The following is a 108962-nucleotide window of genomic DNA, read 5'->3' on the forward strand; positions in this document are numbered from 1 at the left end:
CTAAGTGTCCATCGGCAGATGAATGGATCAAGATGTGGCACATCTTGTTACAATGGAATATTACTCAGCCATAAAAAGAAACGAAATTGAGTTATTTGTAGTGATGTGGATGGACCTAGAATTTGTTATACAGAGTGAAGTAAGTCAGAAAGAGAAAAACAAATACCGTACGCTAACACATTTATATGGAATCTAGAAAAAAAGGTCATGAAGAATCTAGGGGAAGGATGGAAATAAAGACACAAACCTACTAGAGAATGGACTTGAGGACATGGGGAGGGGGAAGGTTAAGCTGAGACAAAGTGAGAGAGTGGCATGGACATAGATACACTACCATATGTAAAACCGATAGCTAGTGGGACGCAGCCGCATAGCACAGGGAGTTCAGCTGGGTGCTTTGCGACCACCTAGAGGGGTGGGATGGTGGGGCAAGGGAGATGCAAGAGGGAAGAGATATGGGGATATATTTATATGCATAGCTGATTCACTTTGTTATAAGGCAGAAACTAACACACCCTTGTAAAGCAATTATACTCCAATATAGATGGAAAAAAACACCCCAAGAAACAAAGGTTTGGCCCGTGACTGTCTTCTGGGAGATAACCTCTAAGCCCTTGGAATTTCCCTATAAGCCTGATAATAATGGCTTTGTTTACCTGGGGCCTTGGAGTATGCTAGGAAGCTTATGCTAACAATGTGATTTATGATGGGGTCTTTGGGCCACTTGGTATCAATATCATCTCTGGAGGGGCTGAGGACTGAGTACCTAAGGTCAGTCACTTGGTGCTCCATGCTATGTGACTGACCCCCAATAAACACCTTGGATACCAAGGCTTAGGTAAGCTTCCTGGGCTTCATGCATATTGTCACACATCATTGCTGGGGTAATTAAACGATATCCATAGCCTCCACTCAGAGAAGACAACTGGAAACTTGTTGCATGGTCTCTCCTGGACTCTGCCCTATGTGCCCTTTAACTTTTCTGATTTCAATCTGCATCCTTTCACTGTAATAAACCATACCATGAGTTTAACAGCTTTTCCTTTTCTTAATTAAAATGTTTATTAAATTATTTTTTATTAATTATTGCTCCAGCTTTATTGAGGTATAATCAATAAAAACTGAAAAAATTTATGGTGTTCAGTTGATGTTTTGATATTCATATAGACTATGAAATAGTCACTCCAACCAAGCTATTAACATATCTATCACTTCACAGTTGCCATTTTCTTTCGTTTTTCTTTTTGTAATGAGAACACTTAGGATCAACCCTCTTAGCAAATTTCAAGAACACAATACAGTACTGATAATGACAGTCACACTGCTGTACATTAGGTCTTCAGAACTTATTTTGCATAACTGAAATTATATACTCATTGACAAACATCTCCCATTTCTCTCTTCCTCAAACCCCTGGAAACCACCATTCTACTCCACTGCTTCTAGGAGTTTGGCTATTTTAGATTCCACATGTAAGTGACATCATGCAATACTTGTCTTTCTGTATTTGGCTTATTTCATTTAGCATAATGTCCTCCAGGCTCATCCATGTTGTCACAAATGGCCATATTTACATCGTTTAAAATGATGAATTATATAATATTGCAATATACATATATATATATATCACATTTTCTTTAAACAATCATCTGAAGATAAATATTTATGTTGTTTCCATATCTTGCCAACTGTGAATAATGCTGCAATAAACATGGGAGTGCAGATATCTCTTTGAGATTCTGATTTTATTTCTTCTGGATATATACCCAGAAGTGGGATCGCTGGATCATACGGTAATTTTGTTTTTTTACATTTGGGGAGAAGCTCTATACTGTTTTCCACATTGTCTGTACCAATTTACATTCCCACCAGCAGTGTACACATGTTCACTTTTATCAAAATTCTTGCAACACTTGTTATTTTTTGTCTTTTTTATAACAGCCATTCTAACAGATTTGAGGTGGTATCTCACTGTGGTTTTGATTTGCATTTCCTTGATGATTAGTGAAGTTGAGCATCTTTTCATATACCTGTTGGTCATTTGCACGTCTTCTTTTGAGAAATGTCTATTTAGGTCTTTTGCCCATGTGGTTTTTTTGGGGGGTTTTTTTGGGTTTTTTTGCGGTACGCGGGCCTCTCACTGTTGTGGCCTCTCCCTTTGCGGAGCACAGGTTCCGGACGCGCAGGCTCAGTGGCCATGGCTCACGGACCCAGCCACTCCGCGGGACGTGGGATCTTCCCGGACCTGGGCACGAACCCGTGTCCCCTGCATCGGCAGGTGGACTCTCAACCACTGTGCCACCAGGGAAGCCCTTGCCCATGTTTTAATCAGGCTATTTATTTATCTATTTGCTATTAAGTTGCATGAGTTCCATATATATTTTAGATATTAACCCCTTATTGGATATATAATTTGAAAATATTTTCTCCCATTCAGTAGGTTGCTTTTTCATTTTGTTGATTATTTCCTTTGCTGTACAAAAGCTTTATATGCAATCTCACTTGTCTAATTTTGCTTTGTAGCCTGTGCTTTTGGTGTCATATCAAAAAAATATTTGTCCAGTCAGATTTTTTCCCTGTTTTCCTTCAGTAGTTTTAGAGTTTCAGGTCTTATGTTTGAGAATTTCATCCACTTTGAGTGATGTATGGTGTAAGACAAGGGTCCAAGTTCATGGACTGCATATGGATATCCAATTTTCCAAATACCATAACACACGTATCCTTCAGTGAGTGCCATTATTTTCCTAGAGCCTAGGATGTTGAATTAAATTATGTGGAATCCCAGGTCTTTGACATTGATAGTGCAGAATTAATTAGAAGGTAAGAATAAGGGTCTATTTAATTCCTATGGTATAACTATCAACACAATGCAATAAATAATTCATCTCCTAAAATTTACTTTTATGACTCTGCAAATCAAGGGACCAGACCTCACAGTGCCATCATCAAACATTACTTCCAGTGTTACATTTCTGGCAATGCATTTTAATTGGGATTTTCACAAACTGGTATGTATTTAGAATATAATCAAGAAAGATGACAAGTTCATTTTGGCATTTCAAACAAATGGAATTAGACATGTTTGTACAGATATAGAAGGCAGAACCAGAATCAAAGTATGGATGAAATAGTTTTTGGCTTAATAAAAAGGACATAATTCCAAAATATGATAGCTATCCATAAATGGATTGGGCCTATTTAACATATCCTCTTTTCTGGCTATATTTAAGAATAGGATAGGGGACAACTGGTCTGAGGTATCGTTGGGGGAATTTCCTACTCACAATTCAAGGCTGGTGGCTTCTAAAATCCTGTCAGTTTCCCAGTGCTGACTAAAAAGCCTTCAGTCAAGGATAAGTAGCAGTAAAGTCCCTGATAGAAGGGGCAGTCTAGGTAGATGACCTGAGCTCAATACAAGAATTTCTATGTTCTTTCAGGAAAAACTGATTTTGGACATCAATATGCTTTGGGAAGCAATGTCTGATCAGTGAGTGTAAATGAAGCTATAACTCAGTACACCAAGTGCTATGGACTCAAGCCCTGGAAGGGACCTAAGCCAATGGATACACAATAGCAAATCAAACAAAAATCTTTAGGATTGTACAAGACCCATTTAAAACAACAACAATAATACAAGATGCAAATCAATAGTGAAATGACTGGACTTACTCCATTCTTCAGTTAAGTCCACCTGGGTCTCTTTAATAAGGAGGAAGACATAAGTTCTTCAGAGTTTCAGTGTTTGTCTTCTTTCAAATAGGCATCGAATTCTCAAACACCTAATAAAAAATATTCTGACTATATTTGTTCCCCAAATTCGTGGAGCAGGTCCTATCTATCACATTAACTCTTTAACTAGCCAAGCCACTTTACTTTTGGAGCTTAGGTTGGCATCTGCAAAGTAGGAATATCTCACAAGGTCCTTTCCAGCCAGTAATCATAACATTTATAGAGCCACAATTAGTGTTAGCTGATTTCTGTACATCAGCACTTTACCCAAACATGATCTGAGACTTTGAGTAATCAGTTCATAAACACCATGTTGGTACCATCAAGTAGCTCTGGATTGGAACAGGAATCTGTATGTTTCCTAAGACTGTCCTTCCCATGAATCCCACAGCCCAGGTAAGCTCTCTGTCAGCTTCTTTATAGACTTTGAAGAGGAACAGAATATCGTAGTTATAGCATACGGCACTTCCCCGGTTCGGGATTCCAGATCCCGGGGCTCTGTATCCGTGTCTGAACGTGCCCATCCATATACTTGTTGGCGGCACCAAACCAAGACCAGAAGTGCAGTCACTAACAAAACCCCCTGCACCTGACACCCTCAGCTCGCCAGGTCCGGTTCTGTCTCAGGAAAAAGAAACTACTCTTGGGGGCCTTGGGAGATGACGCATTTCCGGCGTGCTGCGGAGTCCTGACGCCAAGGAGGCCCGGAAACGTGGAGGCGGGGCCTGAGGTGGGCGGGCGCTGCTGAGGCTTTGGGCGCAGGCGACGAACTTGTGGCGGGAGCTGAGATCCGGGGCGGGGCTTCCTGCCCCTCGCCGGCTTGGGGGGAAGCGGAGCGGGGCTACCTCGGCCGCTGGAGACGCTGTTGGCAGCTCTCTGAGTTGAGTTCTGTTCGTGGCTGTGGCTTGTGCCCGCTTTTAGCTGCTCTTCTCGCCTCGTTTCTCTTGCTGCTCCGGCCTCGGCAGCGCTCACAGCCCTCGGAGTCGCCACTGGCGCCGCCGCCTGAACCGCAGGCCGCTTTGGGCCGCGGAGCCCATGAGAGCGCGGGCCCCGCCGCCGCATTTGCGGCGTAGCTGTAGTCCCGGAACACCCCTAGCCGGCGCGGGCATGGCAGCGGCATGAACGCGGAATCTCCACTGGAGAGGGAGGAGAAGGCGGCGTCGGAGCCCGAGGCGGGAGCCATGGTGGAGAAGCGCGCGAGCGCGCGGGCCGCGAGTGGCAGCTCGGTGAGCGCGGGCTCGGATTTCGGACGCTTTACTCAGCCCGAAGCCCCAAGCCAGGGGAGGTTGGGCGGCGTCGCGGCCGGAGTCCGGGGACGCCTGATGCGGGGCTGGGGCCTGGGTCGCCTGGGGATGAGGATATACTGATCCTCCGCGTCGGCTCGAGGGGCTCTGGCTGTCGGAAAGCCTGTCCTTTTCCGTGTCAGCCAGCCGAATTCATCACTGCTAGGCTTTCCTAGCACTGCTCATCGCTAGACAAAAATGTAGGCGACTTGGTTATTGATTCAAAAGACACCCGACGTGGGACCGTGAATATAAGTAATTTGGTTCTTTCAGAGTTCTCCATACACGTGACAGTGGATACTATTTTCATGGTGCACTTTCTGGCTTGAGCCTACTTAGAAGATGTATGGAGAACCTTTAGAACCGGCATTGGGCCCTGGACCGGGAAGCTGGCGGTGGAGGCTGGGCAGCGCCTTCCTGTTCCTTCATGGTTCTCTAGGCGGTCGCAGAAGCGGTTGGTGAGCAGGATTTCAGAGGAAGCTGCCTATCCCAGGGCCCAACTGAGGAGCGTATTCAGGCTAATCTCTTTTAACAGTTTCACATGAGATTCAGATGGCTTCCGAAGCACTGGTTTAATTGGCCTGGATTCAGCAGAACAGGCTGTCAGTGGCGCTTAAGTGTCTGACGTTGGAACTCTAAGCATAGAGTGTCATTTCTCAAAGATATATTTTTTTCTATTTAGGACAGGAAATATAGAAACAGTACAATGAATAGAAACTAATGCCAAGGAGACTTTTCCCAAAGAAAATAGAAATTTTAGGGAAATTAAATTATATGCAGTCGGCTTCAGATTTAATTTGCTTTTAAAGAATGCTAAATGATGTTGAAGGCCCCTTCCTGCCCAACTGTCTTCTTATTTTTGAGAAAAAAAATTAGGAGTTCTTCACTTCGAAGATAAGATTTCTGGAAAGTGGGAAAGTGTTTTTGGTAGGAGGAGGGAAATTCTATAGAATTGGTTTTTCTCGTTTTGTTTTTGATTACATAAAATGTAGACTTATCTTCCTGCCGACTAAGGGAAATGAAACTGCCAGCTCCTCCTCCTGTCTTTGAATTGATAGACCATAATTACCAGTGGCCAAGCTAGTAACCTGAGAGGTAGACTCCATCCTTTCCCATCCCTTCATCCAATAAGTTAGTAAGTCTAGCTAAGTTTACCAGGTAAAGATTTTAGGTTTTTTATCCTTTCTGCATTCCTGTGGTTCAGTTCCTTAGCATTTTTGACCTAGATTTTGACTATCTCTTGAGACCCTTGCTTACTTCATCATGCTGCTCTCCATAGTATTGATTAGTGTAATCTAACGTGTAAATATGATCATTACTGCTGTCCTTAAATATTTTCATTGGCTCTCTTTGGCTTATAGGATAAAAAAAATAACCTGGCAGGTTGAAGCATTAAAGCATAGTGATTAGGTGAGCATGCTTGGAATCCCAGTTCCCACTTTTTATTACCTGTATAACTTTGGGCAAGTTATATAACCTCTCCACATTAATGATAGTGTTTACCTCAGAGAATTGTGAGGGTTACTACAACCTGGCACCTGGTAAGTCCTCAATAAATATTAGCTTTTATTGTTATTATTTCTCAATATTTTAAGCATGAATGATTGGTCAGAATGTATGGTGATCCTTGTCTGATAAAAAGCATTCATTTCTCTCCCATTTACTAATCTATAGAGGAACTAGACCCCAACCTAAAAGTTAAAGTTGCTGATTTTATATGCTTAGAACAGGAGTTTTTGAGGAATGTGTACTCAAAGAAACTGAGACAGTTTATTCCCTGATTGCTTTCCCTGTGAGTTGATGCTAATTTAGGCACAAACAGATTCCTGTCTAGTCTTTCCTTACCTCTTAGGGTGTGTCTAGTCAGTATTGATAAATTGCAGTGAATTCTGACAGTGAGTTTTGGTGCTTGCTCTACTTAGATGACTATAGCATGGGTAGGTAGCAGGGTTCAGCCACTGGTGCTTTTTGTAATGTGTGTTGCCTGGGAAAGCAGTGAATGTCTTTAATCATATATGTTCGTGTCATATGCCAGTACCCCCAAATTATACATCTTTCCTGTTTGCAGTTTCTTTCTAGTATTGCTTCCAGGTGCTACATTCTTTGGCCTCCAAGACTTGACTTCATTTTAATGTGTTGGAATTTCCTTATAGCTTGATTCTAGTGTATTCATGGTTTCAGTTTCGATGCCAGAAGCACAAGCAAGACTGCCCACATACAGGAAATCAGCTGAAACTTTTCTACCTTGTTTGGCAAAGAGATGTATTGACCTGAATAATAGAAGGGAATCACATATTTATTCTAAGAGACGATTGCAATCTAGAAAAGGGAGTTTTGTATAGTAAATAAGTTCTTGTTTTATTGTCCTTTCTTTGCCCTATCCCTTCCTAATTGTGCGTGTACATACACCTTGAAATGTTGTGTCAGAATTATTTGCATTATCATTGAATGCATATCCTTTTGGAATCATTTACCTTTGAGCATCTGAAGAGAATTAAGGATTTTCTGCAAAGAAAACACAACTGAGTTTAGCGTACTGTGTATTTCAGAATGTTCATTGACTCCAAAAAGCCAGTACTTAGATACCAGTTAAGATCTCTGATGTAGGGCCTCTCAGGATCAATGCCATTCTGGTGACATTTGATGTGTTTTTAGTTGATTTTCCTCAGACCGTTTCAGAGGGGCTCCTGTAAAGACTAATTTTGATTTATAAGGACAAGAATATTATATACTTTATAGGCAAAATGGAAATAGTACTCAAGGGCAGTTTGTTACCCCCAAAAAAAGGCTAAAATGACTAGATATGTTTTGTTTGTAAAGAGGTGAAAGAGGGGACTTCCCTGGCGGTCCAGTGGTTAAGACTCCACGCTTCCACTGCAGCAGGGCACGGGTTCCATCCCTGGTCAGGGAACTAAGATCCCACATCCCATGGGTGGCACGGCCAAAAAAAAAAAAAAAGTGAGAGCGGACCTAGGGACATTTTAGGGGAATTTTTTTTTTAATTAGCTTTCAGTTCTTAACACTGTTAGGAATCAGTATGATCATTTTAGTAATAAAATAGTACTGGGACATTAGCACAACCAAACTCTGTTAAGTAAATTATAGCAGATAAAAGAAATGAAAAGCATTTGTGAGCGGTTGATCTATCGCAATTCATAAAAGTAAATGCATTGTGCTTTCATAGCAGAAACATTTATATTTCATATTAAGAATTATGCAGATCTCTAGTCAACTTTCAAGCCTTTATCAGAACACAGACGTTGTTGCTGCTGTTATGTTGTTCTTAGGCCTAGTATAGGCAGGATTTTGTAAAACTTGCTTCTTAGGATATCTGAGCATCCTTTCCCACTGGTTTTCTTACTAGATTAAGTCTTTGAAGACAGGAACTACAGCTGTGTATATTTTAATCTAAAATAGTCCTTTAATCTAAAATAGTCTAAAATGAATGTGTGTTAGAGAAGTAAATTAGTCTAGTTTAAACCAGTAATTATGCTTATCAATGAAATTAGCTTGTTGCTTTTATATAAGTTTTGGTTGGACTTATAAAACAGATTGGAGAGTCTGTTTTATTCTCTGAAGAGTTTGTGTAAGATGGTAATACAGTTGTAGAACTTTGTGGTTCTTCAGTTTTTTTGGCTAATGTAGTTCTAGAACAATGTAGATTTTCCGTTTGATTTTCTGTTTCTTTCTGTCAATTTTAGTAAGTTGTATTTTCCTAGGAATTTGTCCACTTCATCTAAAATTTCAAATTAATTGGCATAAAGTTGTTCCTAACAGCCTCTTAGGCTCTTTTTAATTACTGTAGGATCTTTAGTCTATATTTTTTTTATTGCTGACATTGGTAATTTTTACCTTATCTTTAAAAAATATTCTTTAGGGTCTTCTGGATAAATATTCACGAATTTTTCAAGTGGCATTAATTTCATGTCTTATTTCTGTATTATATGAACTATATCCAGGAAAATGTTCAGTAGTAATTGTAAAAGTGCACAGCCTTCTCTGCATACCAGGAATATATACTTTTTCCACTGTCAAGGATGATGTTAGCTATACAGGTGAGATAAACATGCTTTATTACACTATGGAAGCGTCTTTTTATTCCTCATTCTCCTTCTTGCTGGTGTTTTCTCTCTCCTTTCCCCCTTCTTTCTCTTTCCTTCCTTCCCTCTCTCCCTCCTTCTAGTGTAGTGTCTCATAGAACCTTCACAAGTGGTTTATGAAATCTGAGATGTGCCTTGGGGAAAGAGGTTGTGGCGTAGCAAGGGCATTGTTATATGAAAATTGGAAGAGAAATTTGTCCTTAGTATCTGTAATCAATTATAAAAAATAAGAGTTTTTAACCCTGCAAAAAACATCATATTTGTGAAGTTTGGTCAATTTCCTATCTAGATGCCTGACTTTTTTATATGTAGCTTTGTATTTGCTTGTCTTTTAAAAACAGCTTTATTGAAATGTAATTATAAAAACTATATATGTTTACAGTGTACAGATTTGTGTTTTGACACTTGTGAAATCGTTACTGCAATCAACATAGTGAACATATCCATCACCCCTAAAAGTTTCCTTGTGCCCATTTGTACATCCTCTATCCACCTCCACCTTCCCAGGCAAGCATTTATCTACTTTCTGTTACTATATATTAGTTTTAATTATTTTAAGTTTTATATAAATGGGCTCATACAGAATATATTCTTTTTGGTCTGGCTTTTTTCAACTCAGATAAATTATTTTGAGATTTATTCATGTTGTTGTATAAATCAGTAGTGCATTCCTTTTTGTTGCTGAGTAGTGTTCAGTTGTATGGATGTATCAGTTTGTTTATCCATTCATCCCTTGGTGAACATTTGGTTTATCACCAGTCTTTGGCGGTTACAAATAAAGCGGCGATGAGCATTCATGAACCAGTCTTTGTATGGAGTATACTTTATTTTCTTTTAAGTAAATAAGTGGAATGGCTGGATCATATGGTAGGTGTATTGTTTAACTTTTTAAGAAACTGCCCAGCTGTTTTGAAAATTTTTAAATTTTAATTTTGCATTGGCACTAGCACTATGAGAGTTCATCTACATCCTCATCAACACTTGGTCAGTCAATTTTAGCCCTACCTACTAGAAGTAGGTCTGTAGTGGTATCTTACCATGCTTTTATTTTGCATCTCCCTATGGCTAATTATGTTCAACATCTTTCCGTAAACTTACTTGCCATTTGTATATCCTCTTGGTGAAGTGTCTGTTCACATCTTTTGCCTATTTATTTGTTGTTGTTGGGTCGTTTATTATCTTATAATTGAGTTTTAAGAGTTCTTTATATATTGGGGTTGTAAGTCCTTTATCAGATATATGTTTGCAAATATTTTCTTCTCAGCAGAAGTTTTAATGAAATTTAATTTTATCAATATGCTCTTTAGGGATTGTGTTTTTGGTTTCATATCCAAGAAATCCTAACTCAGTATCACAATAATTTCCTTTTATATTTTTAGAATGTTTTTAAATTTTACAATTAGGTTTATGACCCATTTTGAATTAATTTTTTATATGGTGTACAGTATTAGTGGCAGTTCTTTTTTTTGCATGTGGTAACGTGAATTGTTGCCTCTTCTGTTGAAAAGACTTATTCACTGAATTGCCTTTGCACCTTTGTCAAAATTCAGTTATCCATGTATGTGTCAGTCTATTCTGGATTCTTTATTTTGTTTCATTGATCTGTTTGTTTATCTTTACATCAGTACCATTCAATCGCTATTACTGGAGATTCATAGTAAGATTTGGAACGAATAGAGTTTGTCCTACAACCTTGTTCTTCTCTTTTAAAACTGTTTTGGCTATTCTGGGTCCTTTGCATTTTAGAATTATAGAATCAGCTTGTCAATTTCTACAAAAAAGCCTGCTGATATTTTCATTGGGCTTTTGTTGATCCAGAAGATCAGTTTAGGAAGAATTGAAAACAGTATAGTCTTCTGATCCATAAATGAGGTATTTCTCCATTTATTTTAGATCTTTAATTTCTTTCAACTGTGCTTTATACGTTTCAACAGGTCTTTTGTGTCATTTGTCACATTTTCCCTATATCACATGTTTTAGGTGCTATTGAACATGTAAATGTAATATAAATGTAAATTATTAAGAAATTTTAAATTCACAACTGTTTGTTGCCAATATATAGAAATACAGTTGATTTAAGAAAAAATTTTAATTGTGATATAATATACAAAATTGTAACAAAGTTTACAATTTAATTATTTTTATGTGTATAGTTCAGTAGTGTTAAGTATATTCACATTGTTGTGCAACCAATCTCCAGAACTTTTTCATCTTCTAAAACTGAAACTCTATATCCATTAAAGAGCAACTTCCCATTTACTCCAGCTCCTGGTAACCACCATTCTGCCTTCAGTTTCTGAGTATTGACTACTCTAGATACCTCATATAAGTGGAGTCATATACATAATTTGTCATTTTCTGACTGGCTTATTTCACTTAGAATAATGTCCTCAAGACATGTTGTCTTCAAGATTGTTGAAGGCATGTATGGCATGTGTCAGGATTTCCATTTTTTAAAAAAAATAAATTATTTATTTATTTATTTTTGGCTGCGTCGGGTCCTTGTTGCTCCGTGCTTTTGGCTGAGTTGGGTCCTCATTTCTGCTCAAGGGCTTTCTTTAGTTGAGGCAAGTGGGGGCTACTCTTCTTTGCGGCGCATGGCTTCTCATTACTGTGACTTCTCTTGTTGCAGAGCACGGGCTCTAGGCACGCGGTATTCAGTAGTTGTGGCACACAAGCTCTAGAGTGCGGACTCAGTAGTTGTGGTGCATGGGCTTAGTTGCTCCGCGGCATATGGGATCTTCTTGGACCAGGGCTCGAACCCATGTCCCCTGTGTTGGCAGGTGGATTCTTAACCACTGTGCCACCAGGGAAGGCCTTTCCTTCCTTTAAGGCTGAATAATATTCCATTTTCTGTATGTGCCACATTTTCTCTATTTATCTTTTGATGAGCACTTAGGTTGTTTCTATCTTTTGGCTATTGTGAATAATGCCACTGAACATGAATGTACAAATATTGGGTTGACCAAATTGTTAACATATTATGGAAAAACCCGAACAAACTTTTTTGCCAACCCAATATTTCTTTGAGATCCAACTTTCAGTTCTTTTGCATATCTACCCAGAAGTGGAATTGCTAGATCATTGGATAATTCTGTTTTTATTTATTTATTTTTTTTTGGCAGTACGCGGGCGTCTCACTGTTGTGGCCTCTCCCGTTGTGGAGCACAGGCTCCGGACGCACAGGCTCAGCGGCCATGGCTCACGGGCCCAGCCGCTCCGCAGCATGCGGGATCCTCCCGAGCTGGGGCATGAACCCGTGTCCCCTGCATCGGCAGGCGGACTCTCAACCACTGCACCACCAGGGAAGCCCTATTTTTAATTTTTTAAGGAACCATTATACTGTTTCCCATAGTGGCTGCACCATTTTACATTCCCACCAACAGTGCACAAGGGTTCTAGTTTCTCAGGTGGAGAAACTCCTCATCAACACTTGTCATTTTCTTTCTTTCTTTTTTTTTACAATACAGAATACAGTTAACTTTTATTTTTTTAATAAATTTATTTATTTATTTTTTACTGCATTGGGTCTTCGTTGCTGCACATGGGCCTCCTCCACTTGTGGTGAGCGGGGGCTACTCTTCATTGCAGTGTGTGGGCCTCTCACTGCGGTGGCCTCTCCTGTTGCGGAGCACGGGCTCTAGGCACGTGGGCTTCAGTAGTTGTGGTGCATGGGCTTAGTTGCTCCACGGCATGTGGGATCTTCCTGGACCAGAGCTCGAACCCGTGTCCCCTGCATTGGCAGGAGAATTCTTAACCACTGTGCCACCAGGGAAGCCCAACACTTGTCATTTTCTGTTTTGTTTTTGTTGTGGATAGTAGCCATCCTGATGTGTATGAAGTGATATCTCATTTTGATTTTGCATTTTCCTAATGATTAGCATGTTGAACATCTTCTCATATGCTTGTTTGGCCATTTGTATATTTTCATTAGATTTTGAATTGGATTATTTGGATTAACTCCTTATCAGATACATGTTTTGCAGATATTTTCTCCATAGGTTGCCTTTTCACTCTGTTGATTCTGTCCGTTGATGCACAAGTTTTAAATTTTTATAAAGTCCAGTTTATCTATTTTTACTTTTGTTGCCTTTGTGTTTTGGTGTCATTGCCAAGAAATCATTGTCAAATCTAATGTTGTGAAGCTTTTCCCCTATGTTGTCATCTAAGAGTTTTAGAGTTTTAGGTCTTATGTTTAGGTCTATTTTTTTCCCCGCTAATCCCAAACTCCTAATTTATCCCTCCCCATAGGTCTTTGGTTTATTTTAAAAGTTTGTAATTTTGTTGAAGCTCGATATATGTTGTTTCTTTTGTTGCTTGTCATTTTGGAGTCATGTCTAAGAATCCATTACTAAATCTAAGATTTATCTCTGTGTTTTCTTCTAGGAGTTTTATGGCTTTTAGCTTAGTTCATTCATCTGTTTTGAGTTAATTTTTGTGTGTGGTGTGAGGTAGGGTTCCACCTTCATTCTTTATATGTGGAAATTGAGTTGTCTTAGCATCATTTGTTGGAGAGACTGTTGTTTGCTCATTGATTGAATGGGTTTGGCACTGTTGGCAAAAATCAGTTGGACATAGATATATGGATTTCTTTGTGGGCTTTCAGTTTTATTCAGTTGGTATATATGATAGACTCTCTCTTGCTTCTATGTCGACAAGTCACTGGTGTTTACTGTGTACTGTGATCCTTGAGTTGGGGGTTATGTGGGGGACAAAGGGAGTAGCTTTCAACCTTATCTTTTTGCAGTTGGCAGCAGATGACCTGATTGACAAAAGCCAGATGTCCTAGTTCATCTGGACTTTTCAGGTCATGTTGAGAAAGCAGGTGAAGGGGTTGGTGAAGATTGTCCTTTGCCTAGATACACACTATCCAGGCCAGACTTCTTAGTGTGGGTAAGGGATAGGTGGGTAAGTAAAGGTCTGTGCTTTACTTTGCCTGAGACTCCTATTACCACTTAACTCAGGTTGCTGCAGTCCAGGCTACCTACCATATGTATGTGCTGATTCTATTTGTGGAGAAATTCGGGCTCTCTAAGAAAGGCATTGTAAGTAATACAAGTGGTTAGTAGCACATACTCTGGAGGTATGTGACTCCCTGGATGTAATACCAGCTTTGCCACTTACTAATCACTTGAATCAGGCAAGTACTTAAGCTCTGTGCATCTGAGTTTTGTCATCTATAAAGTGGGGATAATAATAGTTCCTGTGTCAAAAGATTGTAGTGAGGATAAAATGATAGTAATGTGCTTTGATCAGGGCTTGGCATGGTGTCTATTGCTGCTGCTGTAAAAGGATAATTTTTGCCTGTGTGTATCTCAGAATCCTTTGTAATAGACTGTCCCTCACCTGTGTCCTTGTCCTTCAGAGTGTTTATTTCCATATTAAATTTTACATTTCATGAAGTGGGAGCCGGGATAGTTTCTTCTATTGCTGCCATGGTTCCCAGCATCTAGCTGACATATGGTAGAGCTCAACAAATATGTGTTGAATGAATTGATCCCTTGGAGTTTAATTTTTTTTTTTTTTTTTGGGCTGCGCCACATAGCTTGCGGGATCCTAATTCCCAGACCAGGGATTGAACCCGGGCCACAGCAGTGAAAGCGCCAAGTCCTAACCACAGGACCACCAGGGAACGCCCTGGAGTTGAGTATTTTTATTGTTAAAGAATGTTGATAGAAATAGGAATATTTACAAAGACAGTTCTTGGGATCTTAGTTTGCTTTAAGTTGGTTGGTAGTTGATAAATTAAGTTTGAAAACTTGAGTGAGGGAAAAGCAGTTCTTTTACAAATATTTAATGAATGCTTGGTCTGTCCTACATGATAGCCATGTCATTTATTCAGCTATTTAATGTGAGACTGACAAATTTTTTTTTTTTTTGCGGTACGCGGGCCTCTCACTGTTGTGGCCTCTCCCGTGTGGAGCACAGGCTCCAGACGCGCAGGCTTAGCGGCCATGGCTCACGGGTCCAGCCGCTCCGCGGTATGTGGGATCCTCCCGGACCGGAGCACGAACCTGTGTCCCCTGCATCGGCAGGTGAACTCTCAACCACTGCGCCACCAGGAAAGCCCGAGACTGACAATTTTTTTTAAAGTTTTGCAAAAAAGTCATTTCATCTGGAGAAATAAGCAGTAAAATTGTTTTTCTGACTTGCATTCCAGTATTATTAGGTAGGAGGAAGAAAAGCAAAGCCTTTAGGTATAGTCATTTATTTGCTTTTTAAAACCATTTGTGTTCTCCTCGTGTTTATATTTAAAAGCTTTCTAGTAAAAAATTTATTTTTGATGGAGCATTTTACTAACCAGGTATATATGATATAAGCAGAAAGTACCATAAGTATGAATTATTAAAATATTGAGGGCTAATAGTGAAACATACTTTTCCTACATGTCTTTTATAGTAAAGCAGAGATGACTGACTGAATCTTGTGGCAGTACTTTCCAACTATGGAGTACCAATTTTCAATTAGAATGTATTTTAAAATAATTTTTTTTCTGTCCAGAAGTATGATGGAGCCAACAGTTTACATAGTTATAGACTTGGTTCCTTAAAATATCAAACTCAAATATTTCATTTTAACGTTGTGCATGACATAATAATGTATTTGATAAAGAGATTTATTATTGTACATAAGAAATCCAGGAATAGTGTGCTGTGCTTAGCAGTTTAATATCACCAAGGACCTGGTGGGCTCATTACATTCATAAGCTTCACTCTTCTCAATATGTTGGCTTTTGGTCTTTAGGATTGATCCCTTGTGGTCTCTTAAGTTCAAGTGCATTTTAACAACCCTGCATTTTTAGTCCTGCCACCCCACATTTACTGTTTTTGACATTCTATTTTACATCTTTTTGTTTTGCGTATCCCTTAACTGCTTATTGCAGATATAGATGATTTTGCTACTTCTTTCTTTACACTTTCCCTACTAGCTTTATACATGGCTGATTTATTACCTTTACTGTATATTTGCCTTTACCAATGAGATTTTTCCTTTTATAATTTTCATGTTTCTAGTTGTGGCCCTTTTCTTTTTTTTTCCTCTTAGAAAAGTTCCTTTTAACATTTCTTGTAAAGTTGGTTTGATGGTGCCGAACTCTTAGCTTGCTTGTCTGTGAAACTTTTGATCTCTCCATCAAATCTGAATGAAATTCTTTGTTGTAGGTTTTCCCCTTTCATCACTTTAAATATCATGTCCCTTCCTTCTGGTCTGCTGAGTTTATGCTGAAAAGTCAGCTGATATTCATGGGAATTCCCTTGAATGTAACTTGTTGCTTTTATTCTCTCTTTATCTTTTATTTTTGCCATTTTAATTACTGTTTATCTTGGTGTGGTTCTCTTTGGGTTGATCCTGTTTGGGATGTCTGTGATTCCTGGACCTGGAGGTCTGTGTTTCCTTTCCCCAGTTAAGGAAATTTTCAGCTATTATGTCTTAAAATATGTTTTCTCTCTCTTCTCCTTCTGGGACCCCTATAATGCAAATGTAGTATGCTTGATGTTGTTCTAAAGGTCTCTTAGGCTGTCCTCCTTTCTTTCTTTTCCTTTTGTCTGTTCTGCTACAGTGATTTCTACTCTGTCTTCCAGCTTGCTGATCCATTCCCTTGTATCATTCAGTTTGTTGTTGATTCCTTCTAGTGTATTTTTCATTTCACTTATTTTATTCTTTGTCTCTGTTTGGTTCTTCTTTATATTTGCTTGTTATATGTATTATATATGCACAAAAGTTTAACTCTTTGTTAAACACGAGTTTTTAACTGTAATAGAGTCCAACATAACTTTTTCTTGCATGGATGGTGACAATAGTGTTGTGTATACAAACTCATCATGAAACTAAGGGACCTAATTTTGGGGTCTGTGATCTGTTTTGAGTTGCTTGTTTTTTAGTGTAGCAATATATACATAACATAAAATTTATCATCTTAGACATTTTTAAGTTCATAGTTCAGTGGCATTTAAGTATATTAAAGTTGTTGTGCAACCATTACCATTGTCCATCTCCAGAACTTATTCATTATCCCAAACTGAATTCGGTACCCATTAAACTATAACTCCCCAATTCCCTCTCCTCCCAGCCCCTGGCAACCACCATCTACAATCTATCTCTATGAGTCTGACTACTCTAGGTACCTCGTATAAATTGAATTATACAGCAACTGTCCTTTTATGACTGGCTTATTTCACTTAGCATATTGTCTTCAAGGTTTATCCGTGTTGTAACATGTCAGAATGTCCTGTCTTTTGTACTGCTGAAAACTATTCCCTTGCATGCATATACCATATTTTGTTCATACATTCTCCACCAATGGACACTTGGGTGGCTTCTACCTTTTGGCTGTTGTGAATAATGCTGCTGTGAACGTGGGTGTAGATACCTCTTGGAGACCCTGCATTCAATTCTTTTGGGTATATACCCAAAAGCAGAATTGCTGGACCTCTAGGTAATTCTATTTTTAATTTTTTTTTAGGAACCCCATACTGTTTTTCACAGTGGTTGTAGCATATTACATTCCCATTAACGGTGCACCAGGGTTCCAGTTTCTCTAAATCTTTGTTAACACTTGTTTTTCTGATTTTAATTTTGTTTTTAGTCACGGCCATCCTAATGAGCACAGGTAATATCTCATTTTGCTTTTGATTTTCATTCCCCTAATGCTTAGTGATGTTCAGTGTCTTTTCATGTATTTATTTGTTCTTTGCCCAATTTTTTTTTTGTCCTTGAGTTGTAGGACTTTTAAAAAATATACTCTGTATGTTAATTTCTTATCAGATATGTGATTTGCAAATGTTTTCTTCTATGCGTTGTCTTTTTACTCTGTTGGTAATGTCCTTTAATGCACAAAAGCTTTCTATTTTGATCAAGTCCAATTTATCTATTTTTTTATTTTGTTGCTTTTTCTTTTGGTGTTATATCCAAGAAATCGTTGCCAAGTCCAGTGTCATGAAGCTTTTCCCCTATGTTGTCATCTAAGAGTTTTATAGTTTTAGCTCTTATGTTCAGGGCTTTAATCCATTCTGAGTTAATTTTTTGTGCATGATGTAAGGTAGAAAAGGTCTACATGTGAATATCCAACTTCCCCAGCACGTTTGTTGAAGAGACTGTCCTTTCTTCATTAAATGGCCTTAGCACCCTTGTTGCAAATGATTTGACCATTATGCAAGTGTTCATTTCTGGATTCTATTATACTCCTTAGGTCTATATGTCTGTCTTTATGCCAGTACCACACTGTTTTGATTAGCTTTGTACTATGTTTTGAAATCAGGAAGTGTGAGAACTACAGTTTTGTTCTTCTTTTTCAAGATTGTTTTGGCTATTCAGGATTCCTTGAGATTCCATGTAAGATCATGATATCCTCAAACAAATAATTTTACTTCTTCCTTTCCAGTTTGGATGTCTTTTATTTCTTTTTTTCCCTAATTAGTCTGGCTAGAACTTCCACTACTGTGTTGAATAGAAACTGAAAGCGGGCATCTTTTTCTTCTTCCTGGTCTTAGAGGAAAAGTTTTTTCAGCCATTGACTATTTTGACATTAGGTGTGGATTTTTCATATGTGGCCTTTATATTGAGATAAGATAATTTCCTTCAATGCTAGTTTTTTGGAACTTTTTTTTTATCATAAAAGGGTGTTAATTTTCTCAAATGCTTTTTCTGCATCAGTTGAGATGGAGCATGTGGGTTTTTATCCCCCTTCATTTTAATGTGGTGTATTCCATTGGTTGATTTTTATATGTGAACTATTCTTAACATTCCATGAATAAATCTCACTTGGTCATGGTGTATAACCCTTTTCATATACTGCTGCATTTGGTTTGCTGGCGTATTGTTAAGAACTGTTGCATCAACAGCATAAGGAAAATTAGTCTCTAGTTGTCTTTTCTGGTAGGGTCTTTGTCTGGCTTTATACAGGTAATGCTGTTTTCATAGAGAATGTTGATAAAATGTGGTCAGTTGTGAGAAGAGTTTGAGAGGGATTGGTGTTCTTTAAATGTTTGCTTTAAAGTGAAGCCATCAGGTTCAGGACTTTTCTTTGTCAGGAGGTTTTTGATCACTGATTCAATCTCTTTATTAGTTCTGGGTCTGTTCATATGTTCTGCTTCTTTATGATTCAGCCTTAGTAGATTTCTAGGAATTTGTCTCTTTCATCCAGTTAATCCAACTTATTGGCTTACACATGTCCAAGTACTGCCTTATAACCTTTCTTTCATTTCTGATTTTAGCAATTTAAGTCTTCCTCTAGTTTTTTTTGGTTTTCCAAAGATTTGTCAATTTTTTCATATTTTCATAAATATCAACTTCATTTTGTTGATTTTCTGTGTTGCTTTTCTGTATTGCATTTATTTCTGCTTTAATCTACTGTTTCCTTTTTCTTGCTTTGTGTTTAGTTTTCTCTTTTCTAGTTTCTTACAGGGAAAAGTTAGATTGTTGATGTCAGATCTTCTGTAATAATCAGGCATTTACAGCTGTAAGTTTCTCTCTAAGCACTGCTTTAGCTGCATTTAACAAGCTTTGATATGCTGTGTTTTCCTTTTCCTTCATCTGAAAGTTTTGTAACTTTCTGTGTGATTTCTTTTTTGACACATGGCTATTTAGGAGTATGTTGAATAATGTTCATATTTATGAATTTTCCAAATTTTCTTATGTTACTGATTCCTAGCTGCATTGTGTTCAAGAACATAGTGTGATTTTTAATTCTTTTTTCTTTTTTTTTTTTGCGGTACGCGGGCCTCTCACTGTTGTGGCCTCTTCCATTGCGGAACACAGGCCCCGGACGAGCAGGCTCAGTGGCCATGGCTCACGGGCCCAGCCACTCCGCGGCCTGTGGGATCTTCCTGGACCAGGGCACGAGCCTGTGTCCCCTGCATCGGCAGGCGGACTCTCAACCACTGTGCCACCAGGGAAGCCCCACCTCATTGTGGTTTTGATTTGCATTTCTCTAATGATTAATGATGTTGAGCATCCGTTCATGTGTTTGTTGGCAATCTGTATATCTTTGAAGAAATGTCTGTTTAGGTGTTCTGCCCATTTTTGGATTGCGTTGTTTGTTTTTTAGATATTGAGCTGCATGAACTGCTTGTACATTTTGGAGATTAATCCTTTGTCAGTTGCTTCATTTGCAAATATTTTCTCCCATTCTGAGGGTTGTCTTTTCATCTTGTTTATGGTTTCCTTTGCTGTGCAAAGGCTTTTAAGTTTTCTTAGGTCCCACTTATTTATTTTTGTTTTTATTTCCATTACTCTAGGAGGTGGAAGGATCAAAAAGGATCTTGCTGTGATTTATGTCATAGAGTGTTCTGCCTATGTTTTCCTCTAAGAGTTTTATAGCATCTGGCCTTATATTTAGGTCTTTGATCCGTTTTGAGTTTATTTTTGTGTATGGTGTTAGGAAGTGTTCAAATTGCATTCTTTTCCATGTAGTTGTCCAGTTTTCCCAGCACGATTTATTGAAGAGACTGTCTTTTCTCCATCGCATATTCTTGCCTACTTTGTCAAAGCTAAGGTGACCATGGGTTTATCTCTGGGCATTCTATCCTGTTCCATTGATCTATATTTCTCTGTACCAGTACCATACTGTCTTGATTACTGTAGTTCTGTAGCATAACTTGAAGTCAGGGAGGCTGATTCCTCCAGCTCTGTTTTTCTTAAGATTACATTAGCTCTTTGGGGTCTTTTCTGTTTCCATACAAATTGTGAAATTTTTTGTTCTAGTTCTGTGAAAAATGCCATTTTTAGTTTGATAGGGATTGCATTGAATCTGTAGTTTGCTTTGGGTAGTATAGTCATTTTCACAGTGTTGATTCTTCCGATTTAAAAACATGGTGTATCTCTCCATCTGTTTGTATCATCTTTAATTTCTTTCATCAGTGTCTTATAGTTCTCTGCATACAGGTCTTTTGTCTGCTTAGGTAGGTTTATTCCTAGGTATTTTATTCTTTTTGTTGCAGTGGTAATGGGAGTGTTTCCTTAATTTCTCTTTCAGATTTTTCGTCGTTAGTGTATAGGAATGCAAGAGATTTCTGTGCATTAATATTGTATTTTGCTACTCTACCAAATTCACTGATTAGCTCTAGTAGTTTTCTTGTAGCATCTTTAGGATTCTCTATGTATAGTGTCATGTCATCTGTAACAGTGACAGTTTTACTTCTTCTTTTCCAATTTGGATTCTTTTTATTTCTTTTTCTTCTCTGATTGCTGTGGCTAAAACTTCCAAAACAATGTTGAATAATAGTGGTGAGACTGGGCAACCTTGTCTTGTTCCTGATCTTAGAGGAAATGGTTTCAGTTTTTCACCATGGAGAATGATGTTGGCTCTGGGTTTGTCATATATGGCCTTTATTATGTTGAGGTAGGTTCCCTCTGTGCCTACTTTCTGGAGGGTTTTTATCATAAATAGGTATTGAATTTTGTCAAAAGCTTTTTCTGAATCTATTGAGATGATCATATGGTTTTTCTCTTTGAATTTGTTAATATGGTTTATTACATTGAATGATTTGTGTATATTGAAGAATCCTTGCATTCCTGGGATAAAACTCGCTTGATCATGGTGTATGATCCTTTTAATGTGCTGCTGGATTCTGTTTGCTAGTATTTTGTTGAGGATTTTTGCATCTGTGTTCATCAGTGATATTGGCCTGTAGTTTTCTTTCTTTGTGACATCTTTGTCTGGTTTTGGTATCAGGGTGATGGTGGCCTTGTAGAATAAGTTTGGGAGTGCTTCTCCCTCTGCAGTATTTTGGAAGAGTTTGAGAGGGTTTGGTGTTAGCTTTTCTCTAAATGTTTAATAGAATTTGCCTGTGAAGCCATCTGATCCTGGGCTTTTGTTTGTTGGAAGATTTTTAATCAGTTTCAATTTCAGTGCTTGTTCTGTTTATACTTTCTATTTCTTCCTGGTTCTGTCTTGGAAGGTTGTGCTTTTCTAAGAAGTTGTCGATTTTTGTCCATTTTATTGGCATATAATTGCTTGTAGTAATCTCTCATGATCCTTTGTATTTCTACAGTGTCAGTTGTTACTTCTCCTTTTCATTTCTAATTCTGTTGATTTGAGTCTTCTCCCTGCTTTTCTTGATGAGTCTGGCTAATGGTTTAACAATTTTGCATATCTTCTCAAAGAACCAGCTTTTAGTTTTATTGATCTTTGGTATCCTTTCCTTCATTTCTGATCTGATATTTATGATTTCTTTCCTTCTGCTAAATTTGAGTTTTGTTTGTTCTTCTTTCTCAAATTGCTTTAGGTGTAAGGTCAGGTTGTTTATTTGAGATTTTTCTTGTTTCTTGAGGTAGGCTTGTATAGCTATCAACTTCTCTCTTAGAACTGCTTTTGCTGCATCCCATAGGTTTTGGGTCATCGTGTTTTCATTGTCATTTGTTTCTAGGTATCTTTTGATTTCTTCTTTGATTTTTTTCGGTGATCTCTTGGTTACTTAGTACGAATTGTTTAGCCCCCATGTGTTTGTATTTTTTACAATTTTTTTCCTGTAATTGGTATCTAGTCTCATAGTTTTCTAGTCGGAAAATATACTTGATACGATTTCAATTTTCTTAAGTTTACCAAGGCTTGATTTGTGACCCAAGATATGATCTATTCTGGAGAATGTTCCATGAGCACTTGAGAAGAAAGTGTATTTTGTTGTTTTTGGATGGAATATCCCATAAATATCAATTAAGTTCATCTTGTATAATGTGTCATTTAAAGTCTGTGTTCCCTTTTTTATTTTGTTTTGGATGATCTGTCCATTGGTGAAAGTGGGGTGTTAAAGTACCCTACTATTATTGTGTTGCTGTCAATTTCCCCTTTAATGGCTGTTAGCATTTGACTTATGTATTGTGGTGCTCCTATGTTGGGTGCATAAATATTTACAATCGTTATATCTCCCTATTGGATTGACCCCTTGATTATCATGTAGTGCCCTTTTCTGTCTCTTGAAATAATCTTTATTTTAAAGTCTATTTTGTCTGATATGAGAATTGCTACTCCAGCTTTCTTTGATTTCCATTTGCATGGAATATCTTTTTCCATCCCCTCACTTTTAGTCTTTATGTGTCCCTAGGTCTGAAGTGGATCTCTTGTAGACAGCATATGTACAGGTCTTGTTTTTGTATCCATTCTGCTAGTCTGTGTCTTTTGGTTGGAGCATTTAATCCATTTACTTCTAAGGTAATTATCGATATGTGTGTTCCTATTACCATTTTCTTAATTGTTTTGGGTTTGTTTTTGTAGTTCTTTTCCTTTGTGTTTCCTGCCTAGAGAAGTTCCTTTAACATTTGTTGTAAAGCTGGTTTGGTGGTGCTGAATTCTTTTAGCTTTTGCTTGTCTGTAAAAGTTTTAATTTCTCTGTAGAATCTGAATGAGACCCTTGCTGGGTACAGTAATCTTGGTTGTAGGGTTTTCCCTTTCATCACTTTAAATATGTCCTGCCACTCCCTCTGGCTTGCAGAGTTCCTGCTGAAAGATCACCTGTTAACCTTATGGAGATTCCCTTGTATGTAGTTTTTTGCTTTTCCCTTGCTGCTTTTAATATTTTCTCTTTGTACTTAATTTTTTTTTTTTTTTGCGGGCCTCTCACTGTTGTGGCCTCTCCCATTGCGGAGCACAGGCTCCGGATGCACAGGCTCAGCGGCCATGGCTCACGGGCCCAGCCACTCCACGGCATGTGGGATATTCCCAGACTGGGGCACGAACACGTGTCCCCTGCATCGGCAGGCGGACTCTCAACCACTGCACCACCTGGGAAGCCCCTGGATCATCTTTACTGTCATTACTCTGAATTCTTATTCAGGTAGACTGCCTATTTTCTCTTCATTTGTTTGGTCTGGTGGCTTTTTTACCTTGCTTCTTCACCTGCTGCATACTTCTCTGTCTTCTCATTTTGTTTAACTTACTGTGTTTGGGGTTGGGGTCTCCTTTTTGCAGGCTGCAGGTTCATAGTTACCGCTGTTTTTTGTGTCTGCCCCCAGTGGGTGAGTTTGGTTCCGTGGCTTGTGTAGGCTTCCTGGTGGAGGGAACTGGTACCTGTGTTCTGGTGGGTGGGACTGGATATTGTCTTTCTGGTGGGCAGGGCTGTGTCTGGTGGTCTGTTTTGGGGTGTCTGTGAACTTCTTACAATTTTAGGCAGCCTCTCTGCTTATGGGTGGGGTTGTGTTCCTGTCTTGCTAGTTGTTTGGCATGGGGCATCAAGAACTGGGGCTTGCTGTCCATTGGGTGGAGCTGGGTCTTAGTATTGAGACAGAGGTCTCTAGGTGAGCTCTCACCAACTGACATTACGTGAGGCCAGGAGGTCGCTGGTGGTCCAATGTCCTGGTCTTGACCTGCCACCTTGGAGGCTCAGGCCTGACACGTGGCCGGAGCACCAGGACCTCTCAACCACACTGTACTCTTGTTTCCAACACACCCTGCAGGCAGAGATCCAGGAGACTGAATGATGTGGTAGGAATTCTCACTTTCTTCTGGCTTCTGTCCGGTGTCCCAGCATCTCTTACTGCAACAGCTTTGGGGCAAGTAGTATCCAGCCACTAAAGTTGCATCCCATTCTCATCCCAGCTGTTTGGTAGGAAGAAATTGCCCTGTACCCTTCTAGGTTATTCTGGCTGGTCAAAATGGCTGAAACTCTCACCTTAAATACCATCTTCTACTAAAGATAAAAGAGGGTGTATCTTTTATTTTTAAAGGGTATGGGTGCTAGTGGATGAGAGAGAATGATTTAATGTTGCACAATATAAATATCTTTGATATTGATTGTAAACAGGTCCTATAAATGAATATGAAAGATTATACTCTTTATGAAAAAAAGTGTGCAAAGAATGAACAGACAATTCATAGAAAAATAAATATAAATTTCTAATAATCATAGGAAAGAAGCTCAACTTCACTTGTAATCAGAGAAATGCAAAATAAAATGATAATCATTTTAAAAATCTAACAAATTTTAAAATTATTTGTAGTCTTAGAATATGGGGAAACAGGTATTTTCAAACACTGTTAATGAGACCGGTTCTTTTTAAAATTTTTGGTAACTTTTAAAAAGTTTTTTTGTTTTTTATTTATATTCAGTTATGAATACACTCATATATTCATCCCCCTACTCCACCAGTTGAAACACAGTCTTATTTCATCTGCATTTTGTGTAAACTGGTCCTTAAGTATCAGCTGAGTTGAATCCAAGCTTTTGTTTGTTTTATTTTATTTTGGCAAGAATAAGTTATAAGTGGTGTTATTTCTTGTTGTAGCACATGATGCAAGAAATAATCTTTGACTCTCTTAGTGATGTTATGAATGATCAGGTTTCAGGTGTTAGTCTGATTATTCCTTCATGAAGTACCTTGTTCACTTTTACCTAATGACTTTCACGGCCATTAATAGTTATTGCCTAGATTTACTATTTAAGTGAGCTTATTACAAAGTGTGAGGATTATATGTTAATCATTCCTTCTTCATTCATTATTGAAATTCTTAAAACGGAGAACTTTAGCTAATCAGTATTGGGTTACCCTGAGATATGGAAAAGCAGAATAAATGCTTCTCTCTTTCTCTCTCTTTTTTTTTTACTCCACATTTACCAATTTTCAGAATAATGGCTTAGTTTTCTAGCATCCACCAAAGATTGATGGACTTACAAATTTGAATATATATATGTTTCAATCTGTGGCAGACATTACTCTTTTTACTCAGTCTTTGCCCAGTGCCGTTTCCTTCAGGTTGGCTCCTGAATCCTTTTGATATGACTGTAGTCTGTGATAGCATCTTTGCTTTTGGAAAGATATGTTCCAGGATCATGTACATATTTTGCCCCAAACCTGGAATCAGCTCATTGTCTAAAAAGTTCAATTTTCTTTTAGTGGGAAATGATATTTCAAGACCACAGTCTGGGCTCTAGGAGATGTTCGCTTCTGTTGGGTTTGCTCATTTTTTTCTAGGTCTTTTCAGTGAATAGAATTAGGAAATCGTAACTATTTTCCTTTAAGGTAATGTGTATCATAATCTATACTGATATTTTTAAACCAGATTTAGGATGTCAAGTATTTACTTCTTTGATTTTATATTTGTATCTTTTTCTCTTACAAAGAAAATCTTGGTTCCTAGAGACAATAGCATAGTACCTTATTTACTCTGTTCTACTAGTTACATTTGAAAGTTTCAGGAAATAAAAACAATGTTATTAGTACCAACATGATTACTTTAAAACAGTTCAAGATTTTTTTGACCCTTAGAATGTAGCCTCTAAGGATGTGCGTTCAAATTCTGTGTTTTAAAGCAACTAAACAACATCTTGATACACAGGTTGATTTATTTCATTTGGATTTAATTTTGTTTTAGAATTAGGTAACACATTTACATGGTTCCAAAGTCAAATATATAAAACAAGGTATGAAATCTTGCTACCATCTCTGTGGCCTCCATTTCTCTCCCTCCTTCCTTCTGTATGTAACTGCTTTTCTTTGGTTGCTTATTTTTCTTTCCACCTGTGTTTTGTTTTTTAATATAAGCAAATATATGTGTGTGCATAGGTATTCATATTATTTGATCATCTCTTAGATTAAAAAGTACTGTACATTGCACAGTATTGTGTGCCTTGCTTTTTTTTTACTTAACAACATATTCTGATCATTGCTCCAAAGCAATATGTAGACATCTCCTTTTATTACTGTATAATACTCCAGTGTGTGGATTTACTATAGTCTACTCTGTCAGTACTTTACTGAATGAACCGAGTCCCTTGTGAAGGCAGAAGCACTATCAGAGTGTTCCCAAAGCCTTGTGTGTATGACACCTCATATTTTGGCCGTTTTGTCTTTGGGACAAATCCCTAAAGTGGGATTGTTTCTTTGGAGGATAAATATGTAAGTAATTTTGCTAGATGTTGCCACATTGTACCATTTTTCATCCCATTAGCAGTGTAAGAGAATATTGTGAAACTTTGGAAGTTTTGCTATTCTGATAGTGAGAAATTATCTGAGTAAACCTCAATTTTGCATTTTTCTTATTATGAATGAAGTTGTTGAAGTGCTATTTGATATCTTATTCTATGAACTGTTTGTGCTTACCTTTCGCCCATCTTACTATTGCGTTGTTAGTCTTTTTCTTCTTGATTTTTTAGAAGAATTTTATATGTTAGAGATATTAGTTGATTAGCTGATGTAAGTTGAAGTGTATTTTTTTTTACCCACAGTTTGTACAGCTTTTTGATTATAATTGGTTCTTATTATAATTTAAAGTGTGTATATAACCTTTGGCGCAATTCTACTTCCAGGAATTTATCCTAGAATGCTGTACACTTGTATATATGAAAGGATATTAATTGTCCCAACAATTCCATTCCTTGGTTATAGCCAAGGGAATTGGAAATCTATGTTTCTACAAAAACTTGTACATCAGTGTTTATAGCAGCACTATTCATAATAGCCAAAGGTAGAAAAAACTCAAGTGTCAATTAAACTGATGAATGAATACACAAAATGCAGTATATCTATACAATGGAATATTGTTTGGCCATAGAACTGAAAAATGAACATGGATGAACTTTGAAAATATTGTGCCGAATGGAAGCAGCAAGACACAATAAGCCACACGTTTTATGATTACGTTTGTGAATTCTATTTATATATGATTCTAGAATAGGCAAATCCACAGAGACAGAAGGTAGATTAGCAGTTACCAGGGGATGGGGTGAGGAGAAAATGGGGAGTGAGTGCTAATGGATATGAGATTTCTTTTTAGGTGATGGTTTTAGAACTTTGTGAATATATGAAAAACCATTGAATTGTATATTTGAAAATGGTGAATTTCATGGGATATGAATTATATCCCAATAAAAAAATTTTAATGAGTATCTCCAACCTAATCATGAGAGAACATTAGACATATTCAAACTGAAGGGCATTCTACAAAATAACTGGTGAAGTATATACCAGAACTCCTCAAAAGTGTCAAGATCATGAAAAATAAAAAATAAAAATCTTAGGAATCATCTCAGATTGGAAAAGCTTAAGGAAACATGAGACCTAAATGCAGTGTGAAATCCTGGATTAGGTCCTAAACTAGGAAAAAGAAAAAATTAGTGGGGAAAATAGTGAATTCAAATAAGATTTGTAGATTAGCTAAAGTAGTGTAGTAATGTTAGTTTCCAGGTTTGAATAATTGTACCATAGTTATTTAAGATGTTAACATTTGGGGAAGCTGGTAAGGGGTATACAAGGACTCTACTGGTTTTACAGCTTTCTATAAGTTTAAAATTATCTCAGAAAGTTTTAAAATGAAAATTATTAATTGCAACAACATTGAAAAAGTGGAAACTCCATTGATAACGATCAATATGGAATGGTTAAAATAATGCTATATTCATACAGTGGAATACCATGTAGCTATTTGTATACAGTGACATGGAAAGATATAGAATAAGGTAAAAAAAAAAAAGGTAATATGTATATTCTGTTACCATTTATATAAAAGGATGTTTTTACCTGTGAATGTACATTCATAAAAATATGACAGATTTCTAGCATTGTGATTGCCTATGGAGAGTAGAACATGTATATTCCCTTACTTTAAGGTTTTATGACTTTCATTTGTTCATGTAACAGTTGTAATATTTTTAAGTGTATATATTCCATAAAAAGGAATGCAGAAAGATAATAAACTCATTAGTCTCTACTGTTATATAAAACATTAGGTGGAAGAGAAGTGCTAAGTCCAAGTATGTAGTTCCCTTAATACTGCCTTTCATGTATTTGATATTTTGGTTCTTTGTATTAAAGCTCATCAGCTAACTTTTAGGAGTATATGTGCAGTGATTCATTGGTTTGTTGCTGTGTCCTACTTTGAATGAAATCCATGGAGTACTTGTTTTGCACCATGTCTTGTTTTGATGACTAGTTACAAGCTTCTATACTATAGCCAGAGTGATGTTAAACCCCTTGTCATGTCTCCTTAGGAGAGAATCACAGTAGGCTTAAGAGAGCTGAGACTAGGGGCTTCCCTGGTGGCGCAGTGGTTGAGAGTCCACCTGCCGATGCAGGGGACACGGGTTCGTGCCCTGGTCTGGGAAGATCCCACATGCCGCGGAGCGGCTGGGCCCGTGAGCCATGGCCACTGAGCCTGCGCGTCCAGCGCCTGTGCTCCGCAACGGGAGAGGCCACAACAGTGAGAGGCCCGCGTACACACACACACACACACACACACACACACACACACACACACAAGAGAGCTGAGACTAGAAGTTGTTTTCCTTCTTAAGCAATACAATGTTAATTCCTCATATTAAAAAAATAAAATCAGTGCTTACTGTTTCCTATGACGGGTAGTATACAGTCTTTTAAACAGAATGCTATGGACAATGCCTTTTATTTACCTATAAGCTAACTTTCAATATGCTAGGAAAATCATCACTGAGTTAAAAACTTCCTGCATTTAGCACCCTGGAGTACCCTACATGTGAGAGGAAGCTCAAAGACAAGTCTAGACCTACAACTGCTCTTGGCTTTTTCTATTTGAAGTTTATGTTTGAAAGAAATAGGTCTTAATCCATATGGATGCCTCATCATTAATCACACAGGCTTCCTTTCCTTCTATTGAAGAATGCCCTTTTGGGGTCCCTTACATGATTTCGAATATTCCACATGCTTATATATGTAAATGTATGTATATATACATTTTTCTTTAATTGTGGTAAAATACACATAATATAAAAATGGATAAAATGGTAAATTTTAAGTGTACAGTTCAGTAGTGTTAACTATATTTGCATTGTTAATCGACAGAACATTTTCATCTTGCAAACCAAACTTATACCCATTAAACAACAATTTCCTCTTTCCTCCTACCGTGGCCTGTGGCTTTGGCATCCATCATTCTACCTTTTGTTTTTGTTTTTTTAAAAAAAATTATTTATTTTTTGGCTGCGTTGGGTCTTCACTGCTGCACACGGGCTTTCTCTAGTTGCAGCAAGCAGGGGCTACTCTTTGTTGCAGTGAGCGGGCTTCATTGCGGTGGCTTCACTTATTGCGGAGCACGGGCTCTAGGCACGTGGGCTTCAGTAGTGGTGGCTCACGGGCTTAGTTGCTCCGCAGCATGTGGGATCTTCCTGGACAAGGGCTTGAACCCGTGTCCCCTGCATTGACAGGTGGTTTCTTAACCACTGCGCCACCAGGGAAGTCTCATACCTTTTGTTTCTATGTGTTCTTCTACTTTAGTTACCACATATTAGTGGAATCAAAAAGTATTTGTTTTTTTTTGTGACTGGTTTATTTCACTTAGCATAGTGTCCTCAAGGTTCATTCATGTTGTAACATGTTTCACATGCTTATATTTTAAGTCATTTGTCACCCACGTTCCCCTGCTTCCGAACACCACTGATACTGTGAAGTGTTGTGTTTTTTTTTGTAGTCTAGCGTTCAAAAAATGATTTCTCAGACATTTGTGTTTGCTCTTTCTAATCACAAATGTCTATAACATATAGTGACTACACAATCTACTCTTTTAAATAAAATAGTAAAAAATGATGTTTGTGATGAAGGGTAATCTCACACATTTTTCATTGAGTTATGTTTGGACTAAGGATGATATTGGAGAGTTACAAAAGAGACTCAAAAATAATCTTAAGAGTTTAAAATTAATCATGAGGGCAACGGGGTGGGGAGTTGTATCAGTTACTATTTGCTACATAAGAAACTACCCCAAAATTTAGTGGCTTAAAACAAATATTCTTTGGGTTAGCAGTTTGGGCTAGGCTCAGTGTGGGGTTCTTCACTGGATTTTTTTGGAGTTACTCATACTTCTTTAGTCATCTGCAGGCTTGATTGGAGTTGGATGATCTCAACTGGCCTTGCCCCTGTATCAGGCAGTTGGCAATGGCTATTCACTGGTTGGTCTGGAGGGCCTCATATGCTCTCATTCTCCTATGCCTAGATGGTATTTCTTCATGTGGTCTAGAAGGCCTCTGGAGGCCTATGTCAGAAGTCCGTGTTGTTACTTTACCTATCTGTTGGTTAGATCAAGTTATTAAACCACCCCAGATCTAGGGAAGTGGAGAAATAGACTGTACCTTTTGATGGAAATGACAGCACAGTCATGTTGTAGAAAGGTTTTGTGTACAGGAATGGGAGGAACCTATAGCTCATTTTTTGCAGTCTTCTACAGGAGTAATAGAATAAGATTTGTATTTTAGAATGATCACTCTGAGTGTAGTGTCAAGAAAGATTTGGAGGGGGCAGTGAAGAGGAGTCAAGGCAGGATCATCTGTGGGAGAGATGGTAATGTGAGTGTGTAAAAACATCATCACACACTCTTCATCCTCTGCTTCTAAACATCTCAAGATGTTCCATACTGATTTATAAAGAGGCAAAATGGAGAGGGGAGACATTGAACTGATCCAGAGAGGCTGCACTAGATAATGTTCAACAAGAAATAATCAGTTAAGCTTTGATAAATACTTTCTAATTAGCTCATAATTTAAAGGAGAAGCCTGTGTCACTTTTTTCATTAGCATACTAGCCACCAAGAGCTTAGGAAGAATTGGAAGGAAAGCAGATTTATTTTTGTCACCATTTCATATCCAGTTGCCCACACAAAGTTCCCACCATACCAGGGCCCGGCTGTCATGCCACATTGGTATTTGCTAGGGATGAATGATAATTCAATTAAAGTAGTTTATGTAGAGGTGAAAGAAAGTGTTTGCATTTTAGAAGAGGTGTTTGTTAATTTAAACAATTTCTCACTGACAGATGTAAGCTTTTAATGTTTGAACAAAAGGTGGGTTGTCTATTTTTTGCAAGGTGTTAAAAATAGCATAATTATATAATGATATGTGCACACAGACAAAAGTGTGTACCTGTTTTTATATTTAATCAGCATTGCAGCCACATGGATCTCTTTTCCAGTGGTCTCCATAAATAGAGCTTGCCTGGGAAAGAAGCACTAAATCACAGAAATTGCAAATGAGAAATAGGGTGGCCCGCCTATGCTTTCTACTGTGGGTGGTTTTCAGAGGGTTTTTTTGTTTTGTTTTGTTTTTAATTCTTGTGTGCATGATGCTTGATAAACAAAATGATGTAAAAGGAATAGTTAGGCTATTTGTTGACATATTCACTCGCAGTTTGAGAGTAGTTTCTTTGCAGTGTGGGGTGGGTAACTATCAGAATTTCCACCCAAATAATTTGGAAATTATTAGTAAATGCATATAACCCATTTACTTTTTTAAAAGTTATTTTTGCCACCACTTCTGCTTTTGTTTTCATGCTGTGGATTTTAAAACAGATTACAGATATCTTCTTATTTCAAAATTTAATACATTAGCATGTGGCTCTAAGGTGTGAGGATATTTTAAAAAATCTTACTTCAGTACCATTATTACAATGAGTATAAGTCTTGAGTATCATTTAATATTCCATTTTCAAATTTCCATGACTGTGTTGATGAAAAATTAATCAGTCGATCTAAGAAAGAAATGGAAAATTTTGAGCCAAATTTGAGGATTATAACTGGGAAGAGCATCTCAGAAAACTCTGAGAACTGTTTGGCCCATCAGAAGTCAAGACACAGTTATATTAAGCTTTTATGAGACAGAGCGTTGTCCATCAAATGACATATTATTGACAGTTCACACAATCCAGATCTGAGTGCCATGTGACACCTTATCAAGAAAAGAATGTTATCTTTAAGGAGTTGACTTAGGAGAATGTTGTTCTTCATGGTTGAGGGGAAATTTCTGCTGATGGGGAAGGTTTGGTTGATGCATAATGCAGATACACAATCCACAGTGGGGAGAGAGGGGGTGCCAAATGGCAGAGAAAATTTTTTATGTTTAAATTTTTCTTGTCTTGGCATAAAATACGAATTTTATTTCACAGTTGACTCAGTTTTTTTCCAGTTAGTTTGAGTCAAAACCCAAAGTGCACATATTGCTTTTGGTTAATATTTCTTAAATTTGTTTTAATCTATATACTGATTTAGTATATGGTTCCTCCCCCCCACCCCATACTGTTTCTTTGAGGAATATGGGTCATTTTTTTCTACATTCTGGGGTTTGCTGTTTAAAAGACCAGAGAAAAGACATCAGTCTCAGAAGAGCTCCTTCTTCTATATCATGTGTATTTTGTCGAGTGCTTGTTATATAGAGAGAAGAGCTATTTGGGATACATCTCTGAACAAAACAGACAAAAAATCCTTTTCCTTCATGGCATTTACATTCCCATTCCAGGGGAGGTAGACAATAAACAGAATGAAGTTTGTTAGACATCTTCTAGAAAACAATAGAGCATAACAAGGGAATAGGGACGTGTAGGACCAGTTGGATGTGTTAGATGTGTGGCCAAGTGCAGTAGGAGCTAGGGAGGGTGGAGCAGAGGAGTAACATCTGATTTACATTTAAATGGTTGCTCTGGCTGCCCTGCAGAGGGTGAAGGAGCTAGGATGGAAAGCTACTCTGTTATTGGCACAATTACAATGGCAGAGTTTCTGACTCCAGGGGCTGGAACAACTGATGCAGAAGGTCTCCTCACAGGCAGAGGCTGATGAGTTGCTACCATTTCCATTCACTATTCTATTGATAAAGAACTGATGAAACTGAAACCTCACAGCTCAGATGGGATTTGAACCCACAGGCTGGGATTCGAACCCAGACTTGAACCCACTGTCTTTTAATTGAGGTCACACACCTGGTCTCAGGATTTAATGATGCTCAGGTTCTTTATGTCTTGTCACAGAAAGAATTCAGTGAGAGACAAAGTGATAGGTAAGTAGATTTATTTAGAGAGAGAACACATTCCATAGACAATGCAGTTGTCTTGGAAAGTCAGAGCGGCCTAGGGAGAAACACTGCACAGACAGAGTGTGGGCCATCTAAGAAGGCAAGAGGCCCTGAAATATGGGGTGGCTAGTTGTTAAGGGCTGGGTAATTTCATAGGCTAACGAGTGGGAGGATTATTCCAACTATTTCGGGAAAGTGATGGGGATTTCCAGGAATTGGGCCACGACCCACTTTTTGGCCTTTTGTGATTGGCCTCGGAACTGTCATGGTGCCTGTGGGTATGTCATTTAGCATGCTCATGTATTACAATGAGTGTATACTGAGATTCAAGGTCTAGTGGAAGTCGAATCTACCACCATCTTGGACCTAGTTGGTTCTAACTAGTTTATGCTGTATCCAAGGCTATGTCATTCTTTTAAAGGTTGTGCTCTACCCCCTTCCCTCCTTGTTTCAAAACATGGTTTGAAGGCTGGGTTATATTAAAGATCTTTTTTTTAGTTGTTTGATGCTTAATTGCTTCTTTTTCTTTTAAATTTTGTAAAATGCTTTCTGTTTTTCAAATGTCTTATTTAGTGACATTTAAAACTACTTATTATTAGACATTGCAAAAATCTAGAAATTTACAAGTTTGGATTTTTAATAACAATTGTTCTTGGCCCGTTTTGAAAATTTTCAAAACTACAAAAATTAAAAGAATAGTAAAATGAATAGTCATTCCCTTCATCTAAATTCAACAATTTAACAAAATTAAATTTTGTGACATTTGCTTTAGAAAGTATATATGTTCCTTTTTTTTTTTTTTTTTGCCAAATCATTTGACAACAAGTTGCAGTAACATTAAGGCTGTTGCAGGAAAGATAGCAGGAGTGAGAGGATGGTCACCTCCTATCTCAGGCGAGTCCCTGGGACAGCCACCAAGTGTGGGTTCTTGGCTTTGCACAGGAAAGAATTCAAGAGCAAGCCATAGTAAAGTGAAAGAAAGTTTATTCAGGTAGAAACACACTCCATATACAGAGTGTGGACCATCTCAGAAGGTGAGAGAGGCACCAGGGTACGGGGTTGTCAGTTTTTATAGGGGTAGGTAATTTCATAGCCTAATGAGTGGGAGGAGTATTCCAGCTATTTTGGGGAAGGGATGGGGATTTCCAGGAATTGGGCCATTTCCCACTTGTTGACCTTTTATGGTCAGCCTTGGAACTGTTATGGCACCTGTGGGTGTGTCATTTAGTGTGCTGATGTGTTACAGTGAGCATATACTGAGGCTCAAGGTCTAGTGGAAGTCGACTTGTGCGCCATCTTGAACCTAGTTGGTTCTAACCAGTTTATCGTGTCCTCAGGCCATGTCATTCTTTTAAAGGTTGTGCCCTGCCCCCTTCCTGTCTCAATGCCAAATGATTATCTAATATATAGTACATATTGAAATTTTTTCCTCTTGTCTCCTTTTTATCCAGGATCCAGTTCAGTATCCCCCATTTGTTTTCTATGACTCTTGTTTCCTTTAATTTGTACAAGTCTCCTACCTTTACTTTGGTCTTTTATGACATTGACTTTTGTGTGTGTGTGTGTGGTACGTGGGCCTCTCACTGTTGTGGCCTCTCGCGTTGCGGAGCACAGGCTCCGGACGCGCAGGCTCAGTGGCCATGGCTCACGGGTCCAGCCACTCCGCGGCATGTGGGATCTTCCCGGACCAGGGCACGAACCCATGTCCCCTCCATCGGCAGGCGGACTCTCAACCACTGCGCCACCAGGGAAGCCCCGACATTGACATTTTTAAGGAGACCAGGCCAGTTGTCTTGTAGAATGTCTCACAATCTGAATTTGATCATTTCCTCATGATTAGATTCTAATTAAACCATGCAGATGTGCTTTTACCTTTTGAAGTCTTAAAAATATAAGCTTAGGAATAATGGGGATTTTGCAAAGTCTTTTGTAAGTATCACTTCCAGTTATTACAAAATGCTAGTACAGCACTTGATTTTGTAAAAACCATTGGCACAGAGTCAAAGAACATTAAATTGAGTGGACTTTTAGGTTTTTATCTCCAGAAGTCATAAACTGCAGAAAACTAGCAGAATAGGCACAGTTTTTCAAACAAAACAGAAACAGAAAGCTGGATTTTGACACCTTGAGGTATCAAAGTGTGTTTTCAGATTTGACCTAGTCCTTATTGTTCTTCCCCACCTCCTATAATTTTACGTCATCTGTGCTGCCCCTGAAGCTTTTGAGCATATCCCCTGCCTACCACTCTTGTGTAGCAAGGGAAACTTCAGGCTTAGGCCAAATTGCTAAGGAACACATAATTAATGTGTTTAGACAGAATATTCAGGTCCTGGAACTCCAGTCTCTTGAAGAAGCAGTTGATTTCCTACCAAAGTTCCAGTGATTTGCATTGATGGGACAAGTAGAAAGTCTCATCAATGGCACCTTCCATGATTAGGGAAGATGAAGAAATCAGAGATACCACAGAATTAAGTTTTATCTTAAATAATATAGGTAGGTCCTAAGTTTATTTTATACAGTTTGTGTGTGTGTGTGTGTGTGTATGTTAGATACCATTTTAGGATAATGAGTTTCTTATAGCTGTTTACTATTTTTCATAATAATTTCCTTCCTTTTTTAGCTACAAGGCTTTGGCCGACCAAGTGTACACCATGCTGCTCTTGTCATCTTCCTTGAATTCTTTGCATGGGGCCTATTGACAACTCCAATGTTAACTGTAAGTATTGCTGAACTAGGTCCTTGTTTATGAGAGCAGAGACATTGTTAAGCATATGTCCCCAGAGCTATATGTCTAGGTATGTATTTGAGAGTAGCTCTTGACAATAATTTAAGACTGTTTACCATTGGGTTGTTTCCACTGTGTAGACTGTGAACCACCTGCAACTAAATACCTGCTTATTAAATATTCCTGGGTAGCAGGGCCACTCCCAGAATCTCGGGAGTGCTGTGAATGAACTACAGTCTGTATATCTAGGAAAATCTTTAAGAAGTCTTTAAGAAATTATTGCAAAGCTTTGTTGAAGTTTGTAACTTCCTTTGTATGGGTGTAATGACCTTTGACTTAAGAACATAGTAACAGGAGATTAGTAAGTACCGTTTAACAATGACAGTGATGAATGTAAGAATGCCCCGATTTCCGTTTTTGATAGCTGACCTACAGCCATTTCTTTGTAGAAGCCATTGAATTTCTTAGTAAGAACTTGGATGTTTGATATATAGTGTGGTTAGAGGGAAGGGAGATGCTGAAGAAAAGATTGGGGTGCAGATTTTAGGTGCCTAGTAACTACTTAACACTTAGTTTTAGTAAAGGTATTTTTTAATTGGCCTTACAGTTCAGTTGACTTAAATTGTTTTTTAAAAATCGTTGGTTAGGGCTTCCCTGGTGGCACTGTGGTTGAGAGTCCGCTTGCCGATGCAGGGGACACGGGTTCGTGCCCCGGTCCGGGAAGATCCCACATGCCGCGGAGCGGCTGGGCCCGTGAGTCGTGGCCGCTGAGCCTGCGCGTCCGGAGCCTGTGCTCCGCAACGGGAGAGGCCACAACAGTGAGGGGCCTGCGTACTGCAAAAAAAAAAAAAAAAAAATCTTTGGTTAACCCTTCCCAATCACCAGCCTTACCAGAGAATCCCTTTGGGTTCAGATAAACTTTGTTCCCAAGTTAGGTTTAGAAAATAGAGAACTTTAGAGGATGACTATTAGCCTTACATATGACTTTGCTATACCCTTTTTAAAGTTTTTAATTCTTTTGGCACAGTTAAAATTACATTTTGGATGGAACAGGTTAAAAAACTGCCTGTGTTTTTATCCTCTATTTTATTCTTTTTCATTGCATTTCCTTTTTCTTCATAATGCTTTACTGCAGGAGGTAACTGGTTATTAGTTAATGGGGGATAAGTGGTCTCCATTTTAAGTTTCACGAAATCCTGCGTGCTGTGTGAATCACAGTCTCTAGTGCCTAGGGCTGCCTGGAACACAGTTGATGCTCAACGTGTATTTTCTTTGAACAAATGTATGTGTTGTGGGCACACACATAATGTGTTGTCAAGTTATTGCTTCTCCAAGACATATTTTTAGTGTAAATATAGACACACCATGCTGCTCATTTTAATAAACTGTTATAATAATTTTTTTTTCCCCCCGGTACGCGGGCCTCTCACTGTTGTGGCCTCTCCCATTGCGGAGCACAGGCTCCGGACGCGTAGGCTCAGCGGCCACGGCTCACGGGCCCAGCCGCTCCGCAGCATGTGGGATCTTCCCAGACCAGGGCACGAACCCGTGTCCCCTGCATCGGCAGGCGGACTCTCAACCACTGCGCCACCAGGGAAGCCCATATAAAAATAATTTTTCATTAATTTTTAATTTTTGGCCCTAGTTCTCTGAATTTTTCCCCACAGTTTCTTTAGCTTACAAAGTTAAGCGTTTCAAACTAGTATTTTTCTGATGCAACCCGTTGCCTATAATTGCTAAATGTAGAAGTAATTCTGTAATCATTCTTCATTTGGTAAGAATTCAAATTGAAATGAAGAATGTTGTAGTGTTTTTGATACCATGTGAGAAATTCTAAAACCTCCTTCCAGATGGTTAAAATTCTTGGGCCTTTTTGACCCTAGACCAGATTATCAGATCCCTTTTAAATTTAATTAATAAGTTAATGGACTAATTAATGTACCTTCTTCCTTCTTACTGCCCAAAGCAGATAATTTTCTTAGGGTTACTGTGTCCCTGTTAGACCCTGCAGTGCAGTCTTAGAAACCAGCTTAAGTGCTGCTTTACTGCCTCTTTGCAGTTTCTGAGCAATTTTGCTTCTTGCAAAGATTTGGTTAAAAAGAACATTTATGTGAGGAATACAGAGTTACTAGCGTCACTCTACAGTGTCATAGAAGAAGTGTTGTTGAGTTAATAGATGTGCTTATTCTCTTTCTCTAAGCTCTTGGTGTTGCTAAATTAAGCTAAATGTCCTTTACTTTCCTATCTCCCCCAGATTTTACACCACAGTTTAACTCTCTTTCTTTTTTGACATGGGGGGACTGGTTCACTCCTCCTTTTGAAAAGAAAGATCTCTTTTTTTCCCCCCTTGCTGTAGCTAGTGGGCAGCACTCTGTCCTGTTTCCAAAGCAAGAAAATACAGTCTTGAGATGAGGATTTGGAAATATAAAACAGTACATACATATTCATATATTGTCCAATCTGACTATCTCTGCATCCTAGCATTCATTAGGACCCTCTGTTTGAAGTAGTGTAGAACAATTTCTTCTTCTTAGTCATTTTCTCTGAGATTTGTTGCCTGTCTCATGTGGCCATGTCATAGATTACAACTTTAGTTTGCTAATTAAGCACCATCAGAAAGGTCTCCACCCCTAATACACTGAAGCAAAACCACAAAGTTGGCCTTACACAGTGACCTTAACCTTCTAGTAGTACTATTAGTTCTTCGTACATAAAAATGACCTTTCTCTTGTCTTACATCCCTGCCTGACATTCTACCCTCTACTCAAAATGTGCATCCTTTTAGAGGGCCTGATCTCATTTTAATATAAATAAAGTAATCTGATTAAATTTATTTAAAAGTCTTTAGGTATATTTAAATAGAACACTTATTTCAATAAAGATATACTTAATATTCTTGTGAGTGAAGAATTTTAGTTTTGCAATTTGCAGATTTTCTTTTATAAGCTCACCTTCCTGGAATCCTGATAGAGATTCAAGGACTCAATATTCCTTACTATACCATCTTCTGTCTGTATGGTGATCTAATAATCCAAAGAATTCTCTTTAAACACTTCCCTGCTGCATTCAGTTTTCCTATCCCTTCTTACTTACTCTCAAAATATGTTTTCATTTAACAAACATATATTCTATCTCATCAGCCCCTTATTTGCTCCACAGTCCAGCGCTTCTGCTTCCTTTGCTTTAATCAGTGTTTCCTCTTGGGAGTTGAGGTGGATGGAATGGATAGAGCTGTTTGTCAGGCATTTTGGGCATAATACACAGGCACTTTGAGGCATGATTTGCTCTGCACATGAAAAGGAAGTTCTAACTATAGTCACATGGACACTGTTTGCTTTCTGGATTCATAAGATTTTCCAGGCTCATTTTTATGGTTTTGACAGGTTCCTAATAGTGTTTTGACCAAAGTACCCAGAACCTACCCTCTTGTGTGTCATATAATTATTAAAATAAGTAGCATTCACTAAAGGTATCCATAATATATGATGACAGTGTGTTAAATCTTTGCCTTCTTTTGCCAAGCTGACCGTTATGATATCATGAGTATTAATTAGACACAGTGACCTTTGTTTGGCATTTATTTCTGACCTATTTTTGTGTGTTGTATGTTGTAATCTGTAGCATGCTTTTATATCTATAAACTTGTGAATGCTTAAAAAAAACAATGCTGATTTCCAACTTACCTAATTAATACAGTTATAAGAAGAGTTGACATGGAAATACAAGGAAACTGTTGGTGGGTCTCTTCGGCTTAAAATTTGGTATATAAAATATTTAGTGTGCATTCTGTTTTTTTCATAGATTTTTCAGCATTTTAATATGTCATTATATTGTCTGGCATCCATTGTATCTGACAGAAAGTCAGCTGTTAATAAGTATTATTGTTCTCTTGATGTCAGGGGGTCTGCAAACTATGGCCCACAGGCCTAATCTGGCCTACTGCGTGTTTTTATGTGGTCTGTATACTAAGAATGTTTTTTACATTTTTAAAAGGTTGGAAAATATCAAAAGAAGGTATTTGGTGACACATGAAAATTATATGAAATTCAAATGTAAAATTCTGTTGGACCATGACAATGCCCATTGAATGTGACAGCTTTTGTTCTACAATGGCAGAGTTGAGTAGTTGCACCACAGACAACCTTACCTGAAATATTTACTATGTACTGTATGTTCCTTTATGGAATAAGTCTGTCAGTCCCTGATGTAAACGGTAATTCATTCCCTTTTTCTTGCCGCTTTAGAGATTTTCTCTTTGTCTTTCAACAGTTTGACTATGCTATAATGTGTCTAGGTGTGGATCTTTCTGTGTTACATTTTTTTTGGCCATGCCCTGCAGTTTGTGGGATCTTAGTTCCCTGACCAGGGATTGAACTTGCCCCCTCGGCAATGAATGCTGAGTCCTAACCACTGGACTGCTAGGGAATTCCCTTTTTGTGTTACTTTTACTTGGGGTTTGTTTGGCTTCCGGGGTCTGTAGATTAACATTTTTAATCAAATTTGGGAAGTTTTTGGCCATTATATTTTTTAATATTTTTGCTCCCCTTTCTCTCCTTCTCTTTTGGGACTCTCATTATACTTCATAATGTTTCACAGGTCTTGGAAGCAAAGTTCATCTTTTTTTTTCCCTCAAAAATTACTGTCAGACTTTTGACTTTTGATATTACAGGAGGTCAACAAATTCTGTCCTAATAAAGCTGGACAAAACAGTCAAAAACAACCATTTCAGTGCTCTGGGATTCAAAGGCACACAACAAACTGAGAAGCATTTATTTATTAAGCTACTGAACTTCAGGCAAGAATAGTGAGTTTGCAGTTCTGAGCTATATCCTTTTGCTATAATTATAACTGTGAGTATAACAGTTTCTGAGTCCTGTGAATCCTTTTAGCAAATCTCTGAAATCCGTTCTATCGTTGATGGACATTTGGGTTTACTGTGTTTGCCTATTACAAATACTGCTTTTGTGATATTTCTTGTATATGTCTTATCAGTTAAGGTGTAAACATTTTTTCTTGTTTCTTGTAATACATACTTAGGAGAAAAATCGGAGGGTTTTGTTCAATTTAGGTATATACTGCCAAAAGTTTTCCAGAGTGGTTGAATCAATTTACCCTCCAACAAGCCAGGCTCTACATCTTCACTCACAGTTGGTATTTCATTTTAGTCATTCTGATGGGTACAGTGTGGCCTTAATTTGCATCTTCCTAATGATCAATGAAGTTAACCCCCTTTATGTATATTTATTTGCCATGTGAATATCTGATCATATTTCTTTTCCCTCCTTGTATTGCCTTTTCACTCTCTTAATAATGTCTTTTTATGAACAGTAGTTCATAATCTTTACATAGTTCAGTTAACTGATGTTTTTCTTATGTTTGGTTGCTTTCTTAAAATCTTGCTAAAGAAACTTTCTTCTTCCCCAGAGCTTTATTGGTTTATTTTACACACACAGATCTACCATACATCTAGAAAAAAATCACTGTATTTTATAGTGGTCAAGATTCATTTTGGTTCATATATAGTTGAACCAGCATCATTTATTTAAAAAATCTTTCTTTCCCCACTGTATGTGTCAACTTTGTCATAAAGCAGGCAGCCATATTCATGTGGATTTGTTTCTAGGTTTTGTATTCTATTTGTGTATGTATCCTGTGTCGATACTATGCTGTGTTGATTTCCATAGCAATATCTTGATATCTTATATAACTTTCATAACTTGGTTCTTCTTTCTCAAGATTGCCTTGGCTATTGTAGGTCTTTTCTATATCCATATACATTTTGTAGTCAGCTCTTCAATATTCACAAAATATCTTGCTGGGAATTTTGATTGTGATTGCATTACTACAGATTAATTGAGGGAGAACTGACATCTTTACACTATTGAGTCTTCTAATCTACATGGTATATTCTCCTTTTATCCAGTCTTTAAAACTTTCTCTAAATAATGTTTTACATTTCTCAGTGCATGAATTTTTCACAAGATTTATTCCTAGGTATTTGGGTTTTGATGCTATAGTAAATAATGTAGTTTTAAAGGTTAATTTTCTAATTGTTGATGGTACATAAAACAATTTGTTTTTGTGTCCTGACCTTGTGTTTAGTAATTTTTCTAGATTCACTTATTAATCCTTATAGTTTATCTGTAGGTTTTATACACATTCATATCTTTTGTAAATAATGACAGTTTTTAACTCATTCCAATCCTTTTTATTTTTATTTCTTTTTCTTTCTTTGTTGTATTGATTATGACATCCAGTGTAAGGTTGAATAGAAGCAGTCATAGCGGGTGTCCTTATCTCATAAATGATTTGATATTCTAAAATTCACCACTAAGTATGATGTTTGCTGTAGATTGTTTTTATAGACACTCGTTATCAGAGAAAGGAAGTTCCCTTCTGTTTCTGTTTTGCTTATTGTTATAATGAATGGGTGTTAACTTTTATCAGATGAAGTTTCTGCATATAACCAGACAATTAGATTTTCCCCTTTATTCTGGTAATGTGGTCAGTTATATTGATTTTTGAATATTAAGCCACCCTTGTATTCTTGTAGTAAATTCCACTCAGTTATGAGAAATATATAATTTTAAAAACCATCACTGGATATGATTTACTAGTATTTTGTTCGTGTCTTTGTAATTATGGGCACAATAGAGATTGGAGTGTAATTTTCTTTTCTTGTAATGTCCTCATCATGTTTTAGTATTAAGGTTTTGTTGGCCTTATAAAAATTAATTTGGAAAGGGTCTCCTCATTCTCTGGGAAAGTTTGAGTGAGATTGCTGATATTTCTTCTTTAAATGTTTGGAAGAATTTGGTGAGACTGAAGTTTTTTGTTCTTTTGTTTATTTTAGCAAAGATTTTTAATAACATTTCATTTTTTTAATGAGATGTGACTATTCAGATTATGTATATTTTCTAGTGTCTGTTTTGGTAAGTTCTGTTTTTCAAAGAATTTTTTCACTAAACGTATAAGAGTCTAGTTTATTAGCAAAAAGTTCATAATATCTTCTTTCCTTTTTTTTTTTTTTTTTTTTTTTTTTGCGGTACGCGGGCTTCTCACCGTTGTGGCCTCTCCCGTTGCGGAGCACAGGCTTCAGACGCTCAGGCTCAGCGGTCATGGCTCATGGACCCAGCCACTCCGTGGCATGTGGGATCTTCCCAGACCAGGGCACGAACCCGTGTCCCCTGCATCGGCAGGTGGACTCAACCACTGCGTCACCAGGGAAGCCCCTACTTTTTTTTAAAATTGAGGTCTAATTGATGTATAACATTAGTTTCAGGTTTACAACATAATGATTTGATGTTTGTATATATTGCAGAATGATCACCACAGTAAATCTAGTCAACTTCCATCACCATACATAGTTATAAATTTTGTGTGTGATGAGAACTTAATTTTAAGATATACCTGCTTAGCACTTTTCAAATATGCAATACAGTATTGTTAACTAAAATCAGCATGCTGTACACTACATCTCTATGACTTATTTGTTTAGGGTTTTTTTTGTCTTTTTTATTATTAATTTTTATCCGAGTATAGTTGATTTACAATGTTGCATTAGTTTCTGCTGCACAGCAAAGTGAATCAGCTCAATGTATACATATATCCCTTCTTTTTTGGATTTCCTTCCCATTTAGGTCACCACAGAGCACAGAGTAGAGTTCCCTGTGCTATACAGTAGGTTCTCACTAGTTATCCATTTTATACATAGTAGTGTATATATGTCAATCCCAAGCTCCCAGTTCATCCCCCTCCCCCCTTGGTATCCATACATTTGTTCTCTACATCTGTTTCTGCTTTTCAATTAGGTCCATCTGTGCCATTTATCTAGATTCCACATATAAGCAATATCATACGATATTTGTCTTTCTCTTTCCGACTTACTTTACTCTGTATGACGGTCTCTAGGTCCATGACTTATGTGTTTTATAATTGGAAGTTTGTACCTTTTGACCCCCTTCATTAATTTGCCTACTCCCTGCCCCCTTGCCTCTGGCAGCCACAAATCTATGAGCTTGGTTTTTTGCTTTTGTTTTTTTAGATTCTACATATAGGTGAAATTATACAGTATTTGTCTTTCTCTGTCTGACTTATTTCACTTAGCATAATGCCCTCAAGTTCCTTCCATGTTGTCACCAAGATTCCATTCTTTTTTTTTTTTTTTTTTTGGCGGTACGCGGGCCTCTCACTGTTGTGGCCTCTCCCGTTGCGGAGCATAGGCTCCAGACGCGCAGGCTCAGCGGCCATGGCTCACGGGCCTAGCCGCTCCGCGGCATGTGGGATCTTCCTGGACTGGGGCACGAACCCGTGTCCCCTGCATCAGCAGGCAGACTCTCAACCACTGCGCCACCAGGGAAGCCCTCCATTCTTTTTTTATAGCCGACTAATTAATGTTCATATATATGTGTGTATATATACACACATACATACACAGCACATCTTCTTCATCCATTGATGACCATTTCAGTTGCTTCCATATCTTGCCTACTGTAAATAATGACGTGATGAACACAGAGGTGCATAAATCTTTTCAAATTAGTGTTTTTGTTTTCTTCAGCTAAATACCCAGAAGTGGAACTCCTGGATCATATGGTAGCCCAATTTTTTGAGGAACCTCCATACTGTCCTCCAGTAGTTGCTGCACCAATTTACATTCTCACCAACAGTGCACAAGGGTTCCCCTTTTCCCACATCCTCGCCAGCACTTGTTATTTCTTGTCTTTTTGATAATAGCCATTCTAACAGGTGTTAGATGATATATCTCATTGTGGTTTTGATTTGCATTTCCCTGGTGATTAGTGATATTAAGCATCTTTCATGTACCTGTTGGCCATCAGTATGTCTTCTTTGGAAAAATGTCTGTTCAGATCTTCTGCCCATTTTTTAGTCACACTGTTTTTTGCTATTGAGTTGTATGAGTTATTTATATATTTTGGATATTAACCTATTATAGGTACATGATTTGCACATATTTTCTCCTAGTTAGTAGGTTGCCTTTTCATTTTGTTGATGGTTTCCTTTGCTGTACGTAATCTTCATTCTTGTTATTAGTAATTTGTGTTTTTTCCCTTGGTTAATCTTATTGATAGTTTATCACTTTTACTAAGCTTTCAAAGAAGTTATTTTTGGCTTTGTTGATTTCCATTATTGAATGTTTGGATTTTATTTCATCGATTTCTCTTTTTTATTTTATTTATTTATTTATTTATTTTGGCAGTACACAGGCCTCTCACTGTTGTGGCCTCTCCCGTTGCGGAGCACAGGCGCTGGACGCGCAGGCTCAGCAGCCATGGCTTACGGGCCCAGCCGCTCCACGGCATGTGGGATCTTCCTGGACCGGGGCACGAACCCATGTCCCCTGCATCGGCAGGTGGACTCTCAACCACTGCGCCACCAGGGAAGCCCCTGATTTCTCTTTTTTAAAACATTACCTCATTTCCTTATTTCTTTGGGTTGGATTTGCTGTTCTTTTCCTAGCTTCTTCATAAAGAAGCTTAGAACATTGATTTCAGCCCTTTTTTGGTTTTCAGTTACATGTATTTAAAACTAAATTCCTTTCAAGCATTAATATTGATATACATATAACTCATGAGGTTTAATTTATTATATCTTTATTATCATTTTGTTCATTCTTTTTTCTAATATTTCTTATAACTTCTTTGAATCACGGATTATTGGAAGTGTATTTTCTAATTTCTAAACATTTGGGATTTTTCTAGCTTGCGTTATTAGAGAACATATTGTGATGAATTGTTTCGGTTCTTTGAAATTTGTTGAAGTTTGCTTTATATTCTAGTATATGGTTAATTCTGATAAATGTTCCATGTGATCTAAAGAGAGCAAGTATTTTGTGGTTGGAATAGTGTTTTAAGTGTTAACTATTTTGAGTTAATTATGTTTGATGCCTTTTATATAATCACTGAAGTTTTCGTCTACCTGTTCTGCCATATGTTGAGAGAGATGTGTTTCTCTTCTACCTCCATTATTGTTGTGCAGCTAAATTATATATTTTTTAAACAATATAATACATTGTTATATTTTATACAGTCAGTATTCAGTTAGATTTACCCTATTATATTTCCATTCTGGTGCTCTTCTTCCTCTTTCTATATTATCTTCTAATCAATTCTTGAAGACTTTCCTTACTTGTTTTGCTTTGTTTGGTGCTGGTCCTTGTGTAACACATTGTTTTTAATGCATGTGGCATCCTCTTGAAACTTTTGGAGGACACTTATACTTATTTTAAAGCTTTCTTCTGTTTCCTACCATGATTTGGTTATTTGGCAGTGAGGTAGATTATCTTTTCCTTTCTATGTTCTTTTTTGTGCCTTCCAGTGTTTTTTTCAACTTCTTTTGTTGAATTTTATACATATTTATATTTACAGATGAGGGGGTAGGTCAGGGATTGTGAAAACAAATGTCTTCTGGGGCTATGCAAGTGTAGTAAACGTGAGAAGTGGGGGTAAGAATGGGTTGGTGTTATCGGTGGAATACATGCTCTTTCTACTGCAGCAGCCACTATCTACTTAGCCAGTCGATGACATGGCAGTTCAGGCCCCATGTTTTGAAATCTTCTGACTTCCTATGAAATACTAGAAAACCATATGGAGTTTGGTGAAATATCCTGAAATCTACACATGACAGCCAGCTCACTTTGGAAAATATGAGTCAGAAAGCATATCATTTTACCAATTTGCCACCCATGTTCTAGACACCTCAGGTAGCTTATAGAGTGTCATTCTCCAGCCCAGGTGGAAATCCCTGTTCTGTAGTACCGAATACAAGCACTGCTTGTAGGAGTTCTGGAAGTCTGGGTGCTCTGGGATTTCCTCTGTAGTGCTGAAGTAGTTTCTCAAGTGATTGTAAGGTTTTGTGGCACTCTTGGCAGCCATAAGTGACCTGGGAAACTAAGTTTTGAATCCCACCCCCATTCAGTTCTGCACGTATCCCACTTACAAGCCCCACTTCAGAGAACTATGCTTGTGATTGTTATCTTGGGGACAAATATAGAGGTCAGCAGCTTTGAGAGCAAGATAGCAGGGGCTTATTTTGTAACCTTTTAATGACCTATTCAGTTATGGATGTTCTTCCTCCTCCTCCAGTTCTGTTTTTTTGTTTTTTCCTTGGATTCTGAAAAATTTACTTCAAAGATCTTTTTCACCTTAACATGTGACTATTTTCTTCAACTCGTTTAGGGTTCATTTTCAGCGTTTTCCTATCTGCTCTGTATCATCCAGAAGTGTTTCACTGTTCTTCCAAGTAAATAGTGAATGCTATAAATTGATTTCATATTTTTTCTGTCATATCAGTGATACTTTAGGTAGAAGTGGAGAAGAACAGCTGTATATGTGTGTATGTTTGAATGTAATATATATACACACACAGATATTTATTAGCTTCATTGTACTGGAAGTCAATTCAGTTCTCTGAAGTTTCTAAATTTCTTTTTTAAGTGATAAGCAAATGCCATTGTATTTTATGTTTACTGTATTCCTTCTCAAGAAAAAAGATAATATCTTTCTTGAAGTTTTTAGTATAGAAAGATATTTAAAATGAAAGCTTTGATCTTATCTGAGATATTTAATATACTTTTTATGATTAGGTTTACTTTATTATGGTAACAGTTATTGTCTTTTGTAGTAAAATTATATACTTTATTTTAATTTTTTTGAATTTATCATAAGTTTGGAACGTTGCTGTTTTCAGCTGCTTTATTTTGTGAAGGTTTAGTCCTTAGCTTTGTAAAAAAAAATTTATTGACTTGTTTTGTTTTACGTACTTGTTTAATAAAACTTTACTATTTCTTTTTTTTTAAATAGGAAAAAGTAGGAAAGTTTTAAAAAGCACAGATTGAAAATTTTTAGAGGAACTTCCTGCATCATGGCTCTATTACCCAGAAACAGTCTCTCGTACTGCCAGAAATTCCATTAGATCTTTATTTTAATGTGCAGTTCAGTAAATCCAAGTTCTGTCATTCATACATGGATATGGTTTTGCCAAATTAAAGAGGTTATCTCTTATTCCTAGATTGCATCACCTGCATAAGTGAATGCATGTTTGGGTCATGTTGAGTGTAGAATTGTTTTAGGGGAGGTCAGAGGTCTGGAGGGTGAGGACGAAGCAGGGGGCAGCAGAGGAGAAGAAGCATTGCTGCCCCTTTGACAGAATGAAGACAGCTCTGAAGTTATTGGTGTAGTGTTCACCAGCACTACCCCAACCCTATTGTTTCCCACTGGCAAAAACTGTGAAGAAATCCATGGGCAAAGGGGAGTTAGAAAAATATCTGTAAGCTCTCAGCCTTGGTCTGACAGAGTATAATAGGGAAAAAGTGGGGCTAAGACAATGGATAAATAACTGGCACACCCAGGATCAGAGAAACTTTATTTAAAATATACTGACTCTGGTGTTTTGCTATTGTACCATATTTCGGTGGTGCATATGACAAATTATTAAACAGTTCTAATATTGATTTGTATTCCTTTTTCTTTAAAGAAAATTTCTGTATCTCTGTATCCTGTGAAATTTGTTATTTAAGGAAGATTTTTCTGAAAACTTTGATGATTTTCTGCTTGAGATATTTGGTGTCCTTCATTTACTTTTCTGTTTTTTCAGTACAGGAAGTAGAGTTCAAATGCCACTAGCTTAGATGACACATTTTTTCTAAACCTTAAAAATTATGTGTTAGGAGATAGATTGGAAGTAATTTTTCTATGGATACATTTTAATTTCATTTTTTGAAGAACCTGTGGAGATAAACTGTCTAAAGTTAGAATACAGTTGCTCTATCCTGCCCCCCTTTTTTATAATTCATAGGACTTCAGGTGCATAGAATTAGATTAATCATAACTCTTTTTTCATGATACATAGATTTCATTGTTTCACTCATGGAATGAAACATTCATTCCCCCTTATTTTATGTTTTATCCTTCTTTGTTTTTAAAATTTATTTCTATAACATATTTTTTAAGGATGTTTGGAACACCTGTGAACCCATGCTTAACCCAACAACAATTTATTTCTATCTGTGTCCTCTTTGCCTACTCTTTCCCTGTCTCCCCCACAAAGACAACCACAGTTCTGAATTTATTTATTTATCATTTACTTGATTATTTTCTAGTTCTAGCTCACATTATTATATGTATACACACACAAAGATATATCTATGTTATTTAATTCTGATTATTTTTGAACTTCTAAAAAAGAGTATATAACATGTATAATGTTCTGTTGTCTTCTGGGGCTTCAAGCTTTTTTTTCTATTATGTACTTTTAACACAAGTTATTTTTCTGTTCTCCTGGTAGTGAACATTTGTTTCCAGTTGTTCCATTGTCTATACAGTGCTGCTATAAACATTCTTGTACATGTCCTGGCGTTCACATGCTTGATTTTCTTTGGTGGTTAAACACTGCTGGATCATAGGTATTCAAAAGTTCAGTTTAACCAGATTTTGCTAAATTGTTTTGCAAAGTGATTATACTAATTTAGATTTCTACCAGCAATGTATAAGAGATCCTGTGGTTCCAAATGCTGTGGTTCAGTTTCTGTCTAAAATTTGGTTTTAGAGTGGTATACTTTTTGCCTTTTAACTGGTGTATTAAGTCTACGTGAATTCAGTTACCTCATTATTTTGTTCTGTGTACCACAGTTCTCAGTTGTCATTTTATTCCTTTTTGCCTTCTTTTGCATTGAATAGTTAGGCTAATTTTTCTCCTATTATATTAGAAGTATTCTACTCTATTCCTGTCATTTTTGGTTACCATGGCATTACATGCAAACTTATCAAAGTCTAATAATATCTTTACTCTCATCTAGGATAATATTAGCATAAATGAGGTAAATGAATTTAACGCTTTATAGTCATTTACCTCATTTATGCTAATATTATTAAGTATTTTAATTCTGTATAATTGAAAATAAAACCTATAAGACCCATTATTTTGGTTTTGTAGCATCCCTGTTCATTTATATTTACCATTTTCTTTGCTCTTTATTCTGTTTTGCATCTTGAACCTTAATTACATCTGGATTATTTTCCTTCTCCTGGAAGTATATTTTTTATATTTTATTAATTGGGGTCTATAAGTTAGTAAACTCATTACTGTAAGTTAGTAACCTAGTTTTTGCTAGGTCAAAAATGTTATATTTGCCTTTGTCCTCAAAGGACATTTTAACTGGGTATAGAATTTTAGATTGGCATTTGTTTTGCTTTTCTCATTATATTGATGATAGAATAGCATGCTCCTTGTCTGGGTTCAGTTGTTACAATTATGAAACAGTCTAACTGTTGTTCTTTTGAAAGCAATCTGTATTTCTCTGGCTGTTTATAGGTATTTTTCTTTGGTTCTCTATAATTTTAATTGTGAATGTGGATTTCTTTTTATACTGCTTAAAAGTTGTTAGGCTGCTTTAATCTCTGCATTGATGTCTGTCATTGGTTCTAGTACATTCTCAGCCATTGGCTCCTGAAATATTGTCTCTGCCTCATTCTCATTACTGGACAAGTTTAATTGTCAGACTTTCTTACTGGACCCTCTGTGTTTCTTACTTTTTCTCTTATATTCTGTCTTTTTGTCTCTCTATGCTGCATTCTGGATGACTTCTTTTGACCAACTTTTCAGTTCAGTTATTCTCTTTAAGCTGTGTCTAATCTTGTTAAACATATCCATTGAGTTTCTAATTTAAAGTTAATGCATTTTTTCTCTTCTAGGATTTCTTTTTGTTCTTTTAATCTGCTACAAAGTTTCAAGTTCGTTTTATATATCTTGCAACAAAGTAATAAACATGCTAATTTTAAAGTCTGTTGAGTAATCCCAAAATGTGAGGTCTTTGAGAGTCTGTTTCTGTTTTGTAGTTTTGTTTGCTTGTTGCTGTTCATGATGTCTTATTTACTTTTGTATCTGATTACCTTTGATTATGTGCTTGTCATTATATTTGAAAAATACACATATGGTTGATTTGAAGCCGAGGTGATGACCTTTTCAGAAATGATTTTAGATATTTTTCTTCCTAGACATCTGGAGGTGCTACCAGTCTAGATCACTGTAATCCAAATTTAAAGGTTTGAGGTTTCCTGGACTTCGTAGGTGACATGAAGCTGGGCTGCAGGTTCATACCTGAGTTTGTATAGCTGCTTGTAGTACATACTTAAAATTGTAGGTGGTTGAGGGGGTAGCCAATTTAACAGTTTATTTTTGCTACAAATACTTTTGTAGCAAAAGCAGCTGAATGTTGGGCATAACCTTTTTAGGTTACTGCTTTATTTAGATTTCTGCCTCACTATCTTGTTACCTTTTCATAAGTCATTGTTACCTAAATTTTTTTCATTCCAGGGTTTATTTTGTTTACCTAGTCTGCCATTAACAGAGGCAGAAATCATTTCCTTTAATTTGCTTTTGAATTTTTCTTGATGTTTGTTTGCTTTTTGTAGGTTCTGCATGAAACATTTCCTCAACACACATTCCTCATGAATGGTCTCATTCAAGGTGTAAAGGTAAGAACAATTTCTGTGTGGTTCACAGTGAATCAAAGCCAAGAACCCTTAGTAGTTTAACTCTGGAAGTTTAAACGGAACATAGGGAAATGGTTACCATTAGTAAATTCTATAAATCAAAATTTTAGCTGGATTATCAAAGTCAAAATAAAATATAACCCAAATCCATAAGACACTGGTAAGAACAGTACTTTATTTTTATTAGCATGTACAGAGCAGTATATGAAGGGTATAATTATGTGAACTTTTTTGTTTGTTTGTTTGTTTTTGTTTTTGTTTTTGCGGTACGCGGGCCTCTCACTGCTGTGGCCTCTCCCGTTGTGGAGCACAGGCTCCGGACGCGCAGGCTCAGCAGCCATGGCTCACGGGCCCAGCTGCTCCATGGCATGTGGGATCTTCCCGGACCGGGGCACGAACCCGTGTCCCCTGCATCAGCAGGCGGACTCTCAACCACTGCGCCATCAGGGAAGCCCTATGTGAACTTTTAATTGCTGTATCAACAGAATAAAATGGGCAAGTATTAATATCTTCTTTTGAGATAGACTTTGAGATTGAAGAAGAGGAGCAATCAGGATTTAGTTGTATATATAGTCTTTCGGCAAGGCTGGTGTTCTAGCCATAACTTTCTGAGCTCTCAACTACTTGACTTAATTAGGCTTAATTCATTGTTTAAATTTAATGTGATATTTGTCAGAAAAGCTTATAAATAAGGGTTAAAATATGATGTTATGTTCCGGTCGCAATTTGTAGTAAAGTATATGGGTATAGCATGTAATTTGTCCTTTTCAACTTAAATAGTATCAACCTACTTAATTTTACTTTGTGCTGAACAGCACACTTAAAATTATACCCTAGTAATTTGCTGAATTCATAGCTTTGAGCAGCATTAATTGTCATTAATACTATTTATTCTCTGCCTATTTTCAAAAAGCATTTTGAGAATGCTTACAATAATCACATAAGTAAACCAGGGCAATTTAAACAAAGTAAAACAAGAACTTTTTAATACTCATTGAGCGGAGGAATATTATCAAGAATCTGATGTGTGTTCATTTAAGCACCAGTTTGTGAGCAGTTTTTAACTACATGATAAAAAGAAAAACTAAATAAATGAGAGAGGGCATTGATTAAAAATACAACATAAGCTTATCCTTACAGTAGATTCTTGTGGAAGTTACCATGAATCTTTTTCTTTTGTCTTGTGAAGCTAATAAAATGTGTTTTAGTCTGGTTCTGCTAAATAAAACCAGTTAGGTCTGCACCCTAAAGTCAAGTGGCATGCTTATTACACTTTCACTTAGAGACATCCACAATATTATTCTAAAAAACCATAGAACAAAAAGTATTTGATTCAAGGGTGTGGACAAGAATTTATTTAACCTTCAATGACTATTGAACTTCAATTTATTGAACTTAAGTAAGGAGTTATATACTTTAATAATTGGCTATTGTTTCTGGGGTGGGGATATAATAAGAGAACCCAACAGCAAAGCACAGCTCTATTAAGATATCCTAATATGGATATGCGCACAGTGGCATGAATATGGCTTTGGATTGCTTTAACATTAAATCTCTGTCTACATCTTATTAACTGTTACCTTAGTCATATAATTTAATCTCCCCTTCATTATGAAGTAATGAGAAAAACAAAAAAAACCTCTAGTAGGGTGATTATGAGGATTAAATGAGCTAGTAGATGTAAAGCTATTAGCATAGTACATTCATTCATGTGCTAAATACTCAGTAAATTTTGCAAAGAAGAGTACATAAAAAGCAAAAACTATTAGAAGGAAATCTTGGTGACCATTTTTCTTACGAGTTTGGGGAAAGATTTTCTTTTTTTAGAAAAAGAATTCATAAAGGAAAAAATTGAGTCATTTACATCAATATTTTAACTTTAGTAAGTCAAAGCCACCATCATCAAACTGAAAATACAAATGACAAAATGTTATTGGTAATAGAAGGAGGAATACATAAAAGCACTCACAAAGTAAAACCGTAGGAAAATGACTGATGTCCCAGAAGGGCAAAGAAGGGTGTAACTTGGCAGTTTACAAAAGATGTCAGTGTGAAAATAAGTTTATCACTAATAAGCAGTAAGTCCCAAATTAAATGAGATAATATTTTTACATACTGGAAGAAATTTTAAACTGATAAGAACTACTTCAGTTTGTGGTAAATTGGGTCCCCGTGCACTGTTGATGACAGGATAAATATAGCTCTTCTGTAAGGCAGTATTTTAAGAGTTAAAAATATTCACATATTTTAACAAAGTAATTCCATTTCTAGAAAGTTGTTCTTATCAAATAGAGTTATTCAGAGGTTCGGGTAAAGGGCTATTTGTAATAGTAAACATAGAAACTTTTTAAATGCCTTAAAATTAAAAGAATAAATATGTTGTGGGGGCTTCCCTGGTGGTGCAGTGGTTGAGAGTCCGCCTGCCGATGCAGGGGACACGGGTTTGTGCCCCAGTCCGGGAAGATCCCACATGCCGCAGAGCGGCTGGGCCCATGATCCATGGCTGCTGAGCCTGCGCGTCCGGAGCCTGTGCTCCGCAATGGGAGAGGCCACAACAGTGAGAGGCCCACGTACCGCAAAAACAAAAACAAAAAAAAAGTTGTGGTATAGCCATATAATGTAATACAGGCATATAAAGAACATGTTTTTGAAGAACACCATGTAATGTGTGAAACAAAAAGGATATACAACTATACAGTATGGTTTCAAGTGTGTTTTGACCAAAATAAATGTAAATAAGCAGGGGGAAAAAATGATTTCAAACCTGAAATTTGAAAGTATGTGGATTTATGGATGATTTTTAATTTTCTTCTTTATGTATTTTGTTTATCTTTGTAGATTTTCTACAGTTAACTTTTACTTTTTAAGTTTACTGTCATAATGCATGGAAGAGAAGGTTTAGATTTGGGGTGAGCATCAATTAAGGATGCAAGAGTAACCAGTTCTGTTTTGTGAATTCTCCAGTTTTAGTTTTGGAGTTGTTTGTTTGTTTTTGTTTTTGGTTATTGCAGCAGCTTTATTGAGATATAATTCACCTATCATGCAAGTCACTCACTTAAAATGTACATTCAGTGGTTTTTTAATATATTCACAAAGTTGTGCAGCCATCAGCACACAATTTTAGAACATTTTCATTGCCCCTGAAAGAAATCCTGTACTGATTAGTAGTCATTTCTCATTTCCCCCTAACCTCTTCAGTGTTAAGCAAGCACAAATCTACCTTCTGTCTCTATAGATTTGTCTCTTCTGAACATTTCATGTAAATAGAGTCATACAGTATGTTCTTTTGTGACTGGCTTCCCTCACTTATAATGTTTTCAAGGTTCACCTGTGTTGTAGCACATAGTAGTACTTCATTCTTTTTATGGCCAAATAATATTTTACTGTATGGATATACCACAGTTTATCCATTTATCAGTTGATAGACATTTGGGGTTGTTTCTAGTTTTTTGTTTGTTTTTGCGGTATGCGGGCCTCTCACTGCTGTGGCCTCTCCCGTTGCGGAGCACAGGCTCCGGACGCGCAGGCTCAGCGGCCATGGCTTACGGGCCCAGCCACTCCGTGGCATGTGGGATCTTCCCAGACCGGGGCACGAACCTGTGTCCCCTGCATCGGCAGGCGGACTCTCAACCACTGCGCCACCAGGGAAGTCCTGTTTCTAGTTTTTGATTATTGTGACTAATGCTGCTGTGAACATTTGTGTACAGGTTTTCATGTGGACATATGTTTTCACTTCATCCTAGGTACATGCTTAGGAGTAGAAATGCTGGGTTATATGGTAACTTGAGTTTTTTTTAAATTATGTTTTTAAATTAACTTCTTTCTTAACCCTGTTTCTGGCAAGTAATATATGTTCCTCATCTCCTAGACTTCTGACAGATGGGTGGCTGAAGCCATGGACAACAATTTCTTTTATCTCTACACTTACTCCCTTGGTGGTATCGTCAGACTTACTCACTTTCAACTCTCAAATAAATATCTTCCTCGACCTTGGGCCAGAACTTCAGACTTGTCTATCCAGTTGCCTAATTGACATCTCTATTTCCTTGCCTAATAAGTATCTCAAAGTTAACAGCTCCAAAACTAAGATCCTGGTCTTCCCCTCCAGCCTGACCAACCCACAAGTCTTCCTCATATCAGTTACTGGTCATGCCATTCTTGCTCACGCCAAAATTCCTGGAATCAGTCTTCTTTCTCTTCCATATCCCAAACCCAATCCATCAGCAAGTTCTGTGATTCTACCTTCAAAATAGAACTATAATCAAAACAGTACCTGGTCTCCTTTCAGTAGAGATCATGATAAAATATAAGCCAGTTTGTGGCACTCTTCTTAATCAACCCCACCCACAGCCTGTTTTCTCCTTTGGTGTCATCCCTGTTCTTTCCTCCACTTCCTGCTGACCTTGCGCAGCCACAGCTTCCTCAGCCAGTGCTTGCCTGAGGGCTTTGCAGGTACTGTTTTTTCTGCTTGCTTTTCCCAGATTTTGGCAGGCTTCACTCCTTAACCCCTCAGCTCTTCACCCAGATGTCATTTTTCAGTGAAGCCTTCAATGACTACCATCTTGAATAATGTGTCCAGTTCTCATCACTCCCAATCCCCCTTCTTTGCTTTTTCTTCAAAGCATTATCTTACCTCTGACATGCTGTATATTTTGCTTTATCTTATCTTGTTATTATGTGTTCTCATCACCCCTCCTCTTTTAGACTGGAAGTTTCTTAAAGACATGAATTTTTGTCCACTTTGCTCATTGCTGTCCCCAGCACCTAGAACAGTTCTTGGCACATGGTAGGCACTAAGTAAATACTGTTGAAATAACATTTCTTTCCAGTCTTTTTCTATGCATTTTTATATAGTCAAGATCCAGCTTACTCAGAGACTTTAACTGTGTATCTTTTTTTTCTTGTATCAGCGGTAACTAATTATATCATAGTAATTTCCCCATAACATTAAAACTACATAAAATACAGGCAGCCCCCTCTTGCATGTTCCAATATGCACAAATTTCAGTTACCACAGTTCGGTTATATAACATGAGTCTCCCAATTCAGCACGATGCAGAATTCCGTTACCTGGTGTATTAACTGAGAAGCTGCATGAAATACAAACTGCTGCTAACTCCTCAGTCCACAAAACACTACATAAATAACAGATGCACATCATAACCAGTCACGCATTTCAAAGTGTTGGTGACCAGTCACTGTGCATCTTAGTTCATGCACGTACAGCAAAACATGCCATTGTGTTGCCTCCTTGATCCAGTGAGAAACCCACATGACAGTTTACAAAAATGGATCATTGAAAGAAGGAATTGGCCAACAAGGATGAGAATGCAATAAAGAAATAAATAATGATAATGCTGGAAGTGGGATTCATATAGAACCTCAGAGGAATTATAGAAGAACCAGCTGGTTGGAGAGACTCTAGATGTGTAGCCAAAGGAACTTAGTGAAGATAAATTTATCAGCATAAATGAGGAAAATGGTTGTGATGAAAAGGATAAAGATGTCCCAGAGGAAGTGATGCCAGCAAAAAGCTTGGACTTATATACACTACCAAACGTAAAATAGCTAGCTAGTGGGAAGCAGCCACATAGCACAGGGAGATCAGCTTGGTGATTTGTGACCACCTGGAGGGGTGGGATAGGGAGGGTGGGAGGGAGGGAGACGCGGGAGGGAAGAGATATGGGGCCATATGTATATGTATAACTGATTCACTTTGTTATAAAGCAGAAGCTAACACACTGTTGTAAAGCAATTATACTCCAATAAAGATGTTTAAAAAAATAAAAGAGCTCTCAGAGATGATATTGCATGACACTGAAAGCACAAAGGATAAATGTTGGAAGCTGATCCAAACTTAAAAAGGCGTGTGACAGTTTTCCAAAGCAAAGAAGATACTGTGCATCATACATTATATGCCTTACAAAGAAGACAAGCACTGTTCAAATGACTCTTGATAAGTTTTTTACAAAGAAATAAAACACTTTAATTCTTTAAATTACAGTGTACTAAATACATACTATTGATAGTTTTACTATTTTTTTCATTTCACTAAATATGTATAACTGATAGTAAAAGTTTTCAGTGTTCTGACAAAAATTTCTAAATGTCGTAGAATAAATCAGTTTTTCCCATTGATTAAAATCACTTTACATGGTTTCAGCTTGCACATTTTTTTTCAGTCCTGTACTACCATGCAAAGCAAAAACTGCCTGTATTTGAAGTGGTTATACGTATACTATTCTATTGTATGAATATGCTATAATTTATCCATTTCCTTGTATAAGTGGTTTCTAATTTCAAACTACTGAAGATAATTCTGTAACAAATTATTTTTTATTTTTATTTTTTTGCGGTATGCGGGCCTCTCACTGTTGTAGCCTCTCCCGTTGTGGAGCACAGGCTCTGGACACGCAGACTCTGCGGCCATGGCTCACGGGCCCAGCTGCTCCGCGGCATGTGGGATCTTCCCGGACCGGGGCACGAACCCGTGTCCCCTGCATCGGCAGGCGGACTCTCAACCACTGCGCCACCAGGGAAGCCCCTGTAACAAATTTTTTTAAATAAATCTTTACATTTTTTATTGTTTCCCAAAAAATTAGAGTTGTAAAGGTATAACTAGTGAGTAGAAAAGTTTGGGCATTTTAAAAGATCTTGAATATACAGTACCACATTATCTCCTAGAGCAGTTGTGCCATTTCACACGTCCATCAACAGTGTGTGTATCTGTTTCACCATGCTCTAATACAAGTATTACTTTTCAGATCTTCACTAATCTGATAAGCTTGAAAATGATGTCTCAATGTAATTTTATTTCTTTAATTTCAAGTGAGGTTGGGTATTTTTACATTATTTGCTGGCTACTTTTATGAAGTGCCTTCAAGTTCTTTGTTTATTGTTTATTTTTCTAATGAGGATTGTTCAGTTCTTTATTTTTAAATGATGTACTTCATTTTATGATAATCCCCTCATTTTAATGATTATTAGTTTAAGTACCTGTTCATCTTAACAATTATAAAGGGAAAAACTCACACTTGATCCCTCTTCTCAGATTTTGAAAGTCCTATTCTCCAAACATTTTTCAATAGTTTTTATTTTTATGGAATTGAAACATATGGTAGACATTGTTATGTGACTAGCAATAAGAAGTTTTGTTAGCGTTCTCCAGAGAAATAAGACCAATAGAATATATATAAAGAGGGTTATTTTAAGGAATTGGCTCACATGATTGTGAGGCTGGCAAGTCTGATATATGTACGGCAGGTTGGCAGGCTGGAAACTCAAGCAGGAGTTAATGCTACAGTCCTGAGGCAGAATTCTTTCTTCTACTGGAAACCTCAGATTTTGCTCTTAAGCCCTTCAGCTGATTAAACAAGACTTTCATATTATTGAGGGTAATACCCTTTACTTTAAAGCCAACTGACTGTAGATGTTAGACCACATCTACAAAATACTGTCACAGCAACACCCACACTAGTATTTGATTAAATAACTCGGTACTATAGCCTAGCCAAACTGACACATAAAATTAACCACTAAAGTATTATAGTTTTGGCTACACTTCATTGGAAGTATAACCAGACTGAGATGCTGTGGTTTGACTTAGTAGATGAAGTCTAGGTATTACTGCTGGTTAACATGAGCAGATAGAGTGACTGTAATCATTTTTTCATGAAGACCAGCTGGTCTGATTGCCCAATGTCTACCTTGAAACTTCTTGAAGCTTCCTTCTTTAGCATGTTTTATATTTAATACAAAACTAGATATCTTCATCAGTGTCCCAAACTAAAACTAAGTGGGCCAGATGCCCAGGGTTGATTTACACCTGGATCAATTGATATGAAGAAGATGCCTCTGTAGCATGCAGCTTTAATCTTGTCTAGCTTTGACTTCACAGCAAGGGGTGGGAAAGGCAAAAAAGTAGAAGACCCAGCAGTCCATCCCAGGGCTTGGCCACAGAAGTTCACATGCATTGCTTCTTAGTCTAGACTTGATGGTCAAGTCTGATCAAGGAGATGGCCATGTAGATCTACCAGGACATTCATCCGGGGACATTTAATATGTCAAGAGTTTCTCTAATCCTGGGAATTGCTGCTGAGCTGTCTCATCCTGCTATTTAATGAATTAAATTATGAAGCAGCGCATAGCATAAGCACACAGAGAAACTGTTGGCTGATGTTTCTAAGAATTAAAAATAAAAAACAAGATACCTTTAAAGTCCTCTTATAGCTACTCTTTAGGATTACTAAGTACCGAAGTGCTTTGCACACACACAGTAATTCTTGCTTTCTTAATTTGGACAGGAACTTGTCCTTTTAATATCCTTTTAATTATCTGTAAATAAAATTGTTAAAACAACCTACTTGAGAGAGATGACTTCATAAATTTTAAATAGTTTTTTATAACAAGCTGCTAATTTATCCATTTATTAAAACATGTTTAAGAGAATTTACAAGTAGATAAGTCTAGTACTTTATATGCTTCAGGATAGAGCCACTAAAATGTCAGTAAAAAAAAAAAGTGTAATAATTGGTTTGAATTATGGACTTATGGGTTAGTCTCAGGTCCTAGAGCCACCTCACACCTGAGCTGAATCCCTCTTCTACTGCTTATGAGCCGTGAGCCTTAGGCTACTTACCCTAATAGTACCCATCTCAGAAGGTAAGACATTTGTGTGAAAGGCATAGAACAGTTTGGCATATAGGAATGCTAGCTGTTATTCTTTCTTGTAATCAATTTGAAGTAATGGCCCTACTACTTCTAAGATTAAGGGAAAGCCTGTGACAGTCTGTTTCTTTATATTTTAATTAAATTTAATTGCACTTTCATATGCTTTTCTTTCTGCTTTCAGTGGATCTTCCCTACATCCATCCCCTTTTCTCCCCTTATCAAAAGAAAACACTCCAGCCCTCTTGCCCATATTGTTCTTTCCTTAAAGTCTCAGGATTACCAGCTGTTCTTAGACCTTCATGCTTCACAAATTCCCTTTCCCGGACTTCAGTTGAACTAAAGTCATTTTGTGGATCATATTTCTCATTTGCCCTGTTAAACTGATTGTTATGCACCCTGGGAAGGGAAGCTGTGTACTGTACAGGGTCTTACTGGGTCCTAGGTCTGAAAGGTGACCCCTGTTTTAGTACAGTTATTTTATGTGAAAGGATTTGCATTTGTCAGTTATGTAAATAAAAACCACAATTCCATTAGTGTGAAATTTTCTCTTTGATGTCCTTTTAAGAAGTGAAAGAAATAAAAGTCATTATTAGTAAAATACTGCATGAAAAATCAAAGTGAATGAATATAATTTTGGGGTAAACTATGTCTATATGTTGCAGGTTCCTTGCGGCTTATAAAGGATACTTATAAAAGGATACTTGTTATAAGATGCGAACTTTTTCATGGAAAAATGAAAATTTTCAGAAATAGTTAAATAACTGTAATTTATTCTTCATTGGTGGTACCATTGCCCCCTCAAACTCAGTTGTAAAGTTAATTAAAATATTTGAAGGAAAAAAAATTTTAGTTTTAAAACTTGTTAAGGGTTTTGACCTAATTATTTTAGTCAAATGTTTGCCAACTGCATATGTTAAGGAAAACTTACGCTTAAAACTTTTATGATGGCTATATAAAGTATAAAATTCATGTGCTTTTGCTTCAGATGAGTTGTATTTGCTATTCTTTGTATGCTCTAAAAAGTTTATTGGATAATTGTATTTAATTGAACAATAAGCTTTAATTGCTGTTTTGTCAAATTAGAGCCTGTAAGGCCATGTCAGAATTACTGGCCAATTAATTATGCCACCTTAAAAACCTGTTGGACTGGGAAGCTAATTTACAAAAGTAACTGTTGGTTAATTTTGCCATCCACACCTAGGCTCCTACACACCATGTTTTATCCAGTATTCGTTGGGCCATGATAGCATGGCTTAGTACATTCAGTCCTCATTTTTCCCGGATTTCATATTTGCAGATCTGCCTACTCGCTAAATTTATTTGTAACCCCCAAATCAATACGGTGCTTCCATGTTCATTTATGTATGGCATAAGGAGGGAATTTGAGTTGCCCAACTGCGAGTTTCCAGCTGAGGTTGAACAAGGGGACATTCTCTCTTCTTGTTTCAGGTCTCATACTATAAACATGTTCTTTTTGCAGTCCATGTAATGCCATATATTTTGCATTTTTGTTCCTTTTGTTGACAATTTCTCTGTTTAAAATGGCCCCAAGTGTAGTGCCAAAGTGTTGTCAAGTATTTCTAAATGCAAGAGGACCTTGATGTACCTTATGGAGAAAATACTGTGTTAGATAAGCCTCATTCAGACATGAGTCATAGGGCTGTCAGCTGAAACTTCATTGTTAATAAATCAACAATATACATATTAAATAAGGCATCTTTAAACAGAAACACACATTAATCAATGTTATGTATTGATCAGTTAATGAAACTATGTGACCAGAGGCTTGCAAGAACCCAACCTTGTGTTTCCTCTATCAACAATGGTTCCATGTTCTCTAATTCTGTGAATAATGAGAATCAACTGTATTTGTGTTAAAGGCTAGGGCCTTGATGTCAGTCTCGTTTTAATTTTTAAACATTTTGTTCTCATTTGCAAATTATGCTCTGCATCTTTAGGACTGATGAAGTACTTGCCTAATCAAGGTACAGATATCCTTCTTAATCTACTGTTGTAATAATGTGGTCTGATAGGATCTAGGGCTAGATTGGGTAGTGAAGAAATAACTCTGGGACAGAAAAAAGTCTTTGATTTTTAAGAAATACAAGTTTTCCAAAGAGGCAAGTATTTATTAGATTGAATTTTAGCATCTTAATAAAAATGTAGGTTCTCCCAGAGGGTATTTTCAACATCTGTTGTCACTGAGAATTTTATTTAAATAATAATTATTTAATGAATAGATTAAATTACAACTTAAATCCAGAATCTAGATAGCAGTATCTTTTATCTGTAAAAACTACATTATTTTAAATAAAACTTCAGTGCTTGGCCTTCTCATATCCTTTGTTTTAATGGCATGCATTCTATAGCTTAAAGCATTGTATGAAATCTAAAATCAGAACTGTCCAAAAAGTTTTCCAGGGTTCTTTGTGTTTAGAGTTTTTATTACTGTTTTTGTGGTGGTTGTTACTTCAACTGCCTTGTCCTCTTAAATTTCTTTACGTATTTTTCTTGACCAGTTCTATACTGAACTGGTATTTGATATGCCAAGAACTCAGGCATTTGATATTTTTAAATTTTATTTATTTATTTATTTATTTATTTATTTATTTATGGCTGTGTTAGGTCTTCGTTTCTGTGCGAGGGCTTTCTCTAGTTGCGGCAAATGGGAGCCACTCTTCATCGCAGTGCACGGGCCTCTGACTCTCGTGGCCTCTCTTGTTGCGGAACGCAGGCTCCAGACGCGCAGGCTCAGTAATTTTGGCTCACGGGCCTAGTTGCTCCGCGGCATGTGGGATCTTCCCAGACCAGGGCTCGAACCCGTGTCCCCTGCATTGGCAGGCAGATTCTCAACCACTGCGCCACCAGGGAAGCCCTGATATTTTTAGAGAATTTTAAAGCAACGTAAAAGATTTTCGTTTCTAAAATTTATGAAACTGATAGTTGCAAGTCGTGAATTTAAGCCCTGCTTCTGCAGTCGTTTAGCTCTTAGTTAAAAAGGAGATCATTTAACTGTCTTGATGCAAGAACAGACCAAATGCCCTGGAAATCCACTGTGGCTTATAAATTACAAGGTTTGATGCCTGGGTAGGGTTAATATTTTATTTCAGAGGAGCCAAAATGCTTTTCTCCTCAACTTGCCTGCCCTCCATTGAGTCTTCTCTCACCTCCCCTTACATCAGTTTACTGGTGACTGATAAGGGATTAGAATCCTATTCTTCTTCTCAGCCATGTGACCTTGGAAACTACTGTGAGTTGATTTGCTCTTAAAAGTTCTATTCAGTTTACCAAACCTCTTTGAAAGCCCTTATTACCAGACCCTGTGATAGGCATCAAGGGTACAGAGAAGGAAAGAAACCATTCCTCTGACCTTAATCTCAATTTCTAATCCAATAGAGAAGATAGACAAATAACAAGTAATTGTAATAGAGTGTTACAGTTATAATAGAAGCAATATGTACCAGGTTGGGGGGGAGGGTTGTTTGTTTTGCACCCCTCAAAAGCCAGTGTGATTAATTCTGTTTGAGTAGCTAAGAAAATAGAGGAAGAGGTGCTTCTTGCTCGGAGTTGAGAAGAATGACTAGTAGTTTACCAGGTCCAAGTGTGGGAAGCATACAGGCACAACAAGGGCCTTTGCAATGCCTTTTGGCACAAAGGAACACAATATTGTATATGTTCAGAAAACTAAGAAGTATTGTATATAGACAAAACATAGAGGATGTGTGTTAGGTGATAGATGTTGGAGTGTTCTACCTGTATGCTATGCTGAGGAATTTTTTTAATGTATTATGAAATTCAAATACACAAAAGGAGAGAATAATGTAATAAACGCCCATGTACTTATCACCTAGTTTCTATTTGTAGTATTTAAAAGCAAAGTTCAGACACTCATTATTTCACCTATTAAATACCTGCTAAAGAATTTCAACTCTGCACAGTGGAGAGTTTTAAACAAAGGATCAAAGAACGGAAGTCTGCAGCTCATCAAGGTTCTCTTGGGGGTATGTGGAGGACAGATTGGAGGGAACTAGGACCAGGGGCGGGAAGCAGTTAGAAAGCAGTTTTATTTAAATCCAGGCAAGAAATGCTGAACAGTGTCACACAGCAGGGGATGGATAAAGAGAAATCATTACAAGAGAATGGTCTGAAAAATCGCCTTGGGGAGTGGAGGGATGATGGGAAAGCTTTGGACAGCTTCTTAGCAAAGATGGGAAGTGTGGGTGTTTGGTCAGGTTTATAGGGAACAGTGTGCATGTTAAATGTCGAAATAGGGAAGTCCATTTGGCTGTAGGCACAGAGCTCAGAAGAGATATTGCAAAGCTGTTCATAATGTAGGTGGTGGTGGCCATGTGTGCAGGCAGAGCATGTAAAGGGAGGATGATAGCACCAACAGGGTCTGAGAGGCAAGCCTGTGGCCACCTCAAAGGGCCCTGATTTCAAAAAGGAAATAGATACGGAAGTGGCCAGCCAGCAGAGTGACTGGCAAATTGTGAGGAAGTGGTAAATGTGAGTTTCTTCCTTTGCTTATGTGTGGTGTTCTTGCTTCCCCTTAGCCTCAACTCTTTTTTCAAATCTTATGCAACTTGCATTATCTCTGTCCTAAGTTCACCAGGCAAATGGAACTTTAAATTTGATGCCAAGAAAATTTGCTTTTCTTATGGACATTTAGTATATGCATACTTATCCTGCTATCCCTATTAGTTTATCCCTTTGAGAGCAGAAGGTGTGTATTCGAGTGTCTTCACTTCGGTTAATTCAGAGCTTTGCACGTGATAGATATGGTATACATATTTATTAAAATGAATTAAGTGTCTGGCTTCTTTCCATACACTTGGTGTGTGTTCACGTTATGGGCCAACTGTGGGTGTATATATTTTACATCACCTCTCTTTTCCAGTTTCTCCCAGAAAACGAGCTCTTATCCCTTTCTTCCCTCTCAAACAGCACGCTTAAAAATTTTGTTAGTTTTTTTTTTTTAATGACAGGTTATATTTAATGTTTCAAATTACTCTGTTTTGGAGCCACTGAAATGAATTGGAGCATTTAGAAATACATTTAGAAAATAAGAATTACAAGTAGTTGGGGGATCACATTATAAATCTGACCTTTGCTTCTGCTTTCTTCTCCAGGGCCTGCTCTCTTTTCTGAGCGCCCCACTTATAGGTGCGCTGTCTGATGTGTGGGGAAGGAAGCCCTTTCTCCTCGGCACCGTCTTCTTCACCTGCTTCCCAATTCCACTGATGAGGATTAGTCCATGGTGAGTGGCTAGGTCCTCCATCATGACTGTCTGTTTTGGGTCACATGTGGACAGTACACCTGCAGTGTGCTTTTTAACCTTTGCAAAACAGTTGTACCTGTGTTTTCATTTGAACTCTTCGGTAATACTGAAAGCTAGTAGGCAGTTGCCATCATGCCCACCTAAGTTCTTCACTTAGGTGAAGAAATAGAAAGAAAAGATGTCTCTAAGGGCAGCTATTGTTGCCATGAGGTAAGTTACAAGATTGGGTCCTGGGAGGGGGCAGACAATCCCTGTACTCACTCAATTGTGGCTCATTTGACTTTGAAAATGTGTTGTTTTTGTCAGCTCATTGCTCTAGGGCACTGACATGAACATAGTTTATATCAAAAGGCAGGAGTCACTTTTGTGTGTACTGTATTAAGACCAATAACCTATTCTAAATCATAATGTGAATTTTAATTTGATCTCATTTTTTCATGATAAATAAGGAGAGAATAGTTAGCATGTAACCAAGGCTATTTAGTTAATAAAAATGGGTTGGAATTTGCACCTGAGCAGTAACTTAGTTTTTCTGGAGTACAGAGGATGGTATTTTGGCCAAAATTCCTGTTGCTGAGATGCTATTCCTATGTGAAGAACATACTTTAGAATGGAGGGTTTTTGTGTTTCAGTTTTTTGGGGTTTTTTTTAAAATTCAATTAATAGTTTCGGAGGGGGGTGCTCATGTGAAAATACTCTCATTTGATAGAAATTTTAGGTCAACATTTGCCATGTTCCAAATGTGTTGGCTATCTATAATGAATCATTTTATTTCCTACCAGATAAATTTTTATAAAATACTTTTTGGTATTGAGTCTTTCTGTCCAAGAACAAGTCATGCTTTTCTGATGAATTAGGGTTTTTTTTTAATGTCCTCTCAATACCTTAAAATTATTTTCTTCAGATCTTTAAATGATTTTACCTCTTCTCTTCCAGTTTTTGTTGTTGTTTTTTTGTTTGTTTTTTTTTTTTGCGGTATGCGGGCCTCTCACTGCTTTGGCCCCTCCCACCGTAGAGCACAGGCCCTGGACGCGCAGCCCCAGCGGGCACAGCTCATGGGCCCAGCTGCTCCACAGCATGTGGGATCCTCCCGGACCGGGGCACGAACCCGTGTCCCCTGCATCGGCAGGCAGACTCTCAACCACTGCGCCACCAGGGAAGCCCTCTTCCAGTTTTCATGCTGCTGCTTCTACTTGTGTAGACTAATGAATAATGTTAAATAAAAGTAATGATTATGGACCTATCTAGGACCTATCTACCTCATATATATGAAGGAAATATAATGTTTCATCATTGAGTATTAAAATGCCTTTTGGGTTTAAAAATACTTGTTCCTATTTTATTTAGAGATTTTCTTTTTTAAAATCAAGGTTGAATGTCAAATTTTATTTGATGCCTTTTGCATCAGTTGAGATCATTTGAATTTTCTTCTTAGATCTACCAGCATGATGAAGCATATTAATAGATTTCTAATATTGAAACATCCTTACCTCCTAGGATTAAACCCTACTTTTCTGTGAGATTCTGTTTGCTAATATTTTAACTAGATTTTTTAAGCATCTATGCATATGATAGAAATTTTTTGTCTTAATTACATTAATTTTTAAAATGCTTCCTGCTTTTGTGTATATGTATTATTCTTAGCTAAAGCTAGGAACTTTAGAAAGTTTTAATTTCTGTTCTGGCTACCTTTAAAAGTATAACTTTACTGCATACCCTTACTCTTTCATTTTTTTAAACTGCATTTACTGAAACCCCTTGAACAATGACAAAATTAGTATGTTTCTCCTTCCTCTCCATCTTGATTATAATTTTATTAGTTGTCCTCTATATCTTTAAATATACATGTATTTTTTAAATTTATTTGTTGGTTTATAGTCTTTACATGGTATCTTTGGCTTTGGTTATAAAAGTGTGTATACACTACCTCTCTCATGGGTGTTTAAAATAATCTTTTTATAGGTGGTATTTTGCAATGATTTCCATGTCTGGAGTCTTCTCAGTCACGTTCTCTGTGATATTTGCCTATGTAGCTGATGTTACTCAGGAGCATGAGCGAAGTACTGCTTATGGATGGGTAAGATAATAGATTGTTTTTTAATCAGAGAAATAATGAACATTCTACTAAAAATGCACTGGAAAGTGAGATTTTATTAAAATAGTGTTAAATATTGACTTATGTAAAAGAAAATCCAAAGCAATTGAAATGAAAAAGGAGACTTATGAGAAGTTAAAAATAGCAAGATAGAAATTGCTAGTAATTTATTTTCTGGTTTTAGTGTTGTAAGATTGGCAGGATGTGTTGAGTTGTCAGTTGCAAAGTTTTTCTAAAGTTGGTTTGATTTGTTTCTTGTTAGCTAATCTCTTGAGGAAACATAACAGTAAACAAGTGCTACGATCATAGGTCTCTGTGTACCTAATAAGAATTGGAGAGGTGATAAAACCTCAGCCATGTTAATCCATTGTTACTGTATTGCTAGTTGTGTGACTCGGGCACTTATTTGGGACATGGTACTACAGAAAAAGGACTACATTCATTCAGCAAATAATTGCTGAGTGTAAAACAAAAGTTATAGGAGAACTTTTTTGGGTAATTGACAATCATTTCTAATTTTCTTAGGCAAGGTAATGGCACTGTGGTTACATAGGGGAAGAAAGACCTGTAGAAGATGGCAGGCTGAAGCCATTTAGGTCAGAGTGTCACAACTCTGAAAATTACTTAAGTGGTTCAAGGGGAGAAGATGACAGGCGAGCATTTGTGGGTATGTGTTCAGTGTGTGAACCTCTTGGGGTAATTGGGTGTGGACAGGAAAAATTTTCCCTTCTTCCCTTTTAGGTTCTTTGGCCAGCATAATAATTAAATTGACGTAAGACAGATTAACAGGAGAAAAACAAATTTAATTTCATTTGTATGGGAGTCCCACAAAGATGTGAGATACTCAAGGAAAGTCAGGCAATTGAGGCTTATATACCATCCTGAGCTAAGGAGAAAGAGGGTAGGGGTCTGGGGCTTCAAAGGGAAGGAAGACAATTCACAGGAAGATGAGAGCAAATATCTGGTAAACAAATGTTTGCCATTCCATGCAGATAAGTCTGATATAAAAAGTTATCTTTACTATTTGCTCTCTTCCTGGCATAGGCCTCCTGTCTAAATTCTTTTAGGCTGTTAAGGGAAAGGTAAAAAGCTTTTCCTGAGTCTCCTGGGTCTTAATTGCCTTCAGCTAAAAACAATCTACATGCCAAAGTGGCACATTTTGGGGTGGCTTATTCTGCTCCCCTTCAGTGTGCAGTGTGCACTTCTCTCCACTTTCCTGTGTTTGAAATGTTTATAGTAAGAAGATGGAAGAAGAAAGATGATCTGGCTGGGTTGTTGAATGTTTGGAGGGGGATTGAATGCCAGAAACTCAGGTTACTTCTCTCCTGAGTCTTACTTTTTCTTTTAAATCCCACTTCCTAGAAGACAGTAAGTAGTCATTCAGTGTTGACTGAATGAATAATTGTATGGATCAATGATGGACATATAAGTCAGTCACTGCTGTTCCACAGAACACAACAGCAATTTTTACTTTGTTGACTTTAGACATCAGTAGTTTAAAAACTTCTCCTTCGACCCCACTTACCCTGTAGCTATTACTTGCTCTCTCCTTTCCTTCTTCCCTCCTTCCCTGAACGTTTCTCATGTCATGTCCTAAAACAGGGGCATCTCCAGAGTGCTGCGGAGGAGGATAGAGGGAGAAGCAGATAGGAAGGCTTCAAAGAAGGCAGGGTGTTCAAGGTGGGCTCTCAGGGTCGGTCAGCAGATTTGAGGGGTGCCAGAAACCTCATTTATCACACTTGTGCAGCTTTTCTCAACATCACAGAAAACACTCATTTCCCTCCAATTTTGTTCGATTTTTGTTCCTTGCTTCCACCAGAAAAACCCCTCATGAAGCTGTTGTGCTAAGCAGTCGTACTTAGGAAAGATTTCAGAGAGAGAGAGAGTTCTGGAACCAAAGTGATCATGACTTAGTTCCCCTGTCTCCAGCTCAGTTCTTCATCTGTAAAATGGCAATTATAATAATGGCTGTTAGTAGGTATGTTGAGAGAAGTTAGTGAGAGGAGCGCCCTACTGAAGTGTGCCCTCAGCCAGCATGTAAGGCTTCCTGGACTTGGTCACAGGACCCAGGATTTGGCCAGTGGCTAACCTTTACATTTACCTCTACATGTCAGATGTTGAGATGACAAACCTGAAAAAAGTAAAAGAAAAAAAGCTTGCAGGCTACCTTACAGATATAGGAGGATTTATTGCCAGTTAATTATAGGATTGTCAATCGAGTCTAGCTGAAATTCTAAGAAGCATTTTGAGATCTGTTAAAGAATATATATGTATATCTTCCTTACTGAAACTCCTCCAGTAAACAAAGAAAAGTGGTAATTTCTTTCAATGGCTGCAATAATGAATTTAAGTTAATGCTCATTGAGAGACTGTTGTGGTGAAGTCATCCTTTAGATTTATTCACTCGTGTCGTATTGAGTGTTAAAGAGGGATTTTAGATAAATACACAAACTAAGCAAGTAGGCTGCTTTAAGTTTTAAGAAAGATGCAACATTTTACATAGAATTTCATGGGGCCATAGATTCTCAGAAACTCATTCAACAAATATTTATTGAGCAATGTAACTAATCAAATAAAACAATTAGGAAACCACTGCTGCTCCCTGTCCCCTTCTGATATTTGAAATTTGGTGACTAACCTTTTTATTTTCATTTCCATATTCCACATGATTAAATTGGCTCTCAGAGTATTCATTATTAAATATTTTAATAACAGATTTTTTCCCACTAAATTCCTATTGTTTCTCACTATTACTACATGTATATAATAATTATGTTTTACTTTTTGCATACTTGAAGAAATTAAACTGATCTTTAAGTGTTATACCTGCTTCAGTGGACCGCTAAGGGAATGGAGGGAGGAAGATTAGGGTATTATAGGTGGGCATTAGTAGACAGAGAGATGGGAGGAGGAAATCCTGAGCACTGTAGGACCTAAACAAATTGGGCTGTGTTAGGAGGAGGGGATAGGCCTGCCCCTCTGTGTCTGAGAGAATTTGCCTTGCGGTACCATCTAAGTCAAGTTATGAAGCTTTCAAGTCTTCAGATACATAGACTTGTAAATAATAATGCTCATGTCTTTTTCGTGGTTTGCAAGACTTAAAGATTCTCATTAAGATTTCTGCCTTTGGTAATTTCTCCATGGCAGTGTACAAATGTTTGAATTATGGAAATACCAGAAAATGGAGCACTTCTCCCTTAGAGCAGTGTTGCAGGATACATCACATGGATGGGAAAGATGAATTTAAAAGTTTACCGTGGTTTGGAGTGCATCATTTATTGATAATGAGCATTAATCTCATAATCAATCATTATTTATCCCTCTTGTTTATATCTGAAGTAGTTACTGTATCCCCTTCAAATTTGTGGGGGAGCTTAGTAAAGAAGGCAGTCATTTTCTATTCAAAACTGATGTATCGTGTATTCTTATATATTAAATTATTGTTATATAGATAATAATTTAATTCCATTGTTCTTTTTTTTTTGCGGTATGTGGGCCTCTCACTGTTGTGGTCTCTCCCGTTGCGGAGCACAGGCTCCGGACGCGCAGGCTTAATGGCCATGGCTCATGGGCCCAGCCGCTCCGCGGCATGTGGGATCCTCCCGGACCGGGGCACGAACCCGTGTCCCCTGCATCGGCAGGTGGACTCTCAACCACTGCACCACAAGGGAAGCCCAATTCCATTGTTCTTAATGACCAAATCTTGAGTTATTGAACAGTCTTTATCTTAGAAAATGTCCAATTGGCTAGAATAGAATTATGATAGTAGAATTAGAAATGTCTTTGACAAATAACGAAATAAATGATTGAGTGTTTTCTTCTGTATACTCCATGATCTTTAGATTCTTTACACTTGGAATGCTGTGGAATTATAGAAGCAGTTTTAGCTGAAATTTAGGTCTAAGTCTGTGCATTTTAGTGAGAAAGATTAATTTGAGAAATTGGAAAATGGCTTCCAGTTCTTGCTCATGTATGTGAACTTAAGACATATATTGTTTCTTTATTTGTACATTGAGTTGTAGAATATCTTCTCAATTTACATACAGTAATTTGATAAGGATTAAGTAGTGGAAAACTGTTATGAATAAATGAATGAATGACCCATTTTGTGCAGGTATGATGTTGTTAGTATTAGCACCTGAGGACCCTGCAGCAGTGCTTCCGTAGCACGTGAGGATGCTGCAGGAGTGCTCCCATAGCTGTTTGCATGTCATTGCAATTTATAATATAAAGTTACATGATTGCCTTGATCTTCTTAAATAAAATGAAAAACCCTGAAGGGCAGGAGCTCTGTCTTCTTATTTATCTGGCACATAGTAGATGCTCAATAAATATTGAACCAGGGAATTCCTGTTCCCCAAATTAGAATTCTCTATACTCCCGTTTTTTCTCCAGAAATTTTTTTACTTTTGGCTTTTATAATATTTTTAGTATAATACTAATTTCCAATACGTTGTATTATCACATTCAGTTGGGGGGTGATGGATGAAGAAAAAATGTTATTGGCTACCCAGGAGTCATAATTTCAATCATAGATAATGATTTCTGTAGTTTCTGTTAAAATCCATTAGAAGTTTAAATAACCAACTTATTATAAATGTGCTTTTGACACTCAGTCTGGTTATAATTTGGAGACTGCCCATTTAAGCTTCTGAACATTCAGATTACATTTCAGAATAAAGGGAGCTTTCTACGTGCTTGTAGGAAAGCAGTGTGAAGAAGCTTCACATGGATTCAAGTTGCAAGGGTGATCAGTTGAGTCAGTGGTCTCTGGTATTAGGTGGAGGTTGGGGATGACAGCATGACAAAAGTCCCTAGCCTGGGGATTTCTCCATTTAAAAAGCTTTGACATCTCCCTCAACAAATCTTTTCGGATTTTTTGTTGTTGTTATAGCTTTTTCTAAGATTACCAGAGATTTTTCCCCCTCTCAGTGCTAATGAAATGGTGAAACAGTACATGTTTTTGGAAGATGAAATCAAGCCTAGTCTCTGAGTAATTTGTAGATTTTATCATCAACCCTGCAGAAATTTTTTTCATACCTTTCTCTCTACATCCCCATTCCCCAAATAAAGAAGATTAAAACATGTATATTTTATTTATGGGGAAGGTTTTACAATTTTTATTTCTAACAAATCATTATTTTGTATTCTTGTAGCTTTCTAGAATAACTCCAATTAGTTAATAGCTTATGAACAAGTCCTTAAAACAAAATTACTTTCATTCTTTTTCATTCTTAAAAGTTGTGTGCAGCACAATCCTTTTGTCTTTTTAAAGCCAGGGATGGATGACTTTAGGTATGTACCTGTGGGAACCTGGATGAGAACAGGAATATAGCTGTGCACCTGCAGCAGATGGGACCCTGGGTGAGAGTGTGCTTTTTCCATAGGTCTCAGCCACATTTGCAGCCAGTCTGGTCAGCAGCCCAGCCATTGGAGCATACCTGTCCGCCAGTTATGGAGACAGCCTTGTTGTGCTGGTGGCCACAGTGGTGGCTCTTCTGGACATCTGCTTCATCTTATTGGCTGTTCCAGAATCTTTGCCAGAGAAAATGAGACCTCTTTCCTGGGGAGCTCAGATTTCTTGGAAACAAGCAGACCCTTTTGCGGTAAATAAAAACATGAAAACATTTACTTTCCTAAATATCTTTCTAAGCCATGCAAATAAAAGAACATTCCTGCAGCCTCAAGCATCCTAGCAGTTGTTGATCTATTTTTTTTTTTCCAGTAAAAATAGAAAAAATGTATTTGCAAGTAAGGGAATGAGGTAGACTGTATACCAAGGAATATATAGAATTGCTACTTCTTAAGTCAAACGTGGTTATCCTGTGGGAAGAGACAAGAAATGTCCAGTTTATCCCTGATGAAGACTTGGGAAGGAAGGTTTTTTTCTTTTTGCATAGTTGTTTTCATCCTTCTTTTAACAAAATAAATGAAAGTGGCCATTTGAAGAGGTTGTTTCGATTCACTTAAATTCAAAAAGGTTAAATACATTTGGACCGACTAAAGTAGTTATTACCTAAGTTGTTAACATACACCCACGTTGAACAGAGGCTTTGAACTTGTCTTTTGCAGATTGAGTAGAGTCTTTGTTTTCTCTTTTGTCATGGGGGAATCCCATTAACAACTAGAAAAAGTACTGAGAAGAAGAATCTTCTCTCCCCACCTTCTCTGGTTTGAAATTGTTCTTGAAGAAAATATGTGCGGAAAAATATAACCAGAGATTTGATATTTGCATTTTTCCCTTAAGTTTACCTTTTAGGAAAAATACATATAAAAAAACTAACTCATGAGAAATTCTTTTCTAAAAAGCTCCCTCATTATATGACCTGGGGACCCTGCTCATTCTGTTTGTGCTGTAATGTCAGATATCAAGAAGTAGGTGTGGAGAAAAGGAAACCAGGAGTGGAGCCAGTCAGACCTCCCACCTTGTCAAGCTACACAGAGAAATTCCTCTGTGAAGTGGAACTATTGTGGCTTACTTTTCAGGGCTGTTACGAGGATTGCAGTGAATGTATATAAATTAACCAGTCTAGTGTCTGGTATATAGCAGGGTCCCAATAGACATTAGCTACTTTTGCTTTTAATTATGTGAAGGTTACAGTTATGATCACCTAGAATGCACTGCAGAATTCTACACTCTGTAGACAACTTTTGGTGCACCTTTTGGTCTACTCAAACATCCTGTGTAGAGAGGAGTATAGGATTTTGGACAAGGTTGTAACATTCAAAAAGTTGTTACTGGTCAGAGAATCTTGTCGTCACTGACCCCATGGCTGGAGCAGACTTTTTTGTCTACCAATTTTAAAGGCAAATTTAATGCTAACATTTAAAAAAATAGAGTAAATTTATGTGTAATGAAAACACTGTACTGTTTATGGCTTTAAAGGAGTTGTATTATGAATGAAAGAGAGAGAGGAGATTTTCTTAAAAGGTTCTGGAGCAATGTTTTTTCAGGGTCTGTTCATAGGACGTTCAGGGTCTGTTTCAGGATGTGAACCAGTATTGTTAACAAAGAGAGAAAGCTGTAATATTTGAAACATACCTCTGAAATTAGGACTTGTAACCTCCTTAAAGAGATGGTGATAGATTTAATGTTAAGGCTCAATTCCTTTTATAATCCATTCATCTTTTGTTATCCACCTTAATAGATCAAAACAGTGCAGCCAATATCCCAGAATATCAGTGACATCAGTATCTATTTGCTTTTAATATGTTTCTGTTTCTGCTTATTCCTAGTCACTGAAGAAAGTTGGAAAAGATTCTACTGTCTTACTAATCTGCATCACCGTTTTTCTTTCATACCTTCCTGAGGCTGGACAGTATTCAAGTTTTTTCCTCTATCTCAGGCAGGTGAGTAGTGAGTGCCTAGTAGCTTTTGAACATGAGGAAAACCAGAGATTGGGATCTGGCTAGAGGTGTTTTGTGGGAAAACACTGTAGAGAAAAAAAATGTGTTAACTTGCTTCTAGTTATAAATGTAGGTGCTGACATATAATTAGTAGTCAGGAGACCTTTAGTGCAATAATTTTAAAAACACAATAAAATGTTTACTGTGGAAAAAATTTCTTTGAGAGTTATACAGAAAGAGAATTAGTAGAAACAGAATTTATTAAATCTTTAATAATACCCATTAAATTTCACAGAGAGGTAAAGTTTATTTCAGAAGTGCCCTGACCCCTGGGTCTGATCACAGCCAGCTTGCTTAGCCATCTGTAGTAGGCCATAGCTCAACACCACTGTAGACTTCAAGGTGGCTCACAAACAATAACCAAAATAATCTTTTCTCCCTTCTGATTTTTCTCTTTAAAAATTTACACTTTGGGCTTCCCTGGTGGCGCAGTGGTTGAGAGTCCGCCTGCCGATGCAGGGTACGCGGGTTCGTGCCCCGGTCTGGGAAGATCCCACATGCCGCGGAGCGGCTGGGCCCGTGAGCCATGGCCGCTGAGCCTGCGTGTTCGGAGCCTGTGCTCCACAACGGGACAGGCCACAACAGTGAGAGGCCCGCGTACCGCACACAAAAAAATTACACTTTGTCCTCCCCAAAAGGCAATTGACTTACAGCAATTAAAAAAAAAAGTTCCCTTTTCCAACTGTTGTTTTAGGTCTCTGGGATTGCTAAGACCTGAGTTGCCTTCCATTGCAATCCTGTCTTGGTCTTTTACTGATTTCACTAGAAGTCCTCCTGCTAATGGTTTACTTCACTTTGTCAGAGCAAGCCTCCTCCTAAGATAAATTCCTCTATTTTTAGAGATATTTTTAAATAAAATTTGTTAAATTCTCTGTTCTCATAGTTTTCCTGAGAGTATGAGACTATAATATTTTATATGGTGGCACGTTTAAGTAAAACTTTTTTCAAGCAGTTTTATTTTTGCTTTTGCTCATTATGGTGGGTGGATGCTGGAGATTCGGACGGAAGAGTGGTGAGATAGTGTGGTTAATGTAGAAAATTATATATGCATATATTAAATTACATTAAATTTGCATTTAATATAGAAAATAATGTAGGAAAAATGGGAATGTCCAAGGAAGAAAGTGAAAAAACATGTCTCCTTTTCAAAGTGTTCAACATAGAGTTCCCAGCAAATCTATTTCTAGGTATATAGCCAAGAGAATTGAAAACACATACCTATACAAAAACTCTTACACAAATTATTATTCATAGTAGCCAAAAAGTAGAAACAACCCATATGCCTATTAACTGATGAAATGGATCAACAAATGTGAAATATCTATACAATGGAATGTTATTATTTGGCAGTAAAAAGCAATGAAGCACTGATACACGCTACAACATGGGTGAACTTTGAAAACATTATAAGTGAAAGAAGCCAGACCATATATAGTATGATTCCATTTGTATGAAATGCTCAGAATAAATAAATCCATAGAGATAGAAAGTAGATTACTGGCTAGGTGGTAGAGTAGGCTGGGGGAATGGGAATCCTAATGGGGTACGATGTTTCTTTGAGGAGTGATGAGAGCTTTTAAAATTGATCATGGTGATAATTTCCCAACTCTGTGAATATAAAACTAAAACCATTGAATTGTACACTTGTAATGGGTGAATTGTATGGTGTTTTAATTCTGTCTCAATAAAGCTGTTTTAAAAAGTATATTTACGGGGGGTGTGAGGAGGGATGGACTGGGAGTTTGGGGTTAGTAGAGGCAAACTATTACATATAGAATGGATGGACAACAGGGTCCTACTGTATAGCACAAAGAACTATATATTCAGTGTCCTGGGATAAACCGTAATGGAAAAGAATATAAAAGAGAATGTATATTATGCATAACTGAGTCACTTTGCTGTACAGCAGAAACTGATGCATTTTAAATCAACAATACTTCAATTAAAAATATATATATTTACAAATTAGACTGAGAAATAGATTCCAATTTTTAAAAATTGCATTTGATTAGAGAGTAATAGGATATTATTAATGTCAGCAGCACTGGTTTGGGAACCAGAGGTTCTAACTCTAACTCTTTTTATTAGCTAGTTGTGTAACTTGAAGCAACACGGTCATTTATGAAATGTGAAGATTGTATACAATAATTTTTAAAGCTTTTTTTGGAATTTTATAAAGTTTCAATAGATAGGGCAAATAAAAACTTGATATTTAAAACTTAAAAGTTTTAGTAGGCATTTCGGAGCTGCTGTTAAGATTAAGAGGCTTAGAAATCATTACCAGCTAACTTTGGCTGCCTATTAGAATTAGAATCACCATGGAAGCTTTTTAAAACATACCTGTGTCTGGGCCCAGAGAGTCTGATTTAATTGGTCTCAAGTGGATTCCAGCATCTCATTTCTCCTCTCTCCCTTCTTCTCTTCTCCCCTTCTCTGTTGCCCACATGATTTTAATGTGCAGCCAAAGTTGAGAGCCACTGACTTTGCCAGTGAGCATACTCTGTGTTGGCAGCATCAAAAATCGAATCATTTTCTTCATGTTCTCTCCAACGCTTGATAATGTTATGTTTGTCTCTTGGTGGGTTGCAGATGGGGATGGATATGAAAAAAATAGGTAGGCCTACAATAGAAAATATTATCTTAATATTTAATATTTGTTAAATTAAGTTGTGCCACTTATAATGATTTCTTATGACAGATTTAGATATAAATTATTGGTTAAATAGGTTCAACTTTGAGCACTGCCTAATTTGCCATTGTCAAGGTTTTATGAACTTTCCTCAACTATTTTATTTTATGGCTTTAATGGAACATAACATTCCTTATTTTTATAATATCTGTATTACAAAGTGTTTTCATTTCCACAGGTCATAGGTTTTGGATCTGTTAAAATTGCAGCATTCATAGCTATGGTAGGAATTCTTTCTATTGTGGCTCAGGTGAGTGTTATTTTACCCATCCTTTTTTTTTTTTTTTAGTGTTTTTAATCTGAAGTAACTGTAGATTCATAGGAAGCTGCAAAGAAATATTCATGGAGATCTCCTGCATCACTACCTCAGTTCCCCTCCTCCTCTGCCATGGTAACATCTTGTGTCCTGTGGTACAATATCAAACCCAGTAAACTGACAATGGATACAGACCATAGAGTTATTCCATTTTTAATAGAATCTTAAGGTTATGATTTAGGAGGAATTTAACACAACTTTTCAATACTTTGTAGAGCATGTGTTGTTACCTCTAATGGATCAATTCAGCAAATAAAAATTTGCTTTTACAACCACCAGCCACAATCTAACTCCAGTATTGCAAAATTAACCAGAAAAATGTTTCAATGTTATTTTAATATTGAAAAGTAATGAAGGTGAAAAGCAGAAATGAAATTTTGTAACTATTACAATCCTTGCTATCCCCAGGACTGAAGAAATGGTGGTAAGTCAGTATGTTAGGATATATGTAATGAGTAAAGAGTATTTATTAAACGTTTCCCCATCTATTATAGGACCACAAAAGGCAGGGCATATGTGCTTTAAATTAATTCATTGATATGCTTAGGTGCATTCACTATATCATATGGGACTATTATGAGGCTATTTTCCTGGAACCGCTATATGCTGCTTTAAAGCATGGTAGGCCAGGTGGAGCATTCTTCTGTGATAACTCTTTCAAAGAGAAATGAGAAGCCTGCAAAACTGCTTTGCCCAAATATTAGAATTGACAAGGCTTATAGGAATGCATCAAACCAAGGGCCTTTTATTTTTTTTAACTGTATCAGCAAATGTAAATTATGTTAAACTTTCAAGTTGCTTATGGTTTTGGCTTGTTTTTTATATTAACTCTGGTTAGTCAGTTAGCCCAGATTCACCTTTTATCCTATGCCTTTTCAGGCTATATCACCTAAGTTTTTAGTAGAGTATATATTTGTTAAAATCACATTTGTATCAGTCCAACTTTGTGAAACTGTTAACCCCCACCAAAATCCCACATACTCTGTAAATGTTCATCAGGGGTTTGCTATTCACTGGCAGTTAAATTATTGGCATTTCTCCAAAGAGACAGAGGCATTTTCTTCTCAATCACAGTAACTGTTGAACAGCTGTGATGACCTTTTGGGAAGTGATAAGCACCAGATAAACAGGTTTCTGGGGAGGAGGCCGAAGGCCCTGAGCCCAGGTTAGTCTGGGAAGGCCCCGAAGTTTCACCCCTTTTGAGCTACATCAGTACTGCATGGCCTCCAAGGTCTTAGGTCAGGTGGTCTGCTATTTTGAGATTCTTGGTCACCATTAATGGGCTTCCCCACAGAACTTGCATCAGATCTTGTGCTTGTATTCATATGATTACTCAGGATTATCCCCTTTGCTTTGCAGACGGTCTTTCTTACCATCTTGATGAGGTCATTGGGGAATAAGAACACCGTTCTCCTTGGTTTGGGTTTTCAGATGTTCCAGTTAGCCTGGTACGGTTTTGGATCTCAGGCATGGTAAGCCTCTCCCATAGATTCTTATGAACTAATAGACAGATGTATCTTTTAGAGGAGCTCGAATTAGTTGAGTGTGATGTGAAGGAAGCAGGAGTTATTTTACTGGCATAGGTATTCAACATTTCAAAAACTGTTTAGACTTAATTTGGGAAAGGGTAGAGCTGGTAATTTAGGATTATTTGGATAGATTGCCTTCACCTCAGCAGGCTTTCAGTGAGTTGTTACTTCCTCCGACCCTCCAAAAAAAAGTTTTATGCCTAATTTTTAAACACATTTGTCAGTTTTTGGAGACAACACATTATAGGCAAAAACAAAACAAGAAGACAAGGAAAAATGACTGATTATGGTGGGATTTATTACTATCATTAGCTGAGTGACTTTGGACAGTGACATAACCTTTATAATACAAAGCATATGAGTTAGATGAACATTGAGATCTCCTCCAGAATCTTGTATATCCTGATCAGTTATTACTCCTAATGTATTAGATTCCCATTAAGAGGAAGGAAGGTCAAATTAAGCCCTGTGGAATAAGAAGAAATAAAAAGAATTTTGAGTGCTATTTTGTTGTGTGGCAAGTTTCCCTATGTGCCTGGCTACCAAATACTAGAGTCCATATCTCCGTTTTAGATATTTGAATTGGTCCCCATTTTGCAGTCATAAATGGATGACACAATTTAGAAGAACTCGAAATGCTTTAGGTGGTCAGTGGTTGATTCTTTTTGTTCTTGGAAATCTTAATTTCATCCCATGAACTTTGGTTCAGTAGCTGATTCAGTCAAACTCATGCTACCTTAGAAAGATTCTGTCAACCTAAAGGGTTTTTCCTTTTAAGTAAGGACGTGCATGTCATCCCCAAGAGAGTCTGGCCAAGCAGGTTTTAAGCCCAGTTGGGGCCTCACTTTGCTCACACTCAACGCCTAATACTGACACACATGTAGGTCCCTTTCATTGAGAAAAAAACAAAGGTCTAAAGGAAGCACACTTGGAAGTCTGCAGGATGTCATCCTGAACTTCAGGTCTCTGAAGTGTTATGTGCCACCAACTTTTTCTGTAGGTGACACACAACACTTTATTGAGGGGTAGAAAACTGAGCAGCTCAAAGACAATATGGAGGTGAGCCTTTGAGAAGTACAAAGAAAAAAGTGGAAAATTGGTAGTGAAAATGTGGTATTTATAGGAACAAGAAATCCTTCTGCATTTCATTGAGCTTGCATCTAAATACGGTAATAGGGAAACTAGGAAGAAGAACAGATTCGACAGAGGTAAAATAAAGAAATGAAACTTTCCCAGCCCGTGAAGTGATCAGTATAAACAGATGCATAACCTTCTAGGTTAAAAAAAAAAATCCATTTTTAAAGAGGAAAAAAATAAATGCAACTTAACACAAGAAAACAGAAAGCATTTAGTGCTTTTGCCATTGATTGTACTCTGAACAGCAAGCTCATTGGGGCTGGCCTGCTCCCTGACCGCAGCCTGTCCTGTCATTGCAGGATGATGTGGGCAGCAGGGACCGTGGCCGCCATGTCCAGCATCACATTTCCAGCAGTCAGTGCCCTCGTCTCTCGGAATGCAGAGTCAGATCAGCAAGGTGAGGTCACTGTTTTCCTCCTTCAATGGAGACGTACCTGCCATAAGCATGAGCAACTCTGAATCTCTCTTCACATCAACAAAGCAAGAGGTTACAGCCATGTGGTCCCTGCTCAACAATCATACCTATTTACTTTGGCAAATAGGAAAATTCTGTTTTCCTTCCTACTTTGATCTTTGATCATATTTTTGAAATCTGGACTCAGGAGGTCAGAATACTAAGATAGTTATCCATTTTCTCTTTTCAGTTTTGACTCCTCTTTTATTTGTCACTGTTAGAATTTACTAGACTTTAATCATATTTTAACAGACTAGTTAGTAAAACAATGAGTTCTTTATTTAATCACTGAAATTTCTTTAATTTGGAATCACTCAAAGTCCATTACTCAATTTAGGAAATGATTCTTTGAGTGGACAAAGAAAAATAAATCTGAGTAGTTCTTGATAATTGGATGCAGAGTGAGAGACAAAATTAAGATGACTGTGTAGAGTAGCACTCTGTCTAGACTCTTCATCCTTCTTGTGCCTCTGGCTTCCCTATCAAGCAGTTCCTACTGCCAAAATTAGTCCTTTTCTTTCACCATCACTTAATGGCTTACCTGACTGTAGTCAGGAAGTAGTGAATTTTAGAAGAAAAAAATTTTAATGCCTTAGAGATATTTCTAAAGTTTCAATTAAAAACTAGATTGGAAAAGCTAGTTTATTCATTGGAACTATTTTTCCGCATCAGAAATTAGCCATCTTATTCATATCTACTTTTTTTTAATGTGTTTTTTTTTTTTTTAACAGTAGGTCCTTGTTGGTTATCTATTTTAAACATAGCAGTATCATTTGAAGACCACAAATTCTGTGTGTTACCCTGGTTATGTTAACTTAGCTGACTGCATCCTTGGGGAGGTGTTGTGCTTAAAGTAAAGGCATGAGCTATCTGTGAAGGATGGGCATTGCCTTGGCATCTAAGAGACACTATCCTATCTCTCAGGGCATGAATTTTCTTTGGCTTTTTTTATGCTTACATGTATTAATACAGATGTTTCTAAATGTCAGCATATAAACTTATTAGAACACACTGTATTAGGGTGAATTATATTTGACCATTTTTGATTTACAGAAATATTCATCTCATGATTCAAGCTAATTTTTGACCTGCCACATTAGATACCAGAGATATCTAGAAATTAGCACTTGGATTTTTCAGTAGAGGTGTACAGGGAGATGGACCTGGAATATGGAGGTCACTGTGAGGAACAGAATCTGTCTGAAGGTGCTGGGAGCACACAGCATCAGGACCTCTGTGGACTCACACATGGGCAGGGATACAAGAGGCAAAGGGCAGATTTTTATTGTAAAAGTGCCATTAAGTGAGTAGAAAAGGAAAATCTCAATCCACAGAAAAGTGTAAATTGCCTGTAAATGGAGAATATTAAAACTTTTTTATTATTCCCTGATTATAGGAAGATCTGCTGTTAGGGAATTCAGCCTCAAAAGGATTTTAGAAACATCACTGTCATTTCATACCCTATAGATCTTAGGACATTGAGTGAGGACAACATTAAAAGGACATAGAAAACCAAGGAAACATTTGTGCAATGAATGAAAATATGATGGGTAAAGTCCCTAAAATATCCTTTCCACAGCCCAGACTACTCAGTCCAGCAGAAGCAGTATTTCATATTAGTAAGAAAGTACTGTTAAGTCTCCAGTCTTGAGATGCTTATCTGAGAAGACTGGCTCCCTTCTCTTTTTTCTGACTTAGGAGTTGCCCAAGGTATCATAACTGGAATAAGAGGACTGTGTAATGGCCTGGGGCCAGCCCTGTATGGCTTCATATTCTACATGTTCCACGTGGAACTGACTGAGTTGGAACTGGAATTGAATTCTAACAATGCTGCCCTGCAGGTAATTTGGTAATAAGTCTAGGTTTACAATAGCAGTTGTGTCTGATTATAGCAAAATCTTCTGACCTTAAATTTGGAAAGTGTTCTTATTTTTATAATACTATTGTATTTGACAGTAGTAAGTGCTATGTTCATTGCTTCCTGGGACTAGGGAGGGATCATTTCAGTGATTTAATATCTTATATAAAAGATTTGTCTTAACTTTGTTCAGATTCTGTTTTCACCTATATAATTACTCTGATCAGAATGCTGTCCTCTGGTGAAGCTCAGGCCAAATAAAAGATGAAATGACCTAAAATTCCAGCTAGAATTTGAGCTAGAGTGCTTTTTCTACTATTTATTTGCTATTACTTCCCTCCTTCCAAGCTATATTTAATATAGATTTCTATACAAAATTGGAATTACTGTTCATGTACATAGTTAATGATCTCAGGTCACAGGGCAGGATTAGAGATAAATAACTGTTGTTTACATCTTTGGTTAAGCTGTTGGAAAGTTTGGTTAAGCTGTTGGAAAGTGGTGCACAAAGCAGTGATTAGTTGCCCTCCATCATATTCCAGACACCAGGCTCTGTTAGAATTTGCTATGACACTTAATGAACATTTGCTTATGAGAAAATAACTCACTTCTCAGTGGTGTGCTTTTTTGGGGTCGTCCAGGACTAATTTTGATTGGAAAGACTAACCAGATTCTTCATTTGTTTCCCACACCCATCAGGGAGCTGTCATCCCAGGCCCACCGTTTTTATTTGGGGCATGTATAGTTCTTATGTCTTTTCTGGTTGCCTTATTCATCCCTGAATACAGTAAAGGCAGTGGAATTAAAAAACATAACAACAGCATCAGCGGCAGCCTGACCAACACAATAGAACGAGGCAGTGATGAAGACATTGAGCCACTACTGCAGGACAGCAGCATCTGGGAGCTCTCTTCCTTCGAGGAGCCTGGGAATCAGTGCACTGAACTATAAACTGCAGAAACTAGAATTCTGTAGACTCCATCTCTGAGAGCCATGGAGGAGCCACACCACACTGGAGACTTCATGGTGCTGGAGGGGAGATACTAGTGGCATGCTTCAGGGCTGAGTTTGAGAAGTAACCACCTCCATCCCTCGTCTCCCGCCCCTTCCTCCTCCTGTTCCTTTTCTACCATTCTCTTTCTTTCTGTTTATATGTTAGAACAAGTTAAGGTTTGAAATACTTTTCTGCAAATAATATGCAACTCTCAAAGTTATCTGGAGTCCACACTTCGAAACTCAGAAAAAGTCATCTCTGGTAGAAAGGATGACTTTCCTTTAATAACTCCAGAGTAAGAGTGACCATGTCCTTTTCAGTAGAAGGTGCAGGATTATAGTACAACTGCCTTCTCTGGCAAAATTTGAGATAAAGAATCCCATATTTTCTTCCCTCCTGTTTCTCTGAACTGTGCCCGTTTAGCCCATAGGTGTTTATGAGTGGCTGCTCAGTATCGGGGATCTATTGCCTTTGTTCAAAGGTCAAGCAAATAACTAGTCTTACTCTCCTTTCCTTATCTCTACTTCCTATTCTTGGCTAGAATGAAATTCAGCATATACATATCTGGACAGTAATAATATTGATTAGTGATAACCTTTACCAGATGAAGGAAATTTTTTAAATAAATTTAAATCATGAAGAACTAGCAATTCAGATTCCTGGGCCTAATGTTTTGGTTAGATCCAAGGTGATTTTACAGAAGAAAAACATACATCAGCCATTCTGGCAACATAGAAATTGGAGGGTGCTTGTAAGAAAGTTTTCAACAATGTAAACATTCCTAGGTGAGAATGAGAGTTAGTAACTGGATACCAGTGGAGTTTATATCCAAGTTTAGACTCATGTAATGCATTCTTACTATATTTGCTCCCACCTACATCTCCTGTGTCTTACTTTTAAGTGTTTTTCATTCATCACACCCCTGCCTTAACTGCTCTATGTAGGCATTTGTTTTCAGTCAGTCTTTATTTTCATCTATGTATCTGCCACTTGAATCTCATGGGAATATGCACAGTAAATTCCTTTCTAAAATATGATGGTTTAAGAAGCTCAGTTTCAAAATAAGTGTCTTGCTAATTTTTCGAGATGTTTTATGGACAAAGAAAACTTTAGATTATATGTGTTTTCCTGCACCAGTAGGTGGACCATTAACTAGGGCCCATCTTTAACACAGCACTCCTTTGAAAGTTTTATAGGTATGAAATATATGTAGATATTCATAAGGAGTTTTAATTTTTTTTGATGGGGTGCTATGTAAATCTTGTATTTATAAATGTAATGAAGGTATTGACAGAAAAAAATATATACAACTTTTATAAAGGATTGTGTACTGACTGAATACATTTAAAAGAAAATATATTTTGAAACCTGTTCTGCTGCGAACAAAGATAACATATCTTTTTACTATGCTGTTGGTTTTTAAGTTAAGCTTCCTAATGCATAATAAATTTGCAATGGATACTTTTATGTCTTTTGTGTTTCTTTACAGCGAACAGTACCATTGATCTTTGCGTTCTCCTTTGGGTGACTTTCAACTGAAATAAGTTTTTAGTCCTTAAGCTAATGAAGAAGATGTGTGTATTTTCAAAATAAGTTTCATTTCAAAATCTCCCTTCAAAAAGTTGTGATCTTCAAAAAGAGATCACAACTTTTTTTTTCTTTTTTTTTAAAAAGCAGGGATACAAACATACTTGTACACCCATATTTATTAGCAGCATCATTCACAGCAACCAAAAGGTGGAAGCAACCCAAGTGTCCATTGTTGGATGAATGGATAAAGAAAATATGGTATATATTATACATAAATGGAATATTATTTGGCCTTTAAAAGGAACGAAATTCTGACATACACTACAATGTGGATGAACCTTGAAGATATGCTAAGTGAAATAAGGCAGTCACAAGATGACAAATACTATATGGTTCAATTTATATGAAATATCTAGTCAAATTCATACAGAAAGTAGAATAGTGGTTGCAGGACTAAGGGGAAAGGGAAGTGGGAAGTTATTATTTAATGGGTAGAGTTTCAGTTTTGCAGGTAAAGTTCTGGAGATGGATGGTGAGGATGGTTGCACAACAATGTAAATGTACTTAATGCCACTGAACTACTTAAAAATGGTTTAAATGATCCATTTTATGTTAGGTATATTTTGCCACAATTTTTAAAAGATGCTCTCATGGAGTCTTTGTTCTTTACCACTGCTTATCAAAATTGTAGTTTCGTTTCTTTTTTTTAATTGTAGTTTCTTTACCCAGTATAACAAATGTCATTTTTTAAAATTAGGTAGATTTTTAAAATTGAGATAAGATTAACCATTTTAACCATTCCAAAGTGTACAATTCAGTGGTTTTTAGTTTATTCACAAGGTTGTACAGCTATTAGCACTATCTAATTCCAGAACATTTCCATCATCCCAAAAGAGAAACCCCATACCCATTAGCAATCACTACCAATTCCCCCTACCCCATCCCCTGGAAACCAGTAATATACTTTATGTCTATAGATTTGCCTATTTTGGACATTTCATATAAATGGAATCATACAGTATGTGACCTTTTGTGTCTGGCTTCTTTCACATAGCATGTTTTCAAGGTTCATCTATGTTGTAGCATGTGTCAATTTTTATTCCTTTTTAAGGCTGAATATTCCATTGTGTGGCATATACCACATTTTCTTTATTTAGTTAATTGATAATGTATCAATCAAATGTCAGTTGGCATTTGGATTGTTTTCACTTTTAGGTTATTATGAATAATGCTGCTATAAACATTCTTGTCTAAGTTTTTGTGTGAACATGTCCTCCTAGGTGTATGTCAGGGAGTAGAGTTGCTAGGTCATGTAGTAACTATGATTAGCCATCTGAACAACTGACATAGAGCTGCACATTTTACATTCCCATCAGTAATGTAAGAGGGCTTCAATTTCTCTGTATCCTTGCCAACATTTATTATTTTCTGTTTTGTTGTTGTTTATAGACATCCTAGTGAGTTTAGAGTGGTATCTCACTGTGGTTTTGATTTGCATTTCCCTTATGATGATGATGTTGAGCATCTTTTTGTGCTTATTTGCCATTTATATCTTTTCTTTGGAGAAATGTCTATTCAAGTCCTTTGCCTATTTTTGAATCAAGATGTTTGTTCTCGTTGAGTTGTAAGAGTTCTTTATATATTCTGGACACCAGACTCTTACCAGATGTATGATTTGCAAATATTTTCTCCCATTCTGTGGGTTGGCTTTTCTGTTTCTTTATGGTGTCCTTTGATGCACAAAAGTTTGTGTTAATTAGGTCCGATTTATCAGCTTTTTTTCTTTTTGGTGTTTTGTATGGTGTCATATCTAAGAATCTGTTATCAAATCCAAAGTAATGAATTTATCCATTTGTTTTCTTTTTTCACACATCTTAAAAGTTACCATTTTAACCACTTTAAAAGTACAATTCAGTGTTTTTTAGTATAGTCATAATATTGTTTAGCCATCTGTACTATCTAACTCCAAAATCTTTTTGTGTGCTTGCTGGCTATTTGAATATTCTCTTTGCAGAAATGTGTATTCAAATCCTTTGCCCATTTTTAAAATGGATTATCCTTTGTTGTTGGCTTGTAAGTGATCTTTATATATTCTGGATGTAGACTCTTATCAGATATACTGTTTATAAAAAATTTCTCTCATTCTGTGGTTTTTCTTTTTACTTTCTTGATAGTGTCCTCTCATGCACAGATTTTGATAAAGTCCAGTTTATTTATTTTTTTCTTTTGTCAGTTTTGCTTTTGGTGGCATATTTGAGAAACCATTGACTAATCCAAGGTCATGAAGGTTTACAACTGTTTTTCCCTTCTAAGTGTTATATAGTTGTATCTCTTACATTTAGGTCTTTAATCCATTTGGGTAAATTTTTTGTATATGGGGGGCTTCCCCGGTGGCGCAAGTGGTTGAGAATCCGCCTGCCAGTGCAGGGGACGCGGGTTCGATCCCTGGTCCGGGAAGATCCCACATGCCGCGGAGCAACTAAGCTCGTGTGCCACAACTACTGAGCCTGTGCTCTAGAGCCCGTGAGCCACAACTACTGAGCCCGTGTGCCACAACTACTGAAGCCCACGCGCCTAGAGCCCGTGCTCCACAATGAGAGAAGCCACTGCAATGAGAGGCCCAGGCACTGCAACAAAGAGTAGCCCCCGCTCGCCGCAACTAGAGAAAGCCCGCGCGCAGCAACGAAGACCCAACACAGACAAAAATAAATAAATAAATAAATAAAATTTAAAAAAAAAAAAATTTTTTGTATATGGTGTGAGATAGAAGTCCTAATTTATCCTTTTTCATGTAGTTATCCAGTGCCCTGTACCATTTGTGGTTGTCTTTTTTTAAAAAAAACATCTTTATTGGAGTATAATTGCTTTACAATGGTGTGTTAGTTTCTGCTTTATAACAAAGTGAATCAGCTATACATATACATATATCCCCATATCTCCTCCCTCTTGCGTTTCCCTCCCTCCCACCCTCCTTATCCCACCCTCCCTATCCCACCCCTCTAGGTGGACACAAAGCACTGAGCTGATCTCCCTGTGCTATGTAGCTGCTTCCCACTAGCTATTTTACATTTGGTAGTATATATAAGTCCATGCCACTCTCTCACTTCGTCCCAACTTACCCTTACCCCTCCCTGTGTCCTCAAGTCCATTCTCTACGTCTGCGTCTTTATTCCTGTCCTGCCCCTAGGTTCTTAAGAACTTTTTTTTTTTTTTTAGATTCCATATATATCTGTTAGCATACGGTATTTGTTTTTCTCTTTCTGACTTACTTCACTCTGTATGACAGACTAGGTCCATCCACCTCACTCAATTTCGTTTCTTTTTATAGCCGAGTAATATTCCATTGTATATATGTGCCACATCGTCTGTCGATGGAAACTTAGGTCACTGCCATGACCTGGCTATTGTAAATAGTGCTACAATGAATATTGGGGTGCATATGTCTTTTTGAATTATGGTTTTCTCTGGGTTTATGCCCAGTAGTGGGATTGCTGGCTCATATAGTAATTCTATTTTTTGTTTTTCAAGGAACCTCCATACTGTTCTCCATAGTGGCTGTATCAATTTACATTCCCACCAACAGTGCAAGAGGGTTCCCTTTTCTCCACACCCTCTCCAGCATTCATTGTTTGTAGATTTTCTGATGATGCCCATTCTAACTAAGTGTGAGGAGGTGATACCTCATTGTAGTTTTGATTTGCATTTCTCTAATGATTAAGGATATTGAGCAGCTTTTCATGTGCTTCTTGGCCATCTGTATGTCTTCTTCAGAGAAATGTCTATTTAGGTCTGCCCATTTTTGGATTGTGTTGTTTGTTTTTTTGATATTGAGCTGTATGAGCTGCTTGAAAATTTTGGAGATTAATCCTTTGTCAGTTGATTCGTTAGTAAATATTTTCTCCCAGTCTGAGGATTGTCTTTTCGTCTTGTTTGTAGTTTCCTTTGCTTTGCAAAAGATTTCAAGTTTCATTAGGTCCCATTTGTTTATTTTTTATTTTATTTCCATTACTCTAGAAAGTGGATCAAACAAGATCTTGCTGTGATGTATGTCAGAATGTTCTTCTTATGTTTTCCTCTAAGAGGTTTATAGTGTCTGGTCTTACACTTAGGTCTCTAATCCATTTTGAGTTTATTTTTGTATATGGTGTTAGGGAGTGTTCTAATTTCATTCTTTTACATATACCTGGCCAGTTTTCCCAGCACCACTTATTGAAGAGACTTTATTTTCTCCACTGTATATCCTTGCCTCCTTTGTCATAGATTAGTTGAACAGAGGTGCGTGGGTTTCTCTCTGGGCTTTCTATCCTGTTCCATTGATCTATATTTCTGTTTTTGTGCCAGTACCACATTGTCTTGATTACTGTAGCTTTGTAGTATAATCTGAAGTCAGGGAGTCTGATTCCTCCAGTTCCATTTTTTTTCTCATTACTGCTTTGACTATTCAGGGTCTTTTGTGTTTCCATACAAATTGTGAATTTTTTTCTTCTAGTACTATGAAAAATACCATTGGTAGTTTGATAGGGATTGCATTCAATCTGTGGATTGCTTTGGGTAGTAGAGTCATTTTCACAATGTTGATTCTTCCGATCCAAGAAACGTGGTATATCTCTCCATCTATTTGTATCATCTTTAATTTCTTTCATCAGTGTCATATAGTTTTCTGCATACAGGTCTTTTGTCTCTTTAGGTAGGTTTATTCCTAGGTATTTTATTCTTTTTGTTGCATTGGTAAATGGGAGTGTTTCCTTAATTTCTCTTTCAGATTTTCCATCATTAGTGTATAGGAATGCAGGAGATTTCTGTGCATTAATTTTGTATCCTGCTACTTTACCAAATTCATTGATTACCTCTAGTAGATTTCTGGTAGCATCTTTAGGACTCTCTATGTATGGTATCATGTCATCTGCAAACAACCACAACTTTACTTCTCCTTTTCTGATTTGTATTCCTTTTATTTCTTTTTCTTCTCTGATTGCTGTGGCTAAAACTTCCAAAACTATTTTGAATTAGAGTGGTGAGAGTGGACAACCTTGTCTTGTTCCTGATCTTAGAGGAAATGGTTTCAATATCGCACCATTGAGAACGATGTTGGCTGTTGGTTTGTAATGTATGGCCTTTATTATGTTGAGGTAAGTTCCCTCTATGCCTACTTTCTGGAGGGTTTTTATCATAAATAGGTGTTGAATTTTGTTGAAAGTTTTTTCTGCATCTATTGAGATGATCGTATGGTTTTTCTGTCTCAATTTGTTAAAATGGTTTATCACATTGATTAATTTGCGTATATTGAAGAATCCTTGCATTCTTAGGATAAACCCCACTGAATCATGGTGTATGGTCCTTTAAATGTGCTGCTAGATTCTGTTTGCTAGTATTTTGTTGAGGAATTTTGCATCTGTGTTCATCAGTGATACTGGCCTGTAGTTTTCTTTCTTTGTGACATCTTTGTCTGGTTTTGGTATCAGGGTGATGGTGGCCTTGTCGAATGAGTTTGGGAGTGTTCCTCCCACTGCTATATTTTGGATGAATTTGAGAAGGATAGGTGTTAGCTCTTCTCTAAATGTTTGATAGAATTTGCCTGTGAAGCCATCTGGTCCTGGGCTTTTGTTTGTTGGAAGATTTTTAATCACAGTTTCAATTTCACTGCTTATGATTCGTCTGTTTATATTTTCTATTTCTTCCTGGTTCAGTCTCGGGAAGTTGTGCTTTTCTAAGAATTTTTCCATTTCTTCCCATGTTGTGGGAAGTTCCCCTCTATTCCTAGTTTGTTGAGTGTTGTTTTTGTTGTTTGTTTTATAATAAAACGATGTTGGATTCTGTCACATGCTTTTTCTGCATTGAGATGATTGTGGGGGTGGTTTCCCTCATTCTATTTTGTAGTGTATTGCATTGGTTGATTTTCACATGTTGATCTACCCTTGCATTACTGGGATAATTCCCACTTGGTCATGTTACACAAACCCTTTAATATGTTGCTGGATTCAATGAATTTTTTTTCTTTTTAAGGATTTTTGCATCTATATCCATAAGAAATATAGGTCTTGTGATGTCTCTGGCTGGCTTTGGTAATGGTGGCCTCATATAAATGAGTTGGGAAATGTTCCCTTTTCTTCTGTTTTTTGGAAGAGTTTAAGAAGGATTAGTGTTGATAACTACTTTAAACATTTGTTAGAATACTACAGTATTAGGGTATCACACACCAGTTATTTAAACAGAGAGTTTAATATAACGAATAGTTAACTATACTGTTAACTAGGCAACCAAAAGAGTGAAATGAGAACTCTGAGGCAGTGGGAAGTGATTCCCAAATTTCAGCATGCATCAGGGTCAGCTGGAGTGCTAAACAGATTCCTGCTCACACCATCTGAGCCACTGACTCAGTAGGTTGGGTGGTGCATGGGAATCTGCATTTCTAACCAGTTCCCAGGAGATGCTGATGTTGCTGATCCTGGCACCACAGTTTGAGAACTGCTGTTTCAAGTATCATGAGGGTAACAACTGTAGTTTCCCCAGGCTGAGGGAACAAAGAGTTCAAGTTTGAATTATTAAAACATAGAATCTTAGGGAAGGGTCCCTGTGTGGTTTGATCTCAGATTTCTGAACAGGGATTGCCAAATGGTCAATGGTGGTGTTTCTAGGCCTGGAGGTAAGGTCTGTGGGGGTGGTGTATGGAGCTGGCACAGTGTACCTGGGGTTCTGCTTGTGTTGGGAAAACTGCAAACTGGGTTTAGCTGCTGCTATGGGAAGGAACCACCACTGTCAGGGTAAAGAAATTGTTGGAATGTGGGTGTGAGAAATGAGAACATAAGAAGGAGTAGTCAGTCACTCACTCTTCCTCTTCAGTTTGCAGTTTCCTTCTAGCATCCTTTATTGGCAGAGCTAACAGCCAGCTGGCAAAAGCAGAATGGGTATGCCAGCTAAAGGACAAGTTGGAACTGAGAGACAATAATTGAACCACTGGCACCATCAACATACCTGCTACACCTGTGTGAGCTCCTATGTGGCCACCAACCAACTCCATTTTTCTATTTAATGGCGTGTAACTATCTTATTTGCAATTGATGCACCCACCCTCTCCACAAAATCAGAGACACAAAGTCTTAGCAGTCAGTTATCTGTCACTGGACTATGTAGATTACTCCCCCCAAATCAATCATAGTACCATTTGAAAATTCTCTTACAAAAAGGTATAATTAACCTCCAATAAAACTTGTATAAAATAAGGAGGAAAGAAAAGAAAATGCTTACTCTCTATATATAAACACATACCAGCAAAAGGAAGGAGATGATATATTTAGCTGCTCTGTCCTCTTTTCTGTGACTGGTCACATGGCCTTAGCTAGTATTTATAACTTCTGCTTTTACCCATTCCATATTTCTTTGGCCTTCACTAGCACTTCATCTCGTTGGGGTTTTCTACCTGACCGGTGACCAAGATCTTCATCGCGGAAGGATCTGCACCGTCAGCAGTCATGCCATTTTTCTTGGTAGCTGTAATTTTCTACTAACCTTTCTACTAAGCATGGAGTACTATGAGACACCTCAGAGAATCCCCTGGGTTCCAGACATAGCTTTCCTTTCCCCATTGTCAGTACAACCCATTTGTCTCCTGCCTCAGTGACATGAGGAAGCCAAGTGGCAGTCTCATCTTCCAGTGCAATAGAGGGGAGAGGGGGAAGATGGCGGAAGGGTAAGACGCGGAGATCACCTTCCTCCCCACAGATACATCAGAAATACATCTACACGTGGAACAACTCCTACAGAACACGTACTGAACGCTGGCAGAAGACCTCAGACCTCCCCAAAGGCAAGAAACTCCCCATGTACCTGGGTAGGGCAAAAGAAAAAAGAATAAACAGATAAAAGAATAGGGACGGGACCTGCACCAGTGGGAGGGAGCCGTGAAGGAGGAAATGTTTCCACACACTAGGAAGCCCCTTCAAGCGTGTAGACTGCAGGTGGCGGAGAGGGGGGGAGCTTCAGAGCCGCGGAGGAGAGCGCAGCAACAGGGGTGCAGAGGGCAAAATGGAGAGATTTCCGCACAGAGGATCGGTGCCGACCAGCACTCACCAGCCCGAAAGGCTTCTCTGCTCATCCCCCGGGGCAGGCAGGACTGGGAGCTGAGGCTCAGGCGTAGGTCCGAGTGCAGGGAGAGGAATGGCGGCATGAACAGAGCCTGAAGGGGTTAGTGCACCACGGCTAGCCGGGAGGGAGTCCGGGAAAAAGTCTGGACCTGCCGAAGAGGCAAGAGACTTTTACTTCCCTCTTTGTTTCCTGGTGTGCAAGGAGAGGGGATTAAGAGCGCTGCTTAAAGGAGCTCCAGAGACCCGTGCGAACCGCGGCTAACAGCACGGACCCCAGAGACGGGCATGAGACGCTAAGGCTGCTGTGCCACTTGCAGCACAAGTCACTCTCCACACCTCCCTTCCAGGGATCCTGTGCAGCCCACCACTGCTAGGGTCCCGGGATCCAGGAACAACTTCCCTGGGAGAACGCACGGCGCACCTCAGGCTGGTGCAACGTCATGCTGGCCTCTGCCACGGCAGGCTCGCCCCGCACTCTGTACCCCTCCCTCCCCCAAGCCTGAGTGAGCCAGAGCCCCCTAATCAGTGGTTCCTTTAACCCCGTCCTGTCTGAGCGAAGAACAGACGCCCTCTGGTGACCTACATGCAGAGGCAGGGCCAAATCCAAAGCTGAGTCCCAGGAGCTGTGCGAACAAAGAAAAGAAAGGGAAATCTCTCCCAGCAGCCTCAGGAGCAGCAGATTAAATCTCCACAATCAACTTGATGTACCCTGCATCTGTGGAATACCTGAATAGACAACAAATCATCCCAAATTGAGGAGGTGGACTTTGAGAGCAAGATTTATGATTTTTTTCCCCTTTTCCTCTTTTTGTGAGTATGTGTATGCTTCTGTGTGAGATTTTGTCTGTATAGCTTTGCTTTCACCATTTGTCCTAGGGTTCTATCCGTCCATTGTTTTTGTTTTTATTACTTAAAATTTTTTTCTTAATAATTATTTTTCCATATTAATAACTTTATTTTACCTTACTTTATTTTATTCTCTTTCTTTCTTCCTTTCTAATTTCTCTCCCTTTTATTCTGAGTCGTGTGGATGAAAGGCTCTTGGTGCTGCAGGCAGGAGTTAGTGCTGTGCCTCTGAGGTGTGAGAGCCAACTTCAGGACACTGGTCCACAAGAGACCTCCCAGCTCCACGTAATATCAGATGGCAAAAATCTCCCAGAGCTCTCCATCTCAACACCAACACACCCAGCTTCACTCAACGACCAGCAAGCTATAGTGCTGGACACCCTACGCCAAACAACTAGGAAGACAGGAACAAAACCCCACCCATTAGCAGAGAGGCTGCCTAAAATCATAATAAGTCCACAGACACCCCAAAACACACCACCAGACGTGGACCTGCCCACCAGAAAGACAAGATCCAGCCTCATCCACCAGAACACAGGCACTAGTCCCCTCCAACAGGAAGCCTACACAACACACTAAACCAACTTTAGCCACTGGGGACAGACACCAAAAACAATTGGAACTACAAACCTGCAGCGTGCAAAAAGGAGACTCCAAACACAGTAAGATAAGCAAAATGAGAAGACAGAAAAACACACAGCAGATGAAGGAGCAAGATAAAGACGCACCAGACTTAAAAAATGAAGAGGAAATAGGCAGTCTACCTGAAAAAGAATTCAGAATAATGATAGTAAAGATGATCCAAAATCTTGGAAATAGAATAGAGAAAATGCAAGAAACATTTAACAAGGACCTAGAAGAACTAAAGAGGAAACAAGCAACGATGAACAACACAATAAATGAAATTTAAAATACTCTAGATGGGATCAATAGCAGAATAACTGAGGCAGAAGAATGGATAAGTGACCTGGAAGATAAAATAGTGGAAGTAACTACTGCAGAGCAGAATAAAGAAAAAAGAATGAAAAGAACTGAGGACAGTCTCAGAGACCTCTGGGACAACATTAAACGCACCAACATTCGAATTATAGGGGTTCCAGAAGAAGAAGAGAAAAAGAAAGGGACTGAGAAAATATTTGAAGAGATTATAGTTGAAAACTTCCCTAATATGGGAAAGGAAATAGTTAATGAAGTTCAGGAAGCACAGAGAGTCCCATACAGGATAAGTACAAGGAGAAATACGCCAAGACACATATTAAACAAACTATCAAAAATTAAATACAAAGAAAACATATTAAAAGCAGCAAGGGAAAAATAACAAACAACAGACAAGGGAATCCCCATCAGGTTAACAGCTGATCTTTCAGCAGAAACTCTGCAAGCCAGAAGGGACTGGCAGGACATATTTAAAGTGATGAAGGAGAAAAACCTACAACCAAGATTACTCTACCCAGCAAGGATATCATTCAGATTTGATGGAGAAATTAAAACCTTTACAGACAAGCAAAAGCTGAGAGAGTTCAGCACCACCAAACCAGCTTTACAACAAATGCTAAAGGAACTTCTCTAGGCAAGAAACACAAGAGAAGGAAAAGACCTACAATAACAAACCCAAAACAATTAAGAAAATGGGAATAGGAACATACATATCGATAATTACCTTAAAAATAAATGGATTAAATGCTCCCACCAAAAGACAGAGTGGCTGAATGGATACAAAAACAAGACCCATATATATGCTGTCTACAAGAGACCCACTTCAGAACTAGAGACAGATACAGACTGAAAGTGAGGGGATGGAAAAAATATTCCATGCAAATGGAAACCAAAAGAAACCTGGTGTTGCAATTCTCAGGTCAGACAAAATAGACTTTAAAATAAAGACTATTACAAAAGACAAAGAAGGACACTACATAATGATCAAGGGATTGATCAAAGAAGAAGCTATAACAATTGTAAATATTTATGCACCCAACACAGGAGCACCTCAATATATAAGGCAAATACTAACAGCCATAAAAGGGGAAATCAACAGTAACACATTCATAGTAGGGGACTTTAACACCCCACTTTCACCAGTGCAATGGAATCATAGTTGTGTCACCTTGTGGCAGCATTATCCACTTATCTCCCCCTGGCAGCTCTCAGAGTTGCAAAGATGGGTTAATGTTGGTACGTGTGATGGTAAGAGGAGCCAACCCACTTCCTCCCTTGAGTCCTACCTAAACCCTTGTATTCTGGCTCTGAGAGACAATACCCTATATTGTTTCTCATACAAAACTATGGAGTTTGGATTTTATTCTTTTTATGCTTTTTTTTTCTTTCTCAGTTCTTTAAGGCAGAGGGAGTGAGCCTCTTGACTAGATCTCCTTGTCTCTTTCTGGCTTGCTTGTGCTTCTTTTTCCTCCTTTCTTTTTATTTTTAATTTTTATGTGTTTGCCTGATCTTCCTTGATGTTGGGCCCAGAAATCTATCTCACAATTCCTCCGATTAGCAGTGCAGCTCCACTGCTGTGGCCTGAGCTATGACCTTCTCTGCAATGACTCTCACATGGCCTCATGTGCCAGCTGGGAATCATTGCACATTTAGGTCTTTGGAATACTGAAATACATGGATATCTAATACTGATTGTTACCATTTTAGTTCCAATAACTTGATTTTATATTTTGGTCATTTGGGGTAAGAAGAATAAAAAGGCTTACATTAAAGGAACATAACTTGAAAAAAATGTTATGAAAAACCCCATGATATTTGGGGGACCGGGATGAGTGATGTGAAGGTTATTAGACCCTTCGTACTTAAGTATGAATTGTTTCTTTTCAACTCTGCGTGAGATTAACTTCACTAAATTGAGTCATTTAGAATGCTCAAGAATGTGAATGTGTAAAGATAAACGTATTACAAAATATTAACATGCATTAGATGTATTAAAGTACTTTGGTATATTAGCTATTTTGGTTTTGTTTATGGGTTATACATTTAAAGTTGCTTTAACAGTCATGACCATTTTCTTTTTTGAAGCTATTACTTGTCTTAGAAAGAGCATAATGATCATTAGAGTCATTGTGTTCTAAAGTACACTGACCACTAGATGACAGAAGCTAGACAGTGATTTTCAAGGTTAGGCCCAATGCAGAGCATTGCTAGGTTCTGTTAGAACCTTTACTAAAATAAATAAATAAATAAATAAATAAATAAATAAATAAATGGAATTTTGTGAAAATGGACATTTTTAAATATCTGCATACCAAAATTCTTGAGCAGTAATATCAAGACACTACAAAGTTGTACTTCTAAATTTTCATTGTTCTTACCTGTGTTTGGCATCAGTCATGATTTCATATTAAATGTATATAGTACATAAAAAGAGTATTAAAAGGAAGAGTGGTAATAACATATAAAGTATGCTCATCTATTTTTTTTTCTGACCATAGTGATTCTAGAAGAAAGCATTGTCCTCTTCTGTCATGTAAGAGTACTTGAATCTTCCATTTTCTCATCTGGCTTTTCTACCAGTGTGGCAAGCTGTGAAAAGTCTACTTAGGGGAGTTCTAAGTCTGGCCAATTGCTGGTTTCAAAACTGTGAGTTTAGGATATCAGCAAAGATAATTACATACCAAAATTTCTTGTGGATTTTCTGTTGTATGCCTATTGCTTTGTAATTATATAAGAATAAAAAAACCTTTTGTCTAAATAGATTTAGAATCTACTTTCCTGCAGTTAAGAAAAGAAATATTCTTTCCCTCAGAGTTTTCAAGTGACCAAAATTCAGCTAATTTATTATAATTTTTTTAAAAATTAGTTTCAATTAGGTTCTCAGATGCCATTTCCTTGAATACTGAATGAATGAATATACTTCATCTTTCAGTTGGATGTGGGTCCAGTGTTCTCAATGAGTGTTATGACCCTTATTCTTGGTGTAGCACTGAGAAGCTCTCATAATTTTGTGGCGGAAAGTGAACAACAACAGCTATTCAAGGAAAAATTAGATTATTCCCATACTAAAGCAGGGGACTAGGGAGAAACTGACTTCAACCCATTGCATTGCCTAGGAAGTATGGGGACCCCAGGGGGGAAATATATATATATATATATATATATATATATATATATAATCTTTGGAGGAGAAAAAAGTCAATTCCCCAATCCCAGAAAGACAAACACTTTCATAATCATTCCACAGAGGCCAACAGGTTGCAAAACCAACTGAATAGCCCTGCAAACATAAATCTCCACCAGACTCCTTAACTCTTTTTTTTTTTTTTTTTTTTTTTTTCTTTTCGCGGGACTGTCACTGTTGTGGCCCCTCCCGTTGCGGAGCACAGGCTCCGTACACGCAGGCTCAGCTGCCATGGCTCACGGGACTAGCTGCTCCGCGGCATGTGGGATCTTTCCGGACCGGGGCATGAACCCATGTCTCCTGCATCGGCAGGCGGACTCTCAACCACTGCGCCACCAGGGAAGCCCCAGACTACTTAACTCTCATCAAAGTAAGTGGGCTCCCAAGAAACTACCCAGAATGCTAGAGTGATTCAATCCTTCCCAGGGAACTCATTCAGTTGTTTACTCATTTGACACTGTTATTGAGGGTTCAGTATGTATTACACATTGCTGTAAGGAATAGGGACACAGGATGACTAGGACAGGGACCCTAATAGGAAACAACAACAACAAAACCTCCAGATGTTCTGTCTCTGTGCATCACTCCTGACTGTTCCAATATCTTCTGAAATACCTGTCATTGAACTGACCCAAGCTTAGTTTAATTTTGATGGGTATAGTGAGTGATGATGATGATTATGAAAGTTCCCATTTGGCATTTTGTACATTTAGTCATTATTTCACTTAATCTTCACAGAAGTTCTGTGAAAGTGTTGGAGCAAACAAAGCTGAAATATATTTGTTCCAACACGCTCCTGAACAGCCAGTGGATTAAAGAAGAAATCAAAAGAGAAATCAAAAAACATCTTGAGATAAATAAAATGGAAACACTACCAAAACTTATGGGTTACAGCAAAAGCACTTCTAGAGGAAAGTTTATAGCTGTAAACATACACATCGAGGGGAGAAAAAAATCTCAAGAAAACAACAAAACATCTCAAAGAACTGGAAAAAAAATAAGAAATTAAGCTCAAGGTTAGCAGAAGAGAGGAAATAATAAAGATTAGAGTATAAGTAAATGAAATAGAGAACAGAAAAACAATAGAAAATATTAACCATAGTTTTTTCTTTGAAAAGATAAACAAAACTGACAAACGCCTAGCTAGACTAACCAAGGAAAAAAGAGAGGAGACCCAAATCAGATATAAATGAAAAAGGAGACATTACAACTGATACCACAGAAATACAAAAAATCATAAGAGTCTACTCTGAAAAATTATTTGTCAACAAACCGGGCAACCTAGAAAAAAATGGAAATATTCTTAGAAATATACAACTTACCAAGACTGAATCAGAAAGAAATAGAAAGTCTGAATAGGCCAAGTACTAGAAGGATATTGAATCAGAAATCAAAACTCTACCAATGAAGAAAAGCCCAGGACCAGATAACTGGTGAATTTTATCAAACACTTAAAGAATTAACACCAATGCTTCACAAACTCTACCAAAATATCAAAGAGGAGAGAACACTTCCAACACTTCCTTATTTTACAAGGCCAACATCCTGATACCAAAGCCAAATAAGGATACTACTAGAAAAGAAAACTAGAGGTCAATATCCCTGATAAATATAGATGCAAAAAATTTCAACAAGATACCAGCAAACCAAATTCAGCAGCACATTAAAAGGATCATTCACCATGATCAAGTGGGATTTATCCCTGTGACGAAAGGATGTTTCAACATATACAAATCAATGTGATATATAAATAGAATAAAAGATAAAGTCATATGATCATTTCAATAGGCACAGAAAAAGAGCTTGAGAAAATTCAACATCTTTTCATAAAATTTTTTTTAAAAGCTCAAAAAATTGGGTATAGGAAGAATGAACCTCAAGACAACAAAAGCCATATATGACAAGCCCAAACCCACAGCAAACGTTATCCAATGATAAAAGGTTGACAGCTTTTCTTCTAAGGTCAGAAAGAGCACAAGTGTGCCCACTCTCACCACTCCTATTGAACACTGTACTGAAAGTCCTAGCTAGAGCAATCAGAAAAGACAAAAAAAGAACAGACATCCATATTGGAAAGGAAGAAGTAAAACTGTCTTTGCAAATGACATGATCTTAATATAGAAAACCCCAAAGACTCTACCCCCAAAAAAAAACTAACAACAAATTCAGTAAAGTTGCAGGATATAAAATCAATGCATAAATTTAGTTGTATTTCTATACAATAGCAACATACTATCTGAAAAAAAGTCCCATTCACAATAGCATCAAAAACAATAAAGTAGTTAGGAACAAATTTTACAAATGAATTGACATCTGCACAATGAAAACTATAAGACTTAGATGAAAGAAACTGAAGAAAACAAAAACAAATGGAAAGCTATCCCATACTCATGGATCAGAAGAATTAATATTGTTAATATCTCCATACTACCTAAAGCAATCTACAAATTTGATGCAATCTCCATCAAAATTCTAAGCCATTTTTCACAATGGTAGGACAAACAATCCTAAAATTTGTATGTAGCCAAAGTAATCTTGAGAAAGAACAAATAGCCAAAGTAATCTTGAGAAAGAACAAAGCTGGAGGCACTATAATTACTGATTTCAAACTATACTACAAAGCTATTGTAATTTAAAAAAAGCAGTATGATATTAGCATAAAAGATGACACATAGACCAATGGAACAGATTCAAGAGCCCAGAAATAAAGGAGCCAGGAATATACAATGGGGAAATGATAGTCTCTTCAATAAATGGTGTTGGGAAAACTGGATATTCACACGCAAAAGAATGAAACCAGACCCTTCCCTTACACCACTCATAAAATATTACATTAAAGATTTAAATACAAAACATGAAACCGTAAAACCCCTAGAAGGAAATGGGAAAGCTCCTTGTTATTAGTCTTGGGAATGAATGTTTTGGGTATGACAACAAAAGCAAAAATCAACAAGTGGGTCTACATCAAACTAAAAAAACCTAAATCTGATTTAAAAACGGGCAGAGGATCTGAATAGACATTTTTTCCAAAGAAGACACACAGATATCTTGGCCAGAAAGTACATGAAAATGTGGTTGACATCACTAATCATCAGGGAAATGCAAATCAAAACCACGATAAGGTTTTTCTCCATGTCCCTCACAGTGGGCAGCAGATCTGAGGGGAGCTATCTGCTGAAGGTTCTGGGCCAATTGCTTTTTTGGGGCCCCACTGCCACCCACCCCACTCCTCCGTGGAGAGAAGATGGTGGGCCAGAACAGCACCATCTTGGGTGGAACACTTTTCATCAGGTACTACATTTACTTTGACCTCGAGACAGAGTGACCCCAAATTCAAGAACAGGCTGTGAGAATGAAGAAAGAAACAAAAGCTTGACAAAGAGAGAGTTGGCTTTCCAAGTTACCTGACCTTAAAGATGCTGAAGCTATTCAGAATTTCTTTTTCCAATAACTATGGCTTGGTGAAGAGTTACTAGCCCAGGGTGAATATTGAGAAGGGTATAGACCACCTGACAAATGCAGTTGCTGTGTGTGGACAGTCATAGCAGTTATTGCAAGTGTTAGGGCTAACAATTCAACAACCAGTGTTCCAGATGCTTTTGACTAAGCTTCCAACAATTAGAGAATTAATTATAAATGCTCAGAGCTTGACTGAAGGTGATGTGGAATGAGAAAAAATGTCAACATAATTATCTCAATTTAAAATATTTTAAAAATCTTAACTCAGAAGATGAGCAGCTCTGGGGGTGTGGTGGGGGACATAAGGGCAAATATGCTTGTTTTTGACTGTCCTACACTGAAATCTACCAAAGTTAATTTTTACTTTGTGTAGAGCCATTTGTCTGTTTTATTTATTTTTCCCAGTAAAAAGCATATTTTGAGAGAGATTTTCATTTTATAAATACACTGTGTGTTACTGAAATTTAGATTTTGTTTATTCCTAAAACATGCAATTAAAATATACATATCACATTGTTTACATTACAAATACTCAGTGCTCAGTTTTGAAAGATGGCCAAAAAAGTGTAGAAGAAAGCTGAAGAATGCACATTTTTTTTAAGCAAGTACATTTTGCTTTACATCAGAAAACTGGATGGAAACTTGATTGTGTTTATCAAAGGTGAACATTAAAATCTTTGATTCTTTCCGTTTAATCTTTTTCCTCCCGGACCGGGGCACGAACCCACGTCCCCTGCATCGGCAGGCAGACTCTCAACCACTGCGCCACCAGGGAAGCCCTGTTTAATCTTTTATACATGTGAGATGTGCTGCTGTACTGTAGTAACAATTTCACCCTCCACTATGTATATTAATCTTGACATGTTTTGGTTAAATCAGTGGGCTTAATGTGTTCTGGATAGTTATCTCCTTAATAACTATCTAACTCATTTAGATATATGTAGTTGCAAATAGCACTGGAAATTAGATCTATGTGCATCCCTAATCTAGATGAATGAGCTTCAGCAGTTAATGTCTGCCCACTTACCTCATTTATAAAATGAGAGAATTGGTCTGCTTATTCAGAGAAGCCTCCCTTTCAGCTTCTAATTTCTTTGGTTCTGTTCAGCATCTTCAAATCCACCTTCTTCTGAGGGATATATCTGTTTGGGCAACCACACTTGCATTTTTTAATATTCTGAATTTTACATGCTTGCCTGACTTGGTATTTCTGAACTGTTTTTTTAAGATATAAATTGTGTTGATTTTCACTGAAATTATGGTTCTATCACTACTTCTTTAAATTAATCTGAAACTTAACCTTCAAGTTAAAAACAAAACAAAACAAAAAAACCATGAGATATCACCCCACACCTGTTAGAATGTCTATAATCAAAAAGACAAGAGATTACAAATGTTGACAAGGATGTGGAGAAAAGAGAACTCTTGTACACTGTTGCTGGGAATGTAAATTGGTACAGCCACTATGGAAAACCACATGAAGCTTCCTTTAAAAATTAAAAATAGGGCTTCCCTGGTGGTGCAGTTTTTGGGGGTCCGCCTGCCGATGCAGGGGACGCGGGTTCGTGCCCTGGGTCCGGGAGGATCCCGCATGCCGCGGAGCGGCTGGGCCCGTGAGCCGTGGCCGCTGAGCCTGCGCATCCGGAGCCTGTGCTCTGCAACGGGAGAGGCCGCGGCAGTGACAGGCCCGCATACTGCAAAAAAAATAAATAAATAAAAAATAGAGCTACCATATGATCCAGCAATCTCCCTTTGAGGTATATATCTGAAGGAAATGAGATCACTATCTTGAAGAGATAGCTGCATCCTCATGTTCATTGCAGCACTAACCTAAGTGTCTGTCAACAGATAAATGGATAAAGAAGTTGTGGTATATATGTACAATAGAATTGTACAATTCAGCCATAAAAAAGAAGGAAATTCTACCATTTAAGACAACATGGGGCTTCCCTGGTGGCACAGTGGTTAAGAATCCACCTGCCAATACAGGGGACATGGGTTCAAGCCCTGGGCCAGGAAGATACCACATGCCATGGAGCAACTAAGCCCTTGCACCACAACTACTGAGCCTGCCCTCTAGAACCAGTAAGCAACAACTACTGAATCCCCTACACCTAGAGCCCATGCTCCACAACAAGAGAAGCCACCACAATGAATAACCTGTGCACCACAATAAAGAGTAGCCCCTGCTAGCCGCAACTAGAGAAAGCCCACGCGCAGCAACAAAGACCTAACACAGCCAAAAATAAATAAATAAATATTTTTAAAAAGACAATATGGATGGACCTTGAGGGCATTATGCTTAGTGAAGTAAGTCACACAGAAAGACAAATACTGTATGACAGCATTTATATGTGGAATCTAAAAAAAAAAAAAATCTAAAAAACCCCCAAAAAACTAAAAAGCAGATTGTGGTTACCAGGATTGGAGGGGTTTGGGGAAGGGAGATGGAATATGTGAAGATAGTAAGAGGGTGCAAACTTTCCATTATAAGATGAATAAATTCTGGGGATCTAATTTATAGCATGGTGATTATACTTAACAATACTTTATTGTGTGATTGAAAGTTGCTAAGAGAGTAGATCTTAAAAGTTCTCACCACGCACATAAATTAACTATGTGAGGTGATGGATGTGTTAACTGACTTTAGCATGGTAATAATACCACAATATTTATATATATCAAGTCATCATGTTATACAATGTTATATGTCAATTATACAATGTTATATGTTAAACTTATACAATGTTATATGTCAATTATATGTCAATAAAGCTGGGAAAAATAAATGTCAAAAAAGATATTTGTTCAGTAGAGCAAGGCTGAATAGAGTGATATCCACTTGCTCTTTAATAGATTTTTCCAGAGGCCTCAGGCAAAGACACTTGATCTTCTCTAAGAGGTGTTTTTCTCTTATAGAAAGGACTATTTTAATGTTTTGATTGATCTTTCTGACCTAAGGTCTTAGTTTTGCTCATCCATTGGAATAGAATTTTTTTTTTTTGGCTGCGTTGGGTCTTCGTTGCTGCGCGCGAGCTTTTCCCTGGTTGCGGAGAGTGGGGCCACATCTCATTGCAGTGCACGGGCTTCTCATTGCGGTGGCTTCTCTTGTTGTGGAGCACAGGCTCTAGGCACGCGGGCTTCAGTAGTTGTGGCTCGCAGGCTCTAGAGCACAGGCTCAGTAGTTGTGGCGCACGGGATTAGTTGCTCCGTGGCATGGGGGATCTTCCCAGACCAGGGATCGAACCCCTGTCCCCTGCATTGGCAGGCGGATTCTTAACCACTGCGCCACCAGGGAAGCCCTGGAATAGAATTTTTAAAGTATTTTAAAACTCTATCTTCAGTATACTTTAATGTCTTCTGCTTCAGATATTTGAAACTAATAATGTCATGTGAGACTGTCAGCCAGGGTGACTACCAATGTCTTTTCCAGCATAGTCAGCTTATATGGCTGCTCAAGACTTAAGAAAGAGTGTTCCCAGGAAAAAGGCCAATGGCCTTTTAAGACCTAGCCTTTAAAACACAAGGCATTACTTCTGCCATATATATTGTTTGAAGTAGTTACAAGCCCACCTAGATTCAAGGGAGGGGTCATGAGAGATGTATCAAAAAATTTGCAACTGGGTTTGAAAACCACCATGGGTGGTAATGAGAAGGTTTTAAGATGGGAACACTTTAACCAGATTTGCATTTTAATTAGATCCACCTGGCTGGAATGAGAATAGATGTGGTGAGACCGGTTGAGAGAAAGAAATGGTAGTAGTGGAGATGTGAATGGATACAGAGGTGTGAATGGATTCAGGAAATATTTAAGAGCTAAAATCTATGGGATATAAAACAATAACTGTAACACTACCATTTGGCTTATAACATATATGAATGTAATATACTGACAATAGCACAAAGGAGGAGGACAGAAATGAAGTTAGGATGGAATAAAGTTTCTACATTTTATTGAAATTAAGTTAGAATTAACATGAAGTGGATTGTGGTATAAATTAAGATGCATATTGTAATCCACAGAGCAACCAGCCACTAAGAAAATAACAAAAATTGTTTAAAAATCAACACTTGAATTAAAATGGTACAGTATAGAATTTTATTTTGAAAAATAGTAAAGAAAGAAGAATAAAAGAGACATGAGGCATATAGAAAATAAATAGCAAAGTGGAAAACATAACTTCCACCATATCAGTTACATGAAGTGTGAATGTATTAAACACTCCAAATATAGAGATTACACAACAAACAAAAATCCAGGACAAGATGACTTCACTGGTGAATCCTACAAAATATTTAAAGAATACCAATCCTTCTCAAACTCTTCCAAAAAAATAGAAGAGGAGGGAACATTTCCATACACATTTTACAAGACCAACATTACCCTGTTACCAAAACCAGAAAAGAATGCCACAAGAAAACAAAATTACAAGCCAATAGCCCTGTTGATGAACATAGATGCAAAAATCCTCAACAAAATATTAGCAAACTGAATTTAGCAATACATTAAAAGGATCATATATGATCATCAAGTGGGATTTATTCCAAGGATGCAGCATGGTTCAACATCTGCCAGTCAATCAGTGTGATTCATCACATTAACAAAATGAAGAATAAAAAATGATATGATTATCTCAATAGATGCAGAAAAAGCATTTGAAATTTTTCAACATCGATTTATGATAAAATCTCTCAACACACTTGGTATAGAGGGAATGTACCTCAACATGATAAAGCCCATATATAACAAACCTACAGCTTACATCATACTCAGTGGTGAAAAGCTTAGAGCTTTTTCTCTAAGATCAGGAATAAGACAAGGATGCCCACTCTCACCAGTTTTATTCAAAATAACATTGAAAGTCCTAGCCAGAGCAATTGTGGTGGGGGGGGGGAAGGCATCCTAATCAGAAAGAAAGAAGTAAAACTGTCACTATTTGCAGATGACATGATATTACATATAGAAAACCCTAAAGATTCCACAAAAAACTATTGGAACTAATAAACAAATTCAGTAAAGTTCCAGAACACAAAATCATTGAACAGTTGACCCTCTGTCCATATCCTTGGGTTCTGCATCTGTGGACTCAACCAACTGCAGACTGAAACCGTTCATTAAAAAATTCCAGAAATTTTCAAAAAGCAAAATGCAAATTTGCTGCATGCCAGCAACTATTTACATAACATTTACATTGTATTAAGTATTATAAGTAATCTAGAAATTATTTAAAGTATATAGGAGAAAGTGTGTAGGTTATATGCAAATACTGTGCCATTTTATATAAGGGACTTCAGCATCCGTGGATTTGGGTATTTACAGGGGTCCTGGAACCAGATGCCTGAGGATACCAAGGGATAATTGTACAAAAATCAGTTACATTTCTGTACACCAATAACAAACTATCAGAAAGATAAATTAAAGAAACAATCCCATTTACAATTGCATCAAAAAGAATAAAATATCTAGGAATAAATTTAACCAAAGAGGTGAAAGACCTGTACACTGCAAACTATAAGCCATTGATGAAAGAAACTGAAAAAGACACAAATATATGGAAAGATATTCCATGTTCATGGATTGGAAGAATTAATATTGCCAAAATGTCCATACTACACAAAGCAACCTATAGATTCAATGCAATCCTGATCAATGTTCCAATGGCATTTTCCACAATAATAGAACAATCCTAAAATTTGTATGGAACCACAGAAGACCCTGAGCAGCCAAAGCAATCTTGAGAAAGGACAAAGCTAGGGCATCACATTCCCTGATTTCAAACTATATACAAAGATATTATAATCAAAATAGTATGATATTGGCATTAAAACAGACACACAGAACAATGGAACAGAATAAAGAGCCCAGAAATAAACTCACACAATTAATTTACAACAAAGGAGCCAAGAATATACAATTGGAAATGGACCATTCTTCAATAAGTGGGAAAACTGAACAGCCAGATATATGTGTGTATACACACACACACACACACACACACACACACACACACACACACAAAAGAATGTTATTCAGCCATTAAAAAAGGTAATCTTGCCATTTGTAACAACATGACTGAAGCACATTTATGCTAAGTGAATAAATCAGACAGAAAAACAAATACTGTATGATCTCACTTATATGTGGAATCTAAAAAGCTAAAAAAGAAAAATCAAACTCATAAATAAGAGAACAGAGAGAAAGATTGGTGGTTTTCAGAGGTGGGGGTGGCAAAACTGGGTGAGGGTAGTCAAAGGTACAAACACCGGTTATAAAATAAATAAATCATGGGGATGCAATGTACAGCATGGTGACTATTGTTAATAATACTTTGTTGTCTACTTGAAAGTTGCTGAGAGTAAATCTTAAAAGTTCTCATCACAAGAAAAAAATTACTGCGTGGTGATGGATGTTAAGTAGCTGA

General features: G+C 37.5%; 1 protein-coding gene and 1 pseudogene across 3 annotated transcripts; both read left to right on the plus strand.

Moving 5' to 3' along the window:
• Positions 1-4554: 4554 nt before the first annotated feature.
• Positions 4555-85971, plus strand: SLC71A2 (solute carrier family 71 member 2). Of its 3 annotated transcripts, XM_027099927.1 has the most exons (12): positions 4565-4955; positions 36461-36556; positions 51997-52059; positions 65877-66004; positions 67988-68102; positions 73508-73726; positions 75357-75470; positions 78395-78466; positions 79892-80004; positions 81498-81595; positions 83351-83493; positions 84210-85971. In XM_027099927.1, the coding sequence occupies exons 1-12, from the start codon at positions 4848-4850 to the stop codon at positions 84459-84461; spliced, it is 1521 nt and encodes a 506-aa protein (XP_026955728.1). In that variant the 5' UTR covers positions 4565-4847; the 3' UTR covers positions 84462-85971. The 3 variants fall into 3 exon arrangements, 1 of the variants encoding a protein (XP_026955728.1); XR_003431335.1 differs by lacking the exon at positions 67988-68102 and having other exon boundaries at positions 4555-4955; XR_003431334.1 differs by lacking the exon at positions 81498-81595 and having other exon boundaries at positions 4561-4955; positions 84210-84321.
• A 16354-nt stretch (positions 85972-102325) lies between these two features.
• LOC113616541 (mitochondrial import receptor subunit TOM20 homolog pseudogene) lies at positions 102326-102763 on the plus strand (annotated as a pseudogene).
• Positions 102764-108962: the final 6199 nt, after the last annotated feature.

The sequence above is a fragment of the Aethalodelphis obliquidens genome, unplaced genomic scaffold (genome assembly GCF_003676395.1).
Source record: "Aethalodelphis obliquidens isolate GAN/ISIS:26980383/991018 unplaced genomic scaffold, ASM367639v1 scaffold150, whole genome shotgun sequence".
Lineage (NCBI taxonomy): Eukaryota > Metazoa > Chordata > Mammalia > Artiodactyla > Delphinidae > Aethalodelphis > Aethalodelphis obliquidens.

What these genes read in the sequence shown, in the direction of transcription:
- SLC71A2 (XM_027099927.1), top strand. Translation starts at nt 4,848, where the DNA reads ATGAACGCGGAATCTCCACTGGAGAGGGAGGAGAAGGCGGCGTCGGAG. An exon ending in GGTTTTGGATCTCAGGCATG is followed by an intron (nt 80,005 to 81,497) that starts GTAAGCCTCTCC and finishes CTGTCATTGCAG; the next exon opens with GATGATGTGGGCAGCAGGGA. An exon ending in CTAACAATGCTGCCCTGCAG is followed by an intron (nt 83,494 to 84,209) that starts GTAATTTGGTAA and finishes CACACCCATCAG; the next exon opens with GGAGCTGTCATCCCAGGCCC.